The 105,000-nt window shown below is 41.6% G+C and overlaps 2 protein-coding genes and 1 long non-coding RNA gene across 8 annotated transcripts; 1 reads left to right on the forward strand and 2 right to left on the reverse strand.

Moving 5' to 3' along the window:
* The first annotated feature begins 4,671 nt into the window (after window positions 1-4,671).
* Window positions 4,672-46,909, forward strand: LOC138949358 (plancitoxin-1-like). 6 transcript variants are annotated; one of them, XR_011450249.1, is made up of 10 exons: window positions 4,772-5,155; window positions 11,268-11,437; window positions 14,498-14,675; window positions 17,268-17,346; window positions 20,148-20,309; window positions 22,265-22,465; window positions 33,686-33,786; window positions 36,535-36,660; window positions 39,764-41,195; window positions 41,263-46,909. XR_011450249.1 is itself a non-coding variant. In XM_070321162.1 (9 exons), the coding sequence occupies exons 2-9, from the start codon at window positions 11,283-11,285 to the stop codon at window positions 39,875-39,877; spliced, it is 1,116 nt and encodes a 371-aa protein (XP_070177263.1). In that variant the 5' UTR covers window positions 4,672-4,804; window positions 11,268-11,282; the 3' UTR covers window positions 39,878-46,909. The 6 variants fall into 6 exon arrangements, 5 of the variants coding, with proteins under 5 accessions (XP_070177263.1, XP_070177264.1, XP_070177265.1 ...); XM_070321162.1 differs by having other exon boundaries at window positions 4,672-4,804; window positions 39,764-46,909; XM_070321164.1 differs by having other exon boundaries at window positions 4,759-5,155; window positions 11,268-11,466; window positions 39,764-46,909.
* On the reverse strand, window positions 26,951-29,454 carry LOC138949361 (uncharacterized). The gene is made up of 2 exons (XR_011450250.1): window positions 29,382-29,454; window positions 26,951-28,952 (listed from the first exon to the last, which is right to left on the reverse strand). It is a non-coding gene; the product is annotated as an uncharacterized lncRNA (long non-coding RNA).
* A 9,272-nt stretch (window positions 46,910-56,181) lies between the features above and the next one.
* Window positions 56,182-76,156, reverse strand: LOC138949354 (galanin receptor type 1-like). Its single transcript, XM_070321147.1, has 3 exons — window positions 74,947-76,156; window positions 63,713-63,830; window positions 56,182-59,288 (listed from the first exon to the last, which is right to left on the reverse strand). The coding sequence occupies exons 1-3, from the start codon at window positions 75,347-75,349 to the stop codon at window positions 58,259-58,261; spliced, it is 1,551 nt and encodes a 516-aa protein (XP_070177248.1). The 5' UTR covers window positions 75,350-76,156; the 3' UTR covers window positions 56,182-58,258.
* Window positions 76,157-105,000: the final 28,844 nt, after the last annotated feature.

A 105,000-nucleotide genomic window follows, 5' to 3' on the forward strand; every position in this document is an offset into this window, starting at 1 on the left:
AGAAACACAAATCTCAAACCGTTAGGCTTTTTCTCTTTTTACATTTAGTCAAGTTTTGACTTTAATGTTTTAACATAGAGGGGGAATCGAGACGAGGGTCGTGTTGTATGTGTGTGTGTGTGTCAGTGTGTGTGTGTGTGTGTAGAGCGATTCAGACCTAACTACTGGACCGATCTTTATGAAATTTTACATGAGAGTTCCTGGGAATAATATCCCCGGACGGGTTTTTTTTCTTTTTTTCGATAAATACATTTGATGACGTCATATCCGGCTTTTTGTAAAATTTGAGGCGGCACTGTCACACCCTCATTTTTCAATCAAATTGATTGAAATTTTGGCCAAGCAATCTTCGACGAAGGCCGGACTTGGGTATTGCATTTCAGCTTGATGGCTTAACAATTAATTAATGACTTTGGTCATTAAAAATCTGAAAATTGTAAAAAAAAAATTTTTTTTTTATAAAACGATCCAAATTTACGTTCATCTTATTCTTCATCATTTTCTCATTCCAAAAAAATATAAATATGTTATATTTGGATTAAAAACAAGCTCTGAAAATTAAAAATATAAAAATTATGATCAAAATTAAATTTTCGAAATCAATTTAAAAACACTCTCATCTTATTCCTTGTCGGTCCCTGATTCCAAAAACATATAGATATGATATGTTTGGATTAAAAACACGCTCAGAAAGTTAAAACGAAGAGAGGTACAGACAAGTCACGTAAGGCGAAAATACAATATTTAGTCAAGTAGCTGTCGAAGTCACAGAATGAAACTGAACGCAATGCCATTTTTCAGCAAGACCGTATACTCGTAGCATCGTCAGTCCACCGCTCATGGCAAAGGCAGTGAAATTGACAAGAAGAGCGGGGTAGTAGTTGCGCTAAGAAGGATAGTATACACCCTTTTTCCCCCTCCCCATCCCCGGCCTACCGGCCTCAACCAGTGTCATGTGCCTGTGGTTCGTTGGTGAAGCGAGTCATACGTACCCTCCCACGTTTCAGGCCCTTCAATCAGGAGTGGGCTTATGATATGCTGGGTGATCTTAGAATAACCCTTTTTAGCGGATGAGCGTATGATACGAAGAGCGGGGCACGAGGTGAGTGTCTGCAGAAAAAATGTAATAACTCCTAAAATACTAATTATCCTGCAACCATATTACAGTTGTCAAAACCCGAAATGTAGCGCTACTTATTCACGTTGCTCTTTTTACAAAAAAATGCGTATCTATTGAATAACTATCCAAAACACAAGGCAGGTCGCTGATCTGTGGTCGGGTGCTCTTATGAAATACCCCCCTGTGCGCTTATGATAGCTTGATTTTCGGATCGGATGCGCTTATGACTGGTTTCGCTGCGCTGCTTAGTTCCCACTTTCTTGCTACCTTGTTGCTACTAAAACGTATACACATTATTTTATTTAGCCCTTTGCCGCGACAAGGTTTGCCAATACCGGCACTTGTCTAGACAGTGACGTCATTCATAGATGACGCCAATCATAAATGACTTTTGTCAAGGGAACTTATGCTTTCAAGTGTTGCTGCTTCCAGTGACAGGAAGGTATAGAGATATAGAGAATACTACCAGATTTACACGAGTTGTTTTTTAAAATATTGAACTGCGAGCGAAAGCGAGCTGTTCACTATTTGAAAAAGCAACGAGTGTAAATCTGGTACGACACAGCAAGCCATGTAGTATTCTGTTTATCCTACATACTGTACTTACGTGTATTTTACTGAAAATGTCTTGCAGACGAGGCACCTAAATTGAAGACGCTTGTTTTGGAACCTCGATCTCTTCTAAAGCCTCGTGCAATCTATTACGTCAAAGCAAAGAAACGTCACTCTGAAAGTGTGGCGTTACGTGTTAGTTCTAAAGATTCATCGAGGGTAATTAGCGAGCGCAATTTTTGTTTCTATAATGACGTTTGTCTCGGTGACTTTGGCATCATAAGCAGTGGAAAAACAGGTCCCTGCCAGACTTGCTTGACATGACCTCATTTACATGATATACACACGGGTGATTTGAACGATTATTATCTCACGGGTGTCTCTCTCACGTATGTAGGATAAAATATAGTTCTCTGCTTCACCAAATGTACGACCAATAGTGAGATGTTTTGTGTCTTTTTATACTTCCTACTAATACTGCCGACAAACTAGCCAGAATTGCACTATTGCGCCTAGACAGAAAAAGGGTTAGACAAAAATGCAGCCTCAATGACATCTCTCAATTATTTCACGCTCATTATCCTAGCTAAAACACACACCACTTTCATAAAGGAATGTTGATTTGAAAACAAAAACACTAATAGGGTTTGAGATGCGTTCTGTTTGTAGATGGAGTATTCTGGGATCATGGACGGCAGTGGTATTGACCTGGACATATCTCAGGAGATTCAAGTGGAAACTACCCAGGCTGACCCAGGACCACCCCCAGCCAGCAGCACGCCTGCGAAGCCTGCGAAGAAGGACAGGGGGAAGACTCACCTGTGTACCGCTTGTGGAAACACCTACAAGCACTTGCCAAATCTCAGGCGACATATCAGGGCTACTCACGAAGAGGGTTTCCAGTGTTTCATCTGTAAAAAGGCGCTGGTTAGTCAAGTCGCGCTGGAGTCTCACTTGAACGGCCATGAAAAGAAGAAGCCCTTCAGCTGTGCTGCCTGTAAGAAGACTTACCAGAGCAGGACCAGTCTTGCACAGCACTCCTGCAGCAGCAAACCGTCACAGAGCTTTCCGTGGGATGAATGCCCCAAAGTGTGCCCATCGAAGAAGGCTTTAACTCAGCACAGGCTGAAGCATGCACCAATGCCAGAGTTTCGGTGCCAGTTTTGTGGCGTGGAGTTCAAGTTCAGACAGGGAAGAGATCGTCATGTCAAAAGCAGATGCAGGGTTGCCCAGGAAACAAAAACATCTAAGGATTCTTATCCACCTTTGATGTTGCAACCGCTTTAAAGTTACTGTTCAGAACTTTGTGAAAAGGAAACAAACACTTGTTTGTTAGAGTTTAATTTTACTCCTTTTGGTTTTATGAAGACGCAAGATTAGTTTCATATTATTGATTTTAATAAAAGCATAGAAAACTGCAAAATATTAATTTCAATCTCTCTCTCTTTCTCTCTCATAAGTTTACTTTCTATACTTTCTAATATTAATTAACTGTAATTAAATTGTATGTACAGTCATTGAAGCCTTGTCTGAAGATATGTCCCGGTTATCATGAACTTTGTGAAAAGGAAATAAACACTTGTTTGTTAGAGTTTTAATTTTACTCCTTTTGGTTTTATGAAGACGCAAGATTAGTTTCATATCATTGGTTTTAATAAAAGCATAGAAAAACTGCAAAATATTAATTTCAATCTCTCTCTCTCTCTCTCTCTCTCTCTCTCTCTCTCTCTCTCTCTCTCTCTCTCTCTCTCTCTCTCTCTCTCTCTCATAAGTTTACTTTCTATACTTTCTAATATTAATTAACTGTAATTAAATTGCATGTACAGTCATTGAAGCCTTGTCTGGTCATAATATGTCCCGGTTATCATGAACATTGTCTCACAACATAAAAAAGACATCATACTGTTTAGTCAGTACATTCGCATGTTACACATTTGCATGTCCTACACACACACGCATACACACACATTATTAATTAACTGTAATTAAATTGCATGTACAGTCATTGAAGCCTTGTCAGGTCATAATATATCCCGGTTATCATTAACATTGTCTCACAGCATAAAAAAGACATACTGTTTAGTCAGTACATTCGCATGTTACACATTTGCATGTCCTACACACACACACACACACACACACACACACACACACACACACACACACACACACACACACACACTTAATCAGCTACTCCAGCTCAATCCCATGTCTGACATGAGAAAACACTTTGGTTTCGTCAACACGGAAGTACTGGCGAACACCGCGGTCTCCCCTGCTCGGTTCAGTAGGTCCTGACAGCCGGGAAGATTTCCGTTTCAGCCTCTTTTCGGAAGTTCTAGGCACTCCGTGTTAAGCTGAACAAAACAATACCGAAGCTTATGTGCTTCATGTTTATCAAGTGTGTGGGTTATGATTTCTTTGAAGATGGAGAACCCTTCTCCACAATGGTAACATCTATAATCCATGATCTGTAAAATGAGAACATTTAATTAAGATCATTCAGGTCATCAAGCAAAAAACTAGGCAGCGCAGCGAAAAACCAGTCATAAGCGCATCCGATCCGAAAAATCAAGCTATCATAAGCGCACAGGGGGTATTTCATAAGAGCACCCGACCACAAATCAGCGACCTGCCTTGTGTTTTGGATAGTTATTCAATAGATACGCATTTTTTTGTAAAAAGAGCAACGTGAATAAGTAGCGCTACATTTCGGGTTATGACAACTGTAATATGGTTGCAGGATAATTAGTATTTTAGGAGTTATTACATTTTTTCTGCAGACACTCACCTCGTGCCCCGCTCTTCGTATCATACGCTCATCCGCTAAAAAGGGTTATTCTAAGATCACCCAGCATATCATAAGCCCACTCCTGATTGAAGGGCCTGGTTTATACTTCCTGAATGCTTGGCTTGTTTACTTTCAGCAACGCAGGTTGCTCAGTGATCATGTGAGGACCCATCTAACACGACCCACATTATAATATGTAGCCTTGCATGGGACTATGAATCACATGTAGCGGCTAGGTCAGGTGCCGTCCCGGGTTTTTTCAAGTCGCAGGCTGACAGTACTAGCTTCCTAACTTGTGACAACTGCACTGAAATCAGTTGTACTGTACTACCCAGGCAGCAGTGAGTTTACTTGCTTACGGTTTCTGTTCTGGCTTAGTAATTGATATCCTCAGTCAGCGGCTTTTATATCGTTCAGTTCCTCTGAATCCATGCAGTGACTCCTTTGCTGCATTTAAGCCGGCTCAGTGATACTGTGCTTTGGGTGACATCAGTTTTGCAAAGTCTCATACTTGTCGTTCCTTCACTATGATTGAGTGGTCCGACTGACGAACTCGCGGCAAGTTTCTGGAAATATTGAGACATCATCTCTAACCGCACCGCGCCGCGAAAAAGCAGAGGTATATGGTATTATCAAAAGTTACTTTCATTTCAAGTGTGTCAGTCCCAACTAGGCCTACTACTACTGAACGGGTGAGTATAATGCTTGACTCGATGCTATGCTGTGACGATGAAGTCTAATACATGTACCAGCCACGGTACGACGCAACGTAAAGTGATATGCACACGCACACACACACACCGTGCACACACACACATACACACACACACACACACACACCGTGCACACACACACTCACACATACACACCGTGCACACACACACACACACACACACACACACACACACACACACACACACACACATAGTGAAACCGTGACTGACTGATTGAAACCATCTCTGCCGCTTCCATATTTGTGAAAAAGCAACGCCCAAGATAAGTCTTTATTTTCTCATTAGTATTTGTCTGTTCGTCATCTTTAGAAACCTATTGGTCGATGTATCAGTGAATGTTTTTGTGTTGTCAGTTATTAGACGTTCCATAATTATACTGCTCGTAACATTTCCTGTTTTTACATTTAGTCAAGTTTTGACTAAATGTTTTAACATAGAGGGGGAATCGAGACGAGGGTCGTGGTGTATGTGTGTGTGTGTGTGTGTGTGTGTGTGTGTGTGTGTGTGTGTGTGTGTCTCTTTGTGTGTGTGTGTGTGTGTGTGTGTGTGTGTAGAGCGATTCAGAGTAAACTACTGGACCGATCTTTTAGGCTGGGAAGCGTTTGGATGTGTGCGAAGTAATTGCTATAAAATTCATTTTAGGTGCAGTTGATTCATTTCAGTGTGCCTGCACACATCTAATCGAGTTGGCCGGGAAAAAACCATGCGATGAGTCCGAAATATCGTACATTTTATTTTAGTTTTCGGAGGGACAGTTTTTCACAAGCTACCCAAGGAAACTATTCAATAACATCACACATAGCTTAATCAGCATGGCGTAAGCAGTTTATTGGTCTCATCTATGTATAGATATATTTGTTTGTTTCCCAGGGGCGCATTTCACTGCTCGCATTATAATGATTGTTAGGCGATTGCAGATTCAGTCTTTGCCTATGTGCCTTGTGAAATTATGTCCATTGAGAACAACGTGGATCGTGCATGTGACTGTTAGGTAATAAGTTTTTTCCCATGTTCAGCTTCACCTACTTACGTTGCGTTTATTTATTAATCTGTGCATTTGTTAGTGGATACGTACATGTATTTCTTTCAAGGTTACCTAACATTATATCAGTGCAATAGGACAAGCAATCATTCAGCTCAGAAGGCCAAACACTGTTATTGCACCATTGCAGTTTGCACTTGGCGTGCAAATGCACCGATCATTCGGTTCACGGTTTCTGATCGATACCCTCAGCCACCTTGGCTGTAGCTGTTCTTACACAGAGGTACGGAAATTTGAACTGAATGCTGCGCAATCATATGGCATTGATCTCCCACCTACTAGTACTACTGTGTATGCCTGCCTGTGCAGAAATCCCCGACGCAATGCAGTCTGTCACAGACGTTGCATTCCATTCTAGCGAGCAACAAACGCAGCACAAAGAGTTGAGCGTGGCAAGGCAGAAGCGAGATCACACAGACATTCAGCTGATCTTGAGATATCTGCTTGATAGGAACCCTTTCACTGTGGATACAGCCCTCCGATCCATTTCAAGCGGAAAAGAAGCTGAAGCTACTGTGAATGCAGAACAAGCAAAAGGCGTAGGAAACAAGATTCTGAGCAGCATGATCGGAAATAATGTTGTGGATTTCACCTTTAAAAAGAAGGATCAAGCTGTAACCATGGCTCTGAAAGCCAAGTCGTCCAATCTGCACGATGATCTAGTACATGTTCACTCCATGCTGTTGTTCCAGAGACTAGTGACAACTGTGAAGAACACCAACGGATGTCTTGAGGACGCCTTTGCCTTTGAGATGTGCAGTGTCCCAGCATCGCTGTTTGATTCGGGTGGTCTGCCAAGACAAGGTACCAAGGCTGCACTGGCAACTTACATCTGGACTTCAACAAAGCAGGTAAATGGTGTTATTCCTGATGATGTAACATATGTCATCGATGGTGGCTTGCTGTTGCACCTTCTGTCCTGGTGCCGTGGTTCAACATACAACCAGCTTACTCCGAGTTACGCAGACTTTCTCATTCGTCATTTTGGCAAAGGAACTGTTGTTTTTGATGGATACAGCTGCGGACCTACCACCAAAGATGCAGCCCATTTGCGAAGAACAAGCAGAGCCAATACAGCATGTGCCATCACTTTTGAGGGTGACATGGTCCTGTGCGAACCAAAGGAGCGTTTCCTGACGAATCCAAACAACAAACAGCGGTTCATCAACCTCCTTAGTTCCCGTTTTTCACAGCACGGCTTTGACACTGTCCATACAACTGCTGATGCTGATAGGCTCGTCGTAAAGACTTCTCTGGAATTGGCAAGGAAGGGAAACGTGATTCTGGTTGGCGAGGACACCGATCTGCTCATCCTTCTGTTGTACCATCTTACGCCAGATCACTGCCCCGTCTTCTTCACATCAGTGAGATCATCGACAGCAAAATCAGCTGCAAAAGTGTGGGACATCAGAAAAGTCCAGACTGTTCTTGGATCTCAAGTTTGTGAGAACATCCTGTTTGCGCACGCCTTTGGTGGATGCGATACAATTAGCAGTCCATTAGGGATTGGAAAACCAATGTGTTTAACGAAATTGACCCAGTCAACAGTGTTCGTGCAGCAGGCCCATGTCTTCAGCGCCAGTCCTTGCAGAGACACTTGTGACAGGGGAGGCTACCGCTCCTTTCACAGCAGACTCTGCACCCGAGTTGTTGGCCTTTAAAAGTCAACACCGGTGTATTGTAGAATTCTGTTTGTGATGGGGTCTGGTGGTTTCCGATTGTCTGTATGTTCATGGAAACCTTCGGGTTTGCATAACAGTTTTTATAGGGCTAAGAAATTAGCCCTAACATTTTCAATCCTGTTTGATTGCACTTCGCCTCCCAAGGTGATCGTAGTGTTTCGGCACTCGGTTACATCTGGTGCTTGCGAGCAGGGATGGGACTCGGCATGATATGTTCAGGTAATGGCATAATATGACCACTGAACATTTTCGTGCTGTTCCCATTCTGCGAACTTGGGATGGACAGTGTTCCCCCGGTTCGGAACTTCGGGACGAAGTTCATTCAAACGGGGGCGATTGTGACAGGGGAGGCTTCCGCTCCTTTCACAGCAGACTCTGCACCCGAGTTGTTGGCCTTTAAAAGTCAACACCGGTGTATTGTAGAATTCTGTTTGTGATGGGATCTGGTGGTTTCCGATTGTCTGTATGTTCATGGAAACCTTCGGGTTTGCATAACAGTTTTTATAGGGCTAAGAAAATAATTAGCTCTAACATTTTCAATCCTGTTTGATTGCACTTCGCCTCCCGAGGTGATCGTAGTGTTTCGGCACTCGGTTACACACTGATGAGCTGATAGGAGCAGGAGAAAGGGCCTTTGTAGAACTCTATGGGGGGAAGGAAAGAGACACTTTGAACTTCCTCCGCTACATCAAGTACATGCAGAAAGTCTCTACATGTACCTCATCGTTTCAGCCCTGCAAACTCCCACCTACATCAGCAGCAGCTAAATTCCATTCCATGAGAACATACTTCCAGGTGCAAGAATAGATGCACTTGCATCAAGAACAGTTCCTCCTGGATCCGATGGACTGGGGATGGGAGATTGTTCAAGGCGCCATGCTTCCTATTCTCATTGACATTGCTGCTGCTCCTGGTGATCTACTCGATGTCATCCAATCCAATCCAATCAATCAATGAGTCTTATATCGCGCATATTCCGTGGGTACAGTTCTAGGCGCTCCGCAGTGATGCCGTGTGAGATGAAATTTTATACGGCCAGTAGATTGCAGCCATTTCGGCGCATATTTACCTTTCACGGCCTATTATTCCAAGTCACACGGGTATATATAGGTAGACAATTATTAACTGTGCCTAAGCAATTTTGCCAGGAAAGACCCTTTTGTCAATCGTGGGATCTTTAACGTGCACACCCAATGTAGTGTACACGGGGGGAGGTTCGGACACCGAAGAGAGTCTGCACACAAAGTTGACTCTGTGAAATAAATTTCCGCCGAACCTGGGATCGAACTCACGCTGACAGCGGCCAACTGAATACAAATCCAGCGCGCTACCAACTGAGCTATATCCCCGCCCATCCGATGCAATTGCAAGACAGAGTGTCGAACAGCAAGATGTTCATGCCGAAAACACGGCCTCGTGTGTACGTCTGGCTGTAGAGAGTGCAGAGGGGAGAGCTGTGCCAACACTGTGACCGAGGTTGCCTGTGTAGGTACATCAGACGATGAAGATGGGTTTTAGCGTAAGTACGAGGTCATGTTGAATAGAGTGTGCGTGTGCATGTTCACATGTGTAATGCAACAGTAACGGGTAAAGGAGGGAGAATATCAGCACAGTAATTGTCAACTCACATACCTGTCAAACGCGACCCGGGAGACGCGCCCTGTGAAACCACACCGAATGCGCTAGATTTGAGCTTCGGCTACGTTATTTCGCGTTAAATAAATGCAATTGAACCCAAGGGCGGATCAATTCACTTTGGAGGGGGGGGGGGGGGGGTTACTGACGGCGCCTTCGACGCCTAAGCCTCTAGGGGGGTCCGGGGGCATGCCCCCCCGGAATTTGTTTTTATCCAAAGAAGCAAAATAGAGCTATCTGGTGCATCCTGAGCCAATAAATTACCTCTGAAACCTCTTACCAAAATGCTTTTTTGGGTGGGGTGGGGGGTTACGTAACCCGTGTAACCCCCCCCCCCCCCAGATCCGCCCTTGGAACCTATTTATCAACTGAATGTGCTTTTCTTACATACTATATGAGTGACATATGGCACATCCCTTAAAATAAGACATGTTATAGACGTGAGAGGTGAGGGACGGAGCATATTCGGAATACCGTTATTGCGCAGTTGTCATCATTCTTTAAAAGCTTCAAAAATATAGTTTGCATGGGAAAACGTTGGCCAACTCGGTTTTACCTGATCAATGGATGCATGTAGAGTACAAAAAAGGTGAAATAAATTTTATAGCAATTTGTTCACACAGGAGGTGAAATCTGATGAAATCTGCCTAGCCTATTTATGAAATTTTACATGAGAGTTCCTGGGTATGATATCCCCAGATGTTTTTTTCATTTTTTGGATAAATGTCTTTGATGACGTCATATCCGGCTTTGTGTAAAAGTTGAGGCAGCACTGTCACACCCTCATTTTTCAATCAAATTGATTGAAATTTTGACCAAGCAATCTTCGACGAAGGCCGGACTCTGGTATTGCATTTTAGCTTGGAGGCTTACAAATCAATGATTGACTTTGGTCATTAAAAGTCTGAAAATTGTAATTAAAATTATTTTTTTTATAAATCGATCCAAAATTACGTTCATCTTATTCTTCATTATTTTCTGATTCCAAAAACATATAAGTATGTTATATTCAGATTAAAAACAAGCTCTGAAAAATTCCGAAATCGATTTAAAAACAATTTCATCTTATTCCTTGTCGGTTCCTGATTCCAAAAACATATAGATATGATATGTTTGGATTAATAACACGCTCAGAAAGTTAAAACGAAGAGAGGTACAGAAATTAAAGCGTGCTATGCATCACAGCGCAACCACTACCGCACTAAACAGGCTCGTCAATTTCACTGTCTTTTGCACGAGCGGCGGACTACAGTCATTGTGAAAAAAATGCAGTGCGTTCAGTTTCATTCTGTGAGTTCCACAGCTTGACTAAATGTAGTAATTTCGCCTTACGCGACTTGTTTTTGTTTCGCTTTAGCACTGTTTTGCTCAGTTCCACTTAAAAGACAAGACATATCAAAACTTGCACGATCCTTGTTCTCTTTGTGAAATGAAAGAATAAAACAGGACGATATAACTTGAGTTTGCAGGAAAGAAAATGTGTCTTCTGTTCTTACACTACACGTGACATCAGAGTATCTTCTGGCTTTCATACCTTTCCAAATGAATGGCTTAACCCCAGATGGCAAATTACATGACAACTTGGTCCAAATGGGAATAAGTATGACTGGTGGCGGGGCATTGTTTTGGTTCCGCTTTCGAAAGCAGATGGTCAATGGAAACGTCTTACAGCAAAATTGACAACCCTGTTTTGATTTTTTCTTTCTTTCAGGAACGACACTGAAGGATGGTTTCGTCCTTCTCTGTTGTTAGGACAGACCAGATCGTTCGGTTCGTCATGGATTGTCGTCTGCTTCTGTTGCTGACGATTTCTTTGTGTACTGTGCAACTCTCGTCGTCAGCAATGCAGTGTTTGAATCAAAATGGAGACCCAGTGGATTGGCAAGTACCTCAAAATTGTAGATGAAGAGGTAATCTTGAACTTTAGCGTGTTAAATTCATAGCTCAGAATTTAGAGGCATTTAAGCCTCCAAATTTGCAGAACCTGCACTTGTAATCATAAGGAGTCATTTTAGATCCATTTGAAGTCACAGAATGAACTCCGATGAACTGTACGAATGCATTTCGTTTACATGCGTCAAAGAGGAATTATCCGTATGAGGGGACAAGGAGACAACAGTATCGTGTAAATGATGTCCCTTGGTTGACAACGTACGCCATTTTCGTCGATCAAACAACCCAATTAATTAATTATGCTAGCTAAGGCCCCAAAAAAAAATTGTCTGTTTCTGGTCACCCGACCGACCCTAAATTTCGGCGCCGACCCTAAACTTTTTTTTTCCAAACTCAAAACATTTTTTTATTTTTTTGGGTGGTAAAGGACAGGGTGAGAAAATGAACAACAAAAACGTGTGAAAACGAAAGTCCGCTGACGATTTGTAAATGTGTTGAGTGTCTTGTCTCTATGTATAGTGAATCCAGTCTCTTTGCGCGATTTTTAAAGTTAGTTTTATTGGTCTACATTTGGGGTAAAAAAATAAAAAAAAATCCCTACCTACCGACCCTATTTTTTTTAGCCATGTTACCAGAAACAGACAATTTTTTTTTTTGGCCTAAGCTGAAGTTTGGAGCTCAATCCGTCAATTAATTTCACGACAAATGTTCTTTGGCTTGATTACAGGGACTTGTATCACAATAAAGTAAAGAATGCCACTGGATTCTGAGCTATGAATTTAACACGCTAAAGTTCAAGATTACCGATGAATCCATGACAGAAATTGAAAAATAGTGTTTCCTGTCCAAAAACATAGCGTCTTATCCGGGCACCACTGTGTGTGTGTGTGTGTCACTGTGTGTGTCACTGTGTGTATGCAGGGATGGACGAGGGGGGGGGGTGTGCATGGTAGTGCACTGGGTGCACGTGCACCCCCTCCAGCTCAAACAAAAAAGAGATTGTAGCAATTTCTAAGCTCAAATAACACCAGATAACACCATTTTGCTTCTTGGGACAAACATTTTTTCGGGACCCCTTAGCACTAGCAGTCACGGGTCCGCTTCATGCCTTCGATGTACACTTTTCAATTCTGATTGCCCCCCCCCCCCCCACCCCACCTTTTACAAACTAACTGATTCACCCCTGGTGTGTGTGTGGTGAAATCAATCATAAATCTTTTTAAAATAAATCAATAGACCCTATCGGTATTCCAAGCTCTCGTAATCTCTCGCAAACTTCAGAGCATAGCAAAGCATGCGATACAGCGATATCGTGCGAGCTGCACAAGCCAAGGTTCGAAGTTCTCGTGCGCGATGTTCGAAGCATAACAAAGAGCGTGTCTCGCGGGAGCTGCTCAGATACCGAAAAGGTCTATTGTGCAGCAAACTTATGCCAGTTCTGGTGTCAGTCATGATCAGGCTCGTTAGATACATAATTTTATTTTTTTTTTCTTTGTCTTTACACCTGTTCCTTTGTTCCGTTGTGCTCTCACACCGCCCCGTCCCTGCACTCGCTGCTCCAACCACCTCTGAATTTTGTTCCGCTGCCAGACTTGTCGATTTTACAGACTCTCCAGGGGGGATGTCGGGTCGCTGCGGTAGGCTACCCTCGGAAGATGACACTGCACTTCTGCTGAGTCACTTCGACGGTGTTCAGTAGTGGGTCTGTCCTGAGCTAACGGACGCAGCCCACTACCTACTATGCCCCCTACAAACGACATTGACTTTAAGTCGCGGAGCCAGACTGAGTGAGCGTCCCCTCCTGAGAGCAGACCGCCACCACGTCCCTCCGTCGACCCCCCAGAACGTCACACGCTGAAGACTGACAGCAGAACTACTATTCAGGAAAGGATGGAACAGGAACACTGAGACCAAGGTCACCATGAGAGCTCCGGGTATGAAGGGCCACAAGAGCAAGGACAATTTATATTTTGGATGATTAATGAGATGAGGATGATTATAATGATGATGCTTTGGATTTCCATTTTGGTTTGAGACTACGTGACAGGGCAGCACTCTACGCTTACTGTCATAATATATCCTGGCGTCAACCAGGCCCGAGAACTGCCGCACCTGCGGTGTTGGTCAGGTATACAGTGGTTAGCGCATCGGGCTGCGGGCCGGGAGGTCGTGGGTTCGAATCCCATCAGGGTCATGTGGGTTTTTCGGGCTACTGTCGGCTCCTACCCAGAGTGGAAGTGCTATGGTTCCTATGGGAAGGCTGGGATCACACAGCCGAGTGTCATTCACTTAACGAATGTTAGATACATGTTAGACGTGGTCAGATGTGGTGACACATTTTTTTTAGGCTGACCGCCAGCATGTGAAAAGTGTGCATGAATATTATGTTTTTGGCTCACGAAGTGTAGCCTATGCGATGCTAACTTTTGTCTGTCTGTGCGTGCGTGCGTATGTATGTATGTATGTATGTCTGTGGTAGAAACTTTAACATTTGAAGACGTCATATTACATTGACGTCACATTATGACGTACGAGGGTTAGACGTCACGCGATGGAATTACTGAAAGTCTCGGTGATTGTTATTTTGAGCGGGCCGAGACTATTTGGCAGCCGTGTCCATGTAAGTAGGCTACATAACATGCAGACAGACAGATCTAGATCTAGTGTCTCGCTTTCTTGCACAGTTTCACCTATGCTCTTTCTGTGTGTGTGTGTGTGTGTGTGTGTGTACTGTGTGTGTGTGTGACGGAGTGATTGAGTTTGTGTTACTGTTTGTCGATTTCTTACGTGAGCCTTGAAGGCTTCGCCTCTTGTTTTAAATATAATTTACTAATGCTATTCTTTATTAATGCATATTATATTCGTTTGAATATATATTATGCATTCACAAAGTTGTCTGCTACTTTAATTGACTATTTTGTCTCTAAGAGCACATCTATAAGTTTAACTTGTTATGCTCCTTTCTTGTTTACAAGATTCCATGGCGTTATAACACATCAACGTGAATAAACACGGTTTAAACTAAATATGTGCTTGTTTTTTCCACAGGTTCATTGTGTACAAAATGCCCAAGCTGCGACATGAAAAGGAGACAGAGTTTGGGGAAGGTGTGGCCCAGTACTATATGGACGGTCAAACCCCTTCATGGACACTGTCCCCACAGCCAATCAACGCCACCACTGGTCATGCTGTGTATCATACCCTGCAACAAATTTACAAAGCACAGGTGTGTGGGTGTGTCTACAAAAAATGTCTTTTAAGAGTCAGCTAGTTGAGCTTCATTGCCTGTTTCTCTGATTCAGCTGCTTTTTGTTTGTTTCTTTCTTTCAGTGTGTCTGCCAGGGATTGGCTTGGGTTTTGTCAACTAGAGGTCCATTGACTGACTCAGCCATGAATCAATCAGTCATTTTGCAAACCAATCAGTCAAGAAACAAACCTTTCCTTCCGCCACGGGACTGCCGCAATTGTGCCATGTACTGCAGTCTCAGTTTTCTGTTAGTTAAAAAGCTATTGGTATTATGATATTATTATGATTTATCCCATGACCTGCCTCTTTGTCTCTGTTAGCTGAGGAGGTGATTATTCTGAAATGTATCGATTGGAGATTGGATTTCCCTTCTTTGAGTCATGTGACGTCAGAGGCCGACAAAACTTTATAATTTGGCTTTTCAGGTTGACCGAAACTTCAAAGGAACTCAAAAAAAAAACGTCATGTGTTTGATTGCATGTGTGTGTGCTGTTCAATGTCAAAACAACAACAAAGTGAGTACATGACGTGTGTTTTGTAGTTCCTTTGAAGTTTCGGTCAACCTGAAACGCCCAAATATGAAGCTTATGTGTTTGATTGCATAGTAACATGTGGATTGCATGCATGTGTGTGTGTGCTCGTTCAGTCGTCAAAACAACAACAAAGTCATAAGTACCTGAAAGGAATTCGATCGATACATAAATGTTATTTGCGTGTTTGACCAAAATATGACATTTTACACAGATCTCGACAGTCATTGTTCACCTCGACCGCTAGCGCGGTCTCGGAGAACAATGACTGTCTCGATCTGTGTAAAATGTCATATTTTGGTCAAACACGCAAATAACGTATATTATCCATCACAACCATATGGATAACCCATCACAACTGAGTTTTGATCGCAACTGTCATTGGTCATTGTCTTTGATTTCAGAGTACAATTGAATAATTTATAGAGGTCATCTGCATATTCAGAGTTTACAGATGGACTACTTTTTTCAACATACGACTGAAATATTTTATGGTGTCAAAGTCAATATCACGTATAGGTACAGGCCTACATGTGTCAATATTGAGAAAATAAAGAATACTTCATACGATACGCACATTCTGCATGGATTTAAAGAGCGGAGTCGAGATATTTCGCTGGCTGAAGCGACTGCATGGTCAAAGGCATGTTCAACGAGTATCGCGAGTGAGATCAAGGGACGATACTCCCTAATTTTTACACAGACAGCCATCTACACAGAACCGTGAGAGAGAGAGGGAGAGGGAGAGAGAGAGAGCAATCAGAACACAACCCAGTCACCTGGTAGTTCGAAAACTCAATCTGAAACTGACATCGATTCTCAAAGGCAAGCCTGCGGTGCATACCTCTGGAAAAGTTGTCGTAGCTGGGAACCCGTTGAGATCCATTCCAACGCCAAAAAAATTATCAGAAGAGTCACCATGAAGTCGAATCAAATGTTAGGTTTTCTCATTTGGTTATTTGCTTTGGCTTTAAGTGTATTGCTTCGATTGATAGCTGAATCTGCTTGCAACCGTGCGGTTCAAGACTGTTCGAACTGTCGTCTGCTAGACGGGCTTGTGTGAATCCGAGTCGAGTAAACTGCGGGGTTCAGCGACAAATGAGGGAGTGGCATCAAAATGAAAAGAAGAAGACGAAAAGAAGTTGGAGATACAGTTAAGATATATGGGGAAGAGAAGAGGATGTGAGGTGTTAGATGTAGCCAACCTTAGCTTAGGTGTTCAAACTCAAGACCGGGACAAAGTAGAAAGCGATGTACCGCGACCGACTCTCAGTGCCGACATACAACTTCCAAGCTTTATTGCTTAACGTCTACAACAGGCGAAGTATTGAAGCTTTGGCTCACCTAAACCCGACGACTGAATATGTAAGTGATCCACGTGTGAAAACCGAAACAGAACAGCGCGATGACAGCCAACATTTCTATCCCCGACTGACAAACAGTAACACTGCATGCGAACTGACTTGGGTCAACGATCAAACCAGCACGGCCCGAACTGAATTTGTTGCGCTGCCATTATCGTGCGCAATTCTGGTAAAAATATAAACCCGGTATGCCGAATTGAGTATAACGAAAGCCGATGTCAAATATACACAGGGATATTTTAAAATGACTTTCAAAATGTAAAAGCAGATAGCAGACCTTTTTATAAGCAATATGAATGACTGAATGTCCACATACAAGTCGAATGACGCCGTCCATTATGCTGACAAATGGGAACTAGCTTTGCGCATGAATTCATTGACATGAATTTCGACTGCGGAGGCTTTTGGCAAGCTGAAAACAGGCACGGGCAGGTTTTAGTGGAAAAAGTAAGTGTTTTTAATGAAAACGTCGGAGTAATGGGATAAATAGCTTACACACCTCGTCCTGAATATCTTGCATATTTTCCCGAGGGTCGATTTTCAGGTATGACCTTGCCAAAGGCTCGGTAATACCTGAAAATCGACCCTCGGGAAAATATGCAAGATAATCAGAACTCGGAGTGTGTAACTTATATGTATCATGCCTGTGATCAGTAATATATGTAATGGTTTTTCAGAAGGACAGCATTTTCTATCTGATGTTCAACGATGAGAAACCTTCAGGCAGCAAATCTCTCAGCCATGGCCATACTAAAGGTAAGAAGGCAGGGATTAACCTTCACCGGATCACGCTTTGAACTACACAGTCCTGATGATGTGGGTCGTGTACGACCCATACTTTCTAAAGAAGGATTCAACGTAAAACATATGGGTTGTACGTGACCAACGCCATCCGAATAGGGATACACTCTTTACCGCCTCTTTGCAGAGTATGGGTCGTAAACGACCTACGCCATCCAAATAGGGATAAACACCGTAAAATGCCTTCTTTAATTCCATATGGGTCGTCCACGGCCCAGTCATTGTTTATCTGTTTGTTTACAAAGATAATCCATCAAAAATGTGTCAATGAAAAGGTTCTATGGAGTGTGAGGATAACATGAAGTCTCAATCCAAAACTCCCAATAGTTTCAGAAATACAGAGATTGGTGAGAGGCTCTGGGTCGTCCACGACCACAGGAAGCATGGTGAAGGTTAAGAAAGAGGTGACGACTGTGAGAAACATTGTAGACATATATATCTACGCTGCGTCAAGAAAAAAAGACACCGTTTTGTTACACGCATAGTTTTACAAGAAATGAAAAACACGGTTGATTATTTTTTTATCAAGTCAATTGCTACTGTGAGTCATAGACCAAATAGCCTGGACCGCCAACTCGTCACGTGACCCTTCGAGTTCGAGGTTACGACGCTCGACTTTCAGGGGCGCTTAGCGTCCGGTTTGAAAGGTCAGCGATTCGAAGACAGTGAAAAGAAAGCACGCTCCAGTTATTTGTGACAATGGGAGGTGACAATGAACTGGATTTTCCAAAACTCCAAACTAAACTTAACAAAACTCATCGAAAAACATGTTCCATATGCACTTTAGCTGAGTTTATTTTAGCATTTGTAGAACTTACCTCGGCAACTTCGTCCATGTTTACAATCGACACCGGATATGACATCCCCCTGATTTCTGAAACTGCCATGTAAGCGTAGGTTCCTAAATGCGAGAGGCCGCTACCTCGTAATAGAGAGACAGAGCGGAGAGAGAGCTAGTTGGCGGTCCAGGATAAATGGTCCATGTAGAGAGACAGAGCGGAGAGAGAGCTAGTTGGCGGTCCAGGATAAATGGTCCATGTAGAGAGACAGAGCGGAGAGAGAGCTAGTTGGCGGTCCAGGATAAATGGTCTATGTGTGAGTCCAAGGAACATTCTATAACAGTGGCACCCCTCCTTTAAGTCCAAGGAACATTCTATAACAGTGGCACCCCTGCTTGGAGTCCAAGGAACATTCTATAACAGTGGCACCCCTCCTTTAAGTCCAAGGAACATTCTATAACAGTGGCACCCCTCCTTTAAGTCCAAGGAACATTCTATAACAGTGGCACCCCTCCTTTGAGTCCAAGGAACATTCTATAACAGTGGCACCCCTCCTTTGAGTCCAAGGAACATTCTATAACAGTGGCACCCCTCCTTTAAGTCCAAGGAACATTCTATAACAGTGGCACCCCTGCTTTGAGTCCAAGGAACATTCTATAACAGTGGCACCCCTGCTTTGAGTCCTCCATAAATCAGGTCTTACAAAAAGAGGGAGTCTGACAATAACAGTAAATTAACAGATGTTATGAACAAAAAAGGTCTGATAAAACAGGGTTGTAAATGAGATTGAGTATTGGAGGGGGGGGGGGGGGGGGGGGGTAAAAGGGGGGTTCCACTGTTCACGGCAACCAAAACGCTTGGAGGATGAAACATCTACATCAGATACATGATACTTTACACGTGAAGTCAAAGACATTTAAAAGGTAACCGACCAAATCTAGAAAGTGGAAGATTACAAATGAAGACTTTTTTTTCTAACAGCCTGTGATATACTAACATTTTTAACATTATAATAATGTGAATGGTTTCACTCTATGTGCTACTTTAAATGCATTTTTACTGTTTGTTTCTTTTTTTAAACTTTTTTCTACTGTAATTTGACTGTCACTCTGTATGTTAAAGGCACAGTAAGCCTCCCGTAAACCATCACAGATACTGTCAGGCTTTTTACACACAGTACAAACACCCTTCCGTTTGAACGCTCACCGAACAGGAACATCCTAGGTGCCCTACGTAAAGAGCTAGCAATTTTCAAAGAATTCATTTTGCGGATTGTCTGTCAGACAATCGGACGGTGCTTTTTTGCTCTTCTGACCTAACTTTTGAAATCTAAATGATAAATTTACAGCTTGTAACACAAACATTCTTAAATCATAAAAGAAATCTTTTTTCATCAAGACAAGATCAGAACAATACGAAGTTTTGAAAGTTTAAAAAAAGATAGCCTGGAAGCAGGGTCACGCAAGGTCGTGGTTCTCGTAGCAGACGACGCTGCCTGGCGCCAGTTCCTCTGAACTGTTAACCGCCACTGCTCTAGTTTGCAGCCGTTTCAATGTTGAATTTCAGATTCAAAGGTACACAATAATGTGCTATTGCAGATAAGCTTACAGAGATTTGCATTGAAATGACAAACTGGCGGCTAAATTGTGAAAAAAAGGGACACTGGATTACACAGGTTCACGATGGAAATTGCTCGCTCTTTACGGAGGGCACCTAGAATGTTCTCAAGCGGTGAGTGTTTAAATGAAATGGTGTTTGTACTGTGTGTAAAAGCCTGACAGTATCTGTGATGGTTTACGGGAGGCTTACTGTGCCTTTAATGTTGAATTTTTACTTTTTCAAATGCATTTTGACTTTTTTTTCTTAATGTTTTTTTTTTAAGCTTGAACATTTTTCTTATTTGATTCTGTATGGTAACTTTTTCCTCTTTGAATCTGTTGGGAAAATGTTGCAGTTGTTTTCTGTTTGTGTGTTTAGGAGTGCTCGGCTTTGACAACAAGTCTGGGTTCTGGTTGATTCACAGCGCCCCACAATTCCCACCTGAACAGAAAGACGGATACCAGTGGGCGTCAAACGCTTGTGACTTTGGACAATCTTTCTTGTGCGTTTCATTTGCCTACAAAAGTTTGGGCATACTAGGTGAGGCTTTGGGGTGGACGTTCATTTTGATAAACTGGAAAATGTTCATAGCTGTTGTGACAAGGGGACTACTGCGTGAACCTTCACAGCAGAATCTGCAGAGTTGTCTGCCTGCCTTGAGGGCTTGAGCGTGGGCTATTTTTAGTAGCTCGATGTTTCTTGTACGTCAGTCGCAGGTTAATGGGCGGTTCTGGTGAGGTTATGCCCCCTCTTTTTTCAGCTGGTAACTGGCACCATCTCGCGGCAAGATCACACAAGAAAGGACAAAAAACTTGCATTGGTGCATCAGTTTGGTAACAGTTCGTGTGTAAGTCATGCATTTTATACGGTAAACAGACAATGGTCGGTTCTGGTGAGGTTATGCCCCTTCTTTCTTTCGGCTGGTAACTGGCGCCACCTCGTGGCAAGATCACAGGAGTTGTCTGGCGTTATCATCCCAGAAACGCTCATTGTAGAGTTGTGTAGATGGGGTCGGGCCGCTGCTGTCCCCTTGATGCACTTGGGGACCTTTGCGTATATACCCACAGCAGTTTTTGTAGGGCTTAAAAATTAGCTCTAAAATCTCAAGGGTAATTCTTGTGCCTCGGGCACTCGGTTACACAGTGGTACGTGTTTCTATAATGTGAGCCCCTACGATTAGAGGACACCTCCCAAGAGAAGACATCTTCTGTCTATTATTTTGACCAAAACATACCTGTCATGACAGGCCACCTGCAACATAGGGACACCTTCAGCTGTCCCAAGTGCGTCCTTTGGCTGAAGTTACCATTATTCATAATTCAATTGCAATTCTTACTGGCAGAAAAGATTTCTTTCTTTCTTTCTTTATTTGGTGTTTAACGTTGTTTTCAACCACGAAGGTTATATCGCGACGGGGAAAGGGGGGAGAGGGGATAGAGCCACTTGTCAATTGTTTCTTGTTCACAAAAGCACTAATCAAAAATTTGCTCCAGGGGCTTGCAACGTAGTACAATATATTACCTTACTGGGAGAATGCAAGTTTCCAGTACAAAGGACTTAACATTTCTTACATACTGCTTGACTAAAATCTTTACAAAAATTGACTATATTCTATACAAGAAACACTTAACAAGGGTAAAAGGAGAAACAGAATCCGTTAGTCGCCTCTTACGACATGCTGGAGAGCATCGGGTAAATTCTTCCCCCTAACCCGCGGGGGGTGGCAGAAAAGATAATGTGACCATTATATTGGTTGCTGCTATATACATGTATTGAAAAAGTCATGGGTTCTTTGAGGAAGAACAAATCAGGGACCCTTTAGGAGAAAGTAGCGTAGGTATCATAGAAGCCATTGCGAGAAACTCTGGCCTTTTATTACTGTGCCCAAGACCATTATGATTTATGTATCATCTTGTTCATGACAGTTATATATATAAAAAAACAAAAACAACTGATTGCCAGTGTCAGAATCAGATGAGGGGGTAGTGCTTTAGGTGTTCAAACATTTCACACCCCTCCTGGAATGGACTGTGGTGTTCAACACTATTTATTAAAAACATTTTGTATGATAAAGTTTGTGAACATTTTTTGAACATGCTAGTCTCAGACAAGGTTATGTCCCTTGCATTACACCACTGCTGTGGTTCTGTTGTTGGATGCCCTCATGTAAGGTAAGTTTGCACTGCTGTGTTACCTTGTGCCAAGCACACAACAGATTTATTTATCAATGTTTCTGTGTGTGTGTGTGTGTGTGTGTGTGTGTGTGTGTGTGTGTGTGTGTGTGTGTGTGTGTGTGTGTGTGTGTGTGTGTGTGTGTGTGTGTTAAAAAAACCAGTTGGAAAACTGAAAAATTAATGTACACTTCATAATTCTTTTTACCTACTTTGTTTGTGTTTGCAACTGGAGTTTTATTGTCAATGCCTGACAGAATCAGACATTTTTTTATTTGAAAGTCAGATATTAACAAATGCATTATTGCTGTTGTTTGTTTGCAGCTGAACAACTGTTATTCTACTATCCTTACGTCTATGACTACAACCTGCCCAAAGCAACTCTAGCTGACTTCCCCAGACTGGCAGACCTTGTCAACAGTACTCGTATCGAGAAACCCCCGTACTTCAGTATACGGCAGGACCTCTTCTCGCTGGCGGGCATGCCCCTCATCAACTTTGCAAAGTTCACCTACTTTGGAGCAGGTAGACTTTTTTTTTCTCTTCTTTTTTCATTTCATGACTTTATTGTTTCATCACTGGGAAATTTGGGTCGCTTCCTCCCAGTGGAAAGCAAGCAGCAACAGAGTCGCTCTGACCAGGTGTGTCTGCACAGGTATTTTTTGTTGTATTGTTTTTATATATTTTCATTACTTTATTGTTCCATCGCTGGGAAATTTGGGTCGCTTCCTCCCATTGGAAAGGTGGCAGCAACAGAACCGCGCTACCCAGATGTATGCGTGTTTAGGTGTCATCAGCCACCTGCACTTATGGCAGAATGACCAAGGTCTTTTACGTGCCACAGTGGTGACACGGGGATGGGGCATGGATACCGTCTCTGAGTCTGCACATAAAGTTGTCCGGCCCGGCCGGGATTCCGTGACTTTCTGTTCATAACCTTTGTAGATTTATCTCCATTTTAAGACTCCCTACTTTTTAAGACCTGGTTTTATTAGATTTTGGGAGGTTTTTGTAGGTGGATTCAGCTGTATATGTGTCTATGTCTGTGTGTGATTTGTTTTTTGTAACTAATGGAATGTCAGGAGAGGGCAAAGGGAATATTCAGTACCAGGAAAACTAGCAAGGATAGGTCTATAAATTAAAGGACTTCAAACAACGGCCCTCCATGTGTGAAGATTAGAATTTGGCATGAGCAGTGAAAAGAATGGTGTCTTTTGGAGATTGAGATAGTGGTGATGGGTGATACATGCCGCTCCGTATTTTATTTAGATAAAGGGTTGTCAGACTGACAAGATGTAGGTTTATGTAGGTTGTACATTTAATTGTTCTATTTTGTATATGTTCTTTTGTAAAGGGCCTAGAGCCATAGGCTCTTAAGTTAGGCACTTAAAAATGTCCAGTTATTATTATTAAGATATATTTCGAGGTTATTCAGATTACTACTACAGGCCTGAAAGTGGCTAGTTAACAGATCTGTTTACCCTTACTATTTTGGAGTAGTTTATTACTATTTTTTAGGATTTTTTGAGAAAAATACTCCATTTGAGACCAGACTACGATTTTAAGATGCCGCTTTGCTTCAAAATAGGTTTGTGTTGCTAATGTTGGCGTTTGTAACCACTGGTTTACTATTTTTGTCATCAGATTACTATTTTTGTCATCAGATTACTATTTTTGTCATCAGATTACTATTTTTGTCATCAGATTACTATTTTTTTACTTGACCATTACTCTTGTCAAGCTTTGGGGGTAAACAGGTCTGCGAGTAATTTACTCGCCATGGCGAGTAGAAACATGTAACTGGCGAGTAGAAATGTTCATCTACTCGCCAAACGCGAGTAAAGTTGCTGAAACATATTGGTGGTTTGGCTAGTAAAGTTTGCTCTCTGGCTAGTAAATTTTCAGAATCACTAGCCAAAGGCGAGTACACCATTTGTTGGACTCTGAGGGCTGTACAACCCTTCCTATCCCTTTCCTCTCTGACTCGATCGTTCTGCACAATTTGCACATTGTTAAACATGATGATTTTCTGCGTTCGCTCTCAGAGGGTATTATCCCTTTCCTCTCTGACTCGTTCTGCACAATTTGCACATTGTTAAAGAAAAAGTCCAAGGTTTTTAAGTATCTCCAAAAACTTGAAAATCGAATGCCAAATGTTACAAACATCTCTGGAAAAATATTTTAAAAATTGAAAAAAAATTGTTGTTGTTGTAGTTGAAGATTTAGTGTTGCGGGGCTAACCAAGACAAGTCGCCTGGGGTCAAGTAGTGGTCACGTGGTTTTCGGTGCACTGTGACGTCGGTGCACTGTGACGTCACAAGTTATTGTGTTGATTCTACCACTAGTACCAGCTTGATTTTCACACAGAAAAGTCACCACTGTATGCCCGAAAAGAATGCCTCGGTGGAGAGCAGCCGCAAACTGCAACAACTCGTCAATGTCCCCAAGCATTTCATAGCACACTTTCCCTCATAAAACTCTGAGTCTCTTGTGGAAATGGAAGAGATGTGTGCAGCACAAGCGTGCAGATTTCAAAGTGTCGGGCACTTTCTGGACACAGATTTCGCCATTTTTCTGCAGCACAAAAGTTGGCGTTTCATCCCTGAAACAAATGTGTTGACCACTGGCAGTGTCTTCCCTTCATAAAAGTCCGGAGAGGGCAGTATTACGACGAGCCATCGAAACTCCGAGGCGACATACGAACAGCGGATTATCTCACAAGAAGGAATGCGTTGAAGGTCAGAGTACATGCTTTTATTTTCATGCATACGTAAACATTGTTTTGCTGCGCAGAGAATACGAATTGGTGCAGAACAGTGTGTCTGGGTCCGGGTGATATTCGCTGGAGTACAGATGCGCCACAGGCTAGATCTACAGAGTTACAGAACGGTCTGAGCTGTGGACACGTAAGACAATGCGTGTGTCACGTTATCTATTCCATTCAGTCACAAACTATCCCCTGATATCAATTCATGAAATTGGCAGCGTTTGCTGGAATCATGGTTTAATGCTATTTTTACCAGATCTAAACTTTTGGTGGATGTGCAACCGGTAAGGTAAACAGACACCTGCATGCTAGAGACAAGAAGATTACGAATTGTGCAGGGAATTAATCTTTCTGCATTGACTGAGAGACGCAAAACCAGTCTAATTGCTACAACATGGATACACATCCAGACGACTTCCAGAGGGTGTCTAAATGTTCAGTGTACTGTATAGATCAGAAGCATACTTTTAAGAAGACGCAGTCAAGATTGTTTTTCCTGCGCAAGCTGAGATCATTTCATGTGTGTAACAAGATGCTGTACATGTTTTATCAGAGTATGGTGTGCAGTGTGATGGTGTTTGCATCAGTGTGTTGGGGAGGGAATGCCACTGCAAGGGACACTGGCAGGCTGAACAGGCTGATAAGGAAAGCGAGTTCTACTGTAGGCCAGAGCCTTGACACCCTTGAAGTCCTTGTCGAAAGAAGGCTTGCCAGTAAGTCCAGAGCTATTCTGTTCGACCCAGGGCATCCCCTCCACGACGCACTGATGGATCTCCGCATCACACGGAACGCTCGGTTTCTCATGCCTAGGTGTCGAACGGAGCGTTTTCGGCGTTCTTTTCTTCCTGCAGCTGTGAGATATTTTAACAGCAACCGAGCCATTGTCCTGGCCACAGACTATCAGTGATGCCTTTTAAATGTACCTCTTAGTGATAGATTTAATATGATTTGATGACTGTTTGACCTTTGATCATAACTAGTGCTGTGAAAATGAGCTCTATCTTTGTTGTGATGGTGTTGACACTATATTTTGCCCAATTGAGTCTAACTACCTGATGGCTAATCTACTGTGATACCTGTGATAACTGATGATGATTACTGTTATTGGTTTTATGTGTTTGGTTGGTCTCTTCTTTGGTAGTGCAATAGCGTTAATTATGGATTGTTGTTATCATAATTTACATAAAAACTTATCTGTTAATCCAAACAATGATATAATTACTGTGATGTTCTTAACTACACTTTAACATGGAATGTATGTATGTATGTATGTATGTATGTATGTATGTATGTAGGTATGTATGTAGGTATGTATGCATGTGTATTGGTGTGTCGGTGTGTCAGGTGTGCAAGAAAAAAGGGTATTTTTTATCATGGGTTTTATGAATTTTCTTCTCTTATTCTTTTATAATTATTAATTAATGACCTATATGTGCTGATGACCAATTTAATTTCCTTTGTTGGATCAATAAAATGTTATGAGTTATGAGTTATGAGTTATGAATTGATTTATACTCACACTCATTTTCTCTCTTCTTTTACTTCCAGACCTTTCATCATCACTCACGGCCACTGGTCAGAACAGGTCACTAGACACAGACACCGTGACCATTCCAGATTTCCCGGTTCTCCGTGATCACAACGCAACTGTTGACCAGTCCTGTTCCTACCGTCCAGAATCACCACAGGAGAAAACCAACGTGCCATTCATCGTAAGATTTTTGTTTTGTTTTGTTTTGAAAATGAGTGCCTTATTCTAGCTTTGCAAAAAACGAGAAAGTGTCTTTGACAGATACCATCCAAATAATACATTATGAAAACAAGTACAAGTTCATTTCTACTCATGTTAATCGTTTATGCTTTCTGTGCTGAGCGACATATGGATTGAATTTCTTTCGTAACTCACCTCCCGTCAACATGCAAAACTATATCTGTCGAAGTAGTTTCAAATAAAGTTAGTATGCTTCCGAATAAAAAATATAAAAAAGGGTATTTTCTGAAATTTTTAATTATAGACCATCACGAAACATTCACGAGTATGTTGTTGACCTGATGGTCTTTATGGTAGACAGCAAGAGTTGCATGTTCAAGAAGTTTAACTTTAAGCAGTACATTTGAAAGAGCAAGGTAATTTAAGGTGGTATAATTTTAATGGTAGGTTCCACTGTAAGGCGACATGGAGGGTATCTTTGACGGACTCATTCAACATTCATACCCATGCACATCACCTCAAACACATAAGCTTTGTTCTTGAGTCAAATTTATTGGCTTCATAAATATTGTGAATTTTTGTCCGTTTGCAGATTGGCTTATCTATGAATTTTTTTCGAAAATATCTTGTGATCTACGTACGCATAATGTAACACGTGAAGAAGAACATAAAAAGTTCGTCAAAAGGAATCTAATTTGCATTTCAACCCATTTGCCTTCCTTATTGTTAATTTTTTCTTCATAAAGACTACTTTAAATAAACAAAATGTTTAACCATTTCAAGGCCTCTGAACACGTTTAAAAAAATGCAGGTCTTTGCTCACTATATCAGATCTGCCAAGGCTCAGTTTACACAGGAAAAATCATCTGTCGACTTGAACACATACCAATAATCAACAGCCTCACTGTTTCTTGGAGCTGGATTTTGTGTGTGGAATGAATTACACATGTGGCGTTTTAGAATATAATTCATAGAAGATGTACATTCGTGCAGAAAGGCTTTAATTTAATAATTAGGTCTTCGTGATGTTCTCTTAAAATAACTAACATGTGTTCCCTTTACCGGGCCTCTGAACCAGTTTTGTGAATATGCAGGTTAAACTCGTGCTTTTTCTGTGTTATCAGTGTATTTCTCATCCAGGCATGGATGCGTCCTCTTAAATGGACAGCCCTTCCCGTGTAAACGATTGGGTTCAAAATCTCAAATCTTACCAGGCTTTTACATGGGATATGGCCATCCTTCCGTTTTGAAAAATACCTGAACTGAACACTCTGTATGGGTACTCTCTTTGCGAATGTAGAATTTTATGAATTAATTTCTTTAACGCCACACGTGTAAAACATTCCCTAAAAGAATCCAGCTCCAAAAACCAGTCAGGATGTTTGAAGGCCCCAAAGGGGGGGTATCATCACGATCACGGGAAGGGAAATTTTAGCTTTCACGATCACAGTTACCTTGATTTTTGTTTTCACGATCACAAACACCTTGACGAATAGAGGATCATAAAGTGATACAGCTGTGAAAAATGTACGTTGGAAATAAAATGCTTTGCAATAATGCCCATCACGATCACGAAAACAAATGACGATCACGATCACGAGACTTGATTTTTTTGTCATCACGGATCACGGGCAAAGTCCCATCACGATCACAGAAAGGGAAATTTCGGCAATCACGGTCACAGAAAGGTCAAAAAACGCCAATCACGATCACGATTTTAAACCCTTTGGGGCCCTCATGTTTATTCCTGGTATATGTTCAAGTCAAGAGATTTTTTTTCTATGTAAAAGTCTTCGCAGATCTGTGTAGTGAGCAATCCTGTTTTGAAAAAGGACGTGCCTTTAAGCCTGTATAGACGGTTTGATTGTTGAGATACCTGGTGGCAATGACCGCACGGGTGGCAAGAGGTAGTAATGCACAGATGACAACAAACCGACCTGCATTTAAAAAAAAAAAGTTAGGGGGCCTTGATAGGGGAAACATTTTGTTAATTTCCAGAATCTTTATGAAGAAATAATGAACGAGAAGAAAGTCTGGCCTTGAAGTAAATGCAAATTAAACTATGTATACTTTTGACAAACTTTTTCTGTTATTATTCACATGTTAAAATGTGTGCAGAGATCGTTAGTTACTTCCAAACAACCATGTTTCAGGCAACAGGCAAACGGACAATACTGGACACAGGCTATGCTGACCGGCTCATGGACTGACTACCTGATGCAGGAGTAGACCAACAGTGAAAAAAGTCTGGAACAAAATGTTGCAGAACGTGAACCATGTACCGGACCACGTGACAACCCAGTATCATCTTCAAACCATGCAGGAATCTGTTCAACAGTCACACGATTTGTAAAAGTATATTTCAGCCTTCTGTAGCTCAGGGAGTTTGAACCCCACTCTTCATCCGTTTGGGAAAGTATTTCTGATTGTTTTGACTGCACAGGTTGGTAATGGTACTCTGATGCTTCTGCCGAGAAACCCCACTCGCTAGCGCACCAGCTGCCTGTTATGGGTAAGCGACGTGCCTGTATTTCCTGCAAAGCAAGACAGAATAAAACAGCAGCTTAGTTTGAGCTTTTAAGACATTCGTACAAGAGAAAACGTGTACGTGTTTGTTTGGAGAGGGTGGATAGAATCATAAGACATGCTGTGTCTATGTGACGTAGAGCAGGTTTTCAAATTCATGCTGAAGCACTGTGTGATCGCTATTTTTGTTGGCATACCTTACCTTGATTTCAGATAGACTGGGAACCGAAATGAGGATGTTTACATGAATAAACTATGCTGATATGTATGTGTTTAGAAATAAAGAATAGTTTTAATGATATGATGGTGGTTTGTTTTTTTAACCCAATGTGATATTTTCGTATTTGAAAACAAATTGTACACTCTGTTGTCAATCTTACTTTCAGATAAATAAATCTATCATAATGGAAATCATCTGTTTGTGTTGTGTTACTTACCCATTTTGATCAAGGTTGAGTCGTCCATATTCCTGTGTGTAGGCCTACGCATAGTATGCAGTTTGAAGGTAGTAGATGTCCGAGCAAACACTGATAGGAAGATGTGCTGTTAGGCTGTCTTTCTCCTCATCCAGGTTTTCCAGATATTTGAATTTCGTTCCCTCTTGGAGTTTCTGCACTGACACCTGATAAGCAAAATACACGTATCACTCTGTGATCATGGCAACATGTATCATCTGTATGCCCCGTTCAAAAATTACCTTGAGATTCTAAGGTATACACAGAAATTGCACTGGATCACAAAAACAACACGAACAGTAGTACATGTAATGTATATTCAGTTTAAAAATTCATGCAATGAGAGTCAATAACCCGATTTAACCCCAGGTAGATTCAGGGTCCCACTGACTGAATCTCATATGGTTGTTTTTCGGCACACACCACACATTTTTAATGGGACTGTGAGGTTTTGATAATACAGTAAAATAATATAGTAGCAACGTACTGTCTGTTCGTGACGTTTGAGAATACCGATCTATGCACTAACGCATTGTCTTTTTGTAGTGTGACTGTCCGATATTGCGTACTCCTAAAAATCAATGATCAAAAAGTTTTAACTGCTGTAATCGTGTTTCAACTCAACTCAACTCAACTCAACTCAAATTTTATTCGGCATATGTCTGACAGTGCTTATTTGCTTCCAAAACGGCTTGCGATATCACTAGCCATCAGCGTTTCGCCACTGCTCAGAAAATCTTATGATTTCAGATCTAGTTTGAGATCGGAAATCACGTGTGCTCGTTTAACAAACGAAATTCATTTATTACTTCCCTTTGACCGTTTCGCAAGAAAAATGTCAGGATCACTATTAGTATTAGCACATGAAAGCAGCCCACCGCCATTTCAAAAAGTTTCACTGTTTAATGGTGTCGATGTCATGTAGTGTCTTACTGTCGCAAATAAAAATACCAGGATAATTGCAGTTTTGTCCGCAAGAAACAGGCTTTGCGCAATGTTAACTTGCTGTCTACATGTTTCGTTGTGTGACTGAAGTGTGAACATCACTGTGGAAACATTTATTCTAAACTGGGCAGTTCAAGGACGAAATCCTTGATTAAAGATAGGAAAATAAACAACACCAGATGCCTGAAATAATAGCATAAATCAATTATCTTTACATGCTTACAGATCTGTGGAAGCACATCAACTGATCTGTGAAAAACACACCTGACTTCGATCTAGCATGCAAGAGGTAGCGACTACGGACTATAGTAGTGTGTCAACATCACAACAAAGAGAATCACATACCATTTCGTATTGCCGCTTATGCTGGCTCTGTTTCAAGCAGTTCCTTGTGGCCTCGCCAGCATTTTGACGACGAAGAGGCTCAAACGGGCACGCTAAAACCTCAGGCTGGCTGAAAACCGGTCCGTATTCCACTTGTCTTCTTCACTGCTTGAGCCGGCCATGTTTGTTGTTCAAGGCTCGTGACGTAGCACACGTATGTGCACAAGGTCATGAGCCAAGACTGCGCGCGCGATGGAACGATTCAGAACAACCAAAAACGAGTCAAAGTATACTTTTTGGATTTCTGTGTTCATTTTTACACACGCATTTGTGGTTGATGAATTAAGAGGGTCAACATATCAAAAGTGACCCTAAACCTTGGACTTTTCCTTTAAACATGATGATTTTCTGCGTTCGCTCTCAGAAGGTATTATCCCTTTCCTCTCTGACTCGTTCTGCACAATTTGCACATTGTTAAACATGATGATTTTCTGCGTTCGCTCTCAGAAGGTATTATCCCTTTCCTCTCTGACTCGTTCTGCACAATTTGCACATTGTTAAACATGATGATTTTCTGCGTTCGCTCTCACGTAAAAGGTATTATCCCTTTCCTCTCTGACTCGTTCTGCACAATTTGCACATTGTTAAACATGATGATTTTCTGCGTTCGCTCTCACGTAAAAGGTATTATTCCCCCCTCTGCTTCTTTACCTCTGTAAACTTGTAGAGCTAGTTATTTTTCGATAATGACCCAGCAACCAAACAAATAACGACCCAGCAACAGCCTGAATCCTCGATAGTGCAATGGGTTGAGAAGCTGTTCTGTTTCGGTACTACTTTTGCGACTGAAAAGTTCCGAACGCTCTAATGTACGAAGTATACATTTCTGGAGCAAACAATACAAACATACCGCATTTAAATTAACAACTACAGGCCTGAACACATGAATCTCCATATAAAATCCATGAGTTCGGTTGTTTTTCTGAATCTAGATCTGCCGTGCACAAACCCGTTCATCACAAGCAAATTCCCAAGGCAAGTAACTCATACTCTAGCGACAAGAGTAGTTCCCCTTCTTTTAACGCAGTTTCTTCGACAACACTGACTGCAATCCGCCGGTCAGTTTTTAACAATATTTCATTTTATAAACAGATCACACGCAACCAAATGCACACATCTCATCAATTTAAACAACATAAAGCGGTTTCATACACTATTTTCCCCAGAAAACTGAACTTCATACAGTAATTAACGTTGGAACACGGGTGCAAATGTTCGTCTGCTAGTCCCATTTGACGAAAGAACATTATCTTAACACTATTGTGACTAGCACTGCCACGGCGTTTACGTCCTGCCTGCCCAAGCTTGCCACCAAGAAACTTCCCAAAAATCAGTAACTGTAAAGAAATCTGTCTAGCAAGCTTGAATTAAGTCCAATCACCACCAAATTTTGTGTACTAATTCAAAAATGGATGCCCAGTTCAGTCGTGCTATTTATAAGTTTGTCACGCGATTTGTTTTAGCAAAGGGGGGTGAAAGGGGGGTGAAAGGGGGGTGAAAGGGGGATAATTTGTGTTTTTTAACGTTTTTTTGTGTGTGTTTTATTTTCTACTGCTTTTTTTAAAAGTTATTTTTTAACAGAAAGTATTATAAATAATGTTATAACCAAACAAGGTGTAAAACCTATGAATTAGCTGAAATATTGTTAACATTGTACACAGAAATAAGGAGACAGTACAAAGAAAAAAACAAGCAAATCACGCATTCACTCACAGCATCCTGACTCAAATGAAACAAAACTGTAGATCTAACACTCACCAAATGATGTCTAGGTAATCCATATTGAATATAAGTCACATTTTCACAACAAAGTACCAACTGTACACCTATGAACAATTCCAAAAGGATTTGAAGGCTCCAGCCATCCATTGTTATCAGTGCTGCCACGCCCCCATAGCTCCTGCACGATTCCGAGATACATGTTCGTCTAGCAGTATCACCGCCAACCACGTGTAGTTTGCCGACTCGTACTAGCAACAACGGGACTGTTTCTTCCTCACTTTCACTGCTTGTATCGCTTTCGTGAGGCGAAAACGATACGTCCGAATCATGCTCTACGGGATCCTCTAGGTCCAACATCCGGAGAATCTCCTCCCGAGACAAGGCTCGCCTTTGATTCATTTTTTTTCCTCAAAAACGCACACAAATCAGGCGGATTTGCAAATGGCAGAAGGGGACGCCAAGTGTATCAAGGGAAACAACTCAATTTATTTGCAAGCTTCAAAAACCGGGAAGCAATCACGAGTCGTGTACCCTCTATGGCTGGTACTGAAAAATGCGCTTCCCGTCCATGGGCGTGTCAGCGCTGGTACTGATTTATCAGTGTCCCGTCGCGAAAGTGTTAAGCGATACTAAAACATAAAAAGAACACACAATATCTGCCTTTACCGCCACAGCAGAATAAAAGCATATCTGTGTACTTGATTTTAGTCCAAAACAGGGAAACTGACAAGAAGTGTAAACAGAATGGAATGATTTGCACGGAACTATACAACCGCGCATTAGTCGATCGCCTGCGCAGGTTGACTGGTTGAGTGATTCGGATTCGATCAAACTTTCGCACAAAAACTCCTGTTTTCTTTGAATAACTGAAGAAATGAGGAATAAAGAGGTTACACACCTCGTCTCAGTGATTATTAAAAATAATGGTCTCAGTTCGCGGTCATGAAAAAGCTCGCTGAAGCTCGCATTTTTCATGATCCGCTAACTTCGACCATTATTTTTAATAATCACTGAGACTCGGCATGCAACCTCTACTTATCCCTTTCCTCTCTGACTTGTTCTGCACAATTTGCACATTGTTAAACATGATGATTTTCTGCGTTCGCTCTCACGTAAAAGGTATTATCCCTTTCCTCTCTGACTCGTTCTGCACATTGTGGTTGATAAAGCTACAATTAGACTTCACTTACTCAGGTAAGATCATCATAATTTTGCAATGTGTGTGTGTGTTTCAGACCTTTACGATGCCTTGGTATCCCCTACGCTGAACGCTTCACTTCTTGTAGAGAGCTGGCAGAATGGAATAGGTCGTCTGGGCAACAACTGCTCCGTTGGGGTATGTATTATGAATAGAAACGTTATGCATGTATGCAGTTTGTTGAACTTTGGTGTTGTAAATTCAGGGACATTTTTTTTGCTGCAATGTAATTAAGCCTCTGAATTTGCATAACTTGCTCTTTTAAGTACAAAAAGTCATTTGAATTAGTATTAGAGTTAGGGAATGATCTGAACAGATGCATTTTATTTACATGGGGTTTAGGCGGAAAACATCAGCACGGCCATTTTGAGAACGTACATGTAACATGCAAATGAACACAAATATGGTGGCCGAAAGTATGCTTTTTCTTCGACTAAAGACATACATGACCAAATTATATTCATTTTTGGAGCTCATTCCATCAAATAATTTCATTGAAGTAATTATTTGCATTGATAAAAGTGACTTGTATCAAATATAACTCAATAATAGCACTGGGTTGTGAGCTTTGAATTTACAACGCCAAAGTTCAACATTACCTTTCTTTCTTGTAAAAGGCTAACAGGCACATCATCTGTGGTCAGCTTTAATTGTTCCTAAATACTCATTTATGTACTGCATCAGGGTAAGATCAAGATACTCTTCTCAATACATGAGAGTACAGTGAAACATATAATGGCGCTGATGGGGTCTATGTCAACCAAAAGAGTGGGATTCCCTGTATGTGGAGTTCCTGTTCCCGTTGGTTTGTCCATAGTACGACCCCAAGACATTATAGAACCCAAGGTATAAGACCTCCACAGATACAGTGGTACAATGGGCGGTTCTGGTGAGGTTATGCCCCCTCTTTCTTTCGGCTGGTAACTGGCGCCACCTGGCGGCAAAAGATCACACGAGAAAGGAAACAAAACTTGCATTGGTCCCAAATAGCATATCGGTTTGGTAAGTCATATTGGTGTGTAAGTCATGCATTTTATACGGTAAATAGACAATGGTCGGTTCTGGTGAGGTTATGCCCCTTCTTTCTTTCGGCTGGTAACTGGCGCCACCTCGCGGCAAGATCACAGGAGTTGTTTCGCGTTATCACCCCAGAAGCGCTCATTAATGTACAAATGATTCTCCCATGACAAGTCTTGTTGATTTTCCAAGTTGACGCAACATAGTCAAGTTACCTCCCTTGCGCCATGCCAGTAAATTTTGAGGGGGGGGCTATAAACATGGGTTCATGTGATGTCAAATTTTCCTGTCTGTCTGTGTGTATGTATGTGGCCACAAGACTTGCAGACCATCACGGTAACCGTGGAAACATGGGTTAATGTCAAAGCATGTCTCTTTGTCGAATGCGGCTCCTCAGCAGACTTGACCAGAGTTTGCTAGAGTGTTCTGGAAAGTCACATGATGCTTGAATTGAATATAACTGTACCCTTCCCTCTCTACCAAAAAATACTTCTTGCCTTTGCCTTTTCTACCTGAGATGTTTATAAAGTTACATGTATCAATAACCTCTAGTAGCGTCTGTACTGTCTGTGGAAACCTGGTGTGTGTGTTTGAATCTATTTCTGACACTTTTATGAGTTGATCAGATCTAAAAACAACATGCAAACTTTCAAGAAAGCCAAGTCTCTCTATCTCTCTCTCTCTCTCTCTGTTTTATTTGTTTGTTTATTTTTACTTTTATGTTTATCTTTTGTAAATGATTAACATGTGTATATCTCTATATATATACGACTAGTGTCTGTCTGTCTGTCTGTTCGCGATGCACGGCCAAAGTTCTCGGTGGATCTTTTTCAAATTTGGACACCGTATTCAGCTACACCCCGGAAACAACCTCATCGATGAGATATTTCAACACGTGCTCTCAGCGCTGTGCGCTGTGCGCGCTGAACCGATTTTTGTTTGTTTTGTTGTTTTTTTGGTCGGGATCCTCTACCAGTAACTCTTCCTTATCTTCTCCAGTGTTTTCAGCCGCGATTATCTCCCTTCCTCCGTGTGGCGTTAATCCATATTCCCGTTACTATGTTACTATTTTTAGAAGGTCACTGCACGTTACTATTTTTAGAAGGTCTCCAGTGTTTTGCGCGTTTATCTCCTTTCCTTCGTGTGCCGGCAAAGCCGGCGTACACCCGGCAAAGCCGGGTACCAGACGCAGCCTGGTATTCGGCTCTACTTCTTCCCGGCGAAGCCGGTACCCGGCAAAGCGGGTAATCATCTAGTATATGTATATACGATTAGAGTAGTCCCTTGCTGGGCGAGGGCTGGTTGAAAAGAAGCTCGTTTGTATTGCTTATGCCACAACCCTCGTAAAATAAAATTTGATTTGATTTGATCTCTTTCTCTCTCTCTCTCAAATGGAACTTTCCCCCAAAATGGAGTCACCTTAGCAATTCTTGATTTCACATTTCACCTTCCAGTTGCCTGAGGTTTAAGTTTATGGCGAGCCTGGACAGACATTATAGCCATCAGTCACCATTCAGTAACACGAGTTAGAAAGTTTGACAAGTATCGTTTTTTTGCTTTGGTTGTGCTCTTGTTAGTAGTATGTATAGCGTTGTTCATGTATTATTAAGCTCAGTATATGGAAAACAAGAAATTAGAGTGTGAATATTTATCTGTGTTATGTGTGTGTTTGTTTGTGTGTGTGTGTGTGTGTGTGTGTGTGTGTGCGTGCGTGTGCGTGTGTGTGCGAGTGCATTCGTGCATGCGTGCGGGTTGTGTTTGTGTGTGCGTACATGTGTGTGTGTGTGTGTGTGTCTTTTTATCTGTTTGAGTTTCTCTTAGTCTGTCTGAATCTAGTAATTACCAGCATCGATGTTGTTCTGTGTGCAGGTGTACAATATCTATGAGGTTATTCTACCTGGTGACCATTTCTTCAAGGAAAGCAAGGATCATTCCAAATACGCTGTGTCTCTTTCTCCTGCTGGCTGGGTTTGTGTGGGTGGAATCAACAGAGAAGTAAGTACATGTATTAACACACACAAGCATGCACGTACGCACACATGTACGCGCACACCCGCACATTCACAAACACAAACACACACCTAGGCATGCTGGCATTCACACACACACACACACAAACACACGGGCTCATGCATGCACGCTTGTCCTCACACACGCATGTACACAGGCACGCACACACATGCATGCGCACACACACACACACACACACACACACACACACACACACACACACACGCATGCATGCATGAATGCACACACACAAACACACACTATCACACAATTGTTATGTGTACAGTCCAGGGACCCACCTTTCAGGACCCTCCGAATACCGATCCTTTTTATACAGACTTTATGTTTACAACATCCCTTAATGTGCCTCCATTTACACACTTCCTCCCTCTTCAGGCCTGGTTTTTTTTTACACAGCGAAACCCCCATTATAAGACCCCCCAAGTTAAGACTGCCTCCCATAGGGCAGGGATGTAGCTCAGTCGATAGCGTGCTGGATTTGTATCCAGTTGGCCGCTGTCAGCCTGAGTTCGTCCCCACGTTCGGCGAGAGATTTATTTCTCAGAGTCAACTTTGTGTGCAGACTCTCCTCGGTGTCCGAACACCCCCCGTGTGTACACGCAAGCACAAGACCAAGTGCGCACGAAAAAGATCCTGTAATCCATGTCAGAGTTCGGTGGGTTATAGAAACACGAAAATACCCAGCATGCTTCCTCCGAAAGCGGCGTACGGCTGCCTAAATGGCGGGGTAAAAACGGTCATACACGTAAAAGCCGTGGGAGTTTCAGCCCATGAACGAACAAACAAACAAACAAACAAACAGACTGCCTCCCTTTTAAGACCGTGTTTTCTCAGTTTTTCTGTTCATAAATGTATCCCCATTCTAAGAGTGCCTCCTATTTTCTTTCTTCTTCTTCTGCGTTCGTGGGCTGAAACTCCCACGTACACTTGTGTTTTTTGCACGAGTGGAATTTTACGTGTATGACCGTTTTTTACCCCGCCATTTAGGCAGCCATACGCCGTTTTCGGAGGAAGCATGCTGGGTATTTTCGTGTTTCTATAACCCACCGAACTCTGACATGGATTACAGGATCTTTTTCGTTGCGCACTTGGTCTTGTGCTTGCGTGTACACACGGGGGGTGTTCGGACACCGAGGAGAGTCTGCACACAAAGTTGACTCTGAGAAATAAATCTCTCGCCAAACGTGGGGACGAACTCACACTGACAGCGGCCAACTGGATACAAATCCACCGCGCTACCGACTGAGCTACATCCCCGCCCTATGCAGATGTACTGTCATGCTTCCATCAACATTGAAAACTGGAGATTGTTGGTTGCCATTTCTTTGGGAAGAGTTCTATTTAAGGGGCCAATGTTTTTCAGATGTAATCTTGAGAAAAGTTTTTAATTGTGAGGCATCTGTTTCACTAGCATCCGTGAATACAAGTAACCAATTCTCTTTCTTTCTTTCTGTCTGTCTGTACTCTCTGTCTGTCTGTCTGTCTGTCTGTACTCTCTGTCTGTCTGTACTCTCTGTCTGTCTGTCTGTCTGTCTGTGTGTCTGTACTGTCTGTACTGTCTGTACTGTCTGTCTGTCTGTCTGTCTGTCTGTACTGTGTTTGTCTGTGTGTGTGTCTGTCTGTGTGTGTGTCTGTCTGTCTGTCTGTACTCTCTGTCTATCTGTACTCTCTGTCTGTCTGTCTGTCTGTCTGTACTCTCTGTCTGTCTGTACTCTCTGTCTGTCTGTCTGTCTGTCTGTACTCTCTGTCTGTCTGTCTGTCTGTACTGTCTGTCTGTCTCTTTATTTGTTTACCACCTTGTTTATGTTTTCTCACTTCTCAAAGCAAGCACACTCAAACACACTTGTGAGAGCATATATGCTTTGAAGCTGTATTACACCTTTTTCTACTCACCTGCTTTCAAAGAAATGTGCTTTTTTACATTTAGTCAAGTTTTGACTAAATGTTTTAACATAGAGGGGGAATCGAGACGAGGGTCGTGGTGTATGTGTGTGTGTGTGTGTGTGTGTGTGTGTGTGTGTGTGTGTGTGTGTGTGTGTGTCTGTGTGTGTGTCTGTGTGTGTGTCTGTGCGTGTGTGTGTGTAGAGCGATTCAGACTAAACTACTGGACTGATCTTTATGAAATTTGACATGAGAGTTCCTGGGAATGATATCCCCGGACGTTTTTTTCTTTTTTTCGATAAATACCTTTGATGACGTCATATCCGGCTTTTTGTAAAAGTTGAGGCGGCACTGTCACACCCTCATTTTTCAATCAAATTGATTGAAATTTTGGCAAAGCAATCTTTGACGAAGGCCGGACTTTGGTATTGCATTTCAGCTTGGTGGCTTAAAAACTAATGAATGAGTTTGGTCATTAAAAATCGGAAACTTGTAATTTAGATTTATTTTTTTATTAAACGATCCCAAAACAATTTCATCTTATTCTTCGTCATTTTCTGATTCCAAAAACATATACATATGTTATATTTGGAGTACAAACAAGCTCTGAAAATTAAAAATATGAAAATTATGATTAAAATTAATTTTCCGAAATCGATTTAAAAACAATTTCATCTTATTCCTTGTCGGTCCCTGATTCCAAAAACATATAGATATGATCTGTTTGGATTAAAAACAAACTCAGTGAGCTAAAAAGAATGGACATACAGAAAAGCGTGTTATCATGTTCAGCGCGACCACTACCGCACTATTCTGCATGGCTTGTCGATTTCACTGCATTTGCCACGAGCGGTGGACTGACGAAACTACGAGTATGTGGTCTTGGTGAAAAAAGCAGTGCGTTCAGTTTCATTCTGTGAGTTGGACAGCTTGACTAAATGTTGTTATTTCGCCTTACGCGACTTATTTTATAATAACAAATCAAGAAAGGTAAGTTGTTGGAACGTTTGTTATTGACAAAACAATACGTTACAGTCACAAATATATCGACCCAACTTTTTTACATATAAAAAAATTATTTTTTTTTTTACTTTTGTTTCATTTTAATTTTTTTTTTTTTTTTACTGCATATCAATTTTTGGATTTGCTTTTTTTATAGTTTGGTGTCTGTCTCTGTATGTTTCAGAGTACGCAGTTCAAGAGGGGAGGTGGAACTATGTGCTTTCAGAACCAAGATGTCTGGAAATCTTACATGAACATGATCACATTTTTTCATTCTTGTCCGGAAGAGAAACACTAAGCTCCAACATTCCATCCAGAATACTGAGCATTGGTGCGTTTACATTCTCCACAAGTGATAAAGAAATCAAAACGAACATATAAATGACAGCAACATTTGTGCCATTTGAAGCTGCATGTTTTGAAATGTCTCCCTTCCTCTGGATACCGTCTTAGATTTACAGTGCAACCCCCCTTTTAAGACCTCCAAAAATCAGAGAAAACAAGGTCTTAAAAAGGAGGGGGTCTTAAAATGGGGGTACTTCTCTTCTTCTTCTTCTGCGTTCGTGGGCTGAAACTCCCATGTACACTCATGTTTTTTAGGCAGCCATACGCCGTTTTTCGGAGGAAAAAATGGGGGTACCTTTTCAAAGGCTTTGAACAGAAAGTCTGAGAAAAGATGGTCTTTAAAGGGAGGGAGTCTGAAATTGTGGGTCTTAAAAGGGGGGTTCCACTGTATTCGTGGTTTCCGCAGGCAGTACAGACACCCTTCAGCTACTATGGACCACTTACTGCAGCTCAACGGAAATAGGCGAATTCCAGATATAACTCTGTCTGGTTTTTATGGGTTGTGATAGAGTTGCTTTTTCTTGGAAACATTGAATCAAGCTAAACGTGACATTGTAGACCAATCACTTGCGAGCTAGATTCTTCCACATGTGGTCGTTCAAATTGTGCACTGAGGAACAGTATCACATTGGCACTGCCGATTTTAGCTCCGATGTGCGTATTGTATAATGAAAAGAGTGTTATTTTGAGCCAACAGTGCAAAAAGGACAAATCGGTCCTTAAAATCCTCATTGGATGTCAGTCGTTCGCATGATTTCGCTGGCACAGATCGTTATTCTGTGCATACAAGCCGTTCACTAGTGATTGGCCTACAGTGTCATGTGTAGCTCGCCTCAATGTTTCCATGGAAAAACAAGGGAAAGCAACTCTTCCAACACACATTAGAGTCCGTCTATTCCGCTTCTCTTAGTTATGGTACAGGATTTTTATTTTGCAGAAGTCATTTTTATGAAACCATGAACTGTACAGGAATTGTGGGTGCTATTTAAGAGTTTGATTGTGTGTGTATGTGTGAGAATAGAGCTTAAGTTTTTCAAAAACGTCACACCCATCCTACATTTTCATTTTGTTTGAAGACCTGTGATGGGGTTATACAGCCCAAGCTTGAGTATGGGAATTTTCTGCAGAAGTCATTTTATGATTGTTGCAAGCAACCATTCTTACAGTAGTTCTGGGTGCTAATAAATTGAATAAAAAAACATACAAAGAATGACAATAGACGATGTTCAAAAATAACTATGAGGTAGTTACTTCTGGAGTTTGTCTGTTAGGCCTAAACACCGTCGCGATGTAACCTTGAACGGTTGAAAACGACGTTAAACACCAAATAAAGGAAAGGCCTAAACAGAGAAAACGGTATTGAGGGGAGGCAATCATCCTGCGAATTCAAAAGACAATATGTATACTGCGGTTGTTTCCCTTGTCAGTGTATTGATTTTGTTTGTTTATTGCAAAGTATGTACCTGATACTTATTGTGGAAGTCAAGGGATTAATTAAGTTGAAACCCAAAGCTTGAGCCACAAATATGTTCTGACTAGAAAGTTAATTCTAGTAAGTTTTTAGTAAATTTGATATGGAAAATTAACATTAGGCAGTCAATAGAAAACGCCTAATAATGAATGTGTTCTAATAAGAAAATTAATCCTTGGCAAGTCAGCAGAAAACACTCAATACTAACTGTGTTCTGATTAGAAAGGTAACACTAAGTAGTCAGTAGAAAACACCTGTATTTTGATTAGAAAGGTAAGCAAAAAACATCCAATAATAAATGTGTTCTGACTAAAAAGGAAACACTAAACAGTCGCCAAAAAACACTCAATAATAGATATGTTTTGATAAGAAAGGTAAACCTAAGCAGTCGCAGAAAACACCCAATGATAACTGTGTTCTGGTTGAAAATCCAAACACAAATAGACTGCTAACGTTCCAAAATTCAGAATAAAAAAACCAAGAAAGGTACTATGTTATTGGAACGTTATATTTATAACAAAACGTAACGTTCACTGATCTTCGACTCAGCGGTCTTCAAGTGGATAGCGAGACACACACTTATAGTACAAAAAATAAACTTGTGAAAATAAACAAATTGTCCAGAAGCTCGCTCGGAAGACACATAAAATAACCTCGTTTGTGTAATGTCTATTTTACAGTGCTATGGTTAACCAACAATGCTTAAAATGACTCATTTTCAGTTTTGTCCTCAGCTTACAAGCGCCCAAACCATAGTTAAACATGATCTCCTGTTAATTAGACATGAACACCTGACAATTAAACATGATCACTTGATTATTACAATTACAATTACGAAAATTAATCATGTTCAGTTCTGACTCAACTCCCGACGGATTGTTAGAGCCAAAACAGAAAATTAAACATCTTGCAAAGAAAATGGTCATTAAAATTTTCATGTGAAAATTATAATGTTCATGAGAAAATTACAAATAACACTGAAAATTACCATTTTCTTTGTATGATGTTTAATTTACAGTGATATTTGCCATTTTCTCATGAAAATTATCATTTTCATGTGAAAGTTTGAATTATGAGGTTTTTGCGCAAGAAAGCCGTAATAAATTTGCTCATTTGCCAAGTCTCATATGGCTAGCCGTTAGAGTTGACAGTTATAATCCAATGCGGCCACAGCCAGAGAGCAACTTGAAACTTAGCCTCCTGGCACCCATAATCCACTTTTAAGCACTGTAAATAAAAATCAAACCACAATTGGACAACAGTAATTGAGAACGAATTGAAACCTGCAGACTCCTGTCACCCATAAGCCTCCTGCGGATTGATCATTCCACTCTCATTATTGTATCGCAGATCGTGAGGTAGGTTTCGCATTGGTCTTATTTACCCTTGTCTAAAGATAGAGCGCTTACTCCCCTTTGGGGGACCAATAATAAGCACTCTTCACAGAGAAAGCGAATTGAAACCAGGCTCCTGTAATCTGTAAGCCTCCTGCCGATTGGTCATTCAATCCTTTTTATTGTCTGGAGGGTCGTGCGGTAGGTTTCACATATCTCTCATTTACTGTTGTCTAAAGATAGAGCGTTTATTCCCCTTTGTCATCGGGAATCCACTCTGCGTGTTATTATGGCCTCAAAATTCTTCACGAACTGTCGCTTGAACCTAATGACTGCCATTTACTGAGCTGATAGCTGCTGAAGCAGTGACACCGCTTCCCTGCTCTCTCAAAATAAAGAAAAATATATGTATTATGGCTCAAAATTCTTCACGAACGTTGCTTAAACATAATGACTGCCATTAACTAAGCTGATAGCTGCAGTGACACCTCTCCCCCCCTTTCTCAAAATAAAGAAAATAAGACAGGGATTGTGTTTCACATAATTGAAATATCCAAAGGTACCATACATTCTGGCAACAAACGGCCAGGGAGCATTTATTTTATTTACACCCCCGGTATAGGGGTGTGTATAGGATTCGGTCGATGTGTTTGTTTGTGTGTTTGTGTTCGCATATAGATCTCAAGAATGAACGGACCGATCGTCACCAAACTTGGTGAACAGGTTCTATACATTCCTGAGACGGTCCTTACAAAAATTGGGACCAGTCAAACACACGGTTAGGGAGTTATTGGTGGATTAAGATTCTACAAGGACTTATAGAGGGACATATTAATGGTCAAAGGGAAATAACCTTCTCAGTTGGTGGCAGTGAGAATGGTAAGGACGGGGGTGTTTTTCCTACCTCGGAGGAATTTCTTGTTTATTTTATTTTTATCTCATACCAAAATCTGAAAGGTTGCCGATTACAAATCAGACAGTTTGAGATTGCACATTACAGTAAAATAAGCCATCATCAGAAAAATGACAGAGGTTTTTTGACATGAATGTTTATCAGTTGACAAAACAAAACGTTACAATTACTGGTACTTCGACCCAGTGGTCTTGTAACCTTCAATAACATTCCAATAACCTACAATTCTAAGGGGCGGGGATGTAGCTCAGTCGGTAGCGCGCTGGATTTGTATCCAGTTGGCCGCTGTCAGCGTGAGTTCGTCCCCACGTTCGGCGAGAGATTTATTTCTCAGAGTCAACTTTGTGTGCAGACTCTCCTCGGTGTCCGAACACCCCCGTGTGTACACGCAAGCACAAGACCAAGTGCGCAACGAAAAAGATCCTGTAATCCATGTCAGAGTTCGGTGGGTTATAGAAACACGAAAATACCCAGCATGCTTCCTCCGAAAACGGCGTATGGCTGCCTAAATGGCGGGGTAAAAAACGGTCATACACGTAAAATTCCACTCGTGCAAAAAACACGAGTGTACGTGGGAGTTTCAGCCCACGAACGCAGAAAAAGAAGAAGAAGAAGAAGACCTACAATTCTTGGTTTTTTTATTCTGAATGTTAGCCGTCTATCTAGTTTTTGATGTCTGTTTATCACTTGTTCATTCATTGTCAATATCACTCCTCAAACATTTGTTTTATTGTCAGGGTTACAGGTCAGTGCCATTGGAATCAAATTCAGGCAAGCTTTCTTACACTTCTCAAATACAAACATGTCTTCTGGCTAAACGCTTATTCCGTATTATTTCAGTACACATTAGTTCTTGGGCACCAGGAGCTTGTTTGTGATTTGGAACATTGATTGAAAGTAAGAGAAAAAAGAAGGAAAATAATAACTAAAAGAAAGTAGGATAACAAATTATGCAACATGTGAAAAGACTCCTTGATACTTCCATGTCCTAGGCCTCCAACCTTTCCGCCAGTTTTTGGATTTCCAAGAAATGTACAAATGAGAAACCTATAAATGTGCTCTCCTTTGCATGACATTGAACCATTTTGAATGTCTATAAGTTTCACAACGTCTCCAGCCTGACTCACCACCCCCACCACCCAAAACCTCACCCCCACCCCCCCACCCCCGTAAATGTCAGGATTTATGTGTTCATTCAATTTCTTCATTGAAAGCCCTGTCGATGCCTTGAGCCTAATATTAGTGACATGCCTTTTCTGATGGATTTTAAGAAGAAGAAGAACAGTTGTGATTAGAATGAATTTGAATTTTGGATTTTATGAATCTCCTTTCATCAAGTGTTGCCGGCTATATACGCTCACATTAAGTCTCGTTTGTGTCCTCCAGTGATCACTGAGAAAGAGTGTGCCTTAAACCTTGCTGGTGTTGTACTTTTTCTGCTGGATTCTATGAAGACAGAAAATTTGTGTGTGTGAATTTCTGGATTTTGTGGGAATCTGAACTGAATTGGGGGCTTTTTGTCCGTCAGGTCAAAATGCCTAGTTTGGACATGGTTTTTAAATATGATATAAAGTGTGAATCTCATGCATTCAGTGGTATTTATACGTGCATAAATAGTCTCACTTCTTGTCTTTATTTCTTTTATGGAATAAAAAGAGTTTTGATTGGACCGTATATATCCTCTGGCAACATTTAATGTTGAATTGTTTTACATTTTTCTAGTGAACGAACAGTTATTTTGTATAATAATTTTGGATTGTTTCGTATTAATAACACAACTCATGCTCTTTATTACTTCTTACGATGCTGGATGTCCCAACATTTACACACACACACGAACAGACATACACACACAAACAAATGTTTCTTGCTATGGAAATTGTGTGTTACACAAGCTATTTTAAATGTAATAAATGTATAACATTTCAAAAATCTAGCACCAAATTGCTTTTTGGAACCGACTATTTTTCCATCTTGTTACCATTTTCAGGGGCTAAAGACGTGTGAGGTTACAAGAGTATAACTTCATGAAAATTTGAGAAAATGTCAATGTCATTTGTGTGTGTGGCCTATTACGATCGTTACAGGATCATTTTCATCGAGTTGGTACCAGATTTGAAAACACATAACTTCCGTTCCATCGAACGCTTACGTGAGAAACTTGGCAGCTATACTTGTTGAAGGGATAAATGAACAGAGGGCTGGGTTTTACCCACAAGTTGCTGTTTGTGACATAAATAGTTGCAGCATCACGATCATGACACTTGTGACACCATGACTGTGGTAAATATAACACTGCCCTAAGTTCGCTTTAATTCTTCTAACATTATTGGTTAGTTACATTTCCTCCAGCACAATTATTCGGAATTATTTTAAAATATTGTTGTTCTACCCTCCAGGTTCGCTTGACGCATAAGTGTGTGTGATATGGTTTACCGACGCCCTGCGTAAAACCGGGCTAAGTATTGGACGCACGTATCCCATGTTAAAAAAACAAACAAAAAAAAAACGTTGGTATTTATTTATATGCACATTTTTAGCTTAGCATTGGGTCAGCCGATTTGAGCAATACACGAAATGCAGAACAATTGCTTCAGTTTTGTCGTAGTTGACTACTATTTGAGGTAACACAATTTACCCCCGAAGTTTGTGTCATTTTTACCTTGTTTTTGTTTGTGCATATCTAGTGTCACACATCTTCAACATCGACAACATTTCTTATGTAGGTTGCCTAGTATACCCAGCATTCCATTATTCAGTTTAATTTTGGAGATGAAAAAGAGCAAGAAATGGAGGGACCAACATCGTAGAAAGCACTGTATGTGCAAGCTAAGTGATAATTTGTATGTGTACTTTCAAGCTGCTCTCCAGCCCAACCCTCTCCTCGCCCCTCTCCCCGCCCCCCTCCACCCCCTAAAAAAAAAAAAAAAAAAAGCAACAATTCCAAGAAGAAAATAGCAACAACACAAACAACAACAACAAAACAAAACCATCCTTTCGTTTGTTTGACACAGTAAAAAAAAAAAATTCATCATGGGATAGGTCATCACTAAATGAAAATGTTTTAACATTAACATCAAACAGACTTTGCCAGAATTGGGTGGTGAAAATTTTGCACTGGGCCAGTACCCTCAAATTCCAGTTTGTGTGTGTGTGTGGTATATGTGTGTCCATGGGAACTGAGCAAGTAGGTAATTCATGTACATGTTTGCATATATATTTTCAACTTAAAGTGCCATGTCGAATAAATCATTTTCTTTAAGTAAAGCCTTGAAGGTGTTGCATTTGTTATTCATTCTCTCTCTCTCTCTCTCTCTCTCTCTCTCTCTCTCTCTCTCTCTCTCTCTCTCTCTCTCTCTCTCTCTCTCTCTCTCTCTCTCTGTGTCTCTCTCTCTCTCTCTGAAACGTTTGAGCGTATTTGTGTGACTTGTTGGTTAGCCTCCCAAGGATGGATGACAACAGCAAACCAACAGGGTCGAGTTCATTCATTCAATGATGCATGATGTGTTTTAAAAACCGTGTCTCACTGCCCACAAGTGTATCTAAGGCAGCTCTGTCGTCATCGTCAACAATATCTTAGAAATGAAAGGAGGAAAATGGATCGGTTGACGACGGGCGGGGTGGTAAGACGTCGGCCTCTTAATCGGAAGGTCGAGGGTTCGAATCCCGGCCGCGGCCGCCTGGTGGGTTAAGTGTGGAGATTTTTCCGATCTCCCAGGTCAACTTATGTGGAGACCTGCTAGTGGCTCATCCCCCTTCGTGTGTACACGCAAGCACAAGACCATGTCAGAGTTCGGTGGGTTATAGAAACACGAAAATACCCAGCATGCTTCCTCCGAAAGCAGGGTATGGCTGCCTAAATGGCGGGGTAAAAACGGTCATACACGAAAAATTCCCCTCGTGCAAAAACATAAGTGTACGTGGGAGTTTCAGCCCATGAACGCAGAAGAAGAAGGATCGGTTGACGGAAAATCTATAAAAACAATAAAAAATTAAAAGATATACAAAAAAATGTATGAATAAAAAAAAAATCGGACACCGTGACAAAACAGACAGAAGGCTTTGCGTTTGTGCCTTCATAATCTATAGGCTTAAATCCTACTTTCTTCTTCTTTCTCTGCCACCAAATACTTCAAAGATGTAGTCTCTTATTGACACGAAATGATAGACGAAACAAAGAGTCAATGACAATGAGTGGCAACATGCTCGTTGTGCAAGCCACACAAAGACTCTCCCAGCACAAGCCACACAAAGACTCTTCCAGCACAAGCCACACAAAGACTCTTCCAGCACAAGCCACACAAAGACTCTTCCAGCACAAGCCACACAAAGACTCTTCCAGCACAAGCCACACAAAGACTCTTCCAGCACAAGCCACACAAAAACTCTTCCAGCACAAGCCACACAAAGACTCTTCCAGCACAAGCCACACAAAGACATCTCTCGGCCAAGACTTACTTAGTCTAGTGAGTGGGCTGTGCTATTATGTTTGTTCAAAATCGGAAAAAGGCAACTTTGTTTTATTGAAAAGTACCTCGACTCAGCTCATATGCCACCCCCCGCGGGTTAGGGGGAGTCCCATATTGGTTGGGACTAGAAAGAATTTACCCGATGCTACCCAGCATGTCGTAAGAGGCGACTAACGGTTCTGTTTCTTCTCTTCTTTTGTCTTATTTCTGCCTTACCAGTCCTTTCACCTATATTTCCTTCCAAGAAAACTCTCCCTACTATTCCCTGCAGTTTTCCAATTCTTTTCTTGTTGTCTTATTTCTACCTGACTGGATCCATCACCTTTATTTCACTTACCAAAAGTCTTCTTTTCCACATCCTTATTTCTCTGCACCCCGCATGTCGTATGAGGCGACTAACGGATTCTGTTTCTCCTTTTACCCTTGTTAAGTGGTTCTTGTATAGAATATAGTCAATGTTTGTAAAGGTTTTAGTCAAGCGGTATGTGGGAAATGTTTAGTCCTTTGTACTGGAAACTTGCATTCCGCTCCCAGTAAGGTCATATATTGTACTACGTTGCAAGCCCCTGGAGCAATTTTTTGATTAGTGCTTTTGTGAACAAGAAACACTTAACAAGTGGCTCTATCCCATCTCCCCCCCCCCCCCCCCCCCTTTTCCCCTATCCCATCTCCCCCTTTCCCTCGTCGCGATATAACCTTCGTGGTTGAAAACGACGTTAAACACCAAATAAAGAAAAGAAAGAAAGCTCATATGCTTATGACCAGTTAAGCAAAACTGTCCATTTTTAATCGATTTATTACTCCGTTTTCTGATGCAATCATGATCCGATCCGAGTTTTTATTCAGGGATAATAAACTTATATGCGCACGCAAATTCAAACGCAGACGACAAGTTTTGAATGTACCTCTTCATCTCGCAGCAGTGCCCCGTGAGTAATTTCTATTATCCTACATACGTGAAAAAGGCATCCTCAACATGGTAACATTCAAGAACATCTTTTCCCAAAACCCAACCTACAATGAATTGTTTTTCGTCTCTTGGCTTTTGGTCAGGACGCAGACTATAGTTTTGAATGCGCACCTTACAGATGAAGTGTTAATTTCATACCTACTTCACACTCTGATTTCAGCGTTTCGTGAAGACTATATAAAGTAATGCACAGTAATTCCTTGCACACAAACAAGGGTAACCATCCACGAAGAGCCGGTGTCACGAACCAGTGAAAACTCTGCCTGAACAATCCCTCTCAATGCGGTCAATGAACAACCTAACCAGGGGCGGATTAGGGGGGGGGGGGTTACAGGGGTTCCGGACCCCCCCCCCCCCCCGACTGTCACTGATAAAAAAGAAGATTTAATTCTAACTTTAAAAGAAATAATGAGTGGCTGCTGACACCAGTTGATCATGTTTAAAATCAAGGATAAGCCATAAATTGTTCATAACTCTTCAGCTTCATGGGGGGCTTGCCCCCCAGACCTCACAACGAGGCCTTGCCCCTGTACCCCACAAGGGGTCTACCCCTGGATCCCAGCTAGGTTGTAACCCCCCCCCCCCTCTGGCTTAACTGCTCCGCCCCTCCTAACCCTTACCTTAATCCTAACCCTAACCCATGGTTCGTTCGGTCATAGGGTCGCATTTTTTAAGTCCAAGATTGGCGCATGCGCATTGACAGCATTGAGAGGGGTTGTTCAGCAGAGTTTTCAGTTCGTGACACCTGCATGTGGAAAGCTTTATAGACACATGCATAAATCAGCCAATCTGAGTTCACCAAGATCTGAGCTTGAAAAATAAACGAACCAAGTTCAGTTTGTTTTTTCGATATAAAACCAATTGGATAGGTACGTTTTCGTCATGGATGAAAACTCTACATTGACTGCATGACTGCCTTCAAGTTTCAGTGCCTGAGTTATTGTAAGGTGTGTAACCTCAGAGGTATCGGGCTATAATGGTAGGCTATTTTTCACCAGTCCTCGCAATCTATATATATATATATACGACTTGTGTCTGTGTGTCTGTGTGTGTGTGTGTGTTCGCGATGCACGGCCCAAATTCTCGATGGATCTGCTTCAAATTTGGTGGGCATATTCAGGTAGACCCCGGACACAACCTGGTCGTTGAGAATTTTCAACACGTGCTCTCAGCGCGCAGCGCTGAACCGATTTTGGTTTTTCTGTTCATCTTCCCAGATCCATTCCCACTAACTCTTCCTTATCTTCTCCAGTGTTTTGCGTTTATCTCCCTTCCTTCGTGTGGCGTCAATCCATATTCCCGTTACTATTTTTAGAAGGTCACTGTCCACAACGCTCAATCCATATTCCCGTAACTATTTTTAGGAGGTCACTGTCCACAACGCTTTCATCTCGGCGAAGCCGGGTATTACTCTTCCTTATCTCCTGCAGTGTTTTGCGCGTTTATCTCCCTTCCTTCGTGCGCCGGCGAAGCCGGGTATTCGGCTCTTCATCTAGTACAGGGTGACACAAAAAAAACAGATCCCACCAAAAGTTTAATATTTTCTGAAATAATCAGCCGATTCTTTTATTTTTTCAGGTGAGCCAAGCTGAAATGATGTTCTAACAGCCCACCAAGTTTGAGCTTCAAGATGTCATGGACAACGGAGCATAAGACATTTATAGTCGAGGCCTATTTTCGCCGGCGAACAGATTTGCTCGGGCTGCGCACAACAGACTCTCTGACTGAATCAATATTCCTCGGTGTCCTTGCTGATTTAGGTCGACCAGAGTGGGATCCCCTGTTAGGGTTTTTACTATTGAGGTTATTGACAGTCCCATGGTCTCTGAACTTATCCCTCCATCCATAGATAACTGATTTAACAGGAAAGTCTCTACGTCCAAACTGTCTTTTGAATTCCAGTTGAGCAGCGTGGATAGAATTCGACCGAAAATAGGCCTCGACTATAAATGTCTTATGCTCCGTTGTCCATGACATCTTGAAGCTCAAACTTGGTGGGCTGTTAGAACATCATTTCAGCTTGGCTCACCTGAAAAAATAAAAGAATCGGCTGATTATTTCAGAAAATATTAAACTTTTGGTGGGATCTGTTTTTTTTGTGTCACCCTGTATATTATATGTTTCTTATTTTTCGATTTAAATCTAAGCTTGTAGTTTGCTTTGTTTCTGAGTGCTTCAACGCCTGTTTTGTCTTGCATGCCTGTCGCATTGGGGAATTAGAATTACTTTCTTGTTCAGGGATATTTTCTATACATGCCGCCACACCTGGAAAGATACACTCAAAACAGTGTGTTTTCAGTCATAATAAATAATGAAACGTGCGAGCGTGTTTCTGGTTCGAACGAATACCCGGTGTAACACGAAATTTTTACTCCACGAAAAATTGACTCCGGTACGAAATTTTTACTCCGAGTACACCTGTTGTACGAGAAAAGAACTCCCCAAGGAACGAAAAAGTTACTCCCTTCACAAAATTTGTACTCCCCAAATTTTTACTCCCAGTAAAAATTTCGTGGAGTACTTTGCTTTTGTTCGACGTAAGAAAAAAGTACTCCCTGTACGAAAGTTTTACTCCACGATTATTTTACTGTCAGAATAAGTTACTCCTCATGTTATTCTTAGAATAAATTAACAATTGTTAGTTTGTTTGGGTGTTTGTTTATTTGCTTGACCTTTTCTTTCTCAGCATGTTGTTACATCTGTTGTTTGTTTGTTTGTTTGTTTGTTTTGCTTGTTTATTTGTTTAAAAAATGAGGTCGTGACAGTGCCGTCTGAAAAATGTGTATGTAAAGTTTCATGAAGGTCTGCCAAGTAGCCGTTTTCCGGGAGTTGCTCCAAACACACACATACACACACACACTCGCACACACATACACACACCCTCGCACGCACGCACGCACGCACACACACACACACACACTCGCACACACACACACACACACACTCGCACACACATACACACACCCTCGCACGCACGCACGCACGCACGCACGCACACACACACACACACACACACACACACACACACACACACACACACACACACACACACACACACACACACACACACACACACACAATTTGATTAGAAACTCGAAGCAGATTTTGGTGTTTATTCCGTTTGTAACCCTGTAGAAATTCTGAGAATATAATCTTTACGACGAATAAACAAAAGAGAAGCGCAAATGGTAAAACACTTTAACAAATTCAAATGGACAAAAAGGCACATGTACTGCTAGTGGGACAGTGAATGATATTTGTGAAGCAGACACATTGCACTATCAAGTTCATACGACAATCTGACCATGAGAAGAACATTTGAACGAACATTTGTTGTACTCTTTGTGTTTGTTTTTCTTTTCTTTTTCTTTTCGTTCTTTTTACATTTAGTCAAGTTATTATCTAGACGAATTTGTATGTAAAGTTTCATGTAAAGTTTCCGATAAAGATCGGTTCAGTAGTTTTCTCAGAATCGCTATACACAAACACACACAGAGCTACACACTGACACATACACACACAGAGCTACACACTGACACATACACACACAGAGCTACACACTGACACATACACACATACACCAACACCCTCGTCTCGATTCCTGGTCTATCTGGAAAACAATCTAGTCAAACTTTGACCGAGTGTAAAATCAACAGAAGCTTTTCACAGTAGTAATAACCATTAGTGATTACACTTGCAGTATTCAAAGGAAATATTCAGAAGAGTTTGCAAAATATGTGGAAAAGAGGTGACTTCTCTGTTCAGTGTTTTTCTGTACAAAATGATACAACTATCATCAAACAAAAAACCACCAACAACGCCATCTTATGCTGCATGCAGTTTATGCATGTTTATTTTAGTATGGTTAATGCGCGTGCTTCCTAATTGAAGGAAATACAAGTCCACGAGCCCCTCGTACTAAAATATAACTGTTTTAATCATGCTTTGAATAACGATAAAAATAATCTCTGAGACAACATTGTCAGTGTCGAAAAATGGCAAATTCAGTTATACATAACATTAACAAACATAAATAACAACATGTAACATGGTATCATAGACAAAAAGGCAAACACACGATCAAATTATAAAGCATCAAGATGGACTGAATCGCCCAAGGCTTAGCTGCTGGCATCTGTTGTTTTCTTTTTCTTTTTGGGTGCTCTTGTTCCTTCAACTCAAAGTTCAACTTTTGAAGTTATTGCCTCTTAGACAAATAAAATAAAAAGATTCAATTTAAACTAATAGAGTGAGAAACATCCATGCTGCAGAATAATTTACGTGAAACCCTTTTTTACAGGGGAAAACAAGAGATAATGATGCAAGAGAAACTCCTTCAGAAAATACAAAATATAAATGGTAAATAATCAACATATACTGCAGCATCTTATAAATGATCCCCAAAGATTCGTTCAGTCTTTGACATGGGGTTAGATCAGCCTTCCAATGCAACACATACCAAGAATCAGCCTGCCAATTTTCTTAAGCAGAATAGGAAATTATTCTCGCTGGATTAATTTCGCAGACTGACACAGCCACAGGTGTTAGTTACGAAATTAGCTAGGCGAAAAATTCCTCTCTACGCATAAGGCCCCCCCAAAAAAGTTGTATGTTTCTGGTCACCCGACCCTACCTAGTTTTTTCCCGCCGACCCTAGACTTTTTTTTTTATTGCATTTGTAAAAAAAAAGCGTCAAAACGAAAGTAACAGACGGCAGACGACACAAGGGGGATAACCCCGCATCCCTTTTGTCTCATTTGTTTTGTAATGTGTTGTCTTTCTCTTTGAATAGTAAGTCCAGTCTCTTTGCGTCACTGTATAGTTATTTTCTACCCTGACCACAACAAAAAACAAACAAACAAAAATCCCTACCTACCTACCCTATTTTTTGTAGCCATGTTACCAGAAACATAGACCAGCACGGTTGGCCTAGTGGTAAGGCGTCCGCCCCGTGATCGGGAGGTCGTGGGTTCGAACCCCGGCCGGGTCATGCCTAAGACTTTAAAATTGGCAATCTAGTGGCTGCTCCGCCTGGCGTCTGGCATTATGGGGTTAGTGCCAGGACTGGTTGGTCCGGTGTCAGAATAATGTGACTGGGTGAGACATGAAGCCTGTGCTGCGACTTCTGTCTTGTGTGTGGCGCACGTTATATGTCAAAGCAGCACCGCCCTGATATGGCCCTTCGTGGTCGGCTGGGCGTTAAGCAAACAAACAAACAAACAAACCAGAAACATACAACTTTGGCCTAAAGCAGCGAGGCTGGAGATTGTCGGTATTGATCCACGTTGTAGGATGCTCTTATCCTAAGTAAAATCCTGGACAGATCTGCGATGAAATCCAAAAATAAATAGACTGCCAACGTTCCAGAATTCAGAATCAAAAAAACAAGAAAGGTAATTTGTTGGAACGTTTAATTAATGACAAAACACAACGTTACGTTCACAAATATATCGACCCAGCGGTCTTTTAAGTGCACAGACAAACATTAATTAGACAAGTTAATTAATTAAATCTGCGATGGTTCACATGGTCTTTTACTGGGGAAGGGCGGTGCCTGTACTACTTTGGCCCAGGTAGATTCACCAAAAAGTTGTTCCCAGACACCGAGGACAATAGGTCAGTTGGACCATAGACCCTGAATTCAAAATATATATCGGTCAAAGGAAAATTTTTTTATTGCGGCGAAAGACATCTCGCGTGTCAAATCTATTTAAAGGCACAGTAAGCCTCCCGTAAACCATCACAGAGCTCCCCGAGCGTCTAAATACAGTACAAGCATACTTCCATTTGAACGCTCACCGAACGGGAACATCCTGGCTGCTTTCTGTCGAGCGTGAGACATTTTCCAAGAATTTATTTTCGTGGACTTGGCCCTGAAGAACAATGGCGCCTCGTTTTTGCGCTAGACCTAACTTTTAAAATCTAAATAATAAATTGACAGCTTGTTACACAAAAATTCTTTAAGGCCAAAAAAAAAATTGTCTGTTTAGGGTAACATGACCAAAAAAAGTAGGGTCGGTAGGTAGGTAGGGTTTTTTTTGTTTTTTTTTGTTTTGTTTTTGTAAATGCTATGTTGGCTGAACATTCACTTCTTATATTTGATGAATACATGTTTCAAAACTAACGTATAAATAAAACAGAGAGAAAGGGAGAGAAAGAAACGCCAAATGTCTCTTTTTAGCATTTTTACCTCTTTTTTTTTCTTTTTTTTTTTTGAAATCAAAAAAAAGTTTTTGGGTCGGCGCCAAATCGATAGGGTCGGTCGGGTTACCCTAAACAGACAATTTTTTTTTTGGCCTAATCATAAAAGAATTCGTTTTTCATCAAGACAAGATCAGAACAATTCGAAGTTGTGAAAGTTTAAAAAAAGAAAAGCCCGGAAGCAGGGTCACGCAAGGGTCGTAGCAGACGACGGCCCGGTTTATCAGTGCAAATCGCCGTTCCTCTCGACAGTCAAAAGCCATCGCTAGAGTTCTTGTGAACCACAGCCGTTGTTTCGTGCATAAAAAACGTGCTATTATGGAGATTCAAAAGACAGCACGTTTCGTTTTGCAGCTCGTTTCGTTTGGTGAATGAGTCACCCCGCGAAACGGAACGTGAAACGAGACGGCATAGGCCGCAGACAAGATTTAGATGTATTCACGTTTCGTTTCGGAATGAAGGAAGGGCGATAAATCTTCAAGTGAAATTATCACGTCTGTCCTCGATCAGAATGGGAAAAAAACACCCTAGGAGGTGGTCCAGAATCGGGCATACTTTGATTATTTTCAGTCCAAATAAATCACACAGACTTTGTTTATACAAATCACATACGAAGCCAGAATAAAAATTCGATGCGATGACCTACTTCTGCTTCGCCATTTGCTTTCTCACCATGAAGTTGGATAAATGTACCAGGATCAGCACCCTTCAAAATATTTCAGTTCACAACAGTTGTCTACCTCCAATGAACACATTCTCAGCGCTGAAAGACTGTGAAAGGGTTGATGAATCTAGCAATGCATAAAATGGCCAACAAATAAAACTGTTAGTGTGCAAAAATACTCACAAAAGTTGACGAAATATTGTTCGTTTTTTGGGGGTGGAAAACGTGACTGCGTTTTGACGTTCCACGTTCCGTTTCAGTTGACCTTCACCTTTCCAGCGAGAGACCCCCGAAATGATGACGTTTACCACAACTTCAAAACGAAACGTCCCGACGTTTCGTTTATTAAATCTCCCTAATGTAGAGAAGCTCACGTCGAGTCGCATTCAAATGACTATGACGACAGCATTGTGAAAAGGGGGAAAACTGGATCACACGGGTTCACGATGGCTCAGGGGTAAGATAAACCACGCAAAAATAAATTCTTTGAACATTGTTCGCTCTTTACGGAGGGCACCTAGGATGTTCTCAATTGGTGAGTGTTTAAATGAAAGGGTGTTTGTACTGTGTGTAAAAGCCTGACCGTATCTGTGATGGTTTACGGGAGGCTTACTCTGCCTTTAACATTCGACCGGCCTTGGGTCAGAACAATGCGACAGATAAACCATTAACGATGACATCAATCTACTACAGTATGTGCAATTCAAACTGGCTAAGAATTGAAGCGGTGCAACATTTATGATCGGAGCGACATTACAGCAGATCCATGACATATTCGCGATTTTCTTGACAAGAATTTCAGCTCCTTTCCTTTTTAGATGAAAATCAGAATTATTCTGTTAATTACCCAAAATACCTTTAATCTACTGAAATAGCTGCCGTTTAGTATATAACTTAGAATCCGTGTTTGATAATATTAACCATGAAGATTGAAGTAAGTGAATGTCTAACGGTTTTAAAAGACGGCTCGGGACAAACATTTTCACCTCATGCTCTTTCGCCCTATTTGGGCGCCAACCGCTTGTTAACTTCAAATCTTTTGTATGCGTCGATGACAGGAACCTTTATTTGTAACAATTCAGCTGGTTTTAAAAGAGCTTATTGGCTCTGATCTATGTAACCAGAAGTTTACAGAATCATTTGGTCTGCTTGAAGACTTTCCGGTCAACGTTATGGTTGTCACATCAAGCTTGGCACATTATTCTTAATAAATCACCAGCTCAGACGAACATTTTCGTAAATTCAGAGAACAGAATAACAGAGACATGAACAGCGTGCTGGTATAAAAGCGTACAGTTAAGATAAATAAATCACAAGTCACAGTAAAAGACACATTCCATCAAAGACACCCGTTTTGCTACCATTTACCGGGAACAAGTCACAGAAACAAGAAACATGGCGTGTATTCTACTATTCAGTCTGAGTATAGTGTGGTCCATCGGGGTTTCTTTTCCATCAAAAGCATTTTCACCAGGATATAATATTATCGTTGTGCACAGCAACTACTTAACAGGCAAACTAGCCCTTAATGAAAAGGAAAGTCGCCCAAATGTAAACAACCACCGAGTTTGAAGTCAGACCGCTTTTGACGAATGCGATGCGCTCTATAATGTCGTTCATCACTGTAAGACCATGCAGAGGTTTTACCTTTTTGATAGTCTTCAGTCAACTTTTCGTTTGAGTCATTTTCCCAGTTGATACAAACATAACATCGTCGTGAGTCATGGATATCAGTACATCGTACATTCGATTGCGAACTTCGAGCAACATAAAATACAACACTACACACAAATTAAACACACATTACTAGCACATTGAAATGAGAAGTGTGTGTCACGATTTGTCACAAAATGTTAACACCAGTCATCAAGAGGATTTCTGCACAATGTCGGATAAGTAGCCAAGCGTTTGTGTCAAAACGACACAGGTCAAGACTTACATCGTTCATTAGGAATTAACAGTCTTTGTTGGCCACGGCAGTCAACACGGCCAATCTTAAAACGGCAATACAGTTCAATCAAACCAAAGCTGCCATTGTATTTGATGCCGCTCGTATAATATTTTACTATCTAAAGAAACAGTCTTTTCTGTTTCAATACCTCATCAGACAAAAAGAAACTCATAGGTGTCGACCCTTACCGTGTATTGTCGTGTTATTGTTCGCTTTTCCACAAGGCTTTATCATTAATTTTGAATGGCTTCGTATATTATGCTTGAATCTCTAATGCCAAGTCCAATGCAAGTCATGCTCTAAAATCATGGCTGCTCATAGCTATCATCATATCATTCTGCAGCGGATCAAATTCCTCCATTCAGTCAACATTTGGCAGAATATGGTCAGGTTTCGCTGGACCAAAAGTCACAAGTTTTTTGTTTATCAACGGTCGATCGCTGTCACTCGTGGTTGGTTCAGAATGTTTTACGGAAGTTTTGCCAGAGTGCTTTCTGCTAGCGGATTTACTTCTGCTGCTGGAGGGTTTTTCATTTTCATCGCTGCTTTCCTGTTCGCTGTCGTGGTTGGAAGGCGTGACTTGGATGTATGTCGACCTTTTCTGCGTGGGCATGGCAACGTAAATGTTAGAGCAGGAACTGTCCTGCTTATCCGCTGCCAGCATGCCAACTTTGCCCGTGTTCTCCTTCGCGGCGTCCTGGTCGTTGATGCCGCCATCATAGACCCCGTTGTCCCTGTCCTCGGCGTCGACCTCCAGGTCAATCACCGCCATTTCATCCGGGTTGGGGCGCGTGTGTTCAAACTCCAGGACACGCGTCACATTGAGAGCGAAATTGCGCGTGTTGCTAGGGTTCCAGCACGCCAAGGCGCGCCTGAAGTGCTTCCGGAAGTGCCTGCTGAGCAGGCAGTAGATTAAGGGGTTGACGGCGTTGGCACCGAAGGAGAAAGCCAGGACGAGGGCCTGGCGGTTGTCGAAGAGGGTCACATCACGGAAGTCCTCGTAAATGTTCATGACGTGCGTGGGAAGCCAGAGTACGCCGAACGCCACGGTGAGAGCGATGACGATCTTGGCGACCCTCCTCCTCTCTCTCAGCGCGAGAAGGCTGACCTCCTGGGACTCGGGCCCGGGGCGGCGGTTCTTCCACAGATGCTGGCCGATCTGGATGTGGCAGAAGGCCAGCGCGAGAAGGGGGAGAAGGTACGTGGTCACCAGCATGATCACCGAATCCCGTTGCGGCACGGCCCGCAGGACCGATATGCGCGAACAGTACACGTACTCGTCGGACACGCCCATAAGGACTATGGTGTTGTAGAGGGCGAGGCGCGGGGTCATCAGGGCGAAGGACACTGCCCAGATGCCGGCGATCACAATTTTGGCTTTCTTGTTTGTCCTGCAAACATACACAACATTTTATCAAATAACCAAAGGGAAATAAGGGCTCTATATGCACACGACATGTGTGATGGAGTAAGCGTGAGTTATACGGAACCAATCTCCTGGCACATGAAAGAATAACAAGCATTGAAATGAACAAGCGACTTTCATCCTCATGGCTCATTTCGTTTAAGATTCAACGTTTTATCAGTCTTTGCACATTTTTTTGCAGAATGTGATCGTTTTATTTCGTATAGTCTATAACAGATGGATTGTGTTTCTCAGTACAGGGCATTTTATGTGTGTTTTGGTTGTTGTTAGGTAGCGGGGAGGGGGATTGGTTAGAAGGTAGTGTGTGTGTGTGTGTGTGTGTGTCACTGTGTGTGTGTGTGTGTGTGTGTGTGTGTGTGTGTGTGTGTGTACGCAAGCACGGCAAAATGAAAACAACTGTGAGAGGGTTAGCTGAACTTGACACAACGCAATCTTGCCCCAGACACTCTGGGCGCAGCTGGTGTTGGTCTAATCCCAGGAAGAAGACACGCATTTTTTTTTTTAATCAGTGGGTCAGTCACCTCTGCGGGTTACAACTCTTTTTGCATGTCCTTCACACACACATACACGCACGTACGCACGCACGCACACACACACAGAAACACACACACACGCACGCACGCACACACACTCACACACGCAATCACGCACACACACACTCACACACGCACGGCACGCACACACACACACACACACACACACACACACAGAAACACACACGCACTTGGAGTTGTTATTGATGGCCGCAGGAGCGGTCATCTATTGCAATGCGTTCGGAGAGCTGACATGTCTCGTTTTGTTACCGTTCTCACGAGATCAGTTACAGGTTTTTTGTGCTCTCTCTCTCTCTCTCTCTCTCTCTCTCTCTCTCTCTCTCTCTCTCTCTCTCTCTCTCTCTCTCTCTCTCTCTCTCTCTCTCTCTCTCTGTATGTATGTCTTTGTCTGTGTCTCCCTCTGAGTCTCTCCGCTTTTGTCTTTCTATGTCTGTCTCTGTCTATGTGTGTGTGTGTCTCTCTCTCTCTCTCTCTCTCTCTCTCTCTCTCTCTCTCTCTCTCTCTCTCTCTCTCTCATCCGACTCCTGGCACACAGGTCAAAGCAGAGGTTAACTTTTTGAGTGCACGTGTACCCAGCAGGAGGGGGGGTGATTCGGGTCAGAAGTGGGGTAAGCACTTTGGTCTTCAGTCTTTGGGTTATAGCTTTCAGTGGAGAAGATGCCAACATGAAATTGCATTGTATCCTCAGGAATTTGAGGATTTCTTTTATCTCTCTTTTTCTGACACCGTTGATTTAACGTCATTTTTACTGGACATTTTTTTTTTCTTTCAGTTATAAGTTGTAGTAGTTTGACCTTATTGTTTTAGGACAAGTAGAGCTCGTTCACCAGTAGCAAAGACTCACTCAGTCCGTCAGTGTGCCTGAGTGTGTGTGATGGGGGGGGGGGGGGGGGGGCTCTCGTCGCACCAGCTGATGAAAGCGTGTGAGATTTTGCGATACTCGCCCTCATTGAATCCTAAGGTAGACTCTGTGTGTGTGTGTGTGTGTGTCTGTGTGTGTGTCTTTGTGTCTGTGTCTGTGTCTTTGTGTCTGTGTCTTTGTGTCTGTGTTTGTGTCTGTGTCTTTGTGTCTGTGTCTTTGTGTCTGTGTCTTTGTGTCTGTCTTTGTGTCTGTGTCTTTGTGTCTTTGTCTTTGTGTCTGTGTCTTTGTGTCTGTGTCTTTGTGTCTGTGTCTGTGTTTGTGTCTGTGTCTTTGTGTCTTTGTGTCTGTGTCTTTGTGTCTGTGTCTTTGTGTCTGTGTCTTTGTGTCTGTGTTTGTGTCTTTGTGTCTGTGTCTTTGTGTTTGTGTCTTTGTGTCTTTGTGTCTTTGTCTGTGTCTTTGTGTCTGTGTCTTTGTGTCTGTGTCTTTGTGTCTGTGTCTTTGTGTCTGTGTCTTTGTGTCTGTGTCTTTGTGTCTGTGTCTTTGTGTCTGTGTCTTTGTGTCTGTGTCTTTGTGTTTGTGTCTGTGTCTTTGTGTCTGTGTCTTTGTGTCTGTGTCTGTGTCTTTGTGTCTGTGTCTTTGTGTCTGTGTCTGTGTCTGTGTGTCTGTGTCTTTGTGTCTGTGTGTCTGTGTCTGTGTCTTTGTGTCTGTGTCTTTGTGTCTGTGTTTGTGTCTGTGTCTTTGTGTCTGTGTCTTTGTGTCTGTCTCTTTGTGTCTGTCTCTTTGTGTCTGTCTCTTTGTGTCTGTCTCTTTGTGTCTGTGTCTGTGTTTGTGTCTGTGTCTTTGTGTTTGTGTCTCTGTGTGTCTGTGTTTGTGTCTGTGTCTGTGTCTTTGTGTCTGTGTCTGTGTCTTTGTGTCTGTGTCTTTGTGTTTGTGTCTGTGTCTTTGTGTCTGTGTCTTTGTGTCTGTGTCTGTGTCTTTGTGTCTGTGTCTGTGTCTGTGTCTTTGTGTCTGTGTCTTTGTGTCTGTGTCTTTGTGTCTGTGTCTTTGTGTCTGTGTCTGTGTCTTTGTGTCTGTGTCTTTGTGTCTGTGTCTTTGTGTCTGTGTCTTTGTGTCTGTGTCTTTGTGTCTGTGTCTTTGTGTCTGTGTCTGTGTCTTTGTGTCTGTCTCTTTGTGTCTGTCTCTTTGTGTCTGTGTCTTTGTGTCTGTCTCTTTGTGTCTGTGTCTTTGTGTCTGTGTCTTTGTGTCTGTCTCTTTGTGTCTGTGTCTTTGTGTCTGTCTCTTTGTGTCTGTGTCTTTGTGTCTGTCTCTTTGTGTCTGTGTTTGTGTCTGTGTCTTTGTGTCTGTGTCTTTGTGTCTGTGTCTTTGTGTCTGTGTCTTTGTGTCTGTGTCTTTGTGTCTGTGTCTGTGTCTTTGTGTCTGTGTCTGTGTCTTTGTGTCTGTGTCTTTGTGTCTGTGTCTGTGTCTGTGTTTGCAACAACGAAATTTGTCAAGCCTTTTTATGTGAATATAAAACTTTTTTCTGAAACAGTACGTACTATTTCCAAGAGTGTGTTTTATAGATATACCAATACTCACTAGACAAGTATTACATTTATTAATTATGACAGGGTATAACAAAAATTCTCTACAACCGATTGCATGTTTATCAAGGACAAATCTCGCACCTTTAGGCTATGAGGATAAAAACCGGGGCCGTTTGTATGGCCGACATGTCGAACTGAACACATTTGGCGTTAACTGTTCTAATCGGCTTAACAAGGAGTCCCTCTCAGCCCCATGGTGTTCAATGCCGTCAGAGATGGCTTGTTTTTCAAAGGCGAATGTCCGGCTCGCTCAGTCTCAGCTCTCGCCGAGGAAATGGGACAATGCTCGGTAAACTGTTGCAAGTTGTGCCGTTTACTTTATTTCACTGATGACACAACTGCATTGGTGTTTAGAATCTACTTCCCCTCTGTGTGTCTGTCTGTGTGTCTCTCTGTGTCTCAGTGCCTCTCTTTCTGTCTGCCTCTCTGTCTGTCTGCCTATCTGTCTGTCTGTCTCTCTGTCTCTCTCTGTCTCTCTCTCTTAATGTAATATTTTACTCATTTAGAGTTAATTATTAGTGTAAACACTCTTTGGGGCGAGGCATGGTCGTAAAAAAACAACCACTTTGTGCTTATACCATTATCCTGGTAAATTTAAACAAATTCTCTCTCTCTCTCTCTCTCTCTCTCTCTCTCTCTCTCTCTCTCTCTCTCTCTCTCTCTCTCTCTCTCTCTCTCTCTCTAGCTAAAGGGGTCAAGCACGATTAAACACTTCAAAGCGCAGCTTCGCAAATATCTGATGTCACGAACAGTTACATTCTAAAGCTGTTTCTAGCAAGAATGCATTGCTATCACTAACCTCTATATATTTTGTTGATGATGATAATGTCGACGATGATCATGATGATGATGATGATGAGGTTGTTGTTGTGTGTGTGTGTGTCTGCGTGTGTATGTGTGTGTGCGTGCGTATATGTGTGTGTGTGTGTGCGCATATGTGTATGTGTGTGTGTGTGTGTGTGTATGTGTGTGTGTGTGTGTGTGTGTGTGAGTGTGTGTGTTGTATTGAGTGCGAACGTGATTGCAGGCATGCGGCGCGCGTGTGTGTGCGAGTCGACTTTTCTTTTCCTTTGTATTATATTGACATACATGTACATTTCAATGTTCTATCATGCATTATGTATTCGTATAGGTAATGTTGTAATTAGTAATACTGTATGATTGCGATTGACAATTGTCCTTTTATTGTCTTTATTTTTATGTCTTAGTTTAGCAGGGACAGATTGTAAGACTAGGCGTGAGCCTAAAATCTCCATCCTTGAGTAATAAAGTTCGTTCGTTCGTTCGTTCGTTCGTTCGTTCGTTCGTTCGTTCTCTCTCTCTCCCTCTCTCTCTCCCTCTCTCTCTCTCTAGATGTTGTCGCCATGCATTGTTTTCTTATATCACTCACCTCAGCGAGCCTGAGCGCACAGGATGCAGAACAGCCAGGTAACGGTCAACACCAATCACGGTCAGCGTCAGCACACTGACCGACAGGAACACGGACGTTAGGTAGCCGTGCAGTTTACCTGGAAAGGAAAGGAAAGACACGTAATGAGTATAACTGCAAGAGAATTCAGTGAAGGACGGTTGACGAACGCAGCTGTGTTTAACTTTATATCGCGCACTGTGAACGTTGTGATCAATAGGCGAAGGTATTCGCAGCTCTCGAGGTATGTTTGTTTTATTGTCGGGTATAAGATAAGATAAGACAACTTTAATGTCCTTTTTCATTGTACATAACCATGGAGATTTGTCTTTTGGCACCACATCGCATTACTTATAACACGAAGACAACAATCCAAAGCATTATCGTACATAAATACAGGTATAGGATAGGATAGAATACCTCGAGAAAATTATATCAAATATACGCATTAGTTATTTTTGCTCAATCATTCGGCTGTGATCTTTTGCGTTACGATTCCATGCCAGGCAGCCTTTCTATAGTCCACGAGAGCGAACTTAAGAAAATGACCTTTACAAATGTTTTTTTCAATTATTTCTTTTTAGGGTGTGGTACCTGGGACTCGGAGGCTTTCTCTGTCTCCCCCGCCCCCCCCTCCCCCCCCGCCCCCTTCTCTCTCCCTCTTTCTCTCTCTCATACACACACACACCCACATACACACGCACGCACACACACACACACACACACTGACACACACACACATGGCATACACACACACACAAACACACACGTTGACAGCCTACGTTCTATTATGTACCGTTTGAGTATATGCATTAATGGATTCAAGATAGAAGTCGGGAAGAAGTTTTTCGCGTGTTTTTTTTTCCATTTTTGTCATGTTCAGTTTCTTATTTAGAAAGAAAAATGTTAGCAACAATGGGTCAAATAAGCGGAATCTTCAAAACGGTACGGTAGCTGAACTTCAGTCATTTCTGGTCGGTGTCACGTGACAAAAAGCTGAGATGTGCTGTTGTGCAGTTATCGGCCTTTAACTCATTGTCTCCCAGGTGGCAGAGATATCCGTACCCACTCATATGGCTCTATCTGTCCTGGTACGGATATATCCGCTCAGACGCCGTTTAGCTTCAGTCGCTTCCTGTAACGTCCATCTAACGCCTGCAGGCTAGCGTGTTGATACACAGTCAAGTTACTACACAGTTACTACAATTCTGAGTGACCTGCTGCAGAACAGATGGTCTCGGCTAAAAAAAAACTTGGTCAACATAGATGGGGTAGAAAGTGTTAAAACAACAAAACAGGCTGTCTGGAAGGAGCCGGTTGGACAATTGTTTACAGTTTTGCCTGAACAATCATCTGTCTCGGTGTAGGCTACACGAAAGGCCCTGACGCTAGGAGCGACGTTTCAACTGCCTTCGTGATTCAAAACTGCGGTCTAGTCACAATCAGCAAAGGACGAAATGGAGAGCAACAGACTCTGTAACCACGCCTCAGACAATAAAGCTGTCGGCAGTGAGAGAAGCGAAACCCGTTAAGCGTATATTGCCCTCATTACTGGTATACACTTACAAACACCGCGCATTCCTCATGTTAATTTCATCATCACCCGGGCTTAACCCGGCTGAGTCCATGGCTGTAAGTTATCTCGGCGACAGGTACGTCTGTTGCTTCTTTTTTTTAAACGTGCAGACGACCCAAAAGAAACAGTAAAGAGAGGCGGGAAAAAACAACTTCGCCTGATGCCTAGCATTCCCTTTTTGTTGAGTAGATTTTATTGATTGTTCCGTTTAGTTCTCCTTCTCCTTTTTATCAATCAAAACAAATAAAATCAAATTAACTTTATTGCCTCGCATAGAGAAATTATAGTCTGTTCCGTCTGAACCTTTGTCGTTCATAGTATTCCTTCGCGTTATCATCGCACTGCCAAAGTCTGGAAGTCAATCTTCCTGAGATTATACTGTGCTAATTTGGTTTAATGCCAACTACTGTTCGTGTAATGTTCTCTCGAATACTGATTAGCATGGGAAAGCCGCGATAACGCTCATGCGGTTTGATCAGTCGTGAACTTGTCTTGATTTCAAATAGAAATACTGTATTATATGCACATTGCATTTGCGCATCAGTTCCCAACATCCATGTAAACTTTTCATCCGATTCTGTTGATACCCGTTTAATTTACGCCGCCGCGTACTTGCCAGTGTTAAAGCCTAGGTCCCACTGTGACGAATTGTGACGGCGAACTACAACAATTTGGGATTCGTGGAGAAAATCGCCGAGGTCGATGTGGTTCGTATTACTTCGTTCTTGTTCGGCCGATTTTTTTAAAATCATTCGTGGCAAATATCGTTGTTGCAAAACGAGACAGTTAACCAAGCCTTTCTGCGATGTGGGCCACATTTCCTGTTCATTGGAATTCAGACTCAAGCTTCGCACAAAACAACCCTCTCACCCCTTCCCCGTCTTTACATACCCCTCACCCCTTCCCCGTCTTTACATACCCCTCACCCCTTCCCCGTCTTTACATACCCCTCACCCCTTCCCCGTCTTTACATACCCCTCACCCCTTCCCCGTCTTTACATACCCCTCACCCCTTCCCCGTCTTTACATACCCCTCACCCCTTCCCCGTCTTTACATACCCCTCACCCCTTCCCCCTCTTTACATACCCCTCACCCCTTCCCCGTCTTTACATACCCCTCACCCCTTCCCCGTCTTTACATACCCCTCACCCCTTAATTCAGCCCTTCTCTGTAGTCTTTTTATATTTAGTCAAGTTTTGACTAAATATTTTAACATCGAGGGGGAATCGAAACGAGGGTCGTGGTGTATGTGCGTGTGTCTGTCTGTCTGTCTGTGTGTGTGTGTAGAGCGATTCAGACTAAACTACTGGACCGATCTTTATGAAATTTGACATGAGAGTTCCTGGGTATGAAATCCCCGAACGTTTTTTTCATTTTTTTGATAAATGTCTTTGATGACGTCATATCCGGCTTTTCGTGAAAGTTGAGGCGGCACTGTCACGCCCTCATTTTTCAACCAAATTGGTTGAAATTTTGGTCAAGTAATCTTCGACAAAGCCCGGACTTCGGTATTGCATTTCAGCTTGGTGGCTTAAAAATGAATTAATGACTTTGGTCATTAAAAATCTGAAAATTGTAAAAAAAAAAAAAAAAATTTATAAAACGATCCAAATTTACGTTTATCTTATTCTCCATCATTTGCTGATTCCAAAAACATATAAATATGTTATATTCGGATTAAAAACAAGCTCTGAAAATTAAATATATAAAAATTATTATCAAAATTAAATTGTCCAAATCAATTTAAAAACACTTTCATCTTATTCCTTGTCGGTTCCTGATTCCAAAAACATATAGATATGATATGTTTGGATTAAAAACACGCTCAGAAAGTTAAAACAAAGAGAGGTACAGAAAAGCGTGCTATCCTTCTTAGCGCAACTACTACCCCGCTCTTCTTGTCAATTTCACTGCCTTTGCCATGAGCGGTGGACTGACGATGCTACGAGTATGCGGTCTTGCTGAAAAATGGCATTGCGTTCAGTTTCATTCTGTGAGTTCGACAGCTACTTGACTAAATATTGTATTTTCGCCTTACGCGACTTGTTCTGTTCTATGACAGAACTGTGACTTGGAACAGTACTAGCTGGCATCTGGTATTGTGAGACTGGCCGAGTTCTCACCGGGGTACTGACTGAATGGACTGAATAAAAGATCTTGATGTGAATGAATTCTCTTTTCCTTGGGAAGCTCCCATCCCAAAAAAATTCCCAAGTCGCGAGGTCATTGCCTGGTTCGCCCCGATACTGACTCGGGGAAATCGGGTCGGTGTCCGATGACCAAGGCAAGGCAAGGCATGGCAAAAACCATCCCCAGTCGTTCATCCTGTTGTTCTCTTTGTGTCCTCCCATCCCCCTTGCCAACCCCCTTTCTCCCCTCCCAGCTCTGCCGCGCGCAACCTTTGACCGTAGTAGTACCACAGAGATATAGAATATTCTATATATCTCTGTGAGTAGTACCCTTGGAACTGTGGCAACCAATCGCTGGCGAGGATTTTTTCCCACTGCAAAAAGATATTGATCGGGCAGTCTCAGGTCAGCCGGTACAAACTGACGAAACATGTACCGCTTAGAACAGGATTGTAAGTGCGTAAATCCGTCGTCTCCCGCGTGTGATTTCTTATGATACCAAATTGCAAAACATTGAAACGCTGACTGATATCGAACGGAGACACGGGTCACTTGTTGATATTATTATTGTTATTTTAACTGTTGAATTTATAAAGCTCGGCAATAAACTTGCATTGCAAGACTTATAATGAATACATCGGTGAAGTTGCAAAGTTGTTTGCACAGCGACGGCGTGCATTAACAACTAGAGCCTTATGGGCGTATTCAGACGACTGACAAGCGCGGCAAGTCTGTTCGAACAGAGAGAGTGGAGATGATCAGCGAACTCTTGAAGACAAGGTGCAGTCAGTGCCACTGGAGAGTCTGAGGACATTCACCCGCCTGCCATGCGCTGGCTGTGAGTCAGACAGCTTTGAGAAACTACCAGATTTTAAGTGTCCGTGTTTTTGTGGCCAGACTGACACGTTATAAATCTTCCCCCTATACCCCCTCCCTCAAGTCTCCACCCCCCATCCTGTCCCTCCACACCTCAAACCAAACTCCTTCCACTGGCACTGTGTCTTCTTTCTGTGTCGGCCCCAAACCCAATATAATGCTTTTTGTATTTCTTTTCCGTCAAAGTCGTATAACTTTAGCCTTGATGATAGTAATGCACTGATATTGGACACCTTTATTTACAGCAATTTAAGTCAGCAAAATAAGAAACATTTTTAACATTTCTAATAATACACTCTTCAAAAAAAGTTAAGGATCGGTTGAAAAAAACGGATCTAATTATAAAAAATTGCCAAAAAGGTTGATGCCAGGCAAGTGGCCCAGAGGCTTGCAGTGGCTCCCTCTGTCATCATCAGACTAAAACAGAGATTCCACGCAACTGGAAGAGTGCAGGAGCGACAACGTTCTGGTCGGCCCAGAGTCACCACACAAAGAGAGGATCGCTTATAAAAAGGGAGGCAGGCCATGCAACAAAGAATGGCTACGGCAAACAACATTAGGCAACGCCTACAAGCTACCACCAACACTGTTGTTAGTGGTCAGACGATCCGAAACCGCTTACACAACTTTGGCTTGCGTGCAAGGCGTCCAGTCCGAGGAACAACCCTGACTGCTAATCACCGAGCAGCTCACCGAGCAGCTCGCCGAGCCTGGTGCACTCAACATGTGAGGGGGCAACGTCAGCAGTGGGCTCAGGTGTTGTTTACAGATGAGTCCCGCTTTTGCTTGGAACCTGCTGATGGTCGCATCCGAGTGTGGAGGCGGCGCGGAGAGCGCCTCGCAGAAGGCGCTGTTCTGGAACGACAGCGTTTTGGCGGAAGCTCTGTGATGGTCTGGGGAGGGATCAGCACACGTCTAAGGACACCTCTGTACCATGTAGTGGGCAACTTGACCGGTGTCCGCTACGAGAATGAGATCCTGCAACCCCTGGTCGTTCCAGCCCTCCAAGCCCTCGTGCGATTCTTCAGGATGACAACGCACCTCCCCATCGCTCTGCAGCTGTAAACACCTTCATCCAGCAGGCCAGGGTCAACAGGATGCTGTGGCCAGCCAACAGCCCGGACCTGAACCCTATAGAGCACATGTGAGCTTTGTCGTCGGGTACAGCAACATCACCCTCCTCCTGCCAATCTGGGTCAACTGCTGCAATGGCTCCAGCAGGAATGGAATGGAGTTCCCAGAGCATTCATATGCAACCTGATCCACTCCATGCGCCAACGATGTGTTGAATGCCTGGCACACAACGGAGGACACACGCGTTATTGACACTGATTCACATTGTTGTGAATTCCATTTTCGAGGGTTGTCACGTTTGACACACTCTAGCTAAATTGTCGCTGCCGCGTTCGATCTTTGCTTTGTTTGTCATTACTCCTTGGCTGTTCAATTATATAATTTTAAAAAAATGAAAGAATTCGGTCTTGTCTGTTTTGTGTGGCGTGCTTGTAAAAAAGTGATCCTTACCTTTTTTTGAAGAGTGTAGTTATGCACCAATAATTGAGACCTTTATTTACAGAAATTGAAGTCAGCACAATAAGGAACATTTTTAACATTTCTAATAATAGTTATGCACTAATAACTGACACCTTTATTTACAGCAGTTTAAAGGCACAGTAAGCCTCCCGTAAACCATCACAGATACTGTCAGGCTTTTACACACAGTACAAAAACCCTTCCATTTGAACGCTCACCAAACGGGAACATCCTACGTGCCCTACGTAAAGAGCGAGCAATTTTCAAAGAATTTATTTGTGCGTGGTTTATCTTACCCCTGAGCCATCGTGAACCCGTGTGATCAAGTTTCCCTTTTTCACAATGTAGTCGTCAGTTAGTAATTTCAATGCGACTCGCTGTGAGCTTATCTGCAATAGCACGTTATTAAAGTACCTCTGACTATGCACGAAACAAACGGCTGTGGTTCACAAGAACTCTAGCGATGGCTTTTGACTGTTCAGAGGAACTGGGATAGGTATAAACCGTCGTCTGCTACGAGAACCACGACCTTGCGTGACCCTGCTTCCGGGCTTTTCTTTTTTCAAACTTTCAAAACTTCGAATTGTACTGATCTTGTCTTGATGAAAAAAGAATTCTTAGAATTTAAGAATGTTTGTGTAACAAGCTGTCAATTTATTATTTAGATTTTAAAATTTAGGTCTAGCGCCAAAACGCACCACGGTCCGATTTTCTCTGACACTCTCTCCGCAAAATTAATTCTTTGAAAATTGCTCGCTCTTACGTAGGGCACCTAGGATGTTCCCGTTTGGTGAGCGTTCAAATGGAAGGGTGTTTGTACTGTGTGTAAAAGCCTGACAGTATCTGTGATGGTTTACGGGAGGCTTACTGTGCCTTTAAGTCAGCACAATAAGAAGAAAAAAAAATCTTGTTTTGTTCTTCAGACGTTGCATTTTTCCACGATTCAAGATTAATTATGAAGTTTTAGTTGCGGTATTAAACAAACAAGCCGCTTTGGGAGGCACAATCCCGGGGGCGATGACTGCGCTGTGCATAAACATGACAATTTACTGCTATTTATGTCGCTCATTATGCGAGAAAATAGTGCACATGATATGCAGCGGACGTTGTTTCGCATTATGCAGTCATTGTTTGTGCCAGTGTTATCTTTTTCACTCGGGTCACGCATTACCGCATTTATATATACTACTGGGCAAATGCGGGGAAAGTTGTTTTCTGCACAGCACAGACGGGTTTTTTTTTTTGGGGGGGGGGGGGGGGCTCATGTAGGTCGCGGCTAAACTGTTGCAATTAACGATGGGCTTGCTAGGGATTTCACCCGACCAGTAAGCAGTTTTGAACTGTACATAACGTTATTGGACCAGGCGTTTGCGTTCGAATAAGTGTATCTCCCTACATGAATAGATGCAAATTACAGAACGAACTGTTTGGAAGCTAATTAGAAGATGAATTGTAACGACGTGCTGCTGGTCTGTGTGAAGCAAACATTGTTCGTGTTTCAGATTTGAAGTTGTTGTTGCTGCAGCGCGTTACGTATCGGTTATACATCAACAGTTTAATGACCCGGCAAGTCTGGGACATTCATAACAAGTTTCGTCCCGAAGGTCGTTGACTCATAATCGCATTTTTAACGAATTGAGAACTTTTAAATCTGGATTACAGCTCGTAAATCGAATTATAGTGGCTCTGAACATTTCATTTGGTCGTCAGTCACAGACACTCAAGCGCAAAATAATTCCGGTTATATTTCTAGTCATAACGGCATCGGTTATATTTCTAGTCATAACGGCATCGGAATTCCGAACAGAGCACACGGGCTTGCTTCCAAGAAAGTCTAGAAAAGAGTCCCCCTTACTCTGAAAGTGCGCAACGTGGTCTTTGCAGATTAAGGTACGCAAGCACTATCAGAATGCAATTCAACATGTTCTCAGAGGTTTATAAAGCTGGAGCTTTGAAACTTCACACAGTATTAGGGTTTGGTGACCTCCAGACATAATGAAAGTCTGCTGACCTTCGTCGAATTTTCAAGGTCACAGCGGTGTCAAGTTCAGGTAAAAATGGAAAATCGTAATTTTCTTGAACGTTTTTGAAGCTTTATCTTTGAAAGGCTAATAAGGACTTTGAATACATAGTAGAAACTTGTCTGACTGGCCAGTGTCAAACTTCAAGGTCAAATCGAGATCAAGATCGTTAAAAATAATGTTTTATTATTTTCTTGAACGTTTTTGTAGCAAGCGTATAAAGCTTCAGAAACTTCCAGATTTTAATGACCTCCAGAAATGACGAGAGTATGGGTGATCATGGTTGTCAAATGTCACTGTCACATCAAGATGATGGGAGGGAAATTGTTATTTTCACTGATGGGAAATTATTATTATTTAAATGGGAATACTATTAATGGGAAATTATTATTTTCATGGAACTAGGCTAGCTTACAGCCTCTTATGACCCTCACAGAATGCAAGGTGATATTGCATCCTTTTGTATGTTAACACTTTCTACCCCACCTATGTTGACCAAGTTTATTTTAGCCGAGACCAGCTGTGCTGCAGCAGGTCACTCAGAATTGTAGTGACTGTGTAGTCACTGTGTATCAACACGCTGGAAAGCAGGCGTTAGATGGACGTTACAGGAAGCGACTGAAGCTTAAAGTCTGATCGCATATATCCGTACCTGGTCAGATAGAGCCATATGAGTGGATACGGATATATACGTACCTGGGAGACAATGAGTTAAGGTCACGTTCTTGACTCCAAGGAGCTGCGTCTCACTACAATGGAGTCGGTGGAGCGTTAACTTTGCTCTTCTTGGTAATTGTGTGAACATCATCTGTTACACCTGTTGTGCAACACAAAAAGGGGGGTCTTCTCTTCAGCCGGTGATAACCTAGTCGTGTGTGTCATTGGAATTGTATGTACGAGTACATTTATTTGTGTGGTAGTCAATCTTCAGACTCATTTGCCATCATGAGGACTTCATTCATTCATTCATTCATTACAATCATTCATTCGCTCGGCTTCCTGACAAGTGGGCGAAAACTGATACATTTATCAAGATAAGTTGTGTGTGAATATTTGTTTGTCTGTTCACTTAAAAGACCGTTGGGTCGAAATATCTGTGAATGTATTGTTTTGTCAATAACAAACGTTCCAACAACCTACCTTTCTTGTTTTTTGATTCATCATGAGGACTGAAAATTGTGAACCTTCCTCATTCCATAAGTCTAGCTGATCTATTTCTGTATTGGATCTGTGGTGTATTTTAAGATAACTTCTTTGCTACACCAAGTTTAGCTAGTCTAGACAGTGGAAAGTTAAATTTAATCAAAGTAAAACAAAACTTTTGAATATAAGCAGGAAAAGAAATCCAGATTACATCCCTTTAATCGGCCTTGGTCGATAAAGATGAAACAAAAGACGATATGGTCCCCTTGGACCAACAAAAAAGCTGGTCTGTCAAGAAGCCACCAAACATCTTATAATAACCCATATCACCGGCGTGGACCTCTAGACAGGAAAGTTCCATCGTTTAAAACTGAATTATACAGAAACTCATTTCTCCCATCTACTACACAACTCTGGAATTCTTTACCAGACTATATAAAACTTAGTGACTCTCTAAGTGAATTTAAGCACTTTTTGTCAAAAAACGATTTAAGTCCGCCGTGTTATTTCTATTCTGGAGATCGCATGTCACAAATAATTCACTGTAAGCTAAGGTTTATATAAGTGATCTTAATAACGATCTAGTGAGACGTCACGTTGCTACAGATGCATCTTGTGACTGCGGATTCCCGTCCGAATCCGTAAAACATTTCATACTCGATTGTCCAAATTATCGCGAAGCACGTCAAGAAACTATACATACCCTCCCTAATCACACAATTCACCTCCCCCACCTTTTAAACGGAGACAGACAGTATTCTTTAGATTTGAACAGGAACATTTTTTTCACCGTACACTCGTTCATTGAACTTTCAGGCCGCTTTGAGCAAACCAGAATAAATGCTCTACAAGCCGGACAACAATTTTAACTTCTGCACATCTCCTACCCATCCCTCTTCTTTTATGCATCTTCTTCCCCCCCCCCCCCACCCTCCTTCCTTTTACTGTCTTTCTTTATAATCATTATGGAACGTTTATTACGTTATTAATAGATTTGGTTTATTGAGACAAATTGTTCAGCCGTTACCGCCTTATATGTTGTAGGCCTACTGTCATGCAGGAACACCACTATAAGCTTCTAGCTTGTTGCTGTTTCTGTGAACTTTGTATACATGTCATGATTGTAACCTTTGTTAAAATCAACTTATGTTTAAAAAAAAAATTTAAAAATTCTAGCTGGTCTATTTCTGTATTCATTTTCGTATTGCGTTATTGCGTACAGCTATTTTGTAACTCCAGTAAACTCGTGCGAGACAATGACCGCTGAAAAAACAAAAGAACCGGGGCAACTGAACGGACATCTCAGTAGGGTTTTTTCCCGTAATCGCGCTGATACGTTTCTTAACTATTTACATTTACTGTCAGATTTGTTTTTAGGTCTATATACCTTTCATTTTAGCTTGATTTTCCAAAGTAAGACAAGGTTTTTGTTGACTGTTCTCTTATCGTTCTTTCTTTCTTTCTTTTATTTTGCTTACTGTTCCTTGGTAGTAAAAAAACCAAAAACAGAAAACACGAAACATGCATTCCATGTAAACTTTCCAAAAATAAAATGTTACTAAATTTGAGTTCATATTTTTGTTAAATAGAAAAGATGCAGAAAGTGCGCGAGTTTTTTGTTTGTTTTTTGTTTTGGTAATGTTGCAAAGACCGATTATGTTGCAAAGACCGATTTTTTATTCTGCGCGTTCCGCAAAATTAGAATGATCAATCGGTCTTTGCAACATTACCGAAAACAAAAACAAAACTCGCGCACTTTCTGCATCTGTCCTATTTCAAAATTTTAAAGTAGCGTTATTAAGAAAGGAACAAACAAACAATCAAACAAACACAATCTCATTGTAGTCACAAGAAAACTACAGAGAAACTTGGGGAGAAAAAAAAAGAGAGCATTGCATTTTGAAGTAGCGTTATAAAGAAAGCCAGAAGGAACTTACACATGACGGCGCCAAAAGGCCAGGAGATGATGGCGTAGTGGGCGGCAGAGATGGGCACAGAGGTCAGCAGGTAGAGCACATTGACCAGCGCCAGGTTACACAGGTACAGGTACGTCACCTTTTTCGTCCACTTCTGGCGAGCAATCACAAAAATCACCAGGGCGTTACCCAGCACACCCACAATACAGATCAGGACCAGGATGGCTGGTTCTACGTACTTGACAACATCGCTAGAATCCTCGGGACCGTAGTCGTTGAAATAATAAACATTATCGGTGGAGTTCCCTTCTGAATTTGCAGCGGACGATTCACCGGATACATTTTGACTCGGGTACTGGTAGTAGTAGTCGCTGTAAGCATAATCGTCCGAGTAATAGTAGGACTGCTGGTCTGTGGCGCTCATGTTTGGTGGTGTCGTTGCCGTGGTTTAAGTCGTGCTGCTACGGTGTGCTGCCTGGACTGAGAATGCAGTCCGTCCTGGAACTGGCTTGGACCCCGAGGCCGGCTAGAGTCTTGTCGTCAAGCCGTTGACGCCACCGTTTTCTCGTGCGTTGATGGGACAGAAGTGACGGAGAAGGGTTCTCGCGGCCACCCGGGCGGTCTTGGCACTAAAGCTGTGGCTCAAGGGGGGATTAAGCTCCAGGGTCTGTGACCGCAGACGCTGCGAGATGTGACGTAGTTGCGACGACGAGAGGCTCTTGCTCTGTGGATACTGGCAGCATCTTTGTGTTGTCGAACGCACGCGCGTTTGTCCGCTCTTTTATAGGGTGCCTGATCGAACGGGGACGGACTGGTAGCGTTTGAAGAGTTGGTTTCTCTTGTTTCGCCAGTCTTACTTATTTCTTCTTTATCAGCACGCATTTTCAAGTCAATCCCGCACGCGACCCGAATATCTTAAAACTGAGGTGATATGCAGACATGGGAGTTGAGCCGGGGAGGGGGGGGGGGGGGTATGAACACGCCGCGAATGACAGCGTGGAGAAGGCACGGTCAACGCTTGGCGGCGTTTTCAAAGACCACACCCCTTTTGCTGGCGGCGGTGCTCAACACTCCTTCACCGGTGACTGACGAACCTTCCTCTTTCTTGTCCACTCCGCCTGTTCCGTTTAAATGACACCACCAAGCTTCCTCTACACGAATACATTGTCTTTTCTCTCTGCTCCTTGGTTTGGTTTTGCTGATACTGTTTTGACAGCTGTAAGCAAGACAAGGTGCAAGAAATGCGATTTCTCTATTATTTTTTGGGGGGGTGGGGTGGGGGTGGGGGGACATATTAACATTTTATGAACGGTTTTAATTAAGTTCGAGGTTAGTTTCAAAAGTTTTGCTAACCCGTTATTTGTTTGAAAACGGGATACTGGTGAAAGAAAAACTTTCCGAATTATTGTGCTGGCGGAAATCTACCTAACTCCTACCCAATAAAATTGATGAGTTAAAGGAAAAATGAGCCAACGTTGTAGTGTCACAATCATAGTGTCACAAGTGTCACGACCGTTATGCTCTAAATATTTATGGCACAAAGACCATCTCCCTGTTGGTGTATCGCTTCGAACAGCATCAACAAATATAGCTGCCAAATTTCTGAAGTAAGCGGTAGATGGAAGGGAAGAGATTCTATTTTCAAATCTGGTTTCGAAGCAGTGAAAATGACAATTTTCCTGTCACGAACGTTATGGTTCACGACCACAAACAAATTGACATTTACATTTTCTCGAATGTTTATGAAATTAGACTCTTGAAATTGAAACACATGTGTAGCGCCTGATGACGTTCAGACTTATCTCAAGTCTGTTTGACCGTCGTTAACCTTTAAGGTCACAGCGGGGTCGAGTTCAGGTTTAAAAAAACCGTTAAAAAACATCAGATTTCGAGTAGAAAAAAGTTGAAGCTAGAATTTTGAAAGTTAATACACTTATTACATTTGAAAATAGTGCGTGTGAATCACAATTTCCACAGCAAGTACGAAATTCTTAAAACAAAATGTGTAAATACTGGGACCTCCAAAGAAGAGCAGCATTGTAGGAAGCTAGTGCTATATACCAACACCAACTCTGTCCTTGGTCGTCATGTATAGAAACACGATGTGCAGCATTGTAGGAAGCTAGTGCTATATACCAACACCAACTCTGTCCTTGGTCGTAATGTATAGAAACACGATGTGCAGCCGTAAAAAGACTTACTTTACGGCCTACTAAAACGATACAGCGCATTGCGCGCATCTCTTATATTTGAGACAAAATTGCATTTCAATCGCATGTTATAGACGCGCACACACACACACACACACACACACCGTGGCACACACACACACACACACACACACACACACACACACACCCACCCACACACACACACACACACACACCCACACACACACACACACACTTTCAGAAGGAGACAGAAGTTAAAAATAAAAAAAGACCCTCAGATCGCTTCCAAAGTTATATCATAAAAATGTAAGATAAGATTACAAATAATGCTACCGCACAGGACTGACTTCACCAAGTACAACCTTTTTGTCCTCCACTTTGCAGAGTAAGGCTCGTACACAACCCACATATCGTCCAAATGGGGATAGGCATTGTACAAATCCTTCTTTAATTCCAAACCATAATGGGTCCGTCCACGACGAACATCATCCAGACCCTGTTGTTCAAATAACGTCATCATGTACTTGTTTATTTACAAAGATTAACCCTCAAATAGTGGAAGTTGGAAGGTCCTTTGGTGTTTGATGATTGCATGAAGGTCCTTTGGTGTTTGATGATTGCATGAAGGTCCTTTGGTGTTTGATGATTGCATGAAGGTCCTTTGGTGTTTGATGATTGCATGAAGGTCCTTTGGTGTTTGATGATTGCATGAAGGTCCTTTGGTGTTTGATGATTGCATGAAGGTCCTTTGGTGTTTGATGATTGCATGAAGGTCCTTTGGTGTTTGATGATTGCATGAAGGTCCTTTGGTGTTTGATGATTGCATGAAGGTCCTTTGGTGTTTGATGATTGCATGAAGGTCCTTTGGTGTTTGATGATTGCATGAAGGTCCTTTGGTGTTTGATGATTGCATGAAGGTCCTTTGGTGTTTGATGATTGCATGAAGGTCCTTTGGTGTTTGATGATTGCATGAAGGTCCTTTGGTGTTTGATGATTGCATGAAGGTCCTTTGGTGTTTGATGATTGCATGAAGGTCCTTTGGTGTTTGATGATTGCATGAAGGTCCTTTGGTGTTTGATGATTGCATGAAGGTCCTTTGGTGTTTGATGATTGCATGAAGGTCCTTTGGTGTTTGATGATTGCATGAAGGTCCTTTGGTGTTTGATGATTGCATGAAGGTCCTTTGGTGTTTGATGATTGCATGAAGGTCCTTTGGTGTTTGATGATTGCATGAAGGTCCTTTGGTGTTTGATGATTGCATGAAGGTCCTTTGGTGTTTGATGATTGCATGAAGTCGCAATCAAAAACTCCATATAGTTCCAAAGATACAGACACTTTTGAGAGACGTTGTTTGGTTTGTCCACGACACAGCAAGCATGCACACTGAAGGGACATAACATTTTCAAAATATTGTTTTTTATGTAAGTACCAGGATTGCCCAGGAGAGAAATAATAAAGACAAGGAAGCACAAATCCCTTATTTATAAGATAAGAATGAAACTTATGTATGAAGAATGTGACTTTTGCACAAGAATTACCACAGAATAAATTGGTAATACTGAAAAGAAAAAAAATAGTCGAACTTAACTATCTGGTTTCAATCGGTTCTTAATCAATGCTGTTTATCTTTTTATATTTAGTCAAGTTTTGACTAAATATTTTAACATCGAGGGGGAATCGAAACGAGGGTCGTGGTGTATGTGTGTGCGTGTGTGCGTGCGTGTAGAGCGATTCAGACCAAACTACTGGACCGATCTTTATGAAATTTGACATGAGAGTTCCTGGGTATGATATCCCCGAACGTTTTTTTCATTTTTTTGATTAATGTCTTTGATGACGTCATATCCGGCTTTTCGTGAAAGTTGAGGCGGCACTGTCACGCCCTCATTTTTCAACCAAATTGGTTGAAATTTTGGTCAAGTAATCTTCGACGAAGCCCGGGGTTTGGTATTGCATTTCAGCTTGGTGGCTTAAAAATTAATTAATGACTTTGGTCATTAAAAATCTGAAAATTGTAAAAAAAAATAAAAATTTATAAAACGATCCAAATTTACGTATATCTTATTCTCCATTATTTGCTGATTCCAAAAACATATAAATATGTTATATTCGGATTAAAAACAAGCTCTAAAAATTAAATATATAAAAATTATTATCAAATTTTTTTTTCGAAATCAATTTAAAAACACTTTCATCTTATTCCTTGTCGGTTCCTGATTCCAAAAATATATAGATATGATATGTCTGGATTAAAAACACGCTCAGAAAGTTAAAACGAAGAGAGGTACAGAAAAGCATGCTATCCTTCTCAGCGCAACGAATATCCCGCTCTTCTTGTCAATTCCACGGGCACTGCCTTTGCCACGGGCGGTGGAGTGACGATGCTACGAGTATACGGTCTTGCTGCGTTGCGTTGCGTTCAGTTTCATTCTGTGAGTTCGACAGCTACTTGACTAAATATTGTATTTTCGCCTTCGCGACTTGTTTTTATATTTAGTCAAGTTTTGACTAAATATTTTAACATCGAGGGGGAATCGAAACGAGGGTCGTGGTGTATGTGTGTGTGTATGTGTGTGTGTGTGTGTGTGTGCGTGCGTGTAGAGCGATTCAGACCAAACTACTGGACCGATCTTTATGAAATTTGACATGAGAGTTCCTGGGTATGATATCCCCATACGTTTTTTTCATTTTTTTTATAAATGTCTTTGATGACGTCATATCCGGCTTTTCGTGAAAGTTGAGGCGGCACTGTCACGCCCTCATTTTTCAACCAAATTGGTTGAAATTTTGGTCAAGTAATCTTCGACAAAGCCCGGGGTTCGGTATTGCATTTCAGCTTGGTGGCTTAAAAATTAATTAATGACTTTGGTCATTAAAAATCGGAAAATTGTAAAAAAAAATAAAAATTTATAAAACGATCCAAATTTACGTTTATTTTATTCTCCATCATTTGCTGATTCCAAAAACATATAAATATGTTATATTCGGATTAAAAATAAGCTCTGAAAATTAAATATATAAAAATTATTATCAAAATTAAATTGTCCAAATCAATTTAAAAACACTTTCATCTTATTCCTTGTCGGCTCCTGATTCTAAAAACATATAGATATGATATGTTTGGATTAAAAACACGCTCAGAAAGTTAAAACAAAGAGAGGTACAGAAAAGCGTGCTATCCTTCTTAGCGCAACTACTACCCCGCTCTTCTTGTCAATTTCACTGCCTTTGCCATGAGCGGTGGACTGACGATGCTACGAGTATACGGTCTTGCTGAAAAATGGCATTGCGTTCAGTTTCATTCTGTGAGTTCGACAGCTACTTGACTAAATATTGTATTTTCGCCTTACGCGACTTGTTTATATTTAGTCAAGTTTTGACTAAATATTTTAACATCGAGGGGGAATCGAAACGAGGGTCGTGGTGTATGTGTGTCTGTGCGTGTGTGTGTGTGTGTGTGTGTGTGTGTAGAGCGATTCAGACTAAACTACTGGACCGATCTTTATGAAATTTGACATGAGAGTTCCTGGGTATGAAATCCCCGAAGGTTTTTTTCATTTTTTTGATAAATGTCTTTGAGGACGTCATATCCGGCTTTTCGTGAAAGTTGAGGCGGCACTGTCACGCCCTCATTTTTCAACCAAATTGGTTGAAATTTTGGTCAAGTAATCTTCGACGAAGCCCGGACTTCGGTATTGCATTTCAGCTTGGTGGCTTAAAAATTAATTAATGACTTTGGTCATTAAAAATCTGAAAATTGTAAAAAAAAATAAAAATTTATAAAACGATCCAAATTTACGTTTATCTTATTTTCCATCATTTGCTGATTCCAAAAACATATAAATATGTTATATTCAGATTAAAAACAAGCTCTGAAAATTAAATATATAAAAATTATTATCAAAATTAAATTGTCCAAATCAATTTAAAAACACTTTCATCTTATTCCTTGTCGGTTCCTGATTCCAAAACATATAGATATGATATGTTGGGATTAAAAACACGCTCAGAAAGTTAAAACAAAGAGAGGTACAGAAACGCGTGCTATCCTTCTTAGCGCAACTACTACCCCGCTCTTCTTGTCAATTTCACTGCCTTTGCCATGAGCGGTGGACTGACGATGCTACGAGTATACGGTCTTGCTGAAAAATGGCATTGCGTTCAGTTTCATTCTGTGAGTTCGACAGCTACTTGACTAAATATTGTATTTTCGCCTTACGCGACTTGTTTTAACTTGGGGCGCATTGATCGGACGAACTACCTATTTTACTACTACTTCCTGTTGCCAGGGGTAAACCCCAGCCTTAAATGCCAGCTCAAGTAATTTTTGACATAAATTTCCCAAAAGCTATAAGCCTTACTCAGATACAAAAATTGTGAGAAAATGGAGGCTGGGGTTGTACATAGAGAATACTACATTGCTTGCTTTGTCGTACCAGGTTTACACGAGTTGCCGCTTTTTTCAATATTGAAATGCAAGCGAAAGCATTGAAAAAGCAACGAGTGTTTATCCTACATACTGTACTTGCGTGCCTTCAGCTCCAAACATCCCGGAGTCGACGTGAAGACGCATCTTATGAAACTTCTGAAGAGAAAGATTTAAACATTTATTTTGCTTTTCGTAGTGTACTCCTGGACATATTTTGCTAAATATTTTGCGTGCAGTCTAAATTGTGTAAAATATAAACTTCAACTTCCGGTTTTCATTGAGCGGATTGAATTCTATTTTGTCTTTCACCAGGTGACCAAGGAATGAATTTCGTGATACAGGAGTCCTGTCCTGACAAAGTCTCACATTTTTAAATGCTATTTTTTTTTCGAACTCGGTCACAAAACCTATCCGTACTAACAGAGTTAAGAATAAAAGTATTTGAAACTGTTTGTGCCCATTTCATTGTGTACAGAAGAAGAAGACAAAAGGTTTGTGTAGCTCAATGTTGAGCACACAGAGGAAAAGCATTAAACTACCGACCGTCTACTTTTCACTCAACTGAGTATAATCAGTGAGTCTTTGGTTTAAACAAGGTTTTATTCAGTTATACATGGTACTAAGTAGTAAAACAAGAAACCAGTGAGTCTTTAGAATGAGCAATGTTCGGATGGACGGTCAGTTGTCTGTGGACAAACTTAACGTTGAAGTTTTCTCAGATGTTATCAGACTGAACGGGAAAATGAAAATTAGCAGGCAGTAACAACAATAACAATAACAATAACAATAACAGCACTTTATTGTCCATTAAAATATTACATAAAAATGGAAATTTTTCTTCGGCACACCCTGCCTGCCTGTAAACGATTATAACAACAATTGTATAGGACGACACACATAAAACATAAAACATAAAACATAAAAATGGAAGCTACACATTCCATTCAAATTATATACACATTCAACCAGTTCACAGCTGACTGCTCTATCAGAAGCCATGCTCAGTCATGCTTCGTTCAAAAATTCTTTTTCTCGATTTGCTCTTTAAATCTCTAAGCGCACTGTGATGTTTCAATAACTTAATTAATACTGAAATGTAACTTACGGGGTCGAAGATCAGTGACCGTAACGTTTTGTTTTGTCACAATTAAAACGTTCCTATAACATAATTATAGCTTGCTTGTTTTTTGATTATGTACCCATGATTAAATTACATCCAGTCAGCACTTTTTATAGCCTTTATCTTATTTCTGCATTTTCTTATTTCATGTTTAAATTCATTTTGTTGGAAATGCAGTTGTTGGAGGTGATTTTTTTTACAGACATGTGTCATCCTCGCTGCACTGACATGTCACGTGTTTAAAATACAAAAGTAATTTAGAAGATCCCAGCGATCTCGTTGCTTGCAAAAAGCTCAGTAGAGAAGAACAAAATGCATTGGTTTTACACGAGGTTCTTCCATAACACTGAACGTGGATTTGCGGGGTTCGAGCTAGTCTTTCATCTCAGGTCAGTGACTCTATAAGCCTGAACAACCACGTAACTTTAATTTGTAGCAATGGTCATCAAGCCGACTTAATAGGACGCTCTCTCTCTCTTTTTTTTTCTTTCTCTCTCTCTCTCTCTCTGTCTCGCTCTCCCTCTCTCTGTCTGTCTCTCGCTCTCTCTCTCCATCTCTCTCTCTTTCCCTCTCTCTCTCTCTCTCTCTCTCTCTCTCTCTCTCTCTCTCTCTCTCTCTCTGTCTCGCTCTCCCTCTCTCTGTCTGTCTCTCGCTCTCTCTCCATCTCTCTCTCTTTCTCTCTCTCACTCTCTCACTCTCTCACTCTCTCTCTCACTCTCTGTCTCGCTCTCTCTCTCTGTCTGTCTCTCGCTCTCTCCCCATCTCTCCTTTTCTCTTTCTCTCTCTTTCTTTCTCTTTCTCTCTCTCTCTCTCTCCCCATCTCTCTCTCTCTCTCTCCCCATCTCTCTCTCTCTCCCCCCATCTCTCTCTCTCTCTCTCTCTCTCTCTCTCTCTCTCTCTCTCTCTCTCTCTCTCTCTCTCTCTCTCTCTCTCTCTCTCTCTCTTAGTGATTTGTTTTTACATTTAGTCAAGTTTTGACTAAATGTTTTAACATAGAGGGGGAATCGAGATGAGGGTGTGGTGTATGTATGTATGTGTGTGTGTGTGTGTAACGCGATTCTGAGAAACTACTGGACCGATCTTCATGAAACTTAAAATGAGAGTTCCTGAGTATTATATCCCAGACTTTTTTTCACGGTTTTTAGATAATTATCTTTGATGACGTCATATCCGGCCTTTTGTGAAAGTTGAGGCGGCACTGTCACGCTCTCGTTTTTGAACCAATTTGGTTTAAATTTTGGTCAAGTAATTTTCGACGAAGCTCGGACTCTGGTATTGCATTTCAGCTTGAAGGCTTAAAAACTAATTAATGAGTTAGCTAATTAAAGTTGTCATTAAAATCGATTTTTCGCAAACAGATTTAAGATGGATTGCATCGTATTCTTCATCAAATTTTGAATCTAAAAATATATACATATGTTATGTTTACTCTTAAAATGTGATCACAATTAACGAAAATGGTTAATTAGTACTTCGATTATTATTTAAGAAGTCGATCCAAAAACGATTTCATCTTATTCCTTATTATTTCCTGATTCCAAAAACATAAATATATATATTTTTTTTTCGTCCTGTTGCTTGTCAAGTTGTAATATGTTGTATTCCAAACAAGCTCAGAAAGTTAAAAAGAATACAGAAAAGCGCGCTTCCCTTCTTACCGCAGTACGCTATTTCGCTATTCTTGCATGTCAGTTTCACGGGAAAATTGAGCGACTTCCTTGCCGCGTGGATTGACGAAGCTGTTTTTGTTTTGTCTTGGTTTAAAAAATGCAGTGCGTTCAGTTTTATTCTGTGGTTTCGACAGATTGACTAAATGTTGTAATTTTGCCTTACGCGACTTGTTTTTATATTTAGTCAAGTTTTGACTAAATATTTTAACATCGAGGGGGAATCGAAACGAGGGTCGTGGTGTATGTGCGTGTGTGTGTCTGTGTGTGTGTGTGTGTGTGTGTGTCTGTGTGTGTGTGTGTGTGTGTGTAGAGCGATTCAGACTAAACTACTGGACCGATCTTTATGAAATTTGACATGAGCGAACGTTTTTTTCATTTTTTTGATAAATGTCTTTGATGACGTCATATCCGGCTTTTCGTGAAAGTTGAGGCGGCACTGTCACACCCTCATTTTTCAACCAAATTGGTTGAAATTTTGGTCAAGTAATCTTCGACGAAGCCCGAACTTCGGTATTGCATTTCAGCTTGGTGGCTTAAAAATTAATTGATGACTTTGGTCATTAAAAATCTGAAAATTGTAAAAAAAAAAATTTTTTTATAAAACGATCCAAATTTACGTTTATCTTATTCTCCATCATTTGCTGATTCCCAAAACATATAAATATGTTATATTCGGATTAAAAACAAGCTCTGAAAATTAAATATATAAAAATTATTATCAAAATTAAATTGTCGAAATCAATTTAAAAACACTTTCATCTTATTCCTTGTCGGTTCCTGATTCCAAAAACATATAGATATGATATGTTTGGATTAAAAACACGCTCAGAAAGTTAAAACAAAGAGAGGTACAGAAAAGCGTGCTATCCTTCTTAGCGCAACTACTACCCCGCTCTTCTTGTCAATTTCACTGCCTTTGCCATGAGCGGTGGACTGACGATGCTACGAGTATACGGTCTTGCTGAAAAATGGCATTGCGTTCAGTTTCATTCTGTGAGTTCGACAGCTACTTGACTAAATATTGTATTTTCGCCTTACGCGACTTGTTTCTTCTTGTAAGCAAAGTTTACACTCGCATTGATTATGTTATAGATTCATAATGAAACATACAGCCTAGGGTCATTGACCGCTGCAAAGTTCGAATTCCCAGGAAAGGTTTGTTGAAGCTCAGCTAATAATTCCGTCGCGATATAACCTTCGTGGTTGAAAACGACGTTAAACACCAAATAAAGAAAGAAAGGAAGCTAATAATTGGTATTCATTCCTCCGAAAACGGCGTATGGCTGCCTAAATGGCAGGGTAAAAAACGGTCATACACGTAAAATTCCACTCGTGCAAAAAAAACACACGAGCGTACGTGGGAGTTTCAGCCCACGAACGCAGAAGAAGATTGGTATTCATGCAGTATTCTGTTCTCTCTCTAATTCTGTGTGTGTGTGTGTGAGGGTGTGTGTCAGTGTGTGTGTGTGTGTGAGTGTGTGCGTGTGTGTGTGAGTGTGAGTGTGTGTGTGAGTGTGTATGTGTGTGTGTGTGTGTGTGTGTGAGTGTGTATGTGTGTGAGTGTGTGTATGTGTGTGTGTATGTGTGTGTGTGTGAGTGTGTATGTGTGTGTGTGTGTGTGTGTGTGTGTGTGTGTGTATGTGTGTGTGTGTGTGTGTGTGTGTATGTGAGTGTGTATGTGTGTGTGTGTGTGTGTGTGTGACGTGATTCCCGGTCCTACTTTAACAGTTCATTAAAGGCCCACTCCGCCTCACATAAGGTTTACAGAACGATGACATCTTGTAACTAAAACAGCAATACTAACCTGATAGAACACACTCGCAATACCATTTAACAACTTAGAATGATACCTACGGATCACTTAAAATGGCTATTTAACACGCGTAAACCACACATCAGTTCTCGTGGTTTATTCAACCTGCGAGTCATCGGGGCCCCGTGTGACCCACTTTATTCATACATGATCTATTGCGTCGTTTGTGTTTTCAAAGCGACTCTAGATTTGCAATGGAATATAAATGTGTACCTCTTAATCTAAAGTACAACAAATGACTGATAGTGACACAAACCGAGTGGCGGTCGGCTTCAAAGAAACTGTAATGATTGCAAAAACACCGTCTGATGGGCAATGGTGAGATGCAGCTCATGTGATATGTGATACTGAGTAGCCATGTCGCGGCAGTACGTTTTTATGCGCGCAATACTAAATCTACCAGGTACAGCATGCTAGCAACAAACAGTATCAAATGTTCGAAATCTCAGTCGACTAGCATCGCAAAAAGGGGAAAGTTGCATGGTTTTCGATAGCCTGCATCTTACTCGCAACAGTCAACTCATTCACCACCTCGCTTGACCTACTTCCGGGCCTCCTACTTTCAAACTTTCAAATGTTCGATTTGTGGTGACTCTGTCTTGCTAATAAAAGAATCATTTCACGTTTTAGCAATGTTTATCTCACAAACCGTCAATTTATTCTCTGGATTTTAAAAGTTAGGCCATCACGAGGCTTCTGATTGATACCTATGTCCACGCAAAATAAATTCTTTAAAACAAACAAGAGGGTGTTTGTACTGTACGTAAAAGCCCGGCGGTGTCTGTGGTTTATACCGGTGTAACACGAGAAAATTACTCCCACGAGATTTTTACTCCGGAGTAAACATTTCGTACGAAAAAGTTACTCCCTTTACGAAAAAAAGCACTCCCCCATTGCACGAGAAAATTACTCCCCAAGACAGGTGAGTTCCGAGTAAACATTTCGTACACAAATGTTACTCCCCTCACGAATAAATAACGAATAAATTACTTCACCCCAACACGAGCAATTTAACCTCCCATGCCAGGTGTACGAAATTTTTACTCCCTTGTCCCCTGTTAGTCTTGGTGGTGGAAGGGGTGGAAGGAGGGTAGCGCGACATTCGTGTGCGCGAGATCACTTATTGGCATTATCCCTTCGCCCGCATCCCATTTTTGCGTACGATATTTTTACTGGAAGTAAAAAAAATGGGGAGTAAAAATTTCGTGGAGGGAGTAATTTTTTCGTGCCGTGTGGAGTTCTTTTCTCGTACGAAAAGTGTACTCGGAGTAAGAATTTCGTACCAAATATTTACTCCGGAATAAATTTTTCGTGGAGTAAAAATTTTGTGTTACACCGGGGTGGCGGAGTGTGCCTTCAAACTGATAGAGAATACTACATGGCTTGCTGGGTCGTACCAGATTTACACGAGTTGTTTTTTTAAATATTGAACTGCGAGCGAAAGCGAGCTGTTCACTATTTGAAAAAGCAACGAGTGTAAATCTGGTACGACCCAGCAAGCCATGTAGTATTCTGTTTATCCTACACACTGTACTTACGTGTATTTTACTGAAAATGTCTTGCAGACGAGGCAGCTAAATTGAAGACGCTTGTTTTGGAACCTCGATCTCTTCTAAAGGCTCGTGCAATCTATTACGTCAAAGCAAAGAAACGTCACTCTGAAAGTGTGGCGTGACGTGTTAGTTCTAAAGATTCATCGAGGGTAATTAGCGAGCGCAATTTTTGTTTCTCTATAATGACGTTTGTCTCGGTGACTTTGGCATCATAAGCAGTGGAAAAACAGGTCCCTGCCAGATTTGCTTGACATGACCTCATTTACATGATATACACACGTGTGATTTGAACGATTATTTTCTCACGGGTGTCTCTCTCACGTATGTAGGATAAATGAAGTTTCACAATGAATTGAGATCCACACAAATTGTGAATAGCAGTTGTATTGGCAAACCATAACTCTGAACGCAAACAGTTGATCATATTCGTGTTGGTTCTACTACTGCCCATTTTTTTTCTTCAACAATTTTTTATTCAGGCAAGCACAGATTTATAATGACACATTCAAAAGCATTCTCACTGATAAGTCACAGCAATGACAGAGCTGAACACACATGTGATAGGCCTATTCAACTACTGCCCATTTTTACTGGAATCAGCTCGTTACTCCCCCGTATCGCTACTCCCCCGGCTCGATTCCTCCCCCGGCTCGTTACTTCCCCGGCTCGTTACTCCCCCGTATCGCTACTCCCCCGGCTCGTTACTCCCCCATACTCAGAAAATGACTGGATAACCCTGTGATAGTAAGTTGGCATGAAATATTGGCTGAGCATCTCGTTACTCCCCCGTATCTCTTCTGCTTAAAATATATACTTTTTTTAAAAGATGTAGGGGAAGGGTGGGCAAGTCGACCCCCTCGGGTATGTCGTCCCCCCTCGATTTTGAGAACATGACACTGCAGGGGTGATTATCATCGATTTCATAAGCCAGAGTTACCCAACCTGAATCAGTTGAAGAAAAAAAAATGTCAACAAAAACGGTCCCAGCAAAGCGGTAAGTCTTTATCAATTTTGATGGTTTCCACTCTAAAATTGTTGCACGAAAAAAACCACAGTCAGTGCATGGGAGCCGCTGATTCGTAAAATGCACCAGATCTGCAAAAAAGCTTTGGCTTTCATAACAACTAGTCGAAAGTTAGAGATCTCAGGCTATCCCAGGAACAATGGTAAACAGCAATGTTCAGCGAGTACCATGATCGGGTAATTCGTCCCCCCCTTTGTCGTGTAACTCGACCCGGGTCACAATACCCGACTATGGGTCCATATCACTCTCTCGTCTGTGTAGACTCTTTCATCTCCAAGAAATAGTGTCAGATGAAGAACCCGTAAAAGTTCGGTATTGACATATTGAAATTACGTCACAAAATGACGCAATAATGGTTTGCAGAGACTATAAACAAATGTGAGCATCGAGAATCTAAGCTAGTAGCCTAGATTTTTTTTGGCGCGAGATGATGCATAATTTTTGCGATTTACACCAAAATAAATGAAACAAAATAACATAATTATGTGGTGTCAATGTGCGCGTATCCCCTTCCCCACACAAAAAACCTCTCGATTTCTTAATGTAAAAAGTTTCCAAGCTGCGTATAGTTCCTGGTGTTCTTTGATGAACGAGTTTTTTTGCACGCTGATCTCGCACGGTCGTTTGTTTTTATTTTACAGGCCCCAATGGACATCACAAACACTATCTGCTGCGATGGACGCCTTACAGAAAGGATTGAGCCTGCATGCATGTTCAGAACATTTTAACATTCCAAGAGTAACTTTAAGACGCCACCGAAACAAAACCAACAAATTTGCCAATGGTGACATCAAAGTAATGGGGAGGCACCAAACATTACCAGAAGAGGTCGAACAGGAATTGGTTGAACTCATACTCATGAGGGAAGGAAGGTTCTTTGGTCTCACCAGAAACGACCTAATGAAAATGGCATACCAAATTGCCGAAATGAATCGAATAAACCATTCCTTCAACAAGGAAAAGAAGACCGCGGGGAAAGATTGGTATCGTCTTTTCATGAGGAGACACCCTGAAATCAGCCTACGACAGCCAGAAGCAACCTCATTTGCTCGGGCTGAGGGGTTCAACCGAGAAGCGGTCAATCGCTATTTCAACCTATTGGAAGAACTCGTCGATGACAACAGCTTGCACGCATCCCGGATCTTTAACATGGATGAAACAGGGATAAGTACTGTGCAGAAAAAATGCCAAAAGGTTCTGGCACAGAAGGGCAAGCATCAAATCGGTTCAATGTCAAGTGGTGAACGAGGAGTCAACACAACTATTGTGGTATGTGCTTCAGCTGCCGGGAACTATGTTCCACCATTTGTCATATTCAAGAGAAAACGTATGCCTCCTTCGCTGGCAGAAGGATCGCCAGTTGGTTCTGTTGTTACCTGTAACGACAGTGGATGGATGGACGGCAACATGTTTTATACATGGTTGCAGCACTTCATCAAACACGTGAAGCCAAACGTTGAGGAAAAGGTGCTGATCGTACTCGATGGACATAAGAGCCACACCAGCAATCTCGATGCCATTAATCTTGCAAGAGAACACGGCGTGATCCTGCTGTCTTTGCCCCCCCACACAACGCATAAGACACAGCCAATGGATCGCTCCGTTTTCAAACCTCTGCAAGCTTATTATGACCAGGCTATAGAACGCTGGCTGCGAAACAACCCAGGACGACTGGTCACCCCCTTTCAAATTTGCAGTTTATTCAACGAGGCCTACCTGAAAACAGCAACAATGCAGACAGCTATGAACGGGTTCAGATCATGTGGTATTTGGCCATGTTCAAGGGAGGTTTTTGAGGACTCTCAGTTTGAGGCATCTATCGCTGAGGCTCTCCCTTCGTTGGCAACACTCTCCTCTTCACATCCGGAAACATGCTCAATGGCGCATCTAGCGACAGGCAACAGGACCAATGTCGCATCTAGCAACCGAACCAATGATGCATCCAGCGACAGAACCAATGATGCATCCAGCGACAGAACCAATGATTCATTCAGCAACAGAACCAATGATGCATTCAGCAACAGAACCAATGATGCATTCAGCAACAGAGCCGATGATGCATCCAGCGACAGAACCAATGATGCATTCAGCAACAGAACCAATGATGCATTCAGCGACAGGAGCAATGACGCAACAGGCAACAGAACCAATGACACATCCAGCGACAAGACGAATGGTGCAACAGTCAACATGACCAATGGCGCAACAGAACCAATGATGCCTCCAGCGACAGGATCAATGACACATGCAGCAACATCTCCCACTACTACATGTTCGGTGATTAACCCTGCGTCAGATGGACGTTGCTTCTTCCGAAGCCTCGTTATTTCAGCTGACACAGACCTGCAAACTGCACGGCGAATAAATGGGCAAGCAATAGATCCTGGTCTAAGATTGAGAGAGCAAGTGGAGGCTGACAATTTACGAAACAAAGTGATGCTTCACATCATTACAAAAATTGACGATCATGCACAGAATCTTGTTGGGGATACACTGAATGCTGATATGCCCCAGCGCATCCGTTTTTCCTCTGTTCACGAAAGAGTCATGGCCATGTCTGTCAATACAGCAATGGTCGGGGAGTTTGAGATACAACAAACATCTGAAGTGCTGAAAAAAACAATCGTTATCATCGACGCAACAGACAACAGAGGAAACACTCTAAAGTACGGAGAGGAATTTGAACATCCGGTGACACTCCGATATACATCATGGGGAGATGAAGTCGGGCATTATGAACTCGTAGTCACAACTGGCAACGTGCTTCCGACACCGTCTTCAAGACGGCGTAAGAGAACATCGTCTGAGGTCCTAACCTCAAGCCCTTACAAAAAACTATTAGAGGAAAAAGCGAAGGGTGTCGCAAAGAAAACCAAGAAAACCACCGCCAAGAAAACCACCGCTAAGAAAACCACCGCCAAGAAAACTTCTGACGGCTACACCATGAAGGACTGGCTTTGTATTTTATGTGGAGAATACAACATTGAGAACATGATACGTTGCAGGAGCTGTGAGGGGTGGGCTCACATTGCGTGCGCAGGAACGAACACGAGTGATTATGTTTGTGATTTTTGCTGTTAAAGAGAGATAGAGATGGGTTGAAGGGGGTTAAAGACAAATTTGCCAATGGTGACATCAAAGTAATGGGGAGTTACCAAACATTACCAGAAGAGGTCGAACAGGAATTGGTTGAACTCATACTCATGAGGGAACGAAGGTTCTTTGGTCTCACCAGAAACTACCTAATGAAAATGGCATACCAAATTGCCGAAATGAATCGAATAAACCATTCCTTCAACAAGGAAAAGAAGACCGCGGGGAAAGATTGGTATCGTCATTTCATGAGGAGACACCCTGAAATCAGCCTACGACAGCCAGAAGCAACCTCATTTGCTCGGGCTGAGGGGTTCAACCGAGAAGCGGTCAATCGCTATTTCAACCTATTAAAGAAGAAGAGATAATATTTATTTGTTTGACGGTTCAGTCTTTGTTGTAAGGCTACAATTAACGTTTAAAATGTTCTGGATGCTTTGCCCTTCTGACTGTGTGGTTCGGTTGACATCGTCAAAGATGGACTGTTATAATGCACACTCTTTTATGTTATTATTTATTTTTAACAGACAAATTGACGTATTGTTGATTTAAATTATGTGCACGCGCGTGTGTATGTGTAGGTGTAAGCTTATCACTATGCGGTGTGTGTGTATGTGGGTGTGCGAGTAGGTGTGTGTGTGTGTGTGAGTGCATGAGAGAGACAGAGAGAGGGAGAGAGAGAGAGAGAGAGCATCTTTCTCTCTTCTGTGAATGTCAAAACTATTTAAAAAAAGTTCTTTGTTTGTATTTGAAATAAAAGTGAACGTAGCCTAAAAAAATAATATTCGAAGTTGTGTGTTGATTGATTAATTAAGAGAGAGAGAGAGAGAGAGAGAGAGAGAGAGAGAGACAGAGACAGAGAGAGAGAGAGAGAGACAGAGAGAGAGAGAGAGGGGGGGGTGCGCTTTCCCGTCATTGGAAGTGCGCGTACACTAGTAGGCCTATTAAACTATTTCACGTTCACGCAACCTGAAATGGGCGACACAAATCAATTACAAGTCCAATTTGTAAATATATTTTTCCATTTGCTTCGCTTTGAACCAGAGCAACTAATAAGTATAGATGTTTGAACATCTATCCCTTCAAATACTCACCCTCCCTGCATAGCAAAGACGTCGATCGACTTCTGACGTAGGCCGACTCATTATGACGTCATTCTCACTTCCGATTAACAAAACTGACACAGAACAGTTACTTCAGTCAATTTCATATGTCGAGGTGATGCTATTGGGTAATATGAACAACCTTTTCCACCTGGACGAATTACCCGCCCTCCATGCTTCAGGATTTTTTTCTTTTATTATTTATTTAAAAACTGTGCCAGTTGGATCGTTCATATTCCACACAACGCTTACACGAAAGAGAACACACCAGGTTTTACAACAAAAACAATATTTTTTTTAAAAAGACGAGAGGTATAAGCTGCATTCGTTAGAGGGGTCGACTTACCCTCCCTTCCCCTACTGTACACGAATGTACAGGCAGATCTGACAGTTGTAAGTTACCCCCCGCGGGTTAGGGGGAGTCCCATATTGGTTGGGACGAGGAAGAATTTACCCGATGCTCCCCAGCATGTCGTAAGAGGCGACTGACGGATTCTGTTTCTCCTTTTACCCTTGTTAAGTGTTTCTTGTATAGAATATAGTCCATTTTTGTAAAGATGTTAGTCAAGCAGTATGTAAGAAATGTTATAAGTCCTTTGTACTGGAAACTTGCATTCTCCCAGTAAGGTAATATAGGCCTATTGTACTACGTTGCAAGCCGCCCTGGAGCAAATTTTTGATTAGGCCAAAAAAAAAAAATTGTCTGTTTAGGGTAACCCGACCGACCCTATCGATTTGGCGCCGACCCAAAAACTTTTTTTTGATTTAAAAAAAAAAAAGAAAAAAAAAGAGGTAAAAATGCTAAAAAGAGACATTTGGCGTTTCTTTCTCTCCCTTTCTCTCTGTTTTATTTATACGTTAGTTTTGAAACATGTATTCATCAAATATAAGAAGTGAATGTTCAGCCAACATAGCATTTACACACACACACACACACACAAAAAAAAAAAAAAAAAAAAAACCTACCTACCGACCCTACTTTTTTTGGTCATGTTACCCTAAACAGACAATTTTTTTTTTGGCCTTAGTGCTTTTGTGAACAAGAAACAATTGACTCTATCCCATCTTCCCCCTTTCCCCGTCGCGATATAACCCTTCGTGGTTGAAAACGACGTTAAACACCAAAATAAAGAAAGAAAGTTGTAAGTTCTTTAAACATGCTCTCTCTCTCTCTCTCTCTCTCTCTCTCTCTCTCTCTCTCTCTCTCTCTCTCTCTCTCTCTCTCTCTCTCTTGAAAATTCAATTAAATAATAACTGCATTACTTAAAGTGTAATAAAAAGGCACGGGGGAGTAACGAGCCGGGGGAGTAACGAGCCTGGGGAGTAGCGATACGGGGGAGTAACGAGATGCTCCCATTTTTACCATATCGTTGTATTTTACAATATTTTGAAAGCGACGGGAACAAATACTTGCTCTTGTAAAGTGATAATAGATAAGGCTTTCACATATAATGCGACTATCCCTCCACTTGGTCACATACCAACAGTGAATACCGTGGGTTCTGTCTGTGCACAGTGCGGTTTGTTGGTTGTTTGATGATAGCCGTTCGTAATCGAAACCATTGACTGACGGGCGCAGTGGCGTGGTGGTAAGACGTCGGCCTCCTAATCGGGAGGTCGTGAGTTCGAATCCCGGTCGCTGCCGCCTGGTGGTTTAAGAGTGGATATTTTTCCGATCTCCCAGGTCAACTTATGTGCAGACCTGCTTAGTGACTTAACCCCCTTCGTGTGTACACGCAAGCACAAGACCAAGTGCGCACGGAAAAGATCCTGTAATCCATGTCGGAGTTCGGTGGATTATGGAAACACGAAAATACCTAGCATGCCTACCCAACGAAAGCGGAGTGAAGCTGACTATGCTCTCAGAGTATAGTGTGGGGAACCCAAATGGGCAAACGAGCTCACACGTCACCAGAACATTCTGGAACGCTGAAGAAGAAGAAGAAGAAGAAGAAACCATTGACTGTTAGGAAATCAAATCAAAAACCTGCAGGCGATTCCTCAACGACTTTGACGGTTTGAATTGTCAATACTCTGTAAGTGATTGTGCATCTAACCGAAAAGTAAAATATTTGATTGACCACGTTTTAATGGCATGGTCACACGAGTTGCGGACCCAGTGGACAGTGCGAGAGGGGGGGGGGGGGGTGTAAGGTCTCGACACAGGTGAGTTGTCTTATCATGGGCTACACATGTGACAGCTTTTTACATTTAGTCAAGTTTTCACTAAATGTTTTAACATAGAGGGGGAATCGAGACGAGGGTCGTGGTGTGTGTGTGTGTGTCTGTGTCTGTGTGTGTCTGTGTCTGTGCGTGTGTGTGTGTGTAGAGCGATTCAGACCAAACTACTGGACCGATCTTTATGAAATTTGACATGAGAGTTCCTGGGAATGATATCCCCGGACGTTTTTTTCTTTTTTTCGATAAATACTTTTTGTAAAAGTTGAGGCGGCACTGTCACACCCTCATTTTTCAATCAAATTGATTGAAAATTTTGTAAAGCAATCTTCGACGAAGGCCGGACTTCGGTATTGCATTTCAGATTGGTGGCTTAAACATTAATTAATGACTTTGGTCATTAAAAATTTGAAAATTGTAATAATTTTTTTTCATATAAAACGATCCAAATTTACGTTCATCTTATTCTACATCATTTCCTGATTCCAAAAACATTTAAATATGTTATATTTGGATTAAAAACAAGCTCTGAAAATTAAAAATATAAAAATTATGATCAAAATTAAATTTCTGAAAACGATTTAAAAACAATTTCATTTTATTCCTTGTCTGTTTCTGATTCCAAAAACATATAGATATGATATGTTTGGATTACAAACACGCTTAGAAAGTTAAAACGAAGAGAGGTACAGAAAAGAGTGCTATGCAGCACAGCGACACCATTACCGCGCTGAACAGGCTCGTCAGTTTCACTCCGTTATGCACAAGCGGCGGACTACGGTCATTGTATATTTGGATTAAAAACAAGCTCTGAAAATTAAAAATATAAAAATTATGATGAAAATTAAATTTCTGAAAACGATTTAAAAACAATTTCATTTTATTCCTTGTCTGTTTCTGATTCCAAAAACATATAGATATGATATGTTTGGATTACAAACACGCTTAGAAAGTTAAAACGAAGAGAGGTACAGAAAAGAGTGCTATGCAGCACAGCGACACCATTACCGCGCTGAACAGGCTCGTCAGTTTCACTCCGTTATGCACAAGCGGCGGACTACGGTCATTGTGAAAAAATGCAGTGCGTTCAGTTTCATTCTGTGAGTTCCACAGCTTGACTAAATGTAGTAATTTCGCCTTACGCGACTTGTTTTGTTATTTATTTGTCACACAGACACAAAGGCACAGACACATACAGACAAAGCCACACACACACACACAATCAAACATACACGCACATACGCTCACACATACAGGCACACACACACTCACACACACACACACACTCACACACATGCTCACACATATACGCACACACACAAACATACACATACACATACACACACACACACGCACACACACACAAACATACACACACACTACAGCACACACACACACACACACACACACACACACACACAAACAGGGGGGGGGGGGTCAACTGATCTTCTTGCCAGGGTTGGTGAGTGCAGCAGGAAATGATGGGAATAGTACAGGTTATTTTGGTATGATTGCAGGATGGTCAATTTTCAAAAAACTATCTTCAAGACATTCACGCGCGTGTTTCTGTCTTTATTTATTCTGAACACAAAATCGCAAGAATAGAATAAGTTGGATGGAAACTGTCTTGCTTTTTGTTGAAAGCTACCCTTTTTAAATTTAAATCGTGCGGGGGCGTGAATGCGACTCTTCCTGGTCGTAATTTCGCGAAAAGAGAAAGACTTCAAAGAGCTGTGAGAGAGGGATCGCGGTGCCTAGGCTCTTTTTCATGTTCGATAAAATAATATGAAAGTTTATTTGAAATGTCAAACGAGCGCGCGCGTTTGTGTGTGTGTGTGTGTGTGTGTGTGTGTGTAGGTGTATGTGCGCGTGTGTGCGTGTCTGTGTCTGTGTGTGTGCATGCGTGTTCGTGCGTGTCTCTGGGTGTGTATGTTCATGTGTGTGTGAGTGTGTGTGTGTGTGTGTGCGCGCATGCGTATTCGCGTGTGTGTGTGTGTGTGTCGGAGAAAGACTCACCGCTTTTTGGTGCTTACCCATATATGGCAATGAGCCCACTGACACAAATAAACACTGATCGAAGTCCGTTGACATTTGAGCTAGAAACCGGCGGCAAGAGCCCGTCCGTTGAAAGAGAAATGCCAGCACATGTTGCTTTTTCGGGACCAATAAAGTGCCATATGTCCGGTGTTGACTTCCGCAGCAAAGAACACCTTCATGTTACTCAATATTTTACCTGGTGAATGACCGCTCCGGGTAGAGAACCCACCATAGACGCATAACACACGATCGTCGCTAGTATTGCATTGAAATGGGTACGCAGATTATAAACACCTTTGTTGTTCGCTGCACCTCGCTTTTTTCATTTCAGTGCAGTTCTACAAAAGAAGGGGTCGGCGACCTCTTCCATTCCAGCGAGTTCTAATGTACGAGCCTTTAGCTATGGAAAAATACAATATTATTTTCATTTTTGATGTGTTTGATTTAAAGGTTACAGGCAGTCATTTGAAACTGAGGTGGTTGTGTTTTGACGGATCCCATCAAGATTCGTCTGCGAGAAGAATAGTAGCTGTGAGTCCGTGTGCAAAATAAAAACAAAACAAAAACAACAACAGTGAAGTTAAGGCTTGAGTCGAACCTATTGCAAAAAAATGTTTTTTGATCAAATGCCAGAAGTGGTTTTTCAACGTATTCAGATACAAATACAGAACAGTAAGTCGATTTAAAATAGGCCTTTTTGTTGGCCAAATGGAAAATGGCGGGGGGGGGGGGGGTTGTTGTTGTTAGTAGAAGAGCCACAGTTCATAATTATGCACAGTTTAGCAGGTTAAAGGTTATTCATGTGTACGTGTGTTTTTCTGGTTAAAGGGATACCTTGCCACAGATTTGTGAACGTTTCATAATTTCTCAGCACTTTTACATGTTTAATTTAATTTTCGTTTGTATTTCATGCTTGACATTTAGCTTCAAATGGGGTTACACAGGTTTTTTTTGGTCCAATTTACCAATATAGCAAGTGTTTTGTGTTCTTATTTGTTCCTCTTTCAGTGGTCTTCAGGTTTGATCATTTGAATGTCGATTTTCTCTACATATCCACAATAGTATTAGGACATTATTTAGGAGTGGTTGTTTTTTAAATTCTGATACCTTAATGGTTCAAGTTTCAATTTTAATCTGAGAAACTAGCCCGTCAAGCTCAACATTCTGTTGATTCTGGGCTTATCATTCCTTCAACTTACATGAATTAAAAAAAATCAATTAAATAAATCTTATCACTTTTATAAGACCTCCAGCCTCAAAGTGGGCACAACGAAGTTTAAAAAAAAAGTAGCAAAAGAAAGTGTCCTGCGTAGAGGTATCCATACCTCCATTATAATTATATCCCGTCCTCATCCCATCCTCCAACCATCATTATACCCCAGTCACACAGAGACGCCGCTTCTACTCTGTTGTAAAATTGTCGGAGAGCGTGGCCAATCGTGGGCCAAACGTGGGAGGATCTCCATGAGGGTGGTTTGGTCGGGGTGGGATCTGCTAGGTCGCGAAGCTGCGGGCTCACCCTACGCTTATTTTGAACTGCACAAAGCAAGCGTAGCCGGGTCGTGGCGCAGTACAGTCGTGATTTTGTGTGTGTTTATGGCCCCCGTCACGACGACCATGCCGATCACTCCGATCTGAAAAAATTTATCAAGTCGGGGCTCGCCGTCAAAATCCAGCACATGGCAAATAAACAAATCTACATCACGACCGTACACGACTACGCTTGTTTTGTGCAGTTCAACATAAGCGTGGGGAGAGCGTGCAAGCTTCCCGACCGAGCAGATCCCACCCCGACCAAACCACACTCACAAGAAAAATGTTCATTCAAAATGAACAGCGTCGATGCAATGTCCACCAAAGATTTATTTTGGGAAGTGTTAAAGGTTAGGGTCAAAAGTTAATGAATTGCATGTTGTGCTGGATATATAAATTGTTTATTTCAGTCAATGCTTGATTCATAAGTACATTTTTCAGCATGGTGCATCTACAGGAGGGTGCTCCAACAATGATGCATAGTGCCAACATTTAGCGCAAACTTTTCACAACAGTGCATTATTACCACAAAGCGCATACAGCGATTATATAGTAGCAAGTTGCACTAAACATTTGAACAAAATGCATTTTGTTCAAATGTTAACAGCACAGCACCAAGTTTTGCATAAGTGCACAACAGCACTGACCATTTCACAAAAGTGCATAACAGCTGTGACAATTTTTCAAAAGTGCATTGACCATTTCAGGCAGATGGCTAACATGCAGATTTCGCTTTTGTCTGTCTTTCTTTGAAAAGTAGGCATGTTCAAGATCGATGAAGTCATGAGCAATTGGGTTAGATGACAGAAAAGATTCAAAAACGTCAGATTCAGTTAGATGACAGAAAAGATTCAAAAACGTCAGATTCAGTGTTTTGGGCACTGTTGAACAGGAACATTCTCTCCTGTTCAACAAATGTGGGTTCAATTCAAAAGCAACATTGTCACAGATAGGCTAGTGTTACATTTCTGTAAAGTTTCAAAAACATCTTCCATGTTTTGGTTACTGTTGAACAGAGGCATATTTTCCTGTTCAAAAAAGTCTGACACAAATTGTCGTAGTTGTGGGTTAAGGTTCGATCTATACTGTCCTTCAAACGAGTCGTAGAACCGTCATTGTCACAGATAGTGTTACATTTCTGTTTTACATTCAAACGAGTCGTAGAAATAGTAGTACATTTGCGTTTGGTTGTTTTTTCTTTTAGATTCCTGTCACTCATACTAGCAGTATTGATTGAGGTACATAAATCTGTTGATGTACAGGGATGACTTGTTTGTAATGAATCCTTGTTTCCTCCACATTGAGTTTGCATTGCAGTTGGACAGAAATGAACAGGTGTTAATTGATAAACACATTGATAATGGCTTTTGAGAAAATCAATCAATTCTGCAAAGGAATTAACTTGATGACATCAAAACTGCAGCGCCATTTGAAGAATGGTTACCATTTCTGTTTCTTTGATGGGAATCAAACAAATAAAAACATTGACTATCCAAGTTACCATGAATGGCAATAGTTGACTCCTGAAAAGTAGCAAGGATATAATTTGAGACAATAAACGCCTGATGCAATCCCTCCTCAAGGTCAGTCAACTCAAAACCTTCATCATTCGCAACATCAGTAGGCAACACAGCGGGATTCGTATGTCCAGAAATCATGTCGAAAAAATATTGCATTTCAAAAGCATGTCCAACCACAGTTGTTGGCAAGTGTTCGTGTCCGAAGTAGCCTTCAGTGTGTGTATATGTATTCATGTGACAGAGAACGTGACCTCATTGTTCAATCCTCTCTCTCTCTTCTTTCTCATTCGAACGCACACACGCAAGAACGTAGCCTACGCACGCATGCACGCGCACGCACACACACACACACACACACACACACACACACACCCCGCTGACGCACACGGCAAACCACGCACACACACACTGACTGTCGGCAAGCATCTCTTTTTGTTTTCTTTACCTTTGTTTATTGTGTTTTCGATATTTGTGTTTATTTTTTGCTTGACTTATCTGTTTTATTTTAATGTTTGCTATCCACATCGTGTGATAAATGTTTCTTCTCAGTCTCCGAGTCAGTTTAGTTTCTGCACGCCGCTTTGGTACTCCTTGTTTTTCTAACTGGTGTATTGTGCGCGACTGATTTGCGGATTTATTTTTATTCCTTTCATATGCAGTTGAAGTGTTGTGGGTGTTATTGTCTGTATATGCTATGTTGCGTCTGTGTATGCCTACAAGAATTTTGGGTGTAATGTGCCTGTGGTCTGCTCGCAGTCGAGCACAGAAAACATGGCGGCGCCCTGTGGCAAATTCGTGGAAAGTCTTCCCGACCGCAGATACCAGCGTCGTCCGCGACGCTGGAATGAAGATCCTGCCACGTTTGGCCACGCTCTCGGACACTTTTCCGTAGTTGCAGAAGCGGCGTCTATATTATGTGACTAGGGTATTAGTGCCATGTGCTGGATTTTGACGGCGATATACCCCGATTTGATAACTTTTTCAGATCGGCGTGATCGGCAGGGTCGTGGTAAGGACGTAGCGCTGTGTGACGGGGCCCTTAGATGTCTGTGGTTACTCGTGGACCGTTTTCTGCTGTCCACTCAAAAGTTTTTCCCTCACTGACGTGGAAGTCTTAAAGTAAGTTGTTTTCCCACAGGTAAAGTTTGAAAGTCATTTGGACAGTTTAGAAAATGCAAGTGACCCTATCTTCGTGATGCATGATCTTACAGTTAACCAGCGGTTTTCGGGAAAAACAAGCTTAAAACAAGAAAACTGATCAATGTGCACATCCGATAATAATCCTTAAGATTTATTCAGTTATTTATGTATTTGCCCTGTCACACCTGTTTTTCGTTTTTGTTTTTAAGGCGATGTGAGGCACTAAAATCACCAAAATTAAACTTGGAGAATACATGGAATAACTTAGTTTTCTGGGTAGTTATTGAAGTGACTTATGAAAAGAAATGAAAAATATGTGAATACTACAGGACATAGACTGCCGTTGCTATGAAAACTGGCTTAAACAGCGCCATATTGGATTTCTAGGAAACGGTTTTACAGCAACATCATACATCAGAAATGCTTAATATTTGGCACAAAGATACACATGACTTTTATCTACAATCATATAGAACGATTGTTTGAGAAAAGACTACAGTTGAATTTATATTAATTTTTGAAATAAGGATTAATGAATATGCGGTTAGAAATTCATTAATCCTTATTACAAAAATTAATATAAATTCAACTGTAGTCTTTAGTAAAAATATCGTTCTATATGATTGTAGATAAAAGTCATGTGTATCTTTGTGCCAAATATCATGCATTTCTGATGTATGATGTCGCTGTAAAACCGTTTCCTAGAAATCCAATATGGCGGCTGTTTCCATAGCAACGGCGATCTGTGTCCATTAATATTTACACATGTTTCATTCATTGTTACAAGTCACTTCAATTGAGGTCTAACGAATGACGTCTCACAACGTGCGCGGTCGTCCTTGGCGGTCAAGAAAGCCGCCGCGATCATTGCGCAGACGACACTTCTAGACCGCCAATATTTTTTGTGCGCATCACGTGCTCCACATAAATCGGCCGGAAACGAAGCAATTGGGAAACCTGGATAACTACCAAGAAAACTAGGTTATTCCATGTTTTCTCCAAGTTTAATTTTAGTGCCACACATCGCCGCGTAACGTACGAACACAATGACCCTGATGAAAGTAGGTCTTTTTCTTCTTCTTCTTCGTTCATGGGCTGAAACTCCCACGGCTTTTACGTGTATGGCCGTTTTTCCCCGCCATTTAGGCAGCAATACGCCGCTTTCGGGGAAAAATAGGTCAGTCAACTCTCTAGTCTAACCTAAATGTGCTGCCACGCTAAACGGGAAAATGCCTGCTCATAGAAAAACAACCGAGATTAGCGAAAGAGGTTTGCACTATTCAATGCACTCAGAGAAGGAATTCCAGTGTCTGAAATAGGCGCTGGCAACCGTGGCCAGGTAAACAGGCATCAAACTTGGGGCTGCATTCTGTGTCACAGTGCCAATCAACTCGCTCTCGTTGCAGGCTTTAAAATGGGAACGAGCGACGATGTGCGCCGAACATTGGTGACTGAGCTGTTTCCTTCAGGACGGCTATACAGTGGAACCCCCCTTTTATGACCCCCCCCCCCCCCCAATTTAAGACTCCCTCCCTTTTAAGACCTTGTCTACTCAGACATTTTGTTCAGAACCTCTGTACATTTTTACATTTAGTCAAGTTTTGACTAAATGTTTTAACGTTGACCGGGAATCGAGATGAGGGTCTGGTGTGTGTGTGCGTGTGTGTGTGTGTGTGTGTGTGTGTGTGTGTGTGTGTGTATGTATGTATGTGTGTGTGTGTGTGTGTGTGTGTGTGTGTGTGTGTGTGAGTGGAGAGCGATTCAGAGAGAACTACAGGACTGATTTTCATGAAACTTCACATGAGAGTTCCTGGGTATGATATCCCCAGTTGTTTTTCTCATTTGTTTGGATAAATGTCTTTGATGACGTCATATCCGGCTTTTTTTGTGACAGTTGAGGCTCTCATTTTCCAACCAATTTTGTTAAAATTTTGGTCAAGTAATCTTCAACGAAGGCCGGACTTTGGAATTGCATTTCAGCTTGGAGGCTTACAAATTAGTTAACGTGTTTGCTCAGTTTACATAAAAATTACATTTGATTGCATCGTATTCTTCATCGAATTCCGAATAAAAAAATATATACATATGTCATGTTTGCTCTAAAAATGTGATCACAATTAACGATCAAAGGTTAATTAGGTACTACAGCTTGACGAAATGCAATAATTTCGCCTTACACGACTTGTTAAGGCCTGAAGTGGCTGTGTTTTAAGACCTGAGGTGGCTGTGTTTTAAGATATGATTTTCTCAAATTGTTGGAGGTTCCACTGTATCAAAATACACTCTACATAATTATGTATGCCCTGAATTGTTGCCTTTGGTTTCTTTTTGCTCGTGCTCATTGGATATTGATTAAAGGCACAGTAAGCCTCCCGTAAACCATCACAGATACTGTCAGGCTTTTACACACAGTACAAACACCCGTGCATTTGAACGCTCGCCGAACGGGAACATCCTAGGTGCCCTACGTAAAGAGCTAGCAATTTTCAAAGAAATAATTTTGCGGATTGTTTGTCAGACAATCGGACGGTGCTTTTTTGCGCTTCTGACCTAACTTTTGAAATCTAAATAATAAATTGACAGCTTGTTACACAAACATCCTTAAATCATGAAAGAAATCTTTTTTCATCAAGACAAGATCAGAACAATACGAAGTTTTGAAAGTTTAAAAAAAGATAGCCCGGAAGCAGGGTCACGCAAGGTCGTGGTTCTCGTAGCAGACGACGCTGCCTGGCGCCAGTTTTTTTTAATTTTAGTTATTAGTGAGTATTTCTACGCACATACCCTCCCAGAGGGGAGGCTCATGGCGTTTACAATATGCCGTGTGAGATGGAATTTTTTACACAATATATCACGCATTCACATCGGCCAGTAAATCTCAAGCGTGTTAGGCGAGTATATACTTTTCACGGCCTATTATTCCAAGTCACTGCTCTAGTTCGCAGCCGTTTCAATGTTGCATTTCAGATTCAAAGGTACACAATAACGTGCAATTGCAGATAAGCTTACTGAGATTTGCATTGAAATGACATCTGGCGGCTAAATTGTGAAAAAAAAAGGGAAACTGGATTACACGGGTTCACGATGGCTCAGAGGTAAGATAAACCACGCAAAAATAAATTCTTTGAAAATTGCTCGCTCTTTACGGAGGGCACCTAGAATGTTCTCAAGCGGTGAGTGTTTAAATGAAATGGTGCATGTACTGTGTGTAAAAGCCTGACAGTATCTGTGATGGTTTACGGGAGGCTTACTGTGCCTTCAAGTTAACAGTAACAAGGCTCAAGAAAATGTTTGCCACCTAGTACCTGGACCAAAGCTCTCCAATCTAATAAATCTATGCGTTTATCTGGTTAAATTGGCCGTTCTTCGATAGATGCAAATGATGAATAGGTTAAGGTATGAGGCTGTATGATAATTACATATTTAGTTACTTACTTAGTTAATTATTTACTTACTTAGCCTTAGTTATTTTGTTCCATGGTAAGTGTGCTTGTTAGTCCGGTTAGTTAATTAGTTAGTTAGTGGGTTAGTTAGTGAGTGAGTTAGTTAGTGAGTTAATTAGTTAGGTAGTAAGTTATAATCAAAACGAAACTTAGGATTATAAGATAAACATCTGAAGCTGACCATTTTTCTCTGAACAAAGCTCGCAATATCCAACAAAATCTTCGAGCTCACCAATACTTTAATGTAA

The sequence above is a fragment of the Littorina saxatilis genome, linkage group LG15 (genome assembly GCF_037325665.1).
Source record: "Littorina saxatilis isolate snail1 linkage group LG15, US_GU_Lsax_2.0, whole genome shotgun sequence".
In the NCBI taxonomy this organism is placed as follows: Eukaryota; Metazoa; Mollusca; class Gastropoda; order Littorinimorpha; family Littorinidae; genus Littorina; species Littorina saxatilis.

Coding starts and splice junctions, on each gene's coding strand:
- LOC138949358 (XM_070321162.1), top strand. CDS start 11,283: ATGGTTTCGTCCTTCTCTGTTGTTAGGACAGACCAGATCGTTCGGTTC. Junction 11,438..14,497: donor AATGGAGACCCAGTGGATTG/GCAAGTACCTCA, acceptor TTTTTTCCACAG/GTTCATTGTGTACAAAATGC. Junction 33,787..36,534: donor GCAACAACTGCTCCGTTGGG/GTATGTATTATG, acceptor TTCTGTGTGCAG/GTGTACAATATCTATGAGGT.
- LOC138949354 (XM_070321147.1), bottom strand. CDS start 75,349: ATGAGCGCCACAGACCAGCAGTCCTACTATTACTCGGACGATTATGCT. Junction 63,831..74,946: donor GCCTTTTGGCGCCGTCATGT/GTAAGTTCCTTC, acceptor TTTCCTTTCCAG/GTAAACTGCACGGCTACCTA. Junction 59,289..63,712: donor GTGCGCTCAGGCTCGCTGAG/GTGAGTGATATA, acceptor GTATGTTTGCAG/GACAAACAAGAAAGCCAAAA.